The following is a 144,179-nucleotide window of genomic DNA, read 5'->3' on the forward strand; positions in this document are numbered from 1 at the left end:
CCTACTCCCAGGCCAGGCACTTCCGAGCAGCGGGCGCCACCTGGAGGCCACCTCGAGATCTGCGGGGATGCCACGTGCCCTTGGAAAGGTGGTAGGGTCCTTTCATTCTATTTTATCCTTTAAATTTTGATTGAGCCACTGCTGTGCATTAGGGTCTGGTGACATGGGTAGAAATAAAGATAACGTCTCGTCTCCCACGGCATTCATGGTGTGATGGATAGGACAGACCCTCAACAAATAATTCAATGTGCAGTGCTAAGGACTGGGAAAGATGGATGCAAAGGAGGGAATAACCAACAGTCTTTCCCCAAGGAGTTTACTGGTGCCAGGCGCTGTCCACGGCACTAAAAATAAAGAAAGGAACGCAATGGCGCTCCTGCTCTCAAGGAGCTCATAGCAGGAAAGACCGACAGGCAAACGTAGATGCCAGGGGCAGAGCCACGGAGCCGGCCAGGATCAGAGGTGCCCGGGGGGGAGCTCAGGGAACTCCTCCAGGAAAACCTGCTACTTACACGGAGTCTTAAAAGATGGGCAGGATTTCGCCAGATTGGAGGGTGGAGGAAGAGCATCTTCTGTAAAATCGTGGAAGCAAAAAGAAAGGATATAGGTTGAAGAACGGCAAGTTTCTGTGTCTGAAATGCAAGGAACACGGAAGAGAAGGGCTGGGACGCGGGGCTGGAAAAGGAGGTGGGGCCAGACCGTGAAGCGCTGGGTTCGGCAGGTGAGCCGAGGGCAGCAGGGAGCGTCAGAGGTTCTGTAGCGGAGACCTGCGCTGTGGCAAGCTCCCTCCGAAGCGCGGACGTGAGGACTGGGGAGAACGCTAACAGCCCAAGCTCAGACGTGCCGGGGTTCTGAGCGCTGGGCACCCGCCATCATTTTAATCTCTAAATGGGCCTAGGGAGTAAGTACTATTATTATTCCGATTTCACCAATGGAAAAAAGGGCAGCCATCAAGTGCCTGCTAGACTCAAGCTAGGTTCAAACTCGGGTGGCCGGCGGCGGAGCCTGAGCAATCCTGCGGTGGAACAGAGCCCGCGCGCGGGGAGGGGGCGGCGCTGCGCTAGGGCGAGGGGGGCGCCAGAGCCGAGACCCGCCTGGTGTGTGGAATCAACAGTGCTTAATGACTGCCCGCATCTGCAAGACGAAAAAGAGGAAAGAGCTGACGACGGGATTATAATGAAAAGTTCGTTTTTGAGATAATAAATTTTTAGACCTAACAAAACCTTATCGATCATCTAGAACAAGCCCCTGTTCTGCTCATACTCCTGGCACCGCATCAACCCTGGTGCACCTGTACCCGCATTTCTGCCTTCCCCCTCTCCCCCAAGCATGAGCGCTGCATGTTCCCAAGTTTAGGCCTCCGCGGGATCCCATCCTTGTGCCTACTCACGGACACCACTTCATCCACCCGCCCCTCTCCCACTACCTGAGAATTTTTTATCTTTCTACTGAATCATTCCCCAAAACATACATGTGTACACAATTTTTCCCATCAAAAAAAAAAAAAAATACCTCCGTGACCCAGATTCTCTCCCCGCCATCAGCATTCTATTACATCAGTCCTCTTCAAGAGCGTTGATTACACTCAGGCTGCACTTTCTCTCCTCTCCTTCTTTCTTGAACCCACTTCAATCAGTTTCATTTCCACAACTCCACCAAAATTGCTCTTGTTGAGGTCACTCATCACTCCACATTGCAACTTCAAGTCAATTGAGTTCTCAGCCTAGGTGACCTGTCAGCAGTATTCAACACAGCTGAGTCTCTTCCCCCAGCACCTTAAGGCTGTCCACACTCTGCTCTGCCCGCACTCACTTCCTAGTGATCTTACCTGGCCTCAAGCTTGCAACTTTCGGATATATATTTCCACCCTGACTTCTCACCCAAAATTCAGACCTGTGTATCCACCTGCCCACTCAACATCTACACTTGGATGCCCTACATGCACCTCAAACTTAGCATACCCAAAAACAGACACCTGATCCTGCCCCTAAAAACCTGCTCCTCCCACACTCTCTCCTGTCTCAAGAAATGAAAACCCCAATCTTCCGGTTGCTCAGAACAAACCCTTTCATGCTGATATCTGTGCAAACACAGGTTATGCTGCAGTAACGTAGAACCCCAAAATCTCAGTGCCATGACACAACACATGTTTATTTTGTTGTTCGTGTTCCTGAGTTGGCAGGAGCTCTACTCATCATGTCCACTAGGGACCCGACCAAACATTTCCACCTTCCTCCAGACAGAAGAAGGAGCATGTGGCAGGGTCTTGCACTCACACTTAAATTCTTCTGCCCCGAAACCACATGCATCTCTTCTGCTCACATTTTTGTTATCCAAAGCATATCATATGGCCACATATGACTTAAAGGAGGGTGGGAAATGCAAACCTACTATGTTCCAAGGGAAGAAAACAACCGAAATATTGTGGACAGCTCTAATGACTACACCATCCTTGAGCCCTCTCTTTCCTTGCCAGTGCACATGCCAACCATCAGCACGCCTTGTCTCAGTTTCAAAAATTATCCAGAGTCTGACCTCTTCTAACACCTCCACCAATGCACCAACATCGTTCACCTGGATAATTGCAGTAGCTTCTTTCCTGCACTTTCTGCTTCTGCCCTCGCCCCCCTCAACCTATTCTCTACACAGCACCTGAGTGATTCTTTTCAACAGGCCACTCCTCTTCTCAGACCCCTCCAGTGTTTCCCATCTGAGCAAGTGTAAAAGCCAGAGTCCTTACAATGACTCATGAGGCTACATAACCCACCCACTCTGTCTGCACTTCTCAAACCTAATCTCCTGCGACCTTCTCCTTAGGTCACTCCTGTCAGGGTTGATGGGGGTTTCTGGGATACCAAGCATGCTAGGTATCAGCCTCAAGGCCTTTGTACCTGCTGTTCCTCCTACCTGGAACGCTCTCCTCAGGTAACCATGCGTCTTTCTCCTTCAAGTCTCTGCTCAAATATCTCCTCTTCGTAGAGGCCTATCCTGACCATTTTTAAAATCACACACACACACGCGCACACACACACACACCAACAGCTCTCCCCACTCCTCACCCCACTTTATTTCTCTTCATAGAACTTGTCACTGCCTGGCATATCGTTCATTTGGTTTAATTTGCTTAATATCTGTCTCCCCAACTAGAATATATGTTTTATGCAGGCAGGAATTGTGGTTCATCACTGCTGCACCTCCAGCACCTGCAGCATACAATGTGGTGAACCTGAGGAGGTGAGGCCCAAAACTGGTCAGCACAGAGCCTGAGATAAACTGTAGCTCTCCGGACCTTCCACCCAGGGCTCTTCCCAATAGACCATGAAGCATCCCGAAAAGCCATGTTAGGGCCCAGACTCTTGGGGAAATTAATAGCTGCCCAGTTTTCCAAATCAGAGCTTCTGTGAGGGCATGGGAAATTGGAGTGACTGCTCCACACCTTGCATCGAGCCACTCCCTGTGGGAAGTGAGTGTGTGCAGTGGCTGGGGGAAGCCCCTCTGAGCTCCATGCTGTGTGTTGAGACTTATGTTTGGAGGAGCCACATGCAGGCACCCAGGAAGGCTGACTCAATCAGTGGTGAGGTAATATTTGTGATTGGTCCCCCAGAGTCTACCAGACTTCTTCTTATTAGTATTCACATGATGGAAATAAAACAAGAGGGAAATGTTTATGGGGAAAGAGGGTGTATTGATCAAAAAACCAAAGGGTCTAGAGCTCCTCCAACCACTTCATCCCCAGTACCTGCTCTGGTCCCGGCTCCAACCCCAGCCTCGCCTCTGGCCTCCTCCTCAGACCCAGAGGCAGCATCTAGATTTCCTGCCCCAGCAGAGCCTGGCCTCAGCGGGGACCCCAGTGCTGACCAGCTAGCTCCCCCCAGGTCCTTCCCCAGCGGGTGGTCTCTGTGGTCTGGCCACCCCTCATCATTGTGTCCTCAATCACAGATTGCTCCAAGGAGCAGCACAGCAGGACACAGCCTGAGTTGTCCGGATGCTGCTGGGAACCGTGGACACATGCTCTGCTCATGCTGGGATCAGAAGTCATCAATTGCTTCTTGGTGCCACCCAGTGAGTGGAAGGAGAGGAATTTGCTGAGAACATGTACAAGTTGCCCAAGAAAGTATCTCCAACTGAGCTCAACATGGGCTGGCACAGGATCTCACAAGGCACCCTGTGCTGATGTATGAGTCCGGCACTCGGGGGACCCCCAAGCTCATGCCCTCACTGTGGATGCAGCTCCAGAATGGCCACATGAGCATCAAAGCTGCATCAGCACTTTCATGGGGTCCCTGGGAAGACCACAGGGGTGACAGTCAGGCCTCTGACAGTGAAATATGTGTGTCACAACACCAAATGCATTGTAGTTAACCTGATCATGAACTTGTTTCAGGCCCACGTGGGTGATCCAGGACATCGAGCTAGCAATTGCCCCTCTCTCCGCCCGCATTATTTATTCTCTCTCTCTCTTTCCACTGGATCATTCCCATCAGAATAAAAACATGCTGTAATTCTTCCCATCTTGAAAAATAACCTGTCGGCCCCAGACCCCACTCACACCTCTGTCTCATTTCTCTGCTGCTCTCTTGCATAATTCCTCTAAAGACTCAACTGTGCTCACCACCTCTGGTCACCTTCTCTGCCTTCCAGAGTCCACACCACCCTCCCCCAAACCGCTCTGGTCCAGGTCAGCAGTGACCTCCCTCTGCCAAATGCAATGGTCAGAGGTATAGCTCCTTTTCTGCCATCTTCCAGACCCCTCAATTTTGGAAATCTTCAAGACTTAATCTGCAACATCTCTTTTCTCTTATTTATACTCATTTATACTCATAAGGTGATCTCATCCAGTTCCATGATTTTAATACATTTATAAATTTAGGACTCCTTAATTTGTGTCTCTAGCCTTAACACTGTCCTGAACTTCCGTCCCACATACTCACATCCGACTCAACATCTCTGTCTGGATGTCAAATTAGCAGCTCAGACTTCACACGCCCAAAACACTTCTTTTCCTTTCTCCCTCCCTCCTTCCCTTTTGCCCTACCTTCCTTCTTTCTTCCTTTCTTTTTCCTTTTTATCTTTTATCTCTTTCTCTCTCTTTTTTTTTTCCCCACTTAGAATGGGGAATTTCAAACATCTACAAAAGTAGAGAGACAGCCTAGTATAGTGAATCCTGTGTACCCATCACACAGGTTCAACAATGACTAACTCATGGCCAATTTTGTTTCTCTTCCCCCCAACCCTGTATTGTTATGAAGCCAATTCCAGACATACACATTGCATCATCTGTGCATATTTCAATGTGTATCTCTAAAATATAATGCCTCATTTTTAAACATGATCATCATACCGCTATTGTACTCATAGAAAATAACAATTTCTTAATATCATCTAATAGACAATCAGTGTTTGAATTTCCAATGGTCTCATAATTTTTTGTGTTTGTTTGAATCATGATCCAAATAAGACCTAGACAGTGTGATTGTTTGATATATCTCTTAAGTCTCTTTTAATCTATAGGTTCTCCTTCCCTCTCTCTTCTTTCTTTTCAATTTACTTGTTGAAACAAGGTCATTTGTCCTATAGAGTTTTCTTCATTTTAGATTTTGCTGAATACACCCCTGGTGTGGTTTGCCATGTCCCTCCTTCCTCTGTATTAGCTACAAATTGGTACTTGGATTCTAGAGGTGGTGGTGTAGGCTTCCATCAGGAGGCACAGAATGTCTGCTTCACTCTCTTTTTGTCATATTCGAGCAGTTTATGCTCACTGCTTGGGCCCAATACCTCATTAAGATTATCAAATGGTGATATTCAAATTGTGTCATTCTTCATTCATTAGCTGGGATACTTCTATAAAGAGAAATGTCCCTCATCTACTGTTTGTTACCCTGAGGTACAGTTTGTACAGGAAAGGAGGGAGAAATGCTTGATTCTTTCCCTCTATTAACCAGTTTTCAAAATAATGAATTGGTTCCCCATCATTCTCCAACAGAGACCAATTAAGAGACCAATTTTAATACCATCATAAACTCATGGATTTAAGCCTCTTTGATGATGGTTCAATCCATTGTAGTTTTATCCTTATTGATTCTCACATTATCTCATCTTTAGTGAGTGGCTTAGTTCTTTGACAGGACCCCATTTTCTTTCATAGCTTCTTTGCTATCTGGTATTGCAAGATGCTCCAGGATCATCTGGCGCATGTCCTGCCCCCGACCTGAGATCAGCAAACCTGGGAAATGGTATTTCAAAACCACAATCCGGGTGTTAGGGTGACTGTTGCTCCTGAGTTTGTTCAAAATAGATCTCTTGATTTTTCTCCTCAAAACCTGCCCCTCTCTCAGTTTTCTCCATGTCGGTGGATGACAGCTCCATTCTTCCAGTTACTCAGGCCGAAAACCTTGGAGCCAGCTTTGATCCTCTCTCTCCTTCACACCCCCCATCCATTCTGTTAGCAAGTCTGTTGACTTCACCGTCAGAACATAGCCAGACTCCGACGGCTTCTCGCCTCTGGCACCGCCACCTGCCTGGTCTGTCATGTCTCACCTGGTTTTTTGCAATAGCCTCATAACTGCTTTTTCTGTGTTAGCCTATTCTCTGCATGGCAGTTACTGAGCTCTTTTTAAAAACATAACTCAGATCTTGGCATTACTTTGCTTAAAACCATTTCCAATGACTTCTCATTTCACTGGGAGCAAATTCCAAAAGCCTTACAATGGTTTGTAAGCCTTACATGATCCGGCCTGCAACTGCCTTCTTATCTCGTCTCGTCACACTCTCCCCATTGCGCACTCTGCCCAGCCACAAGGCCTCCTGGATACTCCTCAGTGTCTCCTGCTCTTCCCTCTGCTTGGAAAGCCCTTCCTCACATGTGCACATGGCTCCCACTTTATCTAAAAGGCCTGTCCTCTTCTCCATATAAAATAGCCACACTGCCTCAACACCACTCTCTATCCTCTCTCTCTGCTATGTTTTTCGTTATAGCACCAACCACATGTAATATTTTCTATGTTAGGTGTTCACTCTGTCTCTACCAGGAGTTTGTTCACTTTGTTCACTGCTGTATCCTAACAATGGTCCTAGTTAGTGCTCAACCAATATTTGTTGGATGACGAAATGAATACGTGAATTAAGGCAAGGAAGAGGAGGGAACATCTGGAGGTGAGGCTGGCCATCTGGGGTAATTTGCTGGCTGTAGAGTTCCAGAGAGCACAGGGAAGGGTTGAGAGGAGGAAGGAGTGAAGGGTTAAATCAGAGAAAGAAAGTACGGAGCCATCTGAGGATGTAGGGGCTATAGAAGAGGGAAGGCCTCCAGGGAGCGAATGTTTGCAGCACCGACTGATGAAACAGAGGGGTTGTGTAAGGTGCACTTTCCCACTGACCCCACACAGGGCAGATGCTGCAGCTAATGGACGGGAGATTCGGCTCTGCCGGTTTGGGGTGGTCTCTGCCCAGCAACAGTGGACTTGTGCGTGAGGAGTCTGGAGGCCTCTCTTTTAGCCTCTGGTGGGGGTAGTGTTGATCCCCGACCTCACTCTACCTGGTGAGGTGTCGCCAATGGGAAATATTACAGAGCTCTCCTCAACCCAGACGCTTTGATTAAAATGTCCCTTCCTCATCTTCTACAACAGTACCCTCAGCCAACTTACAGACAAGTCAGGATTCAGCACTGAACCCTAAGCAAGAAAATTTATTCCAGAGAGCTGGAAGAGACAGTGATATAAAGACGAAAGAAACACTGTGAGTGGAAGAAAAATAAACCCTCCTGAGTTTCCATAAATACAAGAGAGCAAGAGAACCCAGAAGTTCTGGGTAGATGCCAAACAGCTCAGCCAGGCCCTTGGAAGCATCCCAGCAAGAGGCCCTGGCTGTCCAGATGCATATTTCACAGAGCGCACTTCTTCACAGCCAGCCTGCTCTCTGATCCCACCACAGCATTCAGGTGGGATGTTTAAACTATTGATTTACAGTAAATCTGATTACTGATTTATTAAATTACTGATTTACAAGAAACAACTGTGGCTTTTCTTTTAGACTGTCCAGCGTAGACCACTTGTCTTGGGAACTCTGGCTGTCTTTTTAAGTGGTAGACTCGTGCTTTTGAGGGCACTATGCAGGATGGGGACCCAGAGGTATTGGGGGGACAGTGGAGTGAGGTTGGGGTGGACAGTGCCCTGAACACACACTGGACAAAGTCCTCTGCCCGTTCTCCCTACAGCTCGCGCTATCACCCTTGCTTCCTCCTCCACGCTCTGCCGTGGGTTAGCCTTCTTAGCAACTTCTCCCTCCTCCTCCCTGTTCCTCCCCTCCCCCCAAGATGAAATATTGTCTATAACATAGGGAACAAAGGAAACACACATGATTTTAAACTAATATGCTTGTTTGGGGGAACCTAAATGAAAAATACCCATCCAGTGTCAAAGGCTGGAGCAGCCTCCAGTCTTTAAGCTGATTCAGAGACCCAAAGAGGAGTTTGGCGACAGGGCAAAATCAGGAACGCTTTAAACGCAGGGATGATTCCTGCAGACCGTGCAGTTCCCAGAAATGGCCACACGAGGGCGTCTCTGAGGCCAAGCTGCTGACAGCGCAGGGATGGGCGTTTGCCGAGTTGGGTGCCGGTGCCGCCTCCAGGGGCGCCGTCTCCTCAACAGGGTCTGGACCAGCATCTCGCGCGAGGCGAGGTGGATACTCGCGCAGGGGCTGCCGCAGGCTGGCCGCCTGGGCTCGGAAAGCAGGAGGACCACAATGCACTGAAGACTGGAGGCCCTGTCTCAGGTGCCTCTGGACTGTGTCGCCCCCAAGGACTCCTGCTCCATCCTGGGGAGGGGAAGAGCGCCCCATACCCGATGTTCGACGTCTCAGCCTCTTGGTGAGGGAGAGCTCAGAGCTGATTTCAGTATTGTGACATTTCTTGCATCCAAGTGTTGAAAAGCAAATTCACTTCATGCATAATGTATATAAACTGAATAATACACATGCACAAACGCTGGTTTCCCGATATTTTCACTCTGTGGAGCATGGGAAAATGGCCTTAGGGCAACATCTGGGGCTTAGAAATGTGTAGAAAGTTGCCAAGGAAAGGGTTGCTAAGTCCTGCCCTGATAGAACGCGGAGCTAGTCCCCTGGGGCGATTCTGGCTCCCCAAGGTGAAGATATGACTGAGCAAACAGAAAATAGAAGCTCAGAGGCCCACTGGGCCACCCTCCCCAGCCCCCAGGGTCAGCAGGCAGCTGCAAACGGTTTTGGCATTACTCACTGCTTGTTAAAAAGAAAAACATTTAGTAAAACAGAGCACGCGTTTGTCCCTCAGCAGCCCCAAGTTCCGGCACTGCCAGGGGTACTGGTTTCTGTTTCTTTCAACGCTCCGATGGGCTTCATTCGTGTGTGCTTTCCCCAGAAATGGGCTTGCAGCCTGGAGAACAGGGAGCATGATGGGAGAAAGAAACAGTGTCTATTGGTAAATGAAAGAAGGGAAGAGGTCACATCATCTCCTGATAATGCAGCCAGGGAGCCCTGACCTCTCCTCCCACGCCTGTGGGTGGGATCGTGCACTCCCTCCAGGGCAGGTTTCTGAAGTGTCCTGCGATGCTGGACCTGCGCCTAGACCACGGCTGGTGGCTCCAGGATTTTCAGGTAACCACGCCAGCAGCAAATGGAGCTTACAAATAACAGAACATAAATGTTCAAGCCGGGCATGAGCTGAAATCCCCTCATTTTACAGAGCAGGATGGCAGTCCAGAAAACATGGGTGAGTCACTCACGTGACAGTGACTCATAGTGGCAAATGGCACCCATTGTCCATACCAGGACAGCAGGTGCCATGTGAATCTTTGACGTCGATTTCAAGAACATTTGGAAATGTGGACAAACAAAATCAACTTCCATCCAAGAAGAAGAAAATATAGGTCACCTGTAATTCCACCATCAAGAAACTCAGAAATAACTTTTGTTAATGCTCTGGCATATATCCATAGTCACTCTGCCTCTGTGCTTGTCTTTCCCTCTCTCTTTGTCTAATTCTATGCCCAACACCAGAGAATGCAGTTTTTAGACATATCTAGAAGGGTTACGGCATTGCCCATATACTAGGCCACAAAGGATGGCTTGATACATTCCAAAGATTCAGTATCAATATCATGTTCTCAGACCACCAGGCCAAAAAATTAGAAATGAATAAGAAAGGGATAGTTTTAAAAAAACATATTACTGGAAACTAAAAAAGAGAATATTAAATTTTAAAAGGTGAAAAAAATAAAACATATACCAAATTACTGATTACTTAGAATTCCAATGAAATGGCAATGTATCAAAATTTGTGGGACCTAAAACAGTAGATAGGGGGAAATTTATAACTTCAAATACAAGCCAAACAGTTCGCTTAAGAAGTCGGAATAGGAGCAACAAAGCAAACTCAAGAAACAAGAAGGAAGGCAACAAATGAGAGCAAAAATCAATGAAGTGGAGAAGGAAGAGAAAAAATGAACAAAACTCACAAGCTAGTTCTTTGTAAAGATTAATGAAATAAAATTCTGGCAAGATTGATCAAGAAAAGGGGTGAGAAAGAGAAATTATACATTGGAATATACAAATATAGAATGAAAAGTAGGGGGAACAATTCTAGACGCAACAGAGTTGGAAGAATAATGCACTAAGCAGTCTCGCTAAAATATCAAATCCACATCTGATCAAGAGTCGAGATTAAACTACCAGTTTATGGGAATACAGAGGACAGGGGACCATGTCAATCTACACATCCATACATGGGAAACTCCAGACAAATGACACGATTTCTTCAGAAGAGGGGAAAACAGAGGGAGCAGAAGGTTCTGAGAGATTAGAAGACAGGTCAACCAAGCACAACATGTAGGCTTCATTTGGATTCTGATTTAAATTTTTTTTTAAATGACATTTATGAGCCAACTGGAAGTTTAAACACAGACTGGGAGTTTCTTGATGTTGAGAAACTATTAGTACACCTGGAGAGGAGATGATGGCATTGTGGATAGGTTGAAAAAAGAGAGTCCTTGTTGAAGATCTCTGCCGGAGCATTTGCAGCTGTTGTGATACAATGTCTGAGGTTTGCTTCAAAATAATACGAGGGGATGAGTGTGGGGCTATACATGAAACAAGATGGGCCGTGAGTTGACAACTATTGGAGCACAGAGGATTCAGTAATCTATTTGTTCACTTTTGTTTGTGTTTGCAATTTTCTAAAATAAAAGTTTTAAAAGTATTGTGGACTACTATACTCTAAACAATGTGAAAATCTAGACACTATTGACAAATTTCTTGGGAAATATGAAATGTCAAGTTATAGAATACTTGACTAGACCAATAAGGATCAAAGGAATCGAAACAATCATCATAGCTCCGCTCCCCAAAGCGCCAGGCCCAGATGGCTTTCCAGATGTGTTCTACCCAAATTTCAAGAGACGGATACTCTTTATCTTATCACAAATTGTTCCAGTAAATGAAAAAAAGAGAGCCTTTTTTTGTTAACTTCACAAAAAAGAAAGCCCAGGCTTTTTTGTGAAGTTAATGTAATCTTGATTCCAAAACAGTTCAGGACAATAGAAAGGAAAAAAAATGATGGGCCCATTTCACTTATGAATGAGCATACAAGAAATAAAACAGCCCCTGAACTAATCCACCAGGGTGCTGAAAGACACAGTTTATCCCAGAAGTAAAGGAAGACTTACCAGAGGTTCATCACAGTAAAGACTAAAGGAGGAAAACCATGTATCTTTTTAAATAGATGCAGAAAAAGCATTTAATATAGTACAACATCTATTTCAGATTTTATAATTAAAAATCTTAGCAAACTAGGAACAGAAAAAAGAAAGTCCTTAAATTGATACCCAAAAATCTACATCAAACACTTTTCTTAATAGAGAAAATTTAGGCACATTTCTCTTAAGATTGGGAACAGGACAAAAATGTACTATTACTGGTACTACATAACGCTGCTGGAGATCCTAACTAATGTGGTAAGAACAGAAAAAAAAAAGGTTTAGCAATTTGAAGGGAAAGATGAAACTGCAATTATTTATAAAAAATATGATCATCTATATAGAAAAACCAACAGAATAAAGAACCTATTACAATTAATTAAAAAATTGAGCAAGGTTATCAGAAATAAGATCAACTTACACAAATTTCCAACGTTTCTCTACACCAGTGGTTCTCAACAAGGAGTGATTTTGCCTCTCAGATAGGATTGATAAATTTAACAAATAAAATTTAAAAAGGACACTCAGTTAAATTTGAATTTAGATAAGCAATAAATAATTATTTAGTAAAACATGTCCCATGCAACATTTAGGACAAAATACTGGGTGTTAGTATTTTATGTGGCAACCCCACTCCCAGGGGACATTCAGCAATGTCTGAAGACACTTTGTCACAACTGGGGAAGGGGTGCTACTGGCATCTGATGGGTGTAAGCCAGGGAGCTGCTAACATCCTACAAGTCACAGGACAGCCCTCCCAACAAAGGATTATCCAGCCCAAAATGTCAATGGTGCTGAGACTGAGAAACCCTGTGATAAGGAACCAGAAAATATAATAAAAATCAACGACCATGCACAGCACGTACAAACTGTCTGGGGATTAACTTACCAAAGGATTCACAAACACTCTCTAGAGAAACTTTGAAATTCTGAGAAAAGGCAGGAAAGTTTATATGAATACACAGAGAGACATTCTATGCTCTTGTGAACACGCAAAAGGTCAATTCTACCCCCAAAATCGGTAAATTCATTGCAACGCTAATCAAAATGTAAGCTGATTTTTTTCATAGATTTGATAAACTTATTCTAAAATTTACATGGAGGAATAAAGGACCACGGTGAGCACAGTCAAATTTGAGAAAGAAAAGAGGGAGACTTGCCCTGCCAGATATTAAAACGTGCCTGAAAGTGGTGGTAATGGAAACAGTCTGTTACTGGTTCAAGAACAAACAAAAAGATCAATGGAGCAGAAAGGAACACTCAGAAACAGACCCTTGCAAACTTATTATATTTCAGAAAAGCTGTTACTAATCAGTGGGAAAGGGCAGATTCACTAATGACATGAAAAAAAAAATAAAACTGGACCCTACCCGATATTACATAGAAAGATGGACTCCCTAAGGGTTTTACATTCACCCTTTAAAAAGTAAAACTATAAATAAAATTAATAGAAGACAATGTTAGTAGGCTAAGGGTGAAAAAGGCCAAAAGCACAAACCATAAAGCAAGAAAGATCGGTGATTTGATTACACCAAAAGAAAGGATTCCTAGTCAACGAAGGGTGCCGTGGACCAAATTAACAGATTGGGAGAAGATGCATGCAATATCTAAAGCAAGAAGGGACTCCAGCAAATCAGCAAGGAAAAAGAAAGAACCCTGGATGAAAAATCAGCAAATATGGACAGGCAATTAACTGAAAGAAACCTAAAAGGCTAAGAAACATACAAAGAGATCCTCAAACGCATAATAATTAGAGAAATGTAAATTAAAACAACCACACAACTCATTTGACACTCAGCACATTTATAAAAATCAGAAAACTAGATAATGCCGAGTGTTGCCAGAAATCACTGCTGGGGGTTTTGGGGGCGGGGGCACCCTTTCAGAAAAGTAAGCTGGCAGTACAGAGTCAAATTAAGTAAATGCACACACTACCATCCAGCTCTCCCCCTCTTGGTTACATGCCCAGGGAGATTAGCACAGAGATGATGAAGGGGACATGTACAGAGATGCTCACTGCCATGATGTTTGTGTAGCCTGAGGTGAGACAATCCACATGTCCATCACTGGGAGCGTGGGTGGGAAGAGAGCGCATGGGCACAATGGCATATGATGCAGTAATTGGAAGTTATGAATTAGATGTACACATAGCAGCATCTATGGGTCTTTAAAAGCCCGGCGCTTACAATTGAACAACAAAAAAACAAACAACCCGATCAAAAAATGGGCAGAGGAAATGAACAGACACTTCTCCAAGGAAGATATACAGATGGCCAATAGGCACATGAAAAGATGCTCAACATCACTAATCATCAGGGAAATGCAAATCAAAACAACACTAAGATACCACCTCACGCCCGTTAGAATGGTTATAATCACCAAGACAAAAAACAACAAATGTTGGAGAGGATGTGGAGAAACAGGAACCCTCATACACAGCTGGTGGGAATGCAAATTGGTGCAGCCTCTATGGAAAACGGTATGGAGATTCCTCAAAGAATTAAAAATAGAGATGCCCTATGATCCAGCCATCCCACTACTGGGAATCTATCCAACGCACCTGAAATCAACAATCCAAAGAGGCTTATGCACCCCTATGTTCATTGCAGCATTATTCACCATAGCCAAGAAGTGGAAGCAACCTAAGTGTCCCTCGACTGACGATTGGATTAAGAAAATGTGGTATATATATACAATGGAATACTACTCAGCCATAAAAAAAGACAAAATCGTCCCATTTGCAACAACATGGATGGGCCTGGAGCGTATTATGTTAAGTGAAATAAGCCAGAAAGAGAAAGACAAACACTGTATGATCTCACTCATATGTGGAATATAAACCAACACATGGACAGAGAAAACTGGACTGTGGTTACCCGGGAAGTGGGGGTGGGCACAAGGGGTGAAGGGAGTCATATATGGGGTGATGGACAAACAAAAATGTACAACCCAAAATTTCACAATGTTAGAAACCATTAAAATATCAATAAAAATCAAAAAAAAAAAAAAAAAAAAAAAAAAGCCCGGCGCTTAGCGGAAAAAAACAAGTGGCTTTTAGCCAATTGCATTTTGTAAATTAAAATAGCATGCAGACAAAATAACATATGCTTCACAAAGACACACAAATAAGTTGCACATCAATACAATAATATGGTTGCCGATCATGACTACAGACTGGGAAGGAGGATAAAAGGAAATAAGAAAATTTAAAAAGCAAGAAAGGTCCTTGCAAAGATTAGAAAAGGCTCTGAAGCGAGGAGGAGGAGTAATGTAGCCTTCTGCACCTGGGGCCCAAAGTAAAGAAAACAAAGCAACAAAGAGAGAAAAGAGAGGCTTGATGGGCTTGGCAGAAGCTGGAAAAGCTATTTCCAAGCTGCAAGCAACCTGAGTGCAGACTGTCCGTTTGTCTGAAGGAAATGGATTTCTCCAGCAGTCAGGGACCCCACGGAGGAGGCGCAAGTTGGGCAGGGAGGCAGCCCGAGGGAAACCCGTGTGTACAGGTGGCCCAGGGGCTTCGAGGGCCTCCAAGTGCAAGAACCGTTTTAAATTATACACTGAGAAAATTCCCTCCTGAGCGTCTTGCCCAATATTATAATCTGTGGGGCATTAAGGGTCTATGTCCACCTGGGAGCCCCTGTGCGAAAAGGGAGAGCAGTTCTTCCCCAGGCTCTGCGGTGGGACAGCAGCGACCTAGGGACAGCAGCGACCTAGGGAGGGCGGGTGCTACCGAAGCTGCCCCGAGCAGAGCGGCCGCTCCAGAGCCCGGCGGGGGGGGGGCAGCTCCCAGAAGGGGAAATCTGAGGGGAGCTGCCGAGGAACGGAGATGGGGCCCTTAGCACAGAGCTGGGGGCCTCATCTGTGCCCACAGTCCAGCCAGGGCAGAAGGGACATTCAGGGAAACACATACCTCTTATGTCATATATAATTTATTAACAAAAGCAGGATCATAATATACTGCTCTGTAACATACTTTCAGCATGAAGCAGCTTTCTGTCAACATTTTCTGTGATATTAGGTATCCTTCTGTAACACTGTATCGGCTTTACGGGGCCCACACCAGGTACTTGTTCAGCCCCAGGCCCCGCCCTCCCCTGCTCTGGCTGGGCCTCACCGGTACGCCGTTTTCCAGGCTCCCTTTGCCAGCTCACTTCCTGCTACGTCCAGTCAATGGGAGACACCACAGAAAACTAGAGTGGGAGGGAGAAGCCAGGGTATTTGAACACCCCCTTACTGTGGTTCTAGCTCAGTACCCCCTCTCCAGCTTTTGGACTCTAGTCCAGCCAGTGGGATAGAAGCAGCTTTTTTTTGTTTTCCTTTTTTTGGATATTGCTAATCTCTTGATCACTTGTTTGGCTTCTCATCTCTTCCATCCCCTCTATAACCAAGTCCCTGTGTTAAAATCTCTGAAATAACTGAAGCGAATTGTCCTCCTGACTGGACCCTGATACTGGGTGGCAGACCCACCGTATGCAGGTCCCCTCCTTTGCTATTATAAGCCAGACAATAGCCAATACCATTAAAGCTAAATCTTAGTCCCCAACCTATGTCTATTTCTTCTGCACAAATTTCTAGAAAATTACACAAAACATGCTTTTGATGCATATGCCTATTTCCCTCCTAAATGCTTGTACCAGCTTGCACTCCCACCAATAGTATATGAGAACGCTCCCATAATTTCACCAATTTGAATTCGGAAAAATAGGGTCAAATTTGAATTTCTTCACCACCAGTGAGGCCAAATTTTGTTTTGGCTATTTCTGGTGTCCTCTTAGCCTTGGTCAGCTTCCTCCCTGTTACTGTTAGGCAGGGCCATGTCAACGTCAGTAGGTGTCGCTAGGGACTTGTGAGGAATTTATTTCCCAGGTTTGTGATTTGCTTGTTAAGACAGAGGCAAGTGCTTTTTAGGTGTTCATATAAGTCAGGCATTGCTTAACGACCAGGATATGTTCTGAGAAATGCGTTGTTAAGCAATTTTGTCATTGTGCAAACATCATGGAGTGTACTTACTACACAAACCTAGAGGGTATAGCCTACTACACATCTATGCTCTATGGTACTAATCTTATGGGACCACCATTGTATATGTGGTCCATCATTGACTGAAATGTCGTTATGTAGCATATGACTGTATATCCCGAGTGTGAATCGCATATGCCTATAGAGACCAACCAGAGCCCATCAGGGTTCTGCTACATTTCAGCCAAACCACTTAAACAGTAGACTGCAGGGCCACCCGTGGTTCTTCAGTGGTGCTTGAAATCTACATCAATGATGGCCTAGGAAAAGTCATCTTCCAGTTGCAGTGGGACCCGAGTTTCTGGGAAGAGAAATATCTGGGGTCAAGGCCAAATCTTGGCCACATGCCTGTCAAGCACATACAGTCAAAATTACGACATCCATAAATTATTCATACCGACCAGGAAGTACTAATATCCCCAAAAGATGACTGTCCTCTTGAAAATGCTCAGGAATCACACATAGAATATTTTGAAAAATGTTAAAATTTATTAATAATAGTTAACATCACATAGTTAATTCAACTAGCTCTTTATTGTACATGACAACATCTTCACTAGACTGAATGTGAGGATTTGAGATGATCCACTATTCAAAACATCCCAAAGACTGAGATGAGAGTCACTGTATTTACATCAGGCAAAGCAGCGTCAGCACGGAACTGTCACCTAATTGTGGGAACACAGACATCCAAAATGCAGTTGCCAGTGTTCCTTTCTGGAAACCAACACCACATATTTAATAGCTACACACACAGCTCTACCTTTAAAAAGTGTGCAATTTCAAAAATGGTGCCTAATTTCCAAGTTTAAAAGTTTATCTCTATTTCTTGGCCATCCTTTAGTGATACACAAATCTAGACACTGTTCTCAGTATAAGTTTGATAAATGTGCAAAAATTGGGTGCCATTGAGTGGTGTCTTTCCATCTTCCTCTTTTGATCTTTGTATCTTACTCTATAATGTTACAAGGGCATTCCCTCTTTATCGTGTGCTATTCAGGTGTAATGCATGTGAGTGTACATATTTTAGGGCAGAAGTGGGCTTTCAGATTCAGAATTAACTGCACTCCTGAAAAGGAGGGTATGGAAGATTTTATGCCACTCCTCCCCCACCCCCCACCCCAGAAGTTTAAAATATAAATACTGGGGACAAAAACAGCTCAGCCTAGAGAAGCCTTCAGCCAACGCTTCTTGTAAAACATTTACAAAACACACCAATTTTGCTAGGAGGGCACAAATCCATCAAAAGTGTTGTCCCTGAGGTTTTGTTTGATTGTTTCATTGTTTTGTTTTGGTTTGCTATTAAGAGTTAGACACAATTTTTTAAAAATGTTTTTGGTGGCTTCCTTTATCTTGTGAGAGAGCTTTAAAATACTACTGGCTGCCCTAAGAATGAAGATTCCTAAGCAGTGAGTCTGTTTGAAATGATTTCCGTTTCCTTTGGTTAACATCCCATGTAATATTGCCCCAGGAAAGTCTCTAGACAGAACAGCCAGTTGCTGTGGTTTCTTCAATCCGTAGGCCCAGCCTCCTTCACTTCTAGGCCCAGCCTCCTTCACTTCATCCCCCGCCGCTGCCTTCCAAGTTTCCAAGTCTGGAGGGAAAGGAGGAGCCGAGAAGGAGCTACTTGGCCATTCACTCACCCTGAAGAGGATTCCCTTCTCTTCCCGCAGGCGAATGAGGTATTTTTAGCAACCACTCAGTATCTTCACCTTCCGTCCTTTAACTACACTGATCTACTAGTGAGGCCGAGTCTGAAGAGACCCTGTGTATCTATATACATAACAAATTCACATATAAATACATAACATACAATTGATCATTACATACAGTATCAAGATGAAGGAGCAGATGTACTTCATGAGCTAAATAAATTTCAAACATGAGTTAAAATGAAAATACAGTGTTTCCACTTCTGCAGTAAAAATTTTTAAAACGGACCAAAAAGTTCCCCCTCCCCTAGAGGTCTGTTGCTCATGGATGACTCATGAACCCACAAGGAGATGTGACAAGCCCACTCGGCAGGAAGTATCAACTCGTGGCTTTGGTTTTGCTTGCTCAGACTCAGCATGCTTTCATTCCAGGAAGAGCATCCACCAGAACCCCCTGGGCATATCTTGTAGATGAGGTTGAAGAGGGGCTGCCACATGGCTAGTCCCTCCATTGCCCCCCTCCTTCCCCCACCTTCTGCTGTGGGAGAATCAGGCTCAAGTTAGTGGAGACTTCCCAAATCTCTGAGAGGAGAAACAGTATCAACCTCCGTGCTGGGGGACACCCTCCACCTAGAAATGGTGCGTTCAGGGTCCCAGGTGAAGCAACTGTTATGTTTTCATTATTGTCCCCTGTGTCCCCTGTAGGATTACACAGGGTTGTGGAATTTGGCCAAGGGGATTACTAAAGGTTCAATTTGTTTTAAGTTTTAAGAGAACCAATGGAAACGGTTGTGATGGGTGTGAGCAAATCGTTACTTCAAACTGTATTGATCTCAGGAAGACCAAGGCTTGGGCACCGAACTCTACAGTTGAGTACACACCGAGATAAAACCCAATCCGATAGGGTCCTCTCTGCCAAGGAAAAGCTAAGGGGTCTGTCTCTGACATCGAGGTTGGCATCTTATAATTTAAAGCAGGGAAGAGGGGGAACCGGAGGAAGTCCCTTCTGATTTCAGGGACTCTATCGCTGCCCAGCCTCGCGGATGCGGCAGGCCACAGCAGTGATGAGAGCCGCCCCCTTCCCGCTGCCATCCTCTGACTCCAGGAAGGACACGTCACATTTTGGAGCCAGGTCCTTCACCGTCTCACGCATGACTTTGGCAAAGCTGGAAAAGTCGGGAGGAAGACACAGAAAAAACACCTTAGTCATGATTGATTTGTGTCCTTGGAGATGAGACCCTAAGAAGTGATGCTGGAAACCCAGGAATAATTAAGCTGAGGAAGAGGATGACAGCTACCATGTATTAAGCGCTTACTATGCATTGTGTATCAGAAAACCAAGGCTTGGAGAGGCTAGCAACATGCCCAGATTCTATGTCATGGCAGGAGAGTGGGGAGCTAAGATTCAACTGTGGGACAACTGTCAGAGAGTCTGGGAAATTGTGCTCTTAAAACCAATCAATGAAAGAGAAACTCAGCAGTCCTGGATGCCACAGTGTGCCTTGCAGAAGTGTATATAACCTGTTCGTAAACTCCGCAGGAAAAGACCAAGCCTGACGCATATGATGTTTTATTTTCCACAGGTATTGACTCACATGAGACGCATGTCTAATCCAAAATGCATTAATGGCAAAAGGAGCAGGCTTAGGGGGCTGCTGTTGGGACACTACGGTGATCACAGATCTTTTCAATATGGTACACGAGCACTAGAGAAAGAGATGGTCACCATCTGCCCCAACACAGCAGTGTCCGGATGCCCCTCCCCACCCGCGAAACCAAGCCCCAGTGCCATGGCCCGGCTTGTCCCCCCCCAATCCTCATCTGGGACTGAGGCTCCTATTTCACAGGGACACTAATCATCAAGAAAAGGGACTTGGAACTTTTCGAGGTCCACTCTTTTCACTAACTATGTAGACTCTGGGCAAGTCTCTTAGCTCCTTGACATCATCATGGTGAGAGCAGGTAAGAATTCAATGGAGGAGTCCCCCCATCCTCATTCCGGTGCCCAGGCCAGGGACACAGCTCTATTCTTTTAACTTTGAGCTGAAAAGCTTTCAAGGGAAAGAGATTGGGGCACTTCCTGACTTCAAAATAATTTGTTCAAGACAAATGCAAATGAGTGGAGAAGAGGGAAGAGAAATGGTGATGAGAGGAGAGACAGGAGAAGACAGATGGAGAAAGACAGAGAAAAGAGTAAAAGAAAAGAGAATTCAGTACTTTCATACTAGGGAGTAAGGGGGGAACTTTTTCTATAAAGGGCCAGACAGTAGATATTTTCAGTTTTGCGGCCCCTGTAGTCTGTTGTGACTACTCTGCCATCGTGGCTGAAAGCAGCCATAGACAATACGTCAACGAGTGGGCATGGCTGCATCCCAGGAAAACTTTATTCACGAAAACAGCTGTGGCTGTAGTCTGCCAGTCCCCACTCTAGACTGGAGAAAAAATCTTGCTCCAGAGTTCCAGCATACATTCACTAGAATGTTCACAGGAGCACTGTTTGAAATAGTCAAAACCTAAAAATAACCCAAATATCCATTAGCAATACAATAAACTATAGTATACTCATTCGAAGGTACGCTATACAGCCCTGAAAATTAATGAACTACAGGTGCATACTTCAATGCGGATGCATCTTAAAACCATAAATGCTGTGTGAGAAAAGCCAATCACAAAAGAAGAGATGTCATATGATTCCCCTCATGGCAAGTTCAAAACTAAGTAAAACTAAACAATGCAGATGCATTCCTAGATACATGGGGAGAAAGGATGGCGTCACCAGAGCACTTACCCCTGGCAGGAAGAGATAGGGGTGCAATTGGGGAGGGGCTCACAGGGGGCTCCGAGCTGGTGGGGAACACCAGTCTACCTCTGGTTATTAATCTTTAATCTAAGTATACACATTATATACATTCTGGAATGCCTGATTATTTGCTCTAAAGTGGAGAGAGATAAGGGAAAACAAGGAAGGAACAAAGAGATGGAGAGAGAAAGATGGCTACGGAGGGTTGTCAGGACGGAGGGTTGTCAGGCACTCACTGAGGATGTAGCTTGTAGAGGGTCCCGTCCACGCCCACTGTCACTTTGAGGGTGTCCAGCCCACGGTTTTCTCGTATTTTATCCACCACAGCCGCCATGCCTGCACCACAGAGCTGGGCTGCCCGCTGCGCCACCACGGTGCACACCTCCTTGACGATGATGCTGTCGTCACAGGTGCTCTCGAGCCCCAGGTGCTGCAAGATGGCGCGGACCTGCTGCAGGGCCAGGCAGTCACTGGAGCAGGAGGGAGACATCAAGTGGTCAGTCATGTGCCAAGAGGGGCTGGTGGCTCAGCCCTCCAGGGGCCTGGCTCTTTTCTCAGGAGAGGTTCCGTGGGGCCTGGCCATCGGGAAGCTAGATGTAAAGGCCACTGCCCTGCGAGGTGGCTCTCGTTCTTGAACTGAGTTCAGGAACCAGCGCTCATCCCACTGGACCACACAGACTCTTCCTGAGCATGACAGGAATATGAAGAAACAGCACCCTATTCCACTTTGCCCAGGCGAGGTCGGGCATTACTACCCAAAACCGATACTCAAAACAAAAGGAAATGCACTGTCTCTGTCTTCCACTCAGTCGGAAATAATAAAGACAAGACAATGCTTGTATGTGGCAGTTGCAAAGCTGGTCCATGTCCCTTCTCTCATTGCTGCTCACGGGTCAGCAGGACAAGCATCACCAACCAACATTCAATCCCATTCTATTTCTACTGCCCCTCCGGGCTGGTCTGAAATCTACTTGTGCACTATTTATGAAACAAATGTTAACAAAACTGTAGGGAGAAAATGAACCCTATTATATAGAGAATTATCTGAGAAGCCTGGAATCATCTTCTCGCACATAAACAGACATGGTAGAACATATTCTTGCTAGTCACTGGTGCAGACAGCCTAGGGCTCCACTTATGGCAATCGTCCAGCCCCTGTTTTTCTATACACCTGAGGAATGACACAGCATTAATTTTTAAGGGGCTCTGAAATTCACCATTCTAATTTGGAGCTGACTTCTCCACCATTAGACTGGAGGGGGAAGCTTTACTTTAATGAGCCGTCCACTGCATGGCCTGTTTCTGCATTGCCTGACATGCCACCTTCACTCAATCTCAGTTGCCTTATTACTGCAGCCAGCAGTTAAGAAGAACCTTCCAGTGAAGCATAAGTACTTTCATAGGTTATCCTCCTCTGTGCATTCCAATTTGCATCTTATGAGCAGGTATCTTTCCAACCTTGATATTTGGTCTAAAAACCAACAATATTACTTTGTATGGGCTCATGCCAGATTAGCATGATTTTTCATGAGAACATTATATGTTTCCCCTAAAATGCCAACTCTCCATAAGGTACTTTAAATAAACACTATACATATGAATGTGTTAGCTACTAAACTAACCTTTACATAGGGCACACCCTGATCTTACTGGAGCTATGGAAATCCTTCAGCTCGCCTGACCATGAAAAGGAGGACACAGGCCCACCCTAACCTGGGCCCTGAATTCTCACCTCTCAATCTGAGACAGGAACTTGGTTTCAAAGATTCCCCTTGTCTTGAGCCGCTCTGAGATGCGGCCACGGAAGAGCAGCCCACGCTTGGTGAAATCGATGAGGATGTTACGGACAATCTCGCCCAAGTACATGCCACTCATCATTTTCTCGAACCTGCAATGTGGATAATGTTTGTGGAGGTTAAGTAGGCAGCTGGTGGGATGTTCTGAGACAGGACAGACCAGCTCAGTCCCACCTAATGCATTAGAAAGTAGAGGGCATGTGGATTCCTCTTGGTGGGAAAGGAAATGCTACTTGATTCACTTGGGCAGGATTCCTGGTGTCCACATGCTGAGCCACAGGCTTTGTTGAAGCTGACCACAGTGCCTGAGGCTCACAGGGTTCCCGGGGGTTGGCCCCACCTTCTGGGCTCATTTCCCTTCCAAGGCTTATTCCTGACTCCTCAAGAAGGAATCCACACCCCACCACACTTCCAGGAGAAGGGTAGGATGCCGAGTCTTAATCCTTAACTTTAGTAGGCATTTGGCATGCTTTCTCTTCAACCTAATCATTATCACTCAAGTAACTAGTGCCAGCTGGAGATCCTGTCCAGCCACTAGAACTGAACGTGACTACTCAGTGGTTTGAGCGTATTTTGGGAGCAAGTGGTTCAACCGGGTATGTGTTTTTCCTCACAGTCCCAGACCTAGGTTTTAACTCTCTCTCCCCTGCCTGTTCTCCCAGTCCTGGGGGGTGGCTGCTTCTTACACATATTGACTCTGTGCTCCTCGGTGTCTCCTTTTTGTCTTTTCATCCCTCTAAAACCCATGTAACCAATACCCTTTATGAAATTCTCCTTGCAATATAACTGCTGTGATTTGTTTTCCAAACTGGAATTTGAAAGTGTCCAGTCCAGCAGGGGGAAAAAGGACTTAACCCAGAACATTCCAGAGGTATCTGACAGAAACCAATTCCAAGGAAATCTCGTTATTAACATCTCTAGAGAATGAGCATCCTGGGATTTGCTGTTGTACAGACTCTCCTCACTCGTCACTGTCCAGTTCTGGGATACACATACCAGGGCCCACACGCACTTGGGTGCCTACCTCTGTTTGCCAGGGTTGAGGGAAAGCTCATCCACAGCCACATCAAATTCCGTACAGAAGTCGTCTAGGCATCCGTTATCCCCGAAGGCCCCCCACTCCGTGTTGACACACATCCGCCCCTCTTCCCCTTCCACCAGCTCCACGTTCCGCATCTCCTCCATGTAGCAGGCGTTGCTCCCCGTGCCTGCCAATCACGGAGACGTCAGGGCCTCACCCAGCATGTCCTCCCACCCATCCAAGGTCGTGGGTCCCCATGCAGGAGGGACAGCCCGGGTCCTTACCAACAATGAGGCCGACTTCACAGTGAGGGTCTTCATAGCCACAGGTCATCATAGTCCCAACCGTGTCGTTCACCACAGCGACCACGTCCAGGTCAAATTCCTGAGAGGGCAAAAGCAGATCCCCAGTCCACAAATGAACCACAATATTCTCCCTTTGGATACTTGCAAGGGAGATTTATATATGTACAGAAAACTTATCTTATACGGCAATGTTCATTCTCTCTTTTCACTCAGGTCTCTGCTCAAATGTCACCCCCTCAGAGGCCTTCCCTGGTTATGCTATTTAAAAAAGCATGTCCTTCCCCAGCCCACTCACCCAACTTCATTTTCCTTCACAGCTCTATAGCACCTGACATTAGCTCATGGGTTTGTTTATAGAACAAGAGTTTGTTGTGGTCATTCTGGAATCTCCACTGCCAAGAGTAGGGCTTGACACCCAGCAGACACTCAAGAATTGCTGGAGGACTAAGTTAATTCTCCCCTCAACCAACACCCTGCCCTCAACATCTCCCCCACTTTCTGAACACAGATCGTTTCAGGCCTCAGGCCACGTCGCTCCCACCTCGCGCCGGTGGATGGCTTCCTTCAGCAGGGTGACCACGTCCTCGCCCTCGCAGCCGGACGCCTTGAAGCCTTTAGTCCACTTGAGCAGGATGCTCTAAAAATCGCACACAAGTGCATATGAGGGTATCAGAGAAGGTATCATTCCCAGGGGCTGGCTGTGTGCCTAGTTCTCAACCTCACAGGTTATAGATTCCCTTTAATAGCCAATCATCTCACCCACGAATGATTCGAAACCTATTCCACTTGCTTGAATTTACTGAGTGCTACAGTGCACCAGGCACCGGGCTAAGCACATCCCATGTGTTACATCATTTAATCCTCACAGCAACCTTGTGAAATATTTATCATTAGCAGGCCAATTTTACAGGTAACTGCAGCTTTGAAGTAACTTGCCCAAGGCCCGTGGCTTGAAGAAGAGGAGCAGGATGCCCCCCCAGGCCCGCCGACTCCAATGGATGGGCTCATGAGCGCCACACAACTGCCCCTGCCAGGAACTGAGTTCCACACGCTTGTTTCCTTCACTGGGAAAAGCAGTTTGCCCTGTCCCTGCCCTATATTTACATCAGAGGGGTCAGTGTGAGTCTCTTAATTTTCAAACTCCAGTATGGAGTGAACAAGCGCCCTGCCTATAGTTGGCGTGACATCTAGGCTTCCCCACCACTCCAGTGAGGGAAGCGCTGCAAGCACCCTGGAGTCCCCAAGCCCCCTCATCTTCAGTGCGGCCCTTCGCCATGTCACGAGGCCCTTGAGGAGCAGACACACGGTGGCTTTGAACATGGGAGGAATGTTCCAGGTTGTGTTCCCTGATTCCCTCTTTGCCACAGCCCTCAAGGAATGAGTGTCAAGGACTCCCGGGCCCCCTTCCCGAGAGGCCAAAGTCCATAAATGGGCTGTGTGCTCACTATCCACCCATTTGTGTGGTTCCTCCAGGCCTTGTTCGGTTGTTCATGCCCATCATCTTGGCATTTCATGGCCCAGGAGTTTGGTATCACAAGTCAACCTGATGTGTCATACTGTGTTCAAAACCTGGGCAACTTGAAAAAACAAAGTACAATCTGGCAGTGTCTGGGTTTACACACCTACATCCAACAACTGTGTGCTTATCTCCACCCAACTTTCCTGTCCACAAATTAGCTTTATGGCTCTGATGAAATTTTGTATTGGGCACTTTCAAGTTTGCAGAATGTGTAAATAACACTATTGCAGGTGGTCCTTAATAATAAGATGAGGAGAGGCCTCAACAGCCTGGGAGACTTGCCCAAAACCACCAGCTAATCAAGGCGGCTTGAGGCCTTCAGGCCTCAGCACCTGCTGGTTTTCCCATCAACAGGATGATCTCACCAGAGCAGAACCTGGCTTACAGAGAGTTAGAACAACAGGTAGAACCCAGCTTCTGTTTCATTTGCTCTTAATTTTTACAATTCTAGACTGAACACATGGTCCTTATGGAAACTTAGAACATATAGATTAAAACCTGCGCTGGCCCCGTGGCTTAGCGGTTAAGTGCGCGTGCTCCGCTACTGGCAGCCCGGGTTCGGATCCCAGGCGCGCACTGACGCACCGCTTCTCTGGCCATGCTGAGGCCGCGTCCCACATACAGCAACTAGAAGGATGTGCAACTATGACATACAACTATCTACTGGGGCTTTGGGGAACAAAGGAGGAGGATTGGCAATAGATGTTAGCTCAGAGCTGGTCTTCCTCAGCAAAAAGAGGAGGATTAGCATGGATGTTAGCTCAGGGCTGATCTTCCTCACAAAAAAAAAAAAAAAAAAAAGAATAAAACCTAAAATGATGATCTGGAATCTTATAATTCAGGCAGAAACAGTTAACGTGTCTTGGGGCCACGTGATAAATATACAAAGATATATATATGTTGACATGAAAAGATGGTGTCTTTTTAAAAATATTTCAGTGGGAACAACCTGGAAGTATATACACTGGAGTGTTACATTTTTATCTTCCTATTAATTGCATTTTTTGGATGTTTCTATATTATAGAGATTATACTTTTCTTTAAAAAATTATTTTAGTTGTACCACCAATATTTTCCCATGTCATTGAAATTTCTTCCAAAGAACTAGTAGCTGATATGAGACAGTGAATGGTTCATAATTTACTATTTCTGTTGAACAATTAGGTTTGTTTCTAATGTCTTTGTTATAGTAAGTAATATTTCATTAAATATCACATAAATATTTATCCGTGTTTGATAATTCCCTTTGCCAAATGAGAAGACTTTGAAAACCCAATGCATTGACACTGAAAAAAATAATGTGTTGAGACGAAGAAATTGGAAAAGATAAGAGCAACCCTGGACTGGTAACACTGGACAAAGGTTAACAGGTGCTGGGAAATACTGATGAGGCAGTACAGGACATCCCCTTCATTGCAGGACATACCCAAACCTTAACTGTACTAGTACACATGGTGAATTTAACTCTCAGAGGGAAGGAGCAGGAGGCGTTTACAAAACTCAGCTGAGCAACATGAGGGTTGCCGTTCCAGGGACCCTGTGGTCCTCCTACATGCCCCCTCCACACTGCCAGGCCTTCCTGCCTTTCTTCCCCATCAACTCACTCTTCTGACTTGGATGATCCAAGTCTCCCTCATGCCCTCCAGGGATGTGCTCAGAATAACATCACCCTGCACGTCCTCAGGGCTCCAGCATCCCATTGGTGCCACATTCCAAACAGCAGCTCTGGCTTTTCTGAGCTTCCTCCGTCAGTCCAGTTTGTTTGTGAGCATCTAAAGCAGGAGCCATGCCTCTAGACCCTGGCCTCTCCGTCCACAGCACACTGTCCACTTGAACCCTGCATGTAAGCTTCTAGATGACCGATTGAGACACAGAGGAGCAACTGCTTAAGTAACAGTATCCTGACACCTAATATACCAATTGTCAACCCAGCACAAGCCCAAGCATCACCTACTCAGCTCTCCTACACTTCTCAACACACCCACGTCCAGAATACCTGGGAGCACCGGATCTTCACCCACCCACTTCCTTCATCCAAGGCAAGTTGAAAGGGAATGAAAAGCCAAGATGTGACTAGAGAAGCACCAGGGCATCTAAAAATAAGAGGGGAACGAAAATGTCCTGAGCCCAAAACAAGGGCCTCAGGAGCAGGTGAGCTAATTGAGAGCATGGGCTGAGGTGTCAGGAAACTGGAACTCTAACTGTGGCTTGGCCACTCCCAAGCTGTATGATCTGGTGCAAGATACTTGGCATCTCTGTAGACCTTGTTTTTCTTTCTGCAAAACGGGTACAAACACCTACCTTATATGGTTGCTCTGAGGGTTAAATGAGATAATGCACATAGGAAGCCTAGAATAGTAGCTGGCATAAAGTTCTTAAAAAATGTTAGTTGTTAATATTTTGATTAGAAGCATCATCATCATACCAAAGATTGTTACCTACTTAACCTCCACCAGCTCTGACTTACTCACTCCCATCAACAGCGCCCTCCCACAACTGGTCACTCATGCCTTTCTTTTGCTCCTCTCAGCTCGACTTCCTCCTCTGCTCCAAACTCTGGCTGGTTTAGAGTCAATAAAGCCCCTAGGAGAGCCCTCCAGGAAGGCACTGTTACCTCGTCCAGTCTGTTCTGCTGGCAGGGGAAGGAGAAGGTGAAACCCAGGGGCAGGGACACGCCCTTCATGCCCATGTACTCAAGGAAGTCGGCGATGCACTGGACGATGTGGTCGAAGAGCTGCAGGGAGAAGTTGGGCTCTGAGGGAGGGGGCCCTGGTCAGGGCAGGCTGCCCCTGGCAGGGCCTGAGCGCGAGCTTGAGAGCTCCACCCAGGAGAAATGCAAGCTCAGGCACACGCCTGATTAAAGACCAGGCCAGGGCCCTGGCCCCCCTAGCCTTCCCCGGGACCATGGGTGAACAGAGAAAGCGCTGTCCTCCCAGGTGAGAAGTGGGTGTCTACTGGGGTCCCCTCCTGTACTGCCAGCCTGCCTCACCTCGTCCCCTGTGCCGTGCATGATATCCTGTGGGATAGAGTAGATCTTGTTGTGCATCTCCACTCCACGCCGCTTCCCATTCCGCACGCGCACCAGCAGGACCCGGAAATTGGTACCGCCAAGGTCCAAGGCCAGGAAGTCACCTTTCTCTGGAAAATAAACCCGAGAACATGATGAGTTGGGGCATCATCACCACTTCACCACAGCAAAGAGTGACAGCCTAAAGGGCCTTCCTCTAAGGGAGAGCTCTCCTGGGAGCCCCTTGACAACCTCGGGGATGATGGACTGTGAGCTCCACCTAATGGTAAAGAAAATAAGATCCCAGGACCAGGGACCTGCTGGCTCCTTAGTGGTTCTCAAATGAGTTCAAGTGTTGAGGTCCCAGAAATCACAATGAGCTCTGCAGAACACGGGAAATGGTGATACAGTAAACTCAAAAGTATCCAAATACACCATTCATGCTAAATCAAAGGCCACCTTATGTTAGGTTCTAGAATAGAGAAGGAACAGCACAGTCCTACTCTTTGAAGAAAATTGAAGGGATATCTTTTTGGATTAGAAAAGTCTCCTTTGTTGGGCAATCAATGTGCTACGTGTCTCATACACAGTCCTCAGACAACCTTCAGGCAGCCCTGAGAGGGAGGCATTGTGTTCCCTTCTGATGGTGGAACAAGACGTGGCTGAGCAAGGCTGAGTCACTTGCTCAGGGCCACACCGCCAGGAGAGGGTAGAGCAGGGACCAAGTCCCCATCTCTACCTCTAGAACCTGTACCAAATGTGCTACAATGGCCTGTTCAATGATTGTTTTCTCTGAATAGGAAAAGACCTCCACTTCTTAGGTTTAAGACCCAGACCAGGGATTAGCAATCTTTTTCTGCAAAGGGCTAGGCAGAAAACATTTTAGGCTTTGTGAGCCGTAGTCTCTGCTGCAACCACACAACTTTGCCATGGTAATGCAAACCAGCCATAAATAATACATAGACAAATGGGCATGGCCATGTACTAATAAAACTTGATTTACAAAGACAGGCGGTGGGCCAGATTTAGCCCATGGGCTTTAGTTTGCCAACCCCTGACCTAGGGCTTATAAGACCTGGCCCTGGAACCAAAATTCCTGGGTTTGAATCCCAGCTCTGCCATTTTCTAGCTGTGTGAACTTGGGCAAGTTTCTGAATTTCTCTGTGCCTCAGTTTTGTGCCAAACACAATAGTTTGTTAATAAACAAAATGAACTACTAATCTCCATTAACAGTTAAAGATTAAATGAATTAATATGTATAAAATGCTGAGAGAAGTGTCAGACACATAGTAAATATTCAATAAGTATTTACTATCATTACCGTTCAGTTTTTAGCAGAGAAATGCCTTGGTTGAGCTTACTGGACACTAGAATTCCCTACTACTGTAGCTGAAGAAACATTCTGGTCCAAATATCCAAGGCTAAGGCTGAGGGAGTCCTTCCGGAGCATCAATATCAGGACAAAGACCCAGCGTGCTGTGCTGGGTGGCGGCCCTGCCACATACCTGTGCCATCAGGGGTGGCACACACATAGGTGGGTAGCATCTTGACGGGGGCACTGGCATGAGTCTCCTTGCTCAGACCTCGCTCCATTTCTACCTTCATCCTCCTCTTGACCTCTAGCAGCTGCTCGTGGCTCAGCTTCAGAGGCTCCAGGGTCTTCAGGCGGGCTCGGTGTTGGTAGGCCAGCCGGTAAGCCACTGCCGTCACCATGGCTGCCCCCTTGCCACTGCCGTCCTCGGAGCAGAGGAAGCGGATGTCGCAGTTGGGCACCAGGCGCCGCACAGTCTTCTGAAGACGTTTGGCGAAACTGCAGTCACCGAGGTGAGGTAAGAGATGGGTGTTCACAATTAGGTCAATGGTGCAAAGGGTTGGGGAACATCTGGAGGCACCTGCAGGTGCAGATGCTGCCCTGGACATCCTCTCCCCACTCTTTCCCAATTCAGGGGTCACTGTATAAAAGCTTAGACATTCAACTGTGACCACACTGGCTGGGGTTCAATTTCTGCTGAAAGGAAAGGACGCTTCCAGGAAGCCACTGTCCCCTGCATATGGTCACACAAGACCTCCTCTTCCCACAGGCCAGAGCTCCTCTGCCCAATGTACCAGCCTCTTTGCTGGAGCCCAATGGAATCAGGTGATTCTGACACCAACTACTTTCATGTTTCATCACTCATTCCTTTAGATGCTGCCTGGAAAAGACCCAAAACAGAAAAAGTAGAAATGCTCTTCTGGATTTTGGCCATTTTTTGGCCAATTTCTGCCAATGATCCCAAAGATATCTCAACAGCTAAAGACAACAGTTGTGTTCAGCCAGAAATTCTCAGGTGGTGGCTGCTTTGAGCCATGGTCCCCAGGGCCTCACTACTCCAAGTGTGGTCTGTGGGCCAGCAGCATCACAGGGGGCTGTTCAACATAAAGGATCTCAGGCTGAACTCAGACCTTCTGAATCAGAATCTGCCTCTCAACAAGATCCCCAGGGGATTCATGTGCCCTGCGACGTTTTTGAAGCACTGGAGTAGGAGACTAGGGAATGGTAGGGCCGAGACCCTCTACATCAACCAATTCAGTTAATGAAGGCCCACCGACCTGGCACTCATATTAGGTGAAAATGATGGGACAATAAGTGGGCACAATAGAGAGATATCTTCCAGGTCCCAACTGAAATTTGATTAGTTTGGCACTTATGATCAAAACGTGGAGGGCAGAGCAGGATTAATTCAATGCCCAGGTCAGCCAGAGAGACTGGTAACCCACTGGGTTGGGGGGCCCCTGGCAGAGGACACAGCACCTGAAGGGACCATCAAGAATCATGAGAGGGGCCGGCCCGGTGGCGCAAGCGGTTAAGTGCGCGCGCTCCGCAGCGGCGGCCCGGGGTTCGCTGGTTCGGATCCCGGGCACGCACCGACGCACTGCTTGGCAAGCCATGCTGTGGAGGCGTCCCATATAAAATGGAGGAAGATGGGCACAGATGTTAGCCCAGGGCCGTCTTCCTCAGCAAAAAAAAAAAAAAAAAAAAGAGGAGGATTGGCAGATGTTAGCACAGGGCTGATCTCCTCACAAAAAAAAAAAAAAAAAAAAAGAATCATGAGAGACTCAAAGAAACAAGTAGAGAGAAACACTAACTCCCAAACAAGTGGGAGGCAAAAGAGCCCCCAGTGGCCAGGAGAGCTCTGAGTAGAGCCCCAGTCATCGGCAGCCTTCGGAAATCGCTTCCACCCGTGCCAAGGACAACACCCTCCCAGCTCCCCCTTGCCAGGCTGGGAACATTTTATTCTCCAGAGACCTTCAACTCCACGGTCCATTTCTACCACCCCAGAACACAAAATGGAATTGGCCCATAGAGTCACTGGGGTCTCTCTCGAGCCTGTCAGGGGACTCCAAGTCACTATGGGTCCCCAAACACCGACTCACTGGGGGTGTTTCTTGTAGACGGAGCCATCGACCCCAATGGTGGAGCGCAGCCGCTCCTCGCCCTTGTTCTCCTTGATACGCTGCAGCACAGCCGCCAGGGTGGCGGCGCACAGACTGGCTGAGCGCGTGGACACGATCTGGCAGATCCGGTGAGTGGCCACGCAGTCCTCCTGTGTCGGGTCCATGCCCAGCCGCACCAGGACCTCACGGGCCTTCTGGATGCCATCCTTGTCCCTGGGAAATAGAAAGACAGCATGTAGGCACATGTCCAACCCACTGTGGCCAGTGGGAGAGTGGTGTGTGGGTTCAGAAGGTAACCCCTCAGCTCCAGCATACACCATCTCCCACTGGGGGCAGACACTTGCTTCACTCTGCCCACCTATGGGGGGTAGAACAAGGAGGCGGAAAACACAACAGAGCCAACCTGAGGTTCCTCTCCCAGACACACAGACACAGACACACAGACACACACACACACACAGTGCTTCAGCTGCCCCTTTTTCCCCAGTGAGTAGAACTAGTATTTCTTACACACAGAATATATAAGGAGAAGGCCTTGTTCTCTGGGCTTTGTGCACTGAGTTGTGTGGGTGTGAGTTTGTGCTTTGTTTGCTTGGGGTAAAGAGAACGTGTGTCCCTGCCACAATCACCTCTGACTGTGAGCCCAGCGTGGGGCCCGCCCTGTTGCTCTGTGTACAGCAGTCAGAGTCTCCTGCATTTCACAACCCAGTGCGCACTGCTTTCACTTGTGCTAAGGACGGTGACAAAGGGCTCATGCTATGGGATTAGCACTCTTCTTAGGGGAACTAGATGCCTCACAAAAAGGACTTTCATCCCCTCAGAGTGAACAAGTAGGCACAGCTCCCTCAAGAGTTTCCACTTCAAGTCATTTGAACAGTTTCACTGCTCCCTTCAGCACCAAAATCACCTCCTCTCCACCATCGGTCCCTGAAACAAAGGGCCTCCCCAAGCAACAAGTGGAAGTCTCAAAACAGGAAACTAGGCCCAACTCTTTGCGTATTGTTAACCGAAAAACAAAAATTAGACCCTCTTCACTCCTACCCCTGCCGCTCTGTGAAAATGCAGGCCTCAGCTCTACTTGTTGGAACTAAATGGGTAAATCTCGGGGACATCCAAGGACATATTTTCCTGTTACGATGCAAGAATCAGGATAGAGCCTCTTTGGAGAATCACCAATAGAGAATGAAATGTCAGAGCTTCAGGGGAAGGGAAAGAAGTAGATGGAAGTGAGTCATGAAGGGGCCCACTGGAACCTTCAGCAGTAGTAAGCCAAGCCCTCCCCGCCCTCCGCCATGCCAGGCAGGAACGCCAATCCTTCCCAGCACTGTGAGTCACCTTGGTAGTTAGCATGCTCCAAACGGAAGAGAGTGGAGACTATCTGGTAAGCAAAGTCAAGCCACAGGCCTGCCACAGCCCACATTGGGCAAGGACTTCTTGCTGTCCACTCATGAAGGGTCAAGTGCCAGCACCCCTTCTTCATTCCCCAACTGCCTGCCAACTCTTCTGGGGACCCAGTGAACAGAGAGGGACCCGGAAGCTTACCCTTCAATTTCTGAAACGTCTTTGGTCTCAAAGCGGCCAGTGGCAAGGAGTTCCGGGCTGAGGTTCCCCCTGAAAAGCAGCTCCTCCTTGGCCATCTTCACCAGGATAAGCCTCACCAGTTCCCCCATGTACATCCCACTGATCATCTTCTCAAACCTGCAAGGAGATACAGACCAAAAAATAAATAAAGTCCCTGCTGTCAATAAACTCATAACTTCTCTGTGGAGGCGACATGTATACATGTGAGGCTGATGCACAATTAATGTGAACTTGTGTGGCACTGACGAGCAACGAGGTGTGTGGAGAAGTGACAGCTTAGGAGGGGCTGGAGGAGCTGAGGAGCTTGGGCTGTCTCTACAGGCGGGTGGGCCTTGAACCATGGAGAAGGATGGTCCTTTAACAGCCAAACTAAACAGCCAGGGAATGTGGAACATTCTGAAACAGCCTGAATCTGAAGTAAAGTAGGTTACATGTAGAGTAGCGATTTTTAAAAATTTTTCTCGGGGCCAGCCCGGTGGCACAGCGGCTAAGTGCACGTGCTCCACTTTGGCGGCCTGGGGTTCATAGGTTCGGATCCCGGGCGTGCACCAATGCACCACTTGTCAGGCCATGCTGTGGCAGCATCCCATATAAAGTAGAGGAAGATGGGCACGGATGTTAGCCCAGGGCCAATCTTCCTTGGTAAAAAGAGGAGGATTGGCATCAGATGTTAGCTCAGGGCTGATCTTCCTCACCAAAAAAAAAAAAAAAAAAAAAAAAATTTCTCTAGCAAGAAAATGCTTTCTGAAAATGAAAGCTTTCTACACAAATTCTATCTGTGAACTACATCTCAGATGAAATAAAAGATGCTTATATTGCAGGGGGGAAGAAAGCTTATGTAGAACCTCAATATTTATTTACAAGAGAAAAAGATCAACCTGATTAAATTTGGGGCACAGGCCCAGCAACTCACCTCACACTGCCCCTCCCCTTGCAGGGCCTCTTGTGGATTCCTATGAAAACAACCCAGGGCCAGGAGCGATGGGCAAGATTAGACAGGCAAGTTGGGACAGATGAGAAGGAGCTCTAAATGTCAGGTGGTCTCGGGAATCTGGGAGCCAGACATGTTGGAAGTTTCCGAGCAGGCAGGTGACAAGATAAAGGCATATTTTGGAAAGGCAGAGGCGGGCACCCAAGCTGAGTGGGCAGTTAGGTAATTTATTTTTTCAACACTAGGTGACACTGTTTTCTTTAGAAGACAGTCCATCTGGCTCACACCAGGTGACAGAAGAAATCAAGCCTTTACAATTCTTTCTGGCAAAGAAGGCCCTTTCTTGGTGTATCAGAAAGGATCCAGGTCCAAGGAAGAGGAGGCACCCAGGGGCTGTGGGGACTAATAAGGCCGGGCTTCCCCAAGAAGGTCTAGACCAAGGGTGTGGAAGAGAGTCCATCATCACCTGGTGTAATCTACAAGAGAGGAAGCCAGGCTCTCAGGAAGTGACTTCCTCAAGACCCAAGGCCAGGTAAGGCAGAACTGGAGCCAAGTGGAGAGCTGGCAAAACTGCTTGAGCAGAGTGCCTTTAAAGTGCTTAAGCACCAGCAGGGGCACACTCGGGAGACAGCCCGGCTTCAACAGTTAGGAACTCATGTGTCTGCAACCGCACCTTCTCCGAAATAGCTGGTTCTATGGGAGACAAGGGAGGGGGGCCAGTGCGGCTCTGAAGTGCGGGCAACTTATAAGTTTCTATTCCAGTTTTTTTGTGTGAGGAAGATCAGCCCTGAGCTAACATCCGATGCCAATCCTCCTCTTTTTGCTGAGGAAGATTGGCCCTGGGCTAACATCCGTGCCCATCTTCCTCTACTTTATATGGGACGCCGCCACAGCATGGCTTGACAAGTGGTGCGTCGGTGTGCACCTGGGATCTGAACCTGCGAACCCCGGGCTGCCGCAGCGGAGCTCATGCACTTAACTGCTGCGCCACTGGGCTGGCCCCTCTATTCCAGTTTTTAAAAACACTTTATTTCAGTCAACATTTGGAAAATTTTTATTTAGAAACATATAAAGAGTGAAAAAAAGTTCCCGCTTGAGTCCAACAATGACTTCAGCACTCCCACAGCTGACACTCTGGTACATGTCCTCCCAGTCTTTGATTTGTCTAAGGCTAAGCCAGTGGCATGGTGCCAAGGCTGGGTTGGCAATTCTGTCTTCTGACACTTCAAAGGACATATGGCTCCTTGGAATGGCTTGGGTGTGCCTCATTCATGGAGGCAGGCATTGAATGAGTGACTTTTCAGTCCATAAACTTCTCACCAGCCATGGCAGACATAGCCAGTAGGTCCCTATGAAAGTTACAAGTAATTGGACTCACGTTTCAACATGTGAGAGAAGCTTGTGACTTAACCATGCTTTGAGGAAGCAAAGACTCTGCTTGTAAAGCAAAAGGCTCCCCACCATGGAGCTGGTTTATAGGGTTGGATTTTCCTCTCCAAGCAGAGATCTGTGCTAGAAGCTTTCTGCAACAAGCCACAGCAAAGAGAAGACCAGAGAGGGCCTGAATTGCTCAAAACATTTTGCAATTGCCTTCAGAGCTTGCAGCAATCCGTGTTTCAAGATCTTTAATAGAGACATTAGGCAAATGTTTGTGAGAGTGAAAGAATGTTTTGTAAAGTTAAAAGTAACTAACAACCAAGCCCGGCCAGGCTGAAGAGTATAACATTCAGGGTCCGAAACGTTGGAGCCCCTCCTCCAGTCCACCCCAGGACCCTGGCTGGGCCACAGGTCCAGGGAAGGTGGCCAACTTTTCCACAGGCCTTGGGTCTGCCTACAGCTAGGGCAGGAGGCCCTGGGGCTCCGTGGGGTCCAGCCTGGCTCACAGGCGGCTCTACCAGAGGTCTGAGTCAGAGCCTCAGACAGGAATCAGGAGCCAACCTTCAGAGCCTCATGGTCTGGGCAATGACAGCGGTGGGAGGGACAAAAGAAGCTTTCAGAGGCCCTAATCTTGGCCATCTCAACACGACTTTTCTTATGTGGCTCACAAACTGTTTCTATGGACAACTTACAAATTGAAGGTAGAAAGCAAGATCAGGGCTACACACTTAGACTCGAATATGACCTTCTAAAATGACTGTTCTAAAGGGTAGAGCCAAATGATTACCTATAATCTGGTTTGCCCACTTGCTCTAATTTTTAAAAGCCCTCTCAGCAACTTATAGTCACAATGTGTGTAGTAATAAGCACAACATTCCCATAACCAGTGGGTGCCTTGGCAACCTTTCAGGGATATAAGACTGCAAAGCAAAAATGAGAACTGCTCCCCAGCCCTGCGCAGCCCCCACCTCAGTTCCTGAGCCCACCCTCCAAGCCCACCGCACACGGGGAGGCCTGCTCACAGTTGCTGCCCGGGGTTCAGGGAGCCCATGTCGATCTCCTTGTCAAACTCGGTGCGGATGTCGTCGAGCGTGCCATCATCCCCAAAGGCCCCCCACTCCATGTTGATACACATTCGCCCCTCGTCGCCCTCCACCATGTCGATGTGGCGCATCTCTTCCATGTAGCAGGCATTGCTGCCCATTCCTGGGCAAGACAAGAAACTGCTCAGTGCCCACCTATGCTGTCCTCTCCCCAACCCACATCTCCTTCTTATTCCACTGTGGTGTCAGGGTATCTCAACATGGTCCAGTCCACTACCACCCCCAACTCTACAAGTCCTGGCTCAGCTCTCCAAAGCGAACCCATCATTATCTTCCAATATGAAGTACAAAGGAACTTCCAGGCCGTGGACCGCTCTCCTCCCTTTGCAGCCCACACCCGCATCCATTGGCCAGCACTGGCCCTCACTGCCAGTGTTCACGCACCCACAATGAGACCAATCTCGCAGTTCTGGTCATCATAACCACAGGTCATCATGGTCGCAACTGTGTCATTCACCATGGCCACAATATCAATATCAAAGTCCTGTGGGGACAAAAGGGGGACTCTGACCTTCACCATCACAGAAAGGTTACAGATGTAAAGGTGGAGAGAAAGAGCAGCCAGACACACAGCTCAAGTGCAACTGGGCTGCCCCCTTACTAACCCTACTCAAAGCCAAAGAAGGTTAGAGCTGGAAATCAGGTCCAGATCTAGTCTAACAGTGCATGTCACTCCCTAACCTGCTTGTCCTCATCATGGAGGGCTTTCCTAACACCAGTTTCTGTAGTCTAGTTCACAGCCATCACTGCACTAAGAGCCTGTCTTGTCATCATTGTCTTCTCCTTCTCTTTCTTCTTCTTGTCTTTCTCTCTTTCTCCCTCCTTCCCTCCCAGAAGGTCTTGTCCTCTCTCTGCCCCTTTCCACTCTAATGCCAACTTTCCTACTTGAAAATGATATTCAAGTCTTCTTCAGGTTAAGAACTAAAGGGTTTTGCTTGTACCAAGTCTAAGATTATTTATCCACCATGCTATCTGAAGACCCCAAAGGTATCTGATCATATATAAGATTAGTGATGTGGTAATCATTTCAAAATATATGTATGTCAAGTCATTACGCAGCACACCTTAAACTTATACAGTGCTGTATGTCAATTATATCTCAATAAAGCTAGAAAAAAATAAAAAATAAAGATTATTGGGTAAACCTAGCAGAGAAAAAGAAAAGAAAACCTCTCCTTAAGAACCACGAAAGATTCTTGTGCTGATTTGAGGACAGTCAGGGAAAGACTTCAGATTGGACCCAAAAGAATGTAAAGAGCCTCCAGACCTCAGGCTCCCGTCTTCCCATCCCTGCTGCCCCCACTCACCCCTCTCCTCTGGATGGCCTTCCGGATCAGAGTGACCACGTCTCTCCCTTCCACACCCCTGGACTTGAACCCCTTGGTCCACGAGACCAAGTAACTCTGGAAAAGGACCAAGGAATGAACATGAATTCCTCACAAAACTCAGACCACATTCCACATACAATCATCATTAGGAGACCTCTGCCATGGGGATAAACTCAAGTCATGATTGAACTTGTGTACTGTTTCTTGAGGAGCCTAGGAAGGAAAAATTTGGGCCTGTCAAAGACCAAGAAAGGAGATTCAATGAATGATTCCTTCATGATTTACTATCCCCAAGAAGTGGAAAGAGCAGGCTATAGAACTGCCAAAATAAGCTATTTGTATACTCACATCATTAACTCCCCAGGCATCTTTTCTCCAAGGATCATTATCATAACACTTAGATCAAAGGAGTTCCTAACTAATTTCTCATTCCTGGATAACATGCAATGTATGTGGGGTTGCACATCATCCTTTGAGGGGAGGGTGATAAAGATCCCCCTTCTCTGGTACTTCCTCACCTCCCCCTACGCTGACATACACTCACCCAGAAGGACAGAACTCTCAGTACTCAAACATCGTCCATGCAGTCCATCAGGGCTGCCTCCAACACCACAGTAGCAGGTGGTTCAGAGTTCTTTCCAGTCCTCCCAGCCCAAAGAATGAAGTAACGAAAGTGTCTGAAGAACTCATCTTACCTCGTCTAGTTTTGTTTGGATGCAGGGGAATGAGAAGGTAAAACCCAAGGGGAGCTTCTTGTCTTTGATTTGTAGCTTATCCATGAAGTTGGCCAGGCATCCGGCAATGTGGTCAAACAGCTAAGGATACATAACACAGGAAGGTGAGCAGGGAGGCAGAATGCATAGAGATTAAGAGCATCTGAAGTCTTAATTTGCTCATCTATAACATGGGGGTGATAACTTTCCTGCCCTCAGAGTTACCAAAGGTTTATATGAATCAATACATATAAGGGCTTAACATCAGTTAGTGCTTATTAAATACTGTCTTCCACTTAAACCATTTATCCAACCGCTGTCAAAATAACACCATGAGGCAGGGATAATCATAGCCAAAGCTAATCAGAAAGTCATCGCATGCCCTGGGAACAGAACATCCTTTGACATGAATGCACAGCTGATTATCTTACCAGAAAGGGCAGCCCATCTTACTGCCAAGAAGTATTTTAGCATTCCTGCCTCTTGTGATTGGGGAAGTGGGTGGGACATTCTCTGTTGGCACTCTATGAATGAATTCAACAAAAATAAGTAACTTTTATATTTTTCCTCCATTCTGGAAAACTAATGTCTTTGTTTAACTGAAAAACAATTCAAAGAAGTTATCTTTGTTTTCTAATTTCAAAATGCAACACCCAGTGAGTCCAAGAAGAGCACTGAAGAATAAATAGGGTTTTGTGGATGGGCAGCCTCACAACTGTGACCATGCTAAGCAGGACCTGCAGCTCCTAAGAAAAACCCTAAGCCTAAGGAAAAGCTGTAGTCACACTCATCCAGGCTTTCAATCAGTCCCAAAGCCCACAGCCCCATGGCTTCCTTCTTGCCCACTCAACATCCTCAAAGAGAAGGTGGTGATCCCTCCAGATGCTTAGAGGCTGAGGCCAGGGCCATTCTGGTGCAAAAAGTAAGCAGAGGCCAAAGAGTGAGCAGAGTACAAGGGCCAGGTTGACCAGATGGCAAAATCTAAAAGCCAAGGGAGATAGAGGAGAACCACATTCCTTTTCCTCTCCAGGCAGAAGCAAGGAAGATTCCACTAAAACTTTTGGGTTCCCAAAGTGTGGTCCTGAACTAGCAGCATCACTATCATCATGTTATAAATGCAAATTCTAGAGCCCCAGACCAAACCTGTTGACTCTGAAACTGTGGGAGTGGGGGCCTCCAGGTGATCCAGAAGCAGTGGTTTGAGAACCACTCCACTAAACCACAAAAAGTACTTGCATTTACAAAGGAACTGAGAGGTTGGATGTGGCAGGGTAGGCTGAAAGGCCCACTGGCTCCCCAGATGTCTGGGGTATGTTCATTGGGAGGGATCCAGGCCACCCCCATCAAGAACGTGGCCAGCTCCAACTGAACCTCCTGCCTCGGTCCTGGCCCTCTGTCTGATCATGTGCACAATTAACCTCAGCTGATGCTGAAACTCTCGCTCTCCAAACCAAAACATTCTCAAGAGCCAAGGCTGGGCAAGGACCAGACTCTCTCACTAAAAGACCACCAATACACAAGTGCCAACTCCCTTGAGCAGAGGTCAAGCATTTTAATATGAAATAGGGTTTCTAGACAGATATTCAGCAAATTCTGTTTTTCTGTTGGGAATTTGATCAGAGACAAAATTTACGGTATGGTCAAAACAAATTCCCAGCACCTTCTTCCTGGTACTCTAGTCAAAATGATGTTTAGTACAAACAGTTGTTTTGTTTTTGTTTTTTTTAAATTGATGTTTTAATGGTTTCTAACATTGTGAAATTTTGGGTTGTACATTTTTGTTAGTACAAACAGTTTTTATCCAAAAAAAGGAAGTTGCAGAAGCTGTGCAAAGAGATAAGGCCAAACATCAGAGATGGGGGGAAGGGAAGCTTTAGAAGGGGGGAAAGCAAAATGGTTTCCCCTCACCCAGTCCTGATCACTGCTCCCTTTCCAATAGCGCTGCCAACAGGAGGCAGAAAAAAAAGGGAGGCAGTGAAGAGGCATTAAATAATGTATTGCCCAATACGGTAGCCACTAGCCTTCTGTGGCTATTTCAATTAATTGGAATTTTAAAAAATTAAAAAGTCACTTCCTCAGTCACATTAGCCACATTTCAAGTGCTCGATGCCACAGGTAGCTAGCGGCTACCATATTGCAGAGGGCAAACAAAGAACAGTTCCGCCATTGTGGAGAGTTCTATTGGACAGTGCTGGGTTAGAAGAACTTACACCTTTTTTAAAGTGGGGAAGAGGAGACCATCTGCTTCCTTAATTGGAAGACTATCTCCTCTTCTGTTAGCTGATGATCTAAGGATAAGATACTGGGAGAAAGAGCTAACACCTTCCTGCCATAAAGAGGCTCAAAGGGCACCGTTTTATGAAGTTAGACAGGTTTCCTTTTCCTTACTGGTGAAAATCTGCTCACTCCCCTTCCCACAAGATGCACTTTACAAATCTTAAGTGGCTGCTATTACAATTTGTAATTCACTGCTCTTAAGTGAAGTTCATGTGCTAGAAGACAGATTTCATCCAGGGAGACACTGCCAGGTTCACAGATCTTCAGAAAGCTTTGCAAGTGTTGGGTTTGGTGATTTGGTCTCTGTTTTAACTAAATTTTATTTTTAAAATCTATTTGTTTTCTTACAATTAACATATTGATACCTAAGATCAAATATATATGGGGAAAAAACACCAGTAATTCCACCACTAAAAAAGCCACTATGAATTTCCTTCTAATCTTTTACCAATTGTTTTCTGCTGCTTTTACGCATATAGTATTCTTTCTCTTCCTTAGGGTGAAATAAATGCCTATATTTTTTCCAGTTTTTTAATGTTTCATTTTTATATAGCATTTTTCCATTTATTTGAAACCTTTTTAACATCACAATAGTTTTGTAGTTTCTTCCAGGTGGGTCTCACAGATTTTTCTTGTTGTTGAGGAAGATTCTCCCTGAGCTAACATCTATTGTCAATCTTTCTATTTTTTTGCTTGAGAAAGATTCGCCCTGAGCTAACATCTGTGCCAATCTTCCTCTATTTTGTATGTGGGCCGCTGCCACAGCATGGCTGACAAGTGGTCTGGGTCTGTGCCTGGGATCCGAAGCCAGGTGAACCCAGGCCATTAAAGTGGAGCACAGTGAACCCAACCACCACGCCAAGGGGCTGCCCTTGATTTTTTTTTTTAATTTGGACTAAAACATTTTGTTTATGTACACTGAAGCTATGTGACAACCTCAATAGAGCTAAAATCCCACAGTCCCAGGGACTCAGTCTCCCTTGTCCAACCACAACATTAAAACAAGGAAAGCAGGTTGATCCTCAGGGCTGCCCCCAAAGACATTTAAAGGGTCTAAAAATATCTCCCCCACACGTTCTACCCATGGTCCGAAATTCCTTTCCCAGAAGGTGGCCTGGTGTGGTGTAAAGAACGGTGCACCAGGAGTGTGAAGGCTCCACCTCTTCCAAGCCCAAGGCCCACGAGGTGCCCACGTTGGAAGAGCATCTTACTTGCATTTCGTTTTCTCCATTTTTTAAAAAATTATTTTATTCAGGTCATATTGGTTTACAACATTGTGTAATTTCAGGTGTACATTATCATATATCAGTTTCTGTATAGACTGCATCATGCTCACCACCAATAGTCTATTTTCTATCTGTCATCATACATATGTGCCCCTTTACCCCTTTCGCCCACCCCCTCTACCCTCTTCCCCTCTGTAACCACTAATCTGTTCTCCTTATCCATGCATTTGTTTATCTTCCATTCACTCTTTTATTGCGAACATGCTGGACATAAAATACAGGAGGAATAGGCAGCACTCAAGCCAAGAGTGATCCCTATTGCTGTGTTAGTATCCCAGAATGTCTTCAGTGATTCCTATCCATGGGCTGAGAGCAGCTGAAGAAGAAGCAGAAAGAACATCCCAAGGAAGGTTTTTGTAGAGCAGGTGAAAGGGGCTACCAGCTTCCCTGGACAACCAAGAGCAGAGAATAATGGCTGGACCTGTGGTGTGGTGGCAGTGAGTGCCCCACCTGCAGGAGGGCTCTCCTGGGGGAACTCTTGAGAGGGAGAGCCCCCGGAGGGGCTCCTCCACAAGATTTCATGTCTGCATGAGCACCAGCCCCTTCAGGGAGTGCCTGCTTCTCTGGAAGCAGGAGCAAGTAGTCAGGACCCAGGACCACCATGTTGCCCAATTCCAGGAAACACCACACATGTGGACCACACCACACGGCCTACAAAGTGGATGGAGCCCCCTAGAGTTTGCAAACACAGGATCTAATCACGTCAATCTGGCTCTGTGTCTTGCCTCTGGCCCCTCCCACCCCTGTGATCTAAGGCCAAGTCACTCAATCATTCAAAGCCCAATTCCACACCTATAATGTGGAGATAACAGGAGCACCCAGCTTCTTAATGTGAGGATAAAATGAGGAAATCCATACAAAGTGCTTTTGCTGAGCCTGACATACATGAGGTCATCACGTCAGTTCCTCCTCCTGATGGTCGCTATCTGCCTCAACACAACATTTATTACTTTCTGTGGGGGGTATGTATGTCCTGTTGGTCCGGCTGGGCTTTAAGCCCCGGACGCGAAGGACCAGGACTTTGATTCCCAGCAAAGATCAGTGCCCAATGCATAGCAGATGCTCAATACAGGTTTGGAGACTATCGCGATGGCAGTTCCAGCCTTGCTCATTTTTTTCTGACTATTACTGAGAGGACTCTCACTTGGATTTCACATTTTTTCCCTATCCACTCCTTTTATTGTGTAGTTGCTGAGTATAAAACACAGCTCTAGAAGCCAGGGAGATATAGGGATGACTAAGCATGATTTGAGGCCAATGTGGAAGCACATCATGCCCATTGCAGTGCCAAAAGGGACAGACACCCCAAAGCTGGATTTTGGTATTTTCTCAACAGGCTCCCATCCCCATGTGCAAAACCTCTTCTGTTTCAGACGGTCAAGAAGAGAGAAAGCAAATAAAGGCACAGGGGCAGGTTCCATTTGCATGCAATGCTGTGGTAACAACTGTGAGTCAAAGAGGCCTGCAGAATGACCACAGTGGCAGGTGGTGGTGTCAAACCACAATCGTGACTCACCACTCAAAGGCACCACTAACAAACACAGGTGTCCAGGAGTGTGGGCCCAGCCTCCTGACAGCAGGCTTTCCTCAATAACCAGCACATGTAAGCAGACCTCAAAAGAGATGGCAAATCAAAACACCTCCTACTATAGCACATCCAGACCCCGGTTCTCACACACACACTCCTTGCTCTCCGGCCCATGTGCACCTCTCCTGTTGGAGGGCCCCCCATTTAGCCTCCAGGCATGGGGAGTGGATCAACCTGCAAAGAAAGGCCAAGAAATCCGAGCCTCCCTCTAGACCACAGAGAAGGAGCAGCATCCTGCTCCTGTGGGGCCCAGAGCCCCAGTGGCCACCCTGAGAGAAGGGTCATACCTGGGTGCCACTGCCTTGCATGATGTCCTCGGGGATGGCGTAGATCTGGTTCTCCATCTCAACCTTCTGGAGCCCATTGTCTGTTACTCTGACCCGAAGCACACGGAAGTTGGTCCCTCCAAGGTCCAGAGCCAGGAACTCTCCGTGTTCTGCAGAGAGAGGAAGGGCCACTATTAGTTTGGGAAAGACAAGATCAAACTGCTTCACAGAGACCAAGACTTAAAACCCATGAGTCCCTCCATAAACACTGGTTGTCTCTGGGTGACAGGGTGGCCAGCGGGTCTTACCTTTTCCCACACACATTTATGTATCATCTGATTCTTTTTCTTAAAGCCAAGCGCTTTTATACTACTTTTAGAAGTCACATAAACAATGAGACAGTTTCACATCCAATGATGGGGTGCCCAGCCCCTCACGAGAGCTGAGTACTTCCCAAGGGCTTTCAGCCAAGTCCCCATCGTGCTTACGGGGCCATCAAGCCCTGAGCCAGGAGTCTACACCTCAGTTTTCTTCTTCGTGCCCCCAGGACACCTTTCAAACTGCTACAGGCCTGTCAGCCCCTGGGCCTTCTGCCACATTGTGATGCCCATACAATTTACTTCTTAATGTTTGCAAACCGTGATGGCAATGTCCCATGGCAGGATGAGAGGGTCATGTGATGGAGTGGAATGGGGTCCAAATGGGTATAATTTAAGAGGCCTAGCAAATAAGCCAAGCAGGTGCCCCCCAAAAAGAACCCAGGCTTATCCAAATGTGAGAGAATGCTAACCCAAGAGTATGTAAGACAAGAGTCAGGCCACTCAGCTGTCCTACTCAGACAAGCCACAGAGCTGGGTCAGACGAGGGAGAAGAAAACTCCACAGACACAAGTGGGTCAAGATCTTCAGGTGTCACCAAGAAGTCACAGTCCCTTCCCTCCAGGAAACAAGCAGTGCAGATAGGAAACATCCAGATTCTAGACAATAATACAGCTGGCTGCAGGGACATGCTCCATTGTGTGGCATAGAATGAAAGTGCTGAAGAGGCGCAGAGGCCAGAGCTAGGGCTGGGGGCTGGCGGGGCAGGCAAGTGCTGGGGGAGGAGGTGGGCTCACTCCCTCGGCAGCCTTCTCAACTAGTAAAGGCTCCACCAGTAATGGCTCTACCAGTCTTCCACTGCCTTGCCACACACCTTCTCAAACGATACAGGGTATTCCCTGGAGGATTCACTTATCGGCATGTGTGTCAACACTGGGCCCCTTTCCAGATGGGAGACTGCCACTGAACTAAGGCGGAATGGCTAGGAGGGTCAGAGAAATGCTCTGACTAAATGAACCAACGAGGGTTTATTCCATGCCCAGGTCCCTTCAGCAGCAATAACTGTTTGGCCCTAAGAAAAGCTACATCTGACCGGCAACTTGAGGACACTACCCACAGCCTCTACTGTCCAGAGGGGCAACTTGGGGTGGACATCCTCCACCCTAGATTCCACAGAAACTTGCCTCCACACAACCGTAGTCTGGTGGTAACAATATACGGAGACTGGCTCTGAAGCCCACATTACCCATGTCAGAACTCCAGCCACTTTTTGTTCCTGGCAAGTTCCTGAGCCTCTGAGCCTCAGCTGCCTCGTCTATGAAACAGGGAAGCCATACCTCATGTGGTTGTTATGAGGGGAAAAGGAGACAGTGGGCCTCAAGCAGCCAGCAGTGCCAAGAACTTAGGACACGCTCAATAAGTACTAGAAACTTTCCATCCAGCCTCTCGGCAAACACTGCCCAACGCCCACACTTGAGTCTCCCAGGCCCAGTGTTAGGGATGCTTCTTGGACTGAAAAGTAAAATCAACATCACCGGGGGAGACTGCAGAAACCTGTCCAAGAAAAGCCATTGGAATCTGCTCCAATGACTTCAGCATTCCCCCTCAGGGGTACTAATTTTCCGTTCCCTCCCTGGCACTGGAGCCCCCCTGCCCCCAACAGCTACGGTTGTTAGATAGCTGGGGCAACCTCAACCCCGTCTAGGGTGATTCTGCCTCTCTCGTGGCCATGGGCGACTTTTCCAGGCACTCCAGTTCTGGGCCTCCCCTGGTAGTGGGACCTCAGTCAGATTGCAGGAAAAGCTATGTGGTGGTTGTCATGGGGAACGAAAAGGAAAATCACAGACGAACTGCCTGCATCAGCCCAGGACACGTGCCATCTGCTGAATGGGCAGCCACAAGAGTTTGAGGCGGCCGAGGCTGCCCCTGGCTGGTCATGATTCAAGGGCAGCCCAGCTGGATTCACTGGAAGGTCACAGTTTCATCAAGAATGGTGGTTTTGCAGCATTTTCTGATGAAAGCACACATAATAAAGTACTGCTGATAATTCTGTTCCCAAGAAGGAATGTCAACTCTTGCTTTCTTTTCAGGCTCTGCCAGAACAGACATTCCTTTGCATCCCTTCTCCCCGGCAGCCCCCTCCACCAACACACATGATCACAGCTACCACAGCCAAGGACCATATTCCTTCCAGAGTCCAAAATCTGAGGCAGGCCCAGTGCTATGACTTCTGGAGCTAAATCCCAAGGTGACCCATTGGCACAGTGGATGGGCCCCTCTCCTAATGCCCACCTCCTCACCATGTATGATAGGCCCTCAGAGAACAGCGGCTAAGGGTTGGACCTTAGAGATGTGTGGGCAGGCTTCGTCTTGAATTCCAGCTCAGCTGTTTCACTACCTGTGTGGCATGTCACCTCACCTGTAGAACAGGGCTCATAATGCTGACTTCTCCCAGGGGTCGCGAGGCTTACATGAAATACAAAACATGTTACATGTGAACATAGAGGGACATAGTGAGCCGTCAATAAATGGCGCTGTCATCACTGTTATTATTCCTTTGTTTGATAATGTAGCTCCTCTCCTAGTTCTTCTCAGCCCCTCCAATCCCTACCTACCCTGACTCCTACTCCTGGCTCAAGTCCTACCTCCACTGTGAACCTTCCGGGACATTCCAGAAGCCCAGAGCAGAGAGTGCGTGATGGGGAGTGAAGGAGGATCGCTGTGGGCCTGGGACAGTCAGACTGGATGGGCAGGAGCAAGGCTCTGGGGCAGGAAAAGATGCCAATAGCAAGTTTCTTAAGAAAGTACACAGCCACGTGGCAGAGGACCCAGCAAGGTCCAGAGAGATCATCCTGTTAAATGATCATAGTTGGTATTTGAGGCGATCTATTAAGAAAACATCTCATATTGCATTTGCTCATTGATGGTTCATTTGTTAAACAAAATGTTTGAGTGTCAACTGTGAGATTTATATATGAGACTGTCAGGTCAGAGGTAAGGTTCTTTTATTGTTAAGCATGCTGTTATGTCTGGAAAACGATTTTAACTTTGTTTTTTTTTGGTGAGGAAGATCAGCCCTGAGCTAACATCCAATGCCAATCCTCCTCTTTTTAGCTGAGGATGATTGGCCCTGGGCTAAGATCTGTGCCCATCTTCCTCTACTTTATATGGGACGCCGCGACAGCATGGCTTGACAAGCGGTACGTTGGTGCACGCCCGGAATCCGAACTGGCGAACCCCGGGCCGCCGCAGCGGAGCATGTGCACTTAACCGCTGCGCCACTGGGCCAGCCCCCTAACTTTTTAAAAATAACAAAATAGAAACATTTGATTTTTAAAAGATGAAAGAGTACGAAAGTGGAAAAAATAAAAAGCAATCATCTCTTTTCTTCTCGACTCCCTGAAAGTAACCACTATTAGTGTTTCTTGGGTGTTCTTATTTTATCAAGACAGAAGAGGCTGTTAACTAACACATTCCAAGAAAAGGGTTTGAGTCACTGGTTCTAAGGAAGTGTATTTTTAATTTGGAAGATATTGCCAAATTATCTTCCTAAAAATTCTTGCCAATTTCCACATAAACCAACTGATGAGTCTTGCTCTCCCCAGCGTCCCATGCTACGTAGCAATTAACCTTTGCCGGCCTTCTCGGTCAAAGTGGTATCTCATTTTTTAAACTTGGTTTCTTTCTTTTGTGTGAGGTTAGCCATTTGGAATTATTGACCGGTCTTTTGAATTTCTTTTTCTGTTATTTTTCTATACATGTCTTTTGCCTTTTTTTAAAAAAATCCATTATTTTCTTAGTAACCTAAAAGAGCTCTTCGTATATTAAGGAAAATAGTTTCGTTGGTTGTATGTTTGCAATTATTTTCTTCTAGTTGGATGTTTGTCTTTTAATTTTGTTCATGGCATTTTTGCCATGCAGAAGTGTTAATTTTTCTGTTGTCAAAATACTTATGGTTTCTGGGTTTTACATTTTGTCCCAAGACATTCTGAAGAATTACATTGGTTCACCACCCTTCCTGAATCTCTCTAATCCCTCCTAAATGTGGCCACCACTGCTGCTAAAATAAAGGAAGCAGAGTTTCACCATTGGTTTGTTTAAAAGACCAAATTCATCTTCTATTTTCTTATCTGACTTTTTTGAAAAAGGAAGCCCAGAACCCTGTCTTAATCTCTCTTGACTCTAGAGCAGTTTGGACTTTCCCACTCGCATCTAGATTATTGAGGTAATAAAACAATGGAAAGACAGAGGCAGGCATGAGGAAGATTTAGTTGATTAGAGGCCCAACATGTAGATATTTTTAATGGAAGAGAAACTAACATTTGTTAAATGATGGTCACTTTGTTTATAAACATAATCTCATTAATATAATCCTCAGCAACCCTGTTGGGCATTATAGTCCCAATTTTTCAGATGAGAAAACCAAGGTTCAGGTCAAGTAATTGAAACCAAGATTCAAATCCAGGTCTGGCTTTCTAGTAAGGTTTTCTACTGCAGTGAGCAAGGGGGCTGCTCATGGGAACGTTGTAAATCCTCAAACAATGAATTCTTCATTAACAATGCCAAGAGTATAAAACCCAGAGGTCACCAGCAGCCTCCAAGCTGGCCTGGGTGGCAGAGGAAGTGACACTGCGGTTCAGAAATTGAGTCATGTGGTTAAGGTCATGCAGGGATAAACGACTACCAGGTGTGAACTGACCCCAAAGCCCGTGCTTGTCCCACTGCACCACACCCACACCTCTCATGGCTCTGGTTCCTGGAAGCTGAGGGTTACCCAGCTCTGAATCCAGGACAGAAGCAAATAAGCCATAAAGTGATGAAAAAGAAAGCAAACATACCCTAATCTTTATCAGTAACTGCAGCCCACCCCCTGGGGCTTACTGGATGGCCAAGTGCTCTGACTTGAGTGGGAGGTGGCAGACACGCATCCACTGGCAAGAGGTGACATGCCCATCTTCCCAGTTGAACCCAGGACTTGCTTAAGCTGCTCAATGCAGGCTTTTTTGGGAGTCACAATTTTGGTGCCATCTCATACACTTCTACCAAACTTCTGTTCCAACCTTACTGGACACTCTCCAAGCCCTCTCTGCTGAAGGTCCTCCTAATTAAATGCATACCCCTCCAAAAATAGACAAGAGGAGAGGTACAAACCCTCTACTAAAAGAAAACAAGGGCTCAAAGAAGTGATGCTGGGTCACAGTTAAGAGGAACTGGCAATAGGAGTATGAGGTCATGCCACCCTCCATCAAATTGTCCAGCAGTTAAGATTCAAGTTGTTCCCTTTGGCAGAGTTTGTTTGCTGACTCATTTCCCATCCTGGACTCCCATTCTGCCCACTTTCAGTGAGGTTCTTATCAAATATATAAGGTCAGCAAGATAAAGGGGTTTCAATTTCTCCTGGGAACTCACCTGTCTCAGGGAAAGGCTGAGGGCTAAAATGGCATTTGACTAACGGCCTGAACATGAAGTCACCATCTTCTCAGTTGATGCAACATCAGTAATGAATTTGAACAGGCCATAAGTCCAGTATTGTTAAAATCATGCATTACCAAGTGGCCTGGTACCTGACAATATCCACGCGGTTTTTGAGGGGTGAGGGGCGAGGGCCAGTTGAATTTTCCAACAGGGTCTATTTTCAATCATTAGGTACTTGCCACTAATTAAAATAGATCGCCACCTGTTCCTCTCATCAGGCACTGGAAGCGGGGCGCCAACCAGGGCTCTCAGAATGACTGGCAAATAGGTTTGGTTTGGTTTTGTATTTTTAATCAGCAGTGCCCTTTTGTTAAATGCACCTGTGTTCAGAAGTGGCAGTGCCCTGCCTGGTTAAGCCTGGAGTTCCCAGCGTTCTGGGGACCCTGAAGGTGGCAAGTTCTGCTCTTAGCGAGGGTTAAAGGAGGCTAATTAAGGTGCAGCCTCACCTCCAACATCCTCACTTCCAATTTTCTCTCTTAAACATGGCATTCATGAAAGATTTCATTCTGTCTAAAGTTGGGAGTGGGGTCCACTACTTCAAAAATGTTTTAAAAATCACTATTTTGAGAGTCCAACACTGAATCTATTCTAGGATCTGCCAACAAAATACTCCCCATTCTGCAATTAGTTATTTCAACACTGAGCATGGAAGACAGTTACTAAAAGCTTCTTAGCTGCCTGGTGCCGTAGGCAACCCAGTCCCTGACTGGACAGGGAGGAAGGGAGCAACCAGATGCACTGTGGAGAGTACCATGACAGGAGTGTTGCAGAAGGAGTGATTATTTCTACTCGTACAAGGAAGCCTTCTTGAGGAGAGAGGCAGGTCTTAGTGGATGGGTATGAAGTTGCCAGACAGAGAAAAGGGAGCACATATAGACGCGTGGAAGTTCATGGCGTGCTCAGGGAGTAGCATGTCCAAAGTGGCCACAACATAGGGCTCCTATGACATGGCTACAAGCACACAGCAAACGCCAATGCCAAGGAATTTGGATTTTAAGCAGAAGGGCAGATTTATGTTTTCAAAAGGGCTCCAGTAGCACTACGGATGATGAGTCTAGAGCTAGGAAGGCTGGTGAGGAGGCTTCTGCGATATGGCCTAGCCAAGCAGTGATGAAGGCCTGGGTTCCAGGGCCATGTAGGGTGGTCAGTCACCCTAGTTTGCCCAAGATTGGCAAGGGAGTTTCAGTGCTAAAACTGGGAGAGTCCTGGAAAACTAGGATGGCTGGTCACCCCAAGGTCATGTTAGATCCAACCACAGGGCCATCAACTTTTCCTTGTCACTCAGTGTCCGAGACATGCAGCCTTGATCTTTGAGGTAGGTCGAAGACATACATCCATACTTTCACATCCAGATTCTGAAGTGGCCCTTTAATAATTGAGTGCCCCCAAAGCAACCTGCTTTTACCTGCCCTGCAATAGCAGGAATGTTTCCAGGGACTGCACTGAATATTCTGACCTCCCTCCATGGAGTGGCTCTGGTTTGGGGGTTGGGGGGGACCTTGTTTATCCTTTAGTTTTCAAGTGCCTGCTAGCACACTGCAATGGGCCGCTCTAAGAACGTATGGCATGGACACCAACTGAGGAGAGGACTAAAAAGATAAATGTCCAGGCCCTGACCAGGTAATCCAGCGAAACTACCTATGGCAGACACAGGTTTCAGGGCAGGTATTTCCCATGTACACGGAACTACCACAGTTCCTACCACATCTGGTAAGCTCCAGGGTCCCAGCTACTCCATCATAACACAATGCCATCTCCACTCAATAGCTCAGAAATAAAGTGACTCCACGTTACTAAAGCTATAAATCACACAATCAGTTAATGTTGGTATCTGGTACCTTCAAGGAATAGGGTAATCTGATCTTCTACGTCACTGGTTTTCAAACCATTTTAAGCAACAAGGTGCCAAATGCCAAAATGGAGAAATGGAGAAACATAGAGCCGCTCCAATTGAAGGGAAGGTCCAGGAGCACATAAACACGTTGTGAGTCCCACCAAGCTCGGAGAACACCGTCTTGGTGCCTTCATTCTCAGAAAATGTTTCTTAAGCTCAAAATATATGCCAGTCACAGAGAGGTGTTACATTAGCTGCGGAGATGTGAAACCACTCTTCAAAAGATTAAAACGTGATTATGTTTCAATATGTTGAGTGTGTTAAGATTTTCAGGCAGGCAGACTTGGGTTCAAATCCCATTTTAACATGTATTAGCCACATGATTTGGGGTAAATTATTAGAAATCTGATACTCAGATTTCATCATCTGTTACAAGAGGATGTTAATAACTTCTCTGGCCATCACCTCCCCACCATTCCTCAGGACACAGGGACACACACACACACACACACACACACACACAGAGTTTTGGGGCAAGATTCAATGCAATGAAGAGGTAAGGTGTTTGGCATAATGCCCGGTGCATGTAAATATTTAATAAACTCTAGCTACTACTATATGGAGGCTATTTATCACTGCAATGTCCAGTTTATATTGTAGGCACCATATATCCAGTTATTAACTGCATGTGTGCTAGCTATTGATCTATGTCTCCAATGCATGGCTGTTGATATAATGCTGAGCAACCAAGATAAGGACTCCTGTCAGGGTTTTACCAGCCTCTATGCAACCCATCCGCAGCCTCGTCTCTCTTTATCATATCGTGTGATTGTGTTATATGACCCAGTATCATTCTGTAATTGTTTCATCTGTGTAAGCTTTATCTCCCCGAGGACAACTTTTACTCTTCCAAGGCAGGACATGAGGCAGCTCAGCACACTGCTGCCCCAGAGACGACCAGCCTCAGAGGGGACTCTATGGAACTAACTGAACAGCGAGGCCTGACTTACTAATAGAAGAATTAATGCATTGTGCCAGCAGTGTAGGTGGTAGATAAGCATAAAACATGCCACCAGCGGTGTGTCTAAGGGCCAGGCATTGACTCACCCGTGAAAATAATCCAAAATTCAGGGAAGGGGGCACGTGTCAAATGATCAATATGGCAGAGGCTTCGTCTCACTCTGCCTTATAAAACATCATATATCTATACAATCTTGACAAGACAAGGAGGGCGATAAAGACACTACAAAGATACCTTATTTCTAAATTGGAACATGCAGCTGGAATATTTGTAGATTTTCAGTTGGGTTGTACTTGAGCTTCTTGTTTTAATGGTACAAAGCCAATCCATATTCATGATCTATTTAAAAAGATAAAAATCTGATTTTCTCTAGAAACTTCTGTTCACCAACATGAGCCAATGTAAACTAGGAATCGTATGGCCATGGAGTTAGGACAACCTACGCTTAAATCCCAACCCTGCCACTAACTGGCCACCGGTGACCTTGGCAATCACCAACCCTCTTTTAGCCTCATTTGCCTTATTTTTATATTGGGAATGTGTCTCTTGTAGAGTTTGCATGGAGAGTAAAACAGATTATTTATGTGAACAGCCTAGTACAGACACCGTGGGTACTCATCAAATAGTGTCAATTATTTCTGCCTTTCCTCTGAAGATGGAATTGTCCTCTGAAAGCCATATCCCTGCGATGTGTGTGGTGGGCCCACAACAGGGCTGTGGTTGAGGCTGGTACCACAATCACATGCATAGCCATAGCTCAGGTGAGGGCTGCCTACAGAGACATCAAGATGGCGGGATTCCTGACAAATACGAATGGAAGCTTTCTTTACTCAACTCTGCACTGCAAAAAACAAAGTGGGGGGGGGGAGGGCAAGGGGGAGGGTACAGACAACAAATACTTGTGAGGAGGGTATGGAGCAAGCGGAACTCTCATACATTGTTAGTGAGAGTATAAAATGGTTTAATCACTTTGGAAAAAGATCTGGGAGTTTCTTATAAATAAAACACACCCCAAACTCTATGACTCAGAAATTCCACCCCTAATTGTTTACCCAAGAAAATGAAGAAAATGAAAACATTTGTGTGTCCACAAAGAGGCTTGTGCAAGAATGTTTATAGCAGCTTTAGTCATAATAGACAAAAACTGGAAGCAGCCCAGGTCTCCATCAATATTCATGTCATATAGGATTCCAATTATACCGTGGAATCAGCAAGCAAAAAGGAACTACTGATACACACAACATGTGTCCACACTGTGGTGGGTAAATGAAGCCTGCATAAAGAGTAAATACTGTATGATTGTATTTATAGGAAGTTCTAGAACAGGCAAAACTAATACATGTGGAAAATTTAAAACAGTGATTGCTTCTGGGGTTTGGGGACAGGGATTGTCTGGGGTGGGGCAGAAGGGAACTTCCTGGGCTGATGGTAATGTTCTCTATCTTTATGAGGGTTGTACTAAACAGGTGTACGTATTTGTCAATTCATCAGATAATACTTAAGATTTGCCACCTCACGGTATGAAATTTTACATCAAAAGAAAAAAGGTCAAATATTGAACTCTAGTTAATAAAGCACATGCTGAAGTTTTAGGGTTGAAATGAACTGATTTCTGCAATTTACTTTGCAATGCCTCAAATTGTTTAGATAAACTGATGGAAGGATGGAGGAGTGTGATAAAGTAAATCTAGTAAAATACGAATGTAGAATCTAGGTAGTCCGTAGATGGATGTTCATTAAACAATCCTTTCAATTTTTTTTAAACTGGGGGACAAAAAACAAGTAGGGAGCATTTTTTATATACATACCCTGGCTGACACCAAATTCAGTCATCTAAGTAAGATATTTTTGGACCATTTATATGTATTTCATCTTTATCTGTGCCAACTATGTTTCTTCGCATGGCATGGTCCACACAATCTATGAAGCACAAGTATTTTAGAATCAGTCCTCATGGGGCTCAGTGGCTGCTGACATTCCCTTCCTTGTCACAGAGAACTCAAACCATAGCTGGGAGGTTCATTTTTCTTCGGTGTAATGGAGGCCTCCACCATAAACTGATGGCCTGAAACTTCCTGAAGGCTCTCCTACATTTTCTACCAGGACTTTGATTACCATTAGACAGATGAGACCTGTATAAAAGAGAGCTGGGACCTGGTCCTCTCTCCAACATGTAATGTAAGGTCTCCAGTGATGAGGATGAACCCTCAGACCTGCTCCCTCCAAAATAAAGGACCTGAGAGGCTCATTCACCCTCTCTCGGTAAAAATGGTGCTGGATGTGCCTCCTGCTGTGGTGCGTTGTGGCTGCATAGGACTGTGTTCATAATACATGAGAAGGTCATATATCTGATTCTCCCTTAATTCTCAGATAGCCAACCTTCTTGTATTTCCTTTTTTCACAAATGAGGAAAAGGAGGACCAGGGCATAAATTAACTGCTCTAAAGCATACAGCTTGACTTCAACCCCATTTAAACCTAGAATTCTGATCTTCACCCCTCACGGCACACTGCCCTGAAACCACCTCTCATCTCTGGCAGGAAGTAGCCAATTTTACAAATGCCCATCTAGGACAAGACCAGGTAAAAAGCATTTAAGGCAGTGGCTGTCAAACTACAAGCTGAAAAAAATTTAGTGGGTCCTGACTAGCAACCTTTTTAAAGTATAGAAGATAATAGAACTGACTGTGTCACATTTAATAAACATTGGTCCCTGGAACTTGTTTCAGTTGTATATCAATACGTATACATATGTGTTTCTTGCTATTGAGCATGTAGTCCAGAAAAGTAAGAGAGCCACGGATTATAAGATTAAGCCCCTCTAGATCAGAGGTTTAGATTTGAGGTTTAATTTCCCAGATTTGAAAAGTAATGCTAGGAAGGAATGGGCTGAGAAAGGTTCTGGGTAAGGCCAGAGTGGAGCAAGCACCACTTGAGCAAAGGCCTCTAGCCTTCTGTGGGAGAGACACACAATCACCAGTAGCAGCAACAGAGCTTGACTGTGGCCTGGGCCAGGAAGCGGATGCAGCGGCAAGGTCCCATGGGCTTTGTGACCACATCTGGGGGAAAGGCAGCCATCCGTGTGCACACTGTTCCCTTGGTCTCTCCTCTCAGCACTCTACTAAGGTGCCAATAACAAAGGAGAATTTTCAGTTTTGATAGGCTTTATCTATCAGAGTCACCAATCCTCGCTGCCATATTCCATTCCTCACAGCCCCAACTAACAAACAACAAAATTGAAAGCCTTGATGTGGACCACTTTCAATTACATTCTCTCATGTTCCCCTCCCCAGTTCCATTTTCCTTTCTTTCTCTCCAGCAATAACCCCTATCATTTATCTGGTGTACATTTTCCAATTTATATCCTAATAATTGTATGTGTGTATGCGTGTCCATAAGCAATGTATAGCATTGCTTTGAGGGATTTTTTTAAATTTTTCACTCATTGTCTTTTGATGTATCCATATTTATATATGCTCCTTTATGGAATGTGTTGTACAGTATTCCACCACATGGATATTTCATAAACTGTTTCCAATATGTTGTCTTTATAAGCAATACTGCTATGAACATTCTTGGACATGTCTCCTTGAGTTCATATGGGAGTTTGCTCAAGGTATAATTGGAGGGCCGGCCCCGTGGCTTAGCGGTTAAGTGCGTGCGCTCCGCTGCTGGTGGCCCGGGTTCGGATCCTGGGCGCGCACCGACACACTGCTTCTTCGGCCATGCTGAGGTCGCGTCCCACACACAGCAACTAGAAGGATGTGCAGCTATGACATACGACAATCTACTGGGGCTTTGGGGGGAAAAAAATAGATAAATAAAATCTTAAAAAAAAAAAAGGTATAATTGGAAGTAGAATTGCTGAGTTGTCATATACACATATTTTTATCTAAACTAGTTATTGCCAACCTCACATCCCAAAATAACCACTGCTAATAGTTCAATATATGTCCTTGAGACTTATAACCTGTATGCACATATATATACATGAGTTTACAGAATATGAATACTGTACAGTCATGTGTTACTTAACCATGGGGATAGGTTCTGAGAAATGCATCATTAGACAGTTTTGTCATTGTCTGAACATCATAACTACTTACACAAACCTAGATAGTGTAGCCTACTACACACCTAGGCTATATGGTACTAATCTTATGGGACCACCATCATATAAATGGTCCATGGTTACTGAAACATTGTTATGCAGCTCATGACTGTATAGATAAATCTATCTCATACTTTATGATGAGTTGCAGAGGACTGTTTTCTGCATTAATTGACCAGTGCCCAACTGATGCACATGAAGGGTTTTTCCCTCATTACAGTGTTTCAAGGAACTTTGTGTGTAAATAGACTAACCCACTGGTTCTAGTGCACATGTAGAACAGATTGGGACTGCTGGATCCACCTCTCATTTTACAAAGGAGAAAAGGCTGTGAGTCCCAGAGATCCAGGGTGAGGAGCTGGCCCATGGACCCCCCAGCAAGTGAGGAACGAAGGAGCTGGGGGCCAGGTTCCCTACAGTCTGGTTTCTAGTACTCTAGGAGGCACTTGCTCTGCTTAAGTGAATAAAACATTCCAATACACAGTATTCCTTCTACACACCATCTCCATTTACGTTGCAGAATTTGAGATTATAAAGAGGCACTCTGGGTATCATAAAAGTTATATAAAATCTTCCTGTTTCTGCATGGAAAGGAGGTCAGGCAAACAAGTCTTACCCCAGACCCTTCCGCCCCAGAAGGCTGCAGGAGTCAGCCTCTGGCTCCCATCCTCAGTCCAGGCAATGCACATTCTTTCATAGAGGCCCAAAGCATACTTGCTTGCTCCACTCTGGGGCAGCAGTGGGACACAGACGGGCTCCCAGGAGTCCAGCCCGAGGTCAGGGAAGGAGACTCAATGACCACATAGTGCAGCAACCGGTGCAAACTTCAAGAGGCAGAGGGAGGTCTCCATGCCTCCAATCTCAGGAAAGCAATGAGAACTTAAAAAGCCAGTCCCATACCTAGTCCTCCCCAACAAATTTATTCACCTGCCTATAATACAGGTAAGACATCCAGCCCCAACCCCATTTCAAAAAAATCTCAGCTGAGCATGTGCCGTGTGCTCTGGTGCTGCGTGCACAGGCCCACACGTGCATGCACACACGTAATAGATGGGGTGCAGTCTTGATGCCTGACCTGTGGCATATATGAGTTTGAATCCTGACTCAGCCTCTCATTAGCTATGTGACCTTGGGCAAGTTATATGACCACCCAAGCTTCAAATTCCTAGTCTAAAAAAAAAGGTAAATAAAATTTGTTCCTACCTTACAGGGTTTTGTGAAAAGTAAGTGAGTTACTACATGTAGGTGCTCAGAAAAGCTCTTAGCCCATAATATATATTTAATAAATATTTTAAGATACTTGCCTAGTGCTCCTTCCTGAAATAAAGACAAGGTCTCCGGCTTTAAGGAGTTAGTAAATTTATCCAAATGTCAAATAAACAATAGAAGCGGGTGTGGCTGCCAGGCAGAGGGCGTGGTAGGTACAGTAAACATGCCAATCCAGAAGGCATACAAGGGATACCCAAGAATTGGAGGAGGCCCCTCACCTCAGGGAGCTCTTTGATGGGCTGAGACACACACACTCAGAGAACAATTCTGAACATGGTCACAGCCTCAGCGCTGGGTCCAGGCTGGGTCCCAAGGCTTCAGCAAACACATATTTATTTTAGGAATCATAGACAGGTACAAAGCCTTGTTAGACAAACCAGGTCCCCAGAGGCTCTCAGACAGGTAAGCCCAAGGACACAGATGTGATGGAAATGCTCAAGGCATGTGGCCTATGAACAAGCCCTGTTCTGTGCCCTTCCCCAACCCCACCCCAGGACTCCTCTGCAGATGCCTCACCAGGGACCAGCTTCTCGGCACTCTCTCCTCCCTTAGGTTCTCGGACTCTTGCTTCGTGGTTCCTCCACTGCCCCGGCAGCTGTCCCTTGGGCTCTTTCTCCCACCCTGTAGAGGTGGGTAGCCGTCCCACACACCTCATCCCTCCTGCTGCACCGGTCCCTCATCTCTAAAATGGAGGGTTATTGTGAGGATTAAATGAAACAAGCCATGTGAAAGTGCTGACAGAACTTAGATCCGTTCCCTCCTATGAGGATGTTGCCACTCCCCAGGCAGCTGGGCTCGACATCTTGGCATCACCTTAGAATCCTCTCTCCTCCCTGCCCACCACATCCTACCAGGGCCATGTCTTGTGCTCTACTAGCTGCCCACCCCTCCTTCTCCCCTCCACATATACTGTTGATGATGTGCATTCCCAAGACAGTTAAGCTCACACCCCTCAACACCTCTCAGTTACTCCCCGACGCTTACTGCAGAAAGACTCAATGGTTTAGGTCGGCATGCAAGGCCTTCTGTGAGCTAGCCCAACCCACCTGCCAACTTTCATCTCCACCCCGACCCCTTTCTCCAGTTTGATTAAATCACTTGCTGGGTGGTGCATCACGAAATACAGATTCTGTGTCTAATAAGGGGATTAAACAAAGCTTGACAGGTTCTTATTGCACAACTCCAGAGCCTTTAATACCTTAATATACGCTGTGGCTCTTCACGTTCTCCCAAGTTTATTTGGACTTCTAGTGCTCTTTTTTCATGGAGTTCGAGAACAATCTAGGACAACCTATACTACACTGTTTCTCCAGCAAGCCTGTGGAATGTGCCAGTTAGAGGGGCCAGAGAGCGACTGCCATGGTCTATGGCTGTGATCATCTTAGGCACACTTGCCATTCATCACCATCACTGTGTGCAATACCAGCGGGACTATAAAATACCAAACTGAGCCAAGCAGCCTTTCTCAGCACATGGATGGGAAACAAATGGCTGACAGCAATGCCCTGGTAGGGCTGACAGAGATTTCCTTCTGCCTTGACTGCCAAGGCTGCCTGCTTCCCCAGTCTTCCCGTCCATCCCATCCCACAGCCTTCTGTTCAATTCCCTGTTTGCTTAAATTAGCCAGAGTTTCTGAAGCTTGAAATCAAAGAATCTTCACCAGCACATAGTTCTTTGGGTCACTGAGCAAAGCCACCCACATCTCCCCCTAGTAACGGAGCACTCAGAGCCATCCCCCCAGGTGCAGTACCTGTCCCGTCTGGAGTGGACCTCACAAAGGTGGGCAGCATTTTCACGGAAGCAGTAGGGTGGGTGGTGGCTGCAAGCCCTTTCTCCATCTCCTTGCGGAACCGCTTAGAGATCTCCAGGAGGGTCTCATCAGAAAGACGCATGTGGTAGAGATACTGGTCAACCTGAAGGGGGAGAAAACAAGAGTAGAGACCTGTTGATTAAATAAATTATGGTATATGTCTGTGTCATGGATCATCATCACTCCGCCCTTAGAAAGAATAAAATCTGTTATGTACAGGTTATTATTAAAGACCATTTGACCAGAATCTATTTGACAAGACTTTGTCTTTTAGAAAAGAAACTGAACTAAAAATTAAAATTAGAAAAATAGGTTTAATTTTATCTCTGGAGAATAGTGAAGACCAAGGGAAAGGCATATTAGTAAAGAGTTCTTTTCAGAAAGGTTGGGTTTCATGAAGTGTCTGTGACAATATCCCTGGAACTGGGGTTCATTACTGACCCTCATCTCTTGCCCCCCCCCCCCATCATGAGGCCAGTCATGCCATCCTATCACCTCTTGCCTGGACTTATACAGTCTCCAATTCTACTTTCATCTCTTCCATCCATTTTCCACCCCCAGCCAGAGTCTACTATTCTCCTGCTTAAAACCTTGCAGTGACTTCTAATTAGAACAAAACCCAAAATCCTTCCAAGGCCCTATACGACCTGGCCTCTGCCCACTCCTATTCTTGTTGCACACCTCCGCACTCCTTGTGCAGACTCTATCCTTGGTTCCGTGCCCCAACTCACTCACCTCACCCTCCCCAGCCTCGGAGCCCGTTCACAGGCTCTACAGACCTCACCCTACTCTTCCTCTGCCGATCTCTTACCAATCCTTCAGACCTCTGTCCACGGAGGCCTTCTCTGATCCTACTAACAAAACAGTCAGGCCTCCTTGATATTCTAAGAACTTTTCCCTTTACAACACCATCCACAATTTGGAAATATATATTTATTAGTGTTCAAATCATAAGTACAAAGGGCAAGAATAAGAGTGTCTATGAGTTCACCCTTGCATCCTTGGAGCCTCGCACGGTGCCTGACACCTAACAGAGACTCCTTGTGCACAGTAATGCAACCTCTCCCGTCCCCGGAGGCAGGGACAGGGCAGCTCTCCCTAGTTATTTCATTGTTCTTGTCTCCAACATTCATTTACGTGAACTTTTCCCAGATTTAACACTGAGAGAAGGAGAAACATTGGGAGTCTCTCTCAGTTTCCTTCTTGAAACTTCTTATCTGCCTTGGCCGTGGATACTCCCAGTTTTCTCCTATCAGGAAAAGTTCTGATAGAAACCCACCCAAGGAGGCACTGAAGTTTCCACAATATCCCTGCTCTCAGCATCAGTGTCCAGGACAGGAGAGGACACTGACCACCGAAGGACAGTGATAGAATCAGGACCCTTGGGCCAGGTCCCAGCTGTGCCCTCAATGTGTGAGGGTCGTGGTCCTCGCAGCCTCATCAGCAAACTGAGGGACCGGAAGGGACTCTGCTTTTCCCAGCTCCGAAACTCCAGGCCACATCTGGGAACAGCCCAAGATGTCCTCGTGGGCAACAGTAATAACAGCAAAGCCCGAAGTGGTACTGACCCTGTTCTCAAGGTTTTACACCCATTACACCCATTAGCTCATTTAATCCTCACCACAGCCCTGCGAGGTAGGCAGTGTTATTATCTCCATTCTACTGAAAGGGGAAGGCAACGTGACCAAAGTCACACAGACACAAAGGGCCAAGCCAGGACTGGACTGGACAGCCTGGCTTGTCTGTGCTCTCGTTTGCTCTGCTAGATGAAGGCCCCTCTTCTGCTCAACAGCGGGGTCTGTACAGGCCAAATGGCACTGCAGCGCATTCAGGCAGCCACGTTCATTAAAAGGCCATCTTCTAGTCCAGTCATGCCACGATGCATACACGAAGGGCAAGCAGCAGTGGGCGCGGCCCATGGGGCTGGCACATGTCAGAGGCAGCAGAGACGTCTCTGGACATTATCATGAGTTTGACACATGACAAAGTCGGAGCTCCCACATTACTACTTTCCCAAACAGAGAAGGAGAGGGCCAGAAGCCTCGCTGCCACCCACCCCCACCTCCATAGATGGCTCTGGGTGTTGCCAAGGAGGCAGGAGAGTTCCTGCATGGGAGGGCAGAGCCTGTACAGCCTTGTTAAGAGGTTGTACCATCAGTTCTTAGAGTGTGAAGTCACGTATGCAAAAGAGCAAAAGTGGACTGGCCACAATTCTAGAGCGGCCGTCCTTAGCTTAACTTTGATGTTTAAGCTGCTACAAGCCTTGCTAGAAATCCAGTCTATACTTCTCATTCTTAACTTTCAAAGAATCTAACAAGCTAAACAGTCAGCCTTTACTAAGTCATGTTGCCCTCTACCCAATAGGTTATAATCATCTTTCAGTGTTATTATGACAGATGAAAACGATAATGATGATCATTACAGTAGCTAAACATTTACCAAGCATTTCTTACCTGCCAGACACCATCCTATGGCTTTATTGACTTGACCTCCATTGTACTCCTATATTCCTGTTTTATAGGAAATGACAGTGGTGAGGGGCAGAGCTAGGATTCAAACTGAGGTATGTCTCGCTCTAAAGCCAGGCCCTTGGAACCACCACTCTCACGTGTCCTATGGGCACTCTTCGTGTGGGCAGGCACTCTCTGCCCTATGGTTTCTTGGATGACCCCGGGGCCTTGGTTTCTTCTCCATCACATGAGACTAACAGAAAGGATATGAGGCAGCTGTGAAAAATACAACTGTGGCAGCTTGGCCCAAACTTTCCTTCTTTCACAGCATGATGTTGTATCCACCGCAAGTTTATTAGGGCCACTCAGGAAGGGATGATTAATCACCTAATGTCACAGCTTCCTAAACACACCACTGGGGCCCACCTAGCCTTGGCCAGCACTGCTGTGTTGGGTAAAGGGTGGCCAAGGGAAGCAAAAGTTGCAAACAAGAAGCAGCCTCCATATAAAGACGGTTTTACTGGATTGGGAAGGAAGTGAATGCACTTGGCAGAATCCTGCCAACTTTCACCCACAGCGCAGCCAGAGGCAGGGAGCACCAGGCCAAAGCCATGGAAGAAAGTCATTTAGGAGACACTAAATGTACACGAGGCAGTAAGAATATAGCTAAAAAATACTCACTCTTAGAAAGGCCCTTAGAGTAATGAGTTCAAAATCCAATGAACAGGGCCGGCCCCGTGGCTTAGCGGTTAAGTGCGCGCGCTCCGCTGCTGGCGGCCCGGGCCCGGATCCCGTGCGCGCACTGACGCACCACTTCTCCGGCCATGCTGAGGCCGCGTCCCACATACATCAACTAGAAGGATGTGCAGCTGTGACATACAACTATCTACTGGGGCTTTGGGGGGAAAAATAAATAAATAAAATCTTTAAAAAAAAATCCAATGAACATAGCATTTGATTTGGTCCAGTTTGTCTCTCTCACCCCAATAGTCATCTGGCCTAGGTTTGAATGCTTCCAATCATGACAGACTCACTACTTCTCTAAGTTGGTTAGCTTCTATTGTTGGTCAGCTCTATTTGTTAGAAAGTCTTTCCTCAATCTGAGACAAATTTACTTTCTGATAACTTCTGTCAAGTCTCCATTCTTTTTTTTTTTTTTTTAAAGGTTACTCTTTGTTTTTTCTTCCCAAAGCCCCAGTGCATAGCTGTATATCCTAGTTGTGCATCTTTCTAGTTCTTCTATGTGGGACGCTGCCTCAGCATGGCTTGATGAGCAACGTAGGTCCACGCCCAGGATCCGAACCAGCGAACCGCGGGCCACTGAAGTGGAGCGCACAAACTTAACCGTTATGCCACCAGGCTGGCCCCTGTCTAGTCTCCATTCTGCCACTTGGGATAGGAGTTTCCAAACTTGGCTGCACATCAGAATGACATGAGGAGATTTTAAAAAGTGGTAGGAATTCCAAAGATCCATTCCAGACTCACCAAACTGACACCTTTAGGGCTGGGTGCTCAAACATCTTTCTCCTTGGGCTGGGATCCCCCATGCCAATAATGTGAGAATGGTGGGCTGTGTTCTGGTCAACACTTTTCTGCCTGGGATCTTTAAAAGTCAGTAGTTAAGGTACCAGGCCAAGTGTGTCCCTGTGAGATAATCCTGTGTTGATCCTGGATGCTAGGAGTTGGAAAGACAAACTCTGTACTGGTTGGAAACAGATTTAAGTTGTTGGAAACTATCAAAGCAGAATCATTCAGGCCAACCCTCATTTGGTAGCTGGTGGTGGTGAAGTGCAGGCTGTGGCATCAGAAAAATCAGTGTGCAAATCCTGGCTCTAGTATTTGTACAGGTGTGTAACATTGGATGACTCACTCTCCATCTGAGCCCATTTCCTCCCTATAAACAGGATGAAGAGCCCTGCACCACAGAGTCACTGGCACAAATGAGGAAACCAGTGTAAAGCTCCAGATCACCCCCTTTCTTACTACCCCTTCTCTTTTTCTCCTAGACTCCCCTCTGCCAAGTGGCACCCTCAGACGATCAAGGACATTTCCTAACCCTACTGAGTCACACCTGGGGTTTATGAAACAGTGGCTGTTTCCCCAAATCGTTTCTTCTCTCTGCGGTGGGTGTGTGGCCTAACACATGGGGCTGCTTCTCTAAATCTCTGTCGGGGGAAAGAGGGAACACTCCAGGCTGGGGAACCAGAAGCAGGCCGGAAGCAAAGCCTGGCTGAGGTGTGGGAAGGCCACCTGCCTGCTTGGAGGCAAGGGTTTCTATTAAAGAGAAAGAGATAGCAGTTTCAGACCTCTATTTAGCAATCTTGAGGAGATTAGAACTTCCTTATTGGGCAATTTTGGTCAGTTTCCTTCTTCCCATAACACACCAGTCTGACATGCCCACTTCCTCTCCAGAATTGTGGGTAGAGGCAGAAGAAGTCCTAAAGAGAAATAAACCCCATACTCTTTATGAAATAAGTTAACACCACAAATGGGAAGCTCACCTCCTTAAGTACCAGCATTTTCCTCAAGACTAGCACTAAAAGGAGGAGAAATTGTGTCATAGCAGTGATGCAAGGAATGGAGGGAGCAAAAGGCCACCCTCACAGAGGCTCCACTCAAAGTGTGCAATGGCCTAGGTGGGGCAGACACAGCCCAGGCCAGGTATGGGGAAGCCCCAAAAGGAAAGGCCTGGAGGTGAGAGCCAGAAAGGGACATCAGAGAAAATGAGGCCAGGGAGCAGCCTGGACCAAGATCACACGGTTGAGACTAGATCACCCAGATGCTTCACTCCATTGTCAAAAACAACAAATGACAGTCCTACTGCTGGTCCAGAAGGGCCCATCTCATCTCGCAGGCTAATTCCGATTGAATGGCTGGTGTGACCACTGCCTGGATCCTGAGGCCACCCTGTCCGGTCCCAGTGGGAAAATGGTCCTGATCAAACTATTTATATCTAGAAGAGAGCAATATTCCAACTTTGACAGTTTGTTATGTAAAGTACTACAAATTCTACCCTGAAGACCCTTAAAAGGTTTCAAAGGAAAGTATAGACAAAGCCTTAAATTTCAACATCTAAATCTTTAAGAGTCATATCACGCAACCCCTGAATCCCTGACCACTGCTAGGACCCCAGCTTCTCCCATTTTATAGCCTTTATTGAAAATTAATTATATGCAAAGCACCAGAGTATACAGAAACATACTTTAAAAAGAAATCAATTTTGGAGATGGATAGTGGTGATGGTTGTACAACAATGTGAATGTACTTAATGCCATTGAATTGTACACTTTAAAATGATTAAAATGGCAAATTTTATATCTATCTATATGTGTGTGTGTATATATATATATGTGTATATATATGCATATATATGTATATATATGTATGTATGTATATGTATATATATGCATATATATATGTGTATATATATATATACGTATTACCACAATCAAAACATATTTTAAAGAAATCAAGATTCCTGCTCTCAGGACTTTACAAGACAGCACAGAACTCAATTCATATTAGAGACCCAATAAATATTTCTGAAATGAGTGGAGGGATGGGTCTTAGCAGATTCCAGAAAAGCAAGCACAATACAAGACAGGCCATGGGAAGTGTCACAGGGTAAGTGATCCACAAGACTGGCATTCAGGGGCTATTGCCTCTGGGCTAAGAACATACATATACCTGTACGACATACATGTCAGTGGATGTATGTTGATCTGGAGACAGTAGGGAGACTGTGTGAAAAGCCTCAAAAGGTGTGGGCAAGCCCAAGATCCCGGAAGGATGTTATGAATTCTAGGTGAGCTACTCACCTCACTACAATACATTAGCTCCCTACTGCAATGCCTTCCTATCAGTATGATCTAACACTATCACTTTTAATCAAGGGATCACAGGAAGGAAGGATCATAAAGAGCCCCCCACTGTATGAAGTTGCTGCGTTGTTCACTGACCAGTCAATTCTCTGTAGGGTTTAGTGTCAGGAGAAACTCTGGCTGCCCAGACTCACTGTGCTTCCTGCTACCGGCCAATGAAATTAAAATGACTGACTCAAAGAGAGCTGTCCTTTTTGCCTTGACTGTCAGGAAGCTCAGAGGTCTGTACTCAACTCCAGTGAACTATCTTTAGTCTAAATTTTTTGGTAATCAACACTGCCTGTTCCATGACTCTTGTTCAAGAAATCCTCTTACTGAAAGTTGAACCGTATCACCTAACCCTTTTAGTAAGCAGACAGAAAATAAATACACGATCAAGCAAACATTCATCAGTCCTTTCTACAGGACACACTCTCCTGGTAGAAAAAGGTGAATTCAAGTGACCAAATAGGATAAGGTGCTGGTGATGATATGTTACTGGATCCGGGTGGTGGTTACCTGGTGTGTTCACTTTCCTATGTATATTATACTCCAATTAAAAAAAATATAGGAAGAAAAAAGGGCAGTGGGCACTGACGAGGACCTACGCCACCCACTAGACATGGTAAGAGGGCCACAGGAGATCAAAGAGGTCAAAAGAGGTCAAACCAGAAGGGAGAGCCAAAATCTAAAAGCGGCCATTCATGGCCTTCCAGGGACTATTTGCTGACACATGCTTGCAACTTAGTTTTGAAATAATTTCATATTTTTGCATTATTTCTTTGCCAGTGTTTTACCGAAAATCTTTGACGAGGAAACCAAGGCTTGGAGAAGCTTCCCAAGCCACAGGCAAAGTCCCCGGCAGGACCCACAACATCCGGTGGCCAGCCAAGTGCCCTAACCTGAGGCACAGGTGTGCCCAACCTGGAAAGCCAGGTAACTGCTGTCAGTGACCTCATTAATAATAATGCCCTCACAGACTCCTCGGAGGAGGACCAAGGCTGTGTAAAGAGCAGCAAGTTTGCCCTGTAAAGTTGCCAAGCCAAGGCCAGATGTTTCTGGTATAAAAAACTTTTTTAAAAAGATGAGTCGGGGAGGAAAAGACACAGCAGATCCTGGATTCTTTAAGTCTCCTGTCCTCTGAAACACAGCTAACCAAAAGTAACAGACCTGCCACAACACTTTCTTCAGATGGGACATGGCGGAGCCTCACTGGTGCTGCGGAGCCTCACTGGTGCTGCCGCCGTGCCCCCTCAGGGAGATTCCGGCTCTGACGCACCACGCACTCACTATCCTGGGGCGCCAGTGTGAGTGTGGAGCTGACCGAAGAGGCTTAGAGGCCACTCCTCCAGGATCCTGTTGCCTCATTGAGTCATAGGGCTTCCTGTTCTTCCAGTTCTTGCTCTCGAATTACAGCCAGACAGACCTCGGGCAGCAGCACCTGTCAGGGGTCCAGAAGATGGGCATTTGGGACACCTGTCCTGGGACCCTCCTGTCCTCAGACGTCCTGTTCTGACTGTGGGGCAGCAGTGCAAAGAAATAATATGTCCCAGATGTCCATGACCGTGGCACAGTTCATTTACCAACACATAGAGATGGAGCACTAAATTGAATGTGCCAGGGCCAGGCGCTGAGGATCCTGGGATAAAGAAGACCCCAATCTTTGTCTGCAAGGGGTTCAGTCTATTGGCAAGAGGTAAATATGTCAATAAGAAACTACAAACTGAAGGTAAGGGCAGAGAGTAAGCAGTTTCTTTCACTGTAATAAAATACAACATGCACAGCATAACAACATTTCAGTCAATGATGGCCCACATATACGACGGTGGTCCCATAAGATGAGTACCATATAGCCTAGGTGTGCAGCAGGCTGTACCATCTAGGTTTGTGTAAGTACACTCCATGATGTTCACACGATGATGAAATCGCCTAACGACGTGTTTCTCAGAATGCATCCCCGTCGTTAAGTGACACTTGACTGTACAGATTTATGATCACTTAAATCATGCACATCAATACAAATCTGAGGAGCGTTTGTCTTGAAAAGGTTAGAAACATATGTATGTGTTGACCTCATGCCTAGAATGTTCTCCTCCTCTGGCCTCCTCTGGCCTAACAAACTCCCACTTGCTCTACAGGGCCCAGCACAAACGGCCTCTCCCCAAGTGCTTTCCCCAAATTCCCTGTCACCTTGCGTCTCTCGCTCACCCTCACTGGTCCCAGAGGACGAAAGGCACCAACTCCATGTTCCCGACTTCATATTTGTGATGCCAGCAGCTATCTGAGTACTGAGATATAGTAGTGCTCAAGACATACTTGCTATGGTTACATACAAAGGGCTGTGGGAGGGCCGGAGAGAAGAGTGGGAGAGTGACCTGGGGGAAGGGGTGACCTTGGGGAAGGGGAAGAGCTGGCTCCTCCAGACTGCCAGGTGCTCAGAGCCTGACCTGGTTCTTCAGGCCCAGGCCCTTGCTGCACGTGATCCCGACAGCAGCATCATTTCCTCTCCATCCGTGTGGCTGCCCTGCCCAGTTCCCTAGGTCCCCTAGGGGTCGGACTCTGCCTCTCTTGGGCAGCCTCATGCCAGGACCAGTCTACCCCGGAGCCCCTTGCCCACAGGGGCATCTAAACTACCCACTCCTGCCTGCTGCCAACTGTCCACCTGCTGGACCAAATCCCTGTGGGCCTGTTCCTTTGCATCATGTCCCGCTCCAGACCTTCCCCATCTGCCCCACCCACCCCACCATCACACCCACCACAGACAGGGCAATCGTCTGTCCTAGTTTGCCCAAGACAATCTCAGTTGACATATGGTAGCAGCATAACTATTAATAGTGTCCCCTTTTACTCTCAAAATGGCCCAGTTTGGGCAATAAATTATAGGGTCACCCTAGGTACAGGCCACAAAGCAAATCTTGCCTTTGTTCTTGGGGAGCCCAACCTGAATGATGAGAACTCGAGCTGCACAAATGGTGCTGAAAGGACATGGGATGGGAATCGAGAAACTGGGTGCCACCTCTGAGGCTTGTGCTATGCCAGACTGGGCTGGTCCCTTAGTACACAGCACCTGGTTTCCTCATCTGTAAAATGAAGGGTTTGGACTAGATGAACCCAAAAGCCCTTTCCCAGCTGACACCTGACTTATAACCCCATGAAACTGAAACGCAATTGACCATCTCCAGTTGTTCCAGAAAGCCCCATGCTGGGGTTAACGGCCTGGACTCTGGAGTCAAGCTGCCTAGGTTTGAATCCTGGCTTGGCCTTGAGCAAGTACTGTCCCTTCCTGTGCCTCAGTGTCTTCAGCTGAATAACAGGTAATAACGATGTCAACCCTGGAGGGCTTCTTTAGGATGACCTAAGCTCTGGTAGAGCGCATAGACGAGCCGGCACTTAGTAAGCACTGCATCTGCTGGTTACTTTGAGACCTTTGGGAACTGAAAGGAAAAGGAACAGATGGGACACGGCTGGAAGGCTTCAGGGAAGGGGTGGAGACAGGCAAATTTGGGAGGAAGCAGGAAGAAGTCCTTCAAATGGGAAAAAGGAAAAGTGGCCGCTTCAAATGCCCTATTTAACCCTAATTAAAGCTGTCTGATGGCTTACCTGGCTTCATTCCTTCATTTATCAGACATTATGGAGATGCCAGAAGGAAGAGGCTGGGAACAAGGCCTTTGAAGAACATGGGCCACCTCCAGGCCTCCAGGGCAGGGAGGCTGAGCTGAGGGGTGAGGAGAGGCAGGAAGGCTGGGGGAGGTGGAGGGGGCCGCACCACAGGCTCCCAGGGCCAGGTTCTCAGCCCTGACTTATTCTCTTGGTTAACTCTGGGATAAGCTTTGACCAAGGCCGCTCCAGAGAAGGAATGTCAAGGAAATGCTTAGAGATCCACAGATGAAATTGCAAAAAGCATGGCGATCCCTGAAAGAGGGCAGCACTCCAGGGGAAATGAGATTCTCTGGCTCTTGTTCCCATGGGAACAAGGCCAGGACTCCCGACTGGGTTTGCAAAAGACAAAGGCTGTAGGATGAGGGGAGTAGAATGTGAGTTCCACACACGGGGTCCCTTTGGACTTTGTCAAGAACCCCAGGCACACCAGAGTCAGAAGGGGCCACAGTGGACAGCCCGGAGTCTGTACATGAAAGGCAAAGTGCTCTCTCCTGAGACCCAAGATGGCCGGGGACCCTCCACCCAATGTGCCAAAAGAATGTGTGAACGACGCTTCCCCTCAGTGAAACCCCACAGGCGAGTAGGACCAAAACCTACATGACCTGGTCCTATGACTCGACAACACAAGGCACCTCAAGCGGTTTCCCCAGTGGGAAGCCAGAGTCTGGGGCAGATCTGAGGAGGAGTGAGCAAGCATCTCATTGACCAACTCCAGCCTAAGTGGCCTCAGCTACTGCCCTCTGAGCCTCTGTCCTTCTGCCCTCCAGGGGAGGTACTGGAGGAGAGGACTAGATTTCTGCAGTGAAAAGGGGTTAACTAATGTTGTGATTATTCAGTGCAGCTGTGTCTCTCATGACTTCCCAAGGAGGACGCTTCAACCTGAGGTGCACCAATGGCAAGGGCATCCCAGAGACCCCCAATGCGGATGCTATCTCCCCAGAGGAGGTTTTAGAAGTTGAGGGGGCAATGAGGACGCTTCCTTATTCCTTGGTTTTCGGAACTTTCCATCCATCTGCCCTCCCTGTCCTCTGCTCTAATCTGACATCAGACAGAGAGCATAAATGGGCCAAAACCCATGGACCCTCAAGTCCTTGGGAAGAAAGCAGCAGGGCCTCTTTGCTCCCGCCCAGATGGACAGCGCAGTAGGGTATCTCAGAGTATGTAATATTTAACACGTAAAGTGTTGACCATGTGTCAGGCACAGCTCTAAGAGCGTCACATAGATTAACTCTCTTTAATCCTTACAACAACCCTATTAAGGTGTTATCCAGACACTCTCCATTTTACAAGATGAAGAGACTGAGGCCTAGAGATGTTAAATTAACTGGCCCAAGTTCACACAGTTGGTTACGTGGTGAGCCAGGATTCAACCTCAGGGATCCTGGCTCTACATCTCACCATGCAGCCTCTCCCCATGACTGCTGGACTGTCCCTCAGTGGGTGTCACCAGCCCCTCTCCTCTGCTCCCAGCTATGGCAGCTCCTGAGCTCACGTTCTGCCAGCTCAGATGCCTGCCTTATTCAGAGGTCTGGTGGATGCCTGGCTTCCACGGAAACCCCAGCAACAGCCAGGGTGAGATTCTCCCAGGGACAACTGAGCAGACTTCTCCCCCGCTGGCTTTCTGGAGTGCTTACATTGCACACATTTTTCTGGTTGAGGACAGAAAAACAGTAACCTGGGTAACCTACCCTTTGGCTAGGGGTCATGGACATCTGCCGACTGCTGTGGTCTGCAGACTTCACCTTAAATTCACTTTTTTTTAAAAGGCCACTTCCCACCATGACTGTCCCATGACATGGCACACTGAGAGCTGAGAGCCATGGTCCTAGTGTATGACCATGGGCAATGCATCACAAAACTGAGAAGGAGAAAGAACTATGTTCTTCTAATGCAGTTTCTCAACCTATAGATATTTGGAGCCAGAAAAGTCTTTGTTGTGGAGAGGCTGTCCTGTGCATTGTTAGGATATTTAGCATCATCCCTGGCCTCTGCTTACCAGATGAAATAACACATCCTGACCCACCAGCCTTGTAACAACCAAAGATGTCTCCAGACATTGCCAAAGTCCACTGGGGAGCAAAATCGCTAACAGTTGAAAATCACTGCTCTAAAGGAATAGTATTTTTTTAAAAAAGGCTTTTCTCCTGTAAATTTGGGTAAGATGGAAATTCTTGTTCTTTATGATAGGCTGGGATAGCTCCCAGATAAAAGATTATCCTGCCCAAAATATCAATAGCGCTGAGCTTGAGAGATCTGCTTTAGAAGTAAGCAGAAACATCCACGCCAGTGCAAGGAAGCATGGCCTGTGATCCACGGCGTGTGATTAAGACACAGCCAATGAACTCTGGGATTGGATTTGCCACCCACCCCCCACCCCCACTGCTTTGGAAAAGCAAAGACAGACAACACACTCTTGGAAAACAAACCAACATGCTGACTTCAAAACTCAACAATGATAATGAGGAATCCGTTATTAAGAGTCGCCTTTGAAAGTGGAAGTATCTGAACAAAGGAAGCCAGTTTTCTCGGGTTCCTTATCTCCTTACTCTGGCTGCCAGATTTTTCGAGAAAACTGTTTTGGTTTGTGTTGTTTTGATTCCCCCTGGAAAAGGGCCCCTAACTGCCCTCAAACTCTTCAGGGTGCTGGAAATGTTCAACCTTGAAAAGTGATATTAAAAAAAAAAAAAATGTTGGCTTTGTCTGAGGAGCCTCAGAGGAAATTTTACTTCATTCGGGGGTAAAGAAGAAAGTGTTTCCCAGGGGTCTCTGAAATAGAAGTTTGGCAACACAAAACAAACGGATGGTTATCAAAAGCTACAAAATATTCCTACTACCACCAATTGTCTTCTGAGCAGGGAAGGGTCAGTATTAGGATACTAAGTATTAAGTTACAAGTGGAACAAATGAGACAAACTGTACCTGTCAATGCCAGTTAACTCAGTCAAAGATAATCTTATTAAGGTTTTAATCAGTAGTTTATTCCCAGTAATTTCATCTCTTATCTGAAGATTAATGGCACATATTAGGTGCTTAAAACATATCAATCAAGGTTCCCAGGAGGTCCCTAACTCCCCATCCCGTAGTAATGCACCCTCTCTTGACTGCTACAGCCCCAGGGACTATCCATCACCCTTTAGTGGCTGTGAGGTATCTTTTCCTGGAGCCTTACGTTACCAGACAACTGAAAGGTGTCTTAGTTTCAATTTCCCATATAGTATCCAGAGGGTCTGGTACCCACACTAGGTTCTCAAAAAACCTTAAAATTCTTGTTTATCTTGACTCTCAGGGGCTCTATTGAATCTTTCTGCTTCCAAGATATTCCCTCCTCTCTTAAGTCCAGAGTTGAAACCCACCTCTCACTCACACAGCAAGGACACAAGCGAGCTATCTATATTCCAGGATTGGAGTGAAAATGTTGCCAGTCTACGGGTGTCAAACAATTTGGTCAATGGCCAAAGGAAGGCATGTATACTTCATTTCACTTCTATGTTTAACCCTGATTCTCATTTCTAAGAGACAAAAATCCTGTATCTTGTATATTAATTATACCTCAATTAATAAAAAGAATCCTCTATCTCTCCACAGACAGGACATAAAGCCTTGATTACTGGAGGACAGGAAATGCACTCTCCCTCTCTCCCTGCTCCCTTTCCCCTCCGGATTAGCCTCAGGGCTTGAGGAAGGCACGGCCCACTGCCTTTCCCTCCAAGGGGCCACCTAGCGGCCCATCCCTTCTGCCCAGGACCTGCATTCCCCCTAATCGCCTCTCACCCTCCTCCACTTCCTGCAGCCCTTGCTCAACTTCTTTCTCCAGGAAAGTACCCCCCATTCTTGCACTCCCTGAGCACCTCACCAGGGAAACTGTGGCTTCAAAGGTGAACAAGCAGGATTCTTCCTGCCCTGAGGAAGGAACCGGAACTGAAAACTATCAATTCCTATGTACAGTGGAATGACACAAATGCCACGATAGGACAAAAGCACCTGTATGATGTTTAGAAGAATGGCGCTTCTGGTCTTTGGGGAATGAAGATAGAGATGAGGCTGAGGTGGGGGGTGGGGTCAGGGGGCATTCAGTATGCTGAGTCTTAAAAGGCTTCTGAAATGATCCAGAAAGAGACTGGAAACAGAGAAACCCTAGGAGGCCTCTGAAGTAACCCAAAGACCAGTTGACAAAGGTGTAGCAACAGAAAGGAAAGTCATTGAAATGAGTCAAGGGCTCCCAGCCAGAAGAGCCAGAGGGTACTGGTGTCATTAATCTAACCAAGAGGAGCACTAGCTGCATTTCTGGACATGCTGGGTGCGGGTGCTGCCAGCATCCAAGAGTGAATGCAGACATGGGCCAGGATGGAGTCCACTGATGTTCCCAGAGGCAGGTGAATGCGGTCAAGAGCGTGGGGCTCTAGAGCCGAACTGCATGGCTTCAATTCCCCACTCTTACAAAAAAGCTAGTGACTGTGGACAAGTTACTCTGTGCTTCAGTTCCTTACCAGTAAAACAGGGATGCTGAAAATAATTGTAGCTACTTCCTCGGGCTGTTATGAATGTTAGAGAGCTAACATAAATAAAGAACTTAAAACAGTGCCCAGTACACAGTAGATACTATTACGTGTTTGCTCTTGCATTTCAAAATGTCAATCAGCAAAAGTGAGCAAATAACTCTTAGTCTCCTCCTAATGGCACAAAAAACTGGGCTTGTCCATCAGGAGACAAGGGACCCCGATAAGGCTAATTCTGGGCAGGTGAACCTAAGCTTCCCATGCCTCAGACTACAACCCAGAATATGTAAGAAGATGGGGATTTCAGAAGAGTCCAAATCAAGGCCTTTTCAAAAGACTCTAAAATTAAACTCAAGCTTCATCCTTCTCCTAATTCTTCCTTCTAGCAGCAACTTGGAAAGATGCTTCCAAAATATTCTCTCTGATTCTCTTCCTACTTCCTGTTGAATTGCAGGTGGAATCAAACAGCTTGCTCACCTAAGCCAGGAGGCTTAGTCCCAGGCTCTGACACCTGGCAAGTCAAAGGCCAGACTCAATTCTGCCTCTATTGGTAATTTAGAGGAAATACACCAAAGTGTCCCCCAGACACCTCACAGGCTGAAAGGTAGCTGCAAGAACAGAAGAGAAGCCTACAAGAAAGACGATTCCACATCTCTGTGCTTAATCATCACAAGACCACAAAGTGGACAAGGCCACTGATACCATTCCCATTTCACAAGAAGAAATCGGTGGTCCAGAGATAAAGTGACTTGCTCAGGGTCCTGTGGTTAATAAACCACAAAATAGAGATTAGAACTCATATCCAGATACCCTGGCTAGTTCTCTTTCCACTCTGGGACCAAAGCGATGACCCCCATTCCAGGCCAGGAGGGTGGTACACTCCACAATTCTGGTCCTAGCCTCCTTCCTCTGGATTGGGGGAGAGGAAATTTGTAAAGGGAATTAAAATGTCCTGGGGCGATATTCACCCAACTGAGAAGACCTCCCCTGGATTAATGACCCTCCAGCTTTGTATTTTAGGACTTGCCAAGAGATGAGTCTTCCCCAAGGGTTAACTCACTTGTTGGGCAGAGAAGCCCTAAGATGTTGCCAAGATCCTGCCGGCTCACAGACACGTTCTTAAATAAACTGAATTAAAGCGCAGAGCAGAGTCACATCCCAGGTATGAGTTAGAGAGTAACAGCCGTCTGTAAGCAGAGTAAAACTCAACTAAACCAGCCGCTCTCTGCTCCCTACTCCAGTCTGAGGCTGGGTAATGTCATGCTTTCTTTTGGGGTTCATCTGCCACGCCTCTGAAAACACCAAGATGGTAACTCACCCTCCTCTCCTTTGCTCTCAGGATCCCCAGAATGGGAGTACAAGCAGGTCGCCCCACCGAACGATAATGTCAAGACATTTTCCCAAAAATGTGGTCCCACTAAGACATAGAAATTTCAAGTATGTAATTGAGCAACGCTTGGTCATTGCCTCACGGCTCTAAACACCCTCACCCCCCCTCTCCACCCCCACCTCCCCCTCACAGCCCATTCCCTCTTCTCAAGTCCTAGCTGAGGCCCAGGGCCAGGAGCCAATCCTGAAATCCCAGGCATTTCTGAAACTCAATTCTCCCCGGAGTGAGAGCGCCTTGGGCCCAGCCCAGCCCCGCCCCCACCCCATACCCGGAGGCACCGAGAGCTGCGCTCCCGGCTGGGCCGGAGGCTCTTTCTTATGTAAATGAACTGGCCGGAGGGAGAGCTTGGGCTTGAGGGGCTGCTGAGAGCGCGGTGGGCACCGACAGGTCCGGGCCTAGGAAAGGAAAAAGCTGCTTTTGAACAAGAATCTCAAGGAAGACAGGAAAGTGTGTGTGTGTGGAGAAAGGAGGCGGAGGGTCCTCTCCGAATAACTTTTAGGAGCACCATTAGTAACCTCTGAAGTCCACCCCCGACTTGGAGGCTGGCCCCGGGGACTCAGGCGGGCCGTCCGGAGGCAGATCGGGGTAGGGGGGATCTACGCCCCTCGCGGAGCCTGAGTTCCGGACGCCTCAGTTCGGAGGAGGGGGCGCGGCGGGCGGAGTTCTGCCTCTGTCCCGGCTGCTTCCCAGGTCGGCTTCTCCCCAAGCCCACCTCCGCAAGGCGGTGAGGAACGCCAAGGGCAACCGCATGTCCCCAAAACGCAGTCCCTGAGTGCAGGAGGCTCCAGGCAGCCCCACGCGGCAGCGGAGCCTCCTCCCCCAGCCACGACTCTCCCCACGTGCTTTCGCCGGAACTCGGTCTGCGAAAGAGGGGTCCCTCCCACGTGGGCCCAGCAGCCTAAGACTACGTGCCGGGTGACCAGCCCCTCCAAAAACAAAAAAAAAGCGCGAGCGCGAGCAGACTGGCAGGGAGGGAGAGAGCCGCGCGGTGCGCGAGCCCCGGAGACTCGCACGCGCGCACACGCCGGCCGGTGCCTAGCGGACGTGGCTCCTCGCGCCCAGGAGTTTCCCGGCCGCCCTGACTTTTTCTGCGTCCTCGGCCCGGAATGGGGAAGGCGCGGCTCCTCGCAGGGTCAAGCAGGTGAGTCCCGGCCGGCCACGACCCCAGAGAGAGGGCCGGGGACCACGTATCTTTGTTAGAGGAAAGCCAGCCGCCCCCGACCGCGCTTACTTACCTTCTGCACTTGGTCATGGTTGAGCTCCGTGAAGAAGTAGGCGAGCAGATGCGAGGCGATCATCCTGCCGCGGCCGGACAGCAGCGAGTTGGGAAACTGAGGCTGGAGCGCGTGCGAGGGAGGAAGGCGGCGCGATCGGACCGCTTTTTACCCGGGTTTGGCGGCGGGGCCGGGAGCGGTGAGTTCGGGCGGAACACAAAAAAAGGCTAGCGGCGATGGCGCACCTGGCTGGAGGGTCTCGGGTCTCTAGAAACAGGTGTTGAGAGTCACGACTGCTAGATAGGCGCCCAAGAATCACTCCCGGCGACGTGTGGGGTTTTCCCACCGTCAAGGCGCTAACTTCAGCCACAGGATCACTAAGGCTCTGCTTGGGAAAAACTGCAGGCCCGCTCCACTAGGGCGATCAGACCTCTCCGGCTCACACGCGGGCTGCTTTCGCCCACAGATCTTCTCAGTTGGTGACACCGCGGTACTAGCAGTGGAAACTCCTGCGCTGGAGTTTCGTGCAACAATGTGGCTTATTGAAGGGCTGCCGGCTCGCGGGCCGCCCAGTCAGTGACGCGCACACGCCCATTGGCTGCGGGGGGAGGGTGTGTGCGGCCACGGGCCGCCCGCCGCCGCGGCGCAGCCAATCAGTGCGCACGGCCCGCGGGCGCGGCCGCTCCGACACCCGAGCCGGCAAGCTGGAGGGTAGCGCCCGGGGCGGGAGGCGGGGCCGGGCGGCAGGGATGGGACGTGTGGTCCGTGGCGAGAGGCTGGGGCGGAAAGGCGCATGAGCCAGCGCCGCGTCAGGCTAAGCTATGGGTGGGGGGCGCATGATCACAGACCTGGAGTGTGGGGCGACTGGAAAGACGGGTCACGGGACTAGCACACGCCCTGTGCGGGGAGAGAGACACCATCTGACATCTCGGGGTCATGTGAGGGGCCCCCACTGCCAGGTCACATTTCTGAACCACCTTAATTCTCACCTATTGTGGCTCCAGGCATTTGTGCAACGCTGTTGCAGAGTGAACCGCTGCAGCTGCTGCTTTATGTCAGGCATCGCAGAGCTGATAGGATGTCGGTTGCACTAACCTCGTTTTACAGATGAGGAAACTGAGGCACGGGGCCGTTAAGAGACTTACCCGAGGTCACACAGCTGCTAAGTGGCAGATGGAGGTAGGAACCCAGGTCCGTCTGACTTTGAGGCCCTATTCTTTTCCCTGTTATCCTATCCTGCTGCTCTAAGAACCGGGGAAGTAGGGGCAGGAAAGAAGCTTTGTCCGCAGCTGGGGGACAGATACGTTGGTGAAACTGGGTGGGTGACAAGTGTGTAACCGAATGATCCTGGACACGGGTGGGATGGAGTGGGGTGCTTTAGAGGAGTGGGAGCCCCAGCCACAGCTAATGCCTGGCACCAGACTCTGAATTTATATATATGGTGGAAGCTGGCAAGAAGCAAATACTGATACAGCACACATGAGATTAGTGCTTGTGGAGAGTACCAAGCCTGGGGTTGGAGAGGTCTCAGTGGAGGGAAGATGAAGGTCTGCCGTGTTCTACTGAGGAGTTTCTCCTTCTCCCATAAACAGTGGGGTGCTATCTGCAATGTGGTTTTTATTATTATTACACAAGTAATAAATGTTCATTGTTGGAAAATAAGAATATACAAACAGAAAAACAAAAACATCCATGATCCAGCCTCTCAGCAAAACTTCTTGAAAGCTATGTACCCTTGCCAACTACACCTTCTTACCCCTCCTTCCCTGAACTGCAGTCAGACTTGGGTCCCAAACTGCTTTTTTCATAATCACCATAATGACCTACATGTTGCCAAATCCTGTGTTCTCATCTCTTTTCTCCCCTTGCCTTACTCCGCCTCTCAGGGATGCACAATTGACCGCCTCCCCAATCTGGACAAGCTCCACCCTTCTGGTTTCACTCCAACCTCACTTTCCAGGCTCCTCAGCCCTGGTTTCTCTCCTGGTAAATGCTGGAGTATTCCAGGGCTGTCCTCCACCCTCTTCTCTGATCTAGTTCTGCTCTGTCCGTGGGTGATCCCTCCAAGCCCACGACTGTTATATCAGCCACATGGTGATGACTCACTAATGTAAAGCCATAGCGAGGACCTCTCCCGGAACTCCAGACTTATTTCTCCAACTACCATGTGTCATCTCCGTGAAGTGACTAGCATCTCACACTTAACATGTCCAAGGCTGAACTCAACTTTTCTTTCCAAATCTATTCTTTTCCCAGTTGTCTCAGCAAATGGCATCACCGTCCCCGCTAAGTCATCCTTGATTCCTTCCTGCCACTCACCAGTCAATCCATCAGTAAGCAGTGGATTTGGCCCACAAAATAGATCTTGTAATTGGCCACTTCTCTCCGTGTCCTTGGACACCTGCTAGCCAAACCACCACCAACTCAGCCAGAGCCAATGCCACATTGTCCTACCTGGCCCCCTGCTTCCATTCATGTGTACCTCCACCCTGAGCCCTATGGTCTCTTCTTCCCTCAGGGGTCAAAGTGACCTGTTTACAATATAAACCATTCTATGTCTTTCCCTGGCTCAAAGCCATTTAACAGCTTCCAATCTTAGAATAATATTCAAACTCCGTGACAATGACCACTCAGTCTTTAGATGATATGGCCGCTGCCTACCTCTCCACCCCATCACATACTGCTCTCCTCGGTACACTGCTTAACACTCGCTCTGGCATGTTTTCCTCAAAAATATCAAACTCTTTCCCACCCAAGGGCCTTTACTCTTCCTTTTTCTTCTGTTATAGTCTTCTCCAGAACTGTGTCCAGCTGACTCTTCCTTCTCATTGAGGTTTAGCTTAAATATCACTTCCTCAGAGGACTTTCCCCTGACCAGTTGATCTCAAGCAGTTCCCCAAGTCGTTATCACATGCCCTGAGTGATTTCCTATTGACTTTTCTGTATATTCTTTCTATCCTCACTAGAATGTGAGCTCAAGAGGGCAGGATCGCGGCTGGCCTGGTGGCACAAGCGGTTAAGTGCGTGCACTCTGCTTTGGCGGACTGGGGTTCTCAGGTTCCGATCCCAGGAGTGCACTGACGCACCGCTTGTCAAAGCCATGCTGTGGCAGCTTCCCATATAAAGTGGAGGAAGATGGGCAAAGATGTTAGCTCAGGGCCAACCTTCCTCAGCAACAAAAAAAAAAAAAAGAGGAAGATTGGCATCAGATGTTAGCTCAGGGCTGATCTTCCTCACAAAAAAAAAGAGAGGGCAGGATCTGTTGTTCCCCAATATCTGCAGGGGTTAGAACGGTGCCCGTCATGTGGTAGGCATGCAATAAATATATATTGGATAAATGATAGAAGAAATCTTACAGATAACCATTGTTCACATTTTGTATAACAATATACACACACACATACAGATAGAGACAGAGTTTATAGTTTTATATACTATTTCTCAAGTCTTTTCCCTCCTCTCTATCTATGCCAGTTCACACACCCAACATCTCTCACCTGATTGCACCTCCTCATAACTGGGCTTCCCTCTTTAGATATAGAACACTGTAGATATATAGGTTTAGATATCCAACATAGTTTCTTAGAGAATTAATATGATCAAATTTCCCTTTTTTTTTTTTTGAGAAAGATTAGCCCTGAGCTAACATCTGTTGCCAATCCTCCTCTTTTTTTGCTGAGGAAGATTGGCCCTGGGCTAACATCTGTGCCCATCTTCCTCTACTTTATATGGGATGCCACCACAGCATGGCTTTGATAAGTGGTGCATAGGTGCCCGGGATCTGAACCTGCGAACTTCGGGTCGCCGAAGCAGAGCACATGAACTTAACCGCTACGGCACCGGCCAGCCCCTCAAATTTACCTTTTTAGGGCAATAACTGCCCTCTGTGTAGATAGGGGGGAGGAGGTCAGAGGCCAAAGGCAGAAAGAGGCCGAAGCTGGATCAGGGCCTGAACCAAGGAGAGGGTGGGACAGGGAGCCAGGCTATGGGTTCAGATGTTTTAAAGGTGAGGTAGAATTGATGGCTTTGGCTAGGAGTGGGAGATGAAGAGGAGGATGCCTGCTGCCTAGAAATATTTGGAAACCCAATAGTCCACTGCTACAAAACCTGTTGGCCTCAGACAGGTGGGACCAAACCCAGTGGGTCATGTCAGCTATGATCCCTTCTCCACACACCACTTTTAGAGCCTCTTTTCCACTTCCTTCTCTGGTCCCATTTCATGTGGACCAGATAACAATCACAAGGCACTTTAAGTCCATGTTATCTCTTACAAAGCTCCCAATCCCAGGAGGTGGTTGGAGTAGGTACTGTTATAAGCCAGAATACACGACAAACTAAGTGTGGGTTACTCGTACAAGGCTGAGGCTTGTGTCTTCGATTTTTCTGGCTCCAGACTACATGCCTGGAGTTTATTATTTATTGATGCTCAGATCTCTCTCTCTCAATCTCTTGCCCTCTCCCTCTCCCTCCCTCTCTCTCTCTCTTTCACACACACTCGTGCGCGCACACACACACACAAATCTTGAAGAGTGATGAGACATCCATGTAATTTATGCTCCACAGCCCAAGAGAGAAATCAATCAGCAAATATTTATTAAACAAATCCTTACAAAGTTCAGGACAGTCTGCTCAGTGCTGTGAGAGATACAAAAGAAACACAAGATGTGGTTCTTGCCCCTGAAGGATTAACTGTTTAATCAGAGATATAAAACCAACACATAAAACAATTATTACAGAATGGAAAAGTCTATCATTGAGAGCCAGACGTGTGTGTGTCTTTACATGTGATGGAGTTTGGGAGGAAGAAGAGACAGAGCCATAGGCCAGAGGTCAGCCAAAGGTGGCAAATGTTCCTTTTTCTAATTAGGTGGTAAATATTAGAAAAAGGCAAATATTCCTTTTTCTAATTAGGACTGATGATGTTTGCAGCATGTCATAAGTGATAGGATTACGTAGAGGATGTTAAAACTTAGAGTGGGCCTGCCCTAACTGTAAATACTTAGGACTCCTTGCATTGTGTTGTCTTTAATATTGGGCCTTAATGATTGCCATAATCTCTTGTGTTTCTTAGTTTAGTTATAATGTATGAAGACGGGGGAGATTGAGAAAGAAAGGCATTGGAAAGCAATTAAAATAGAAAACTGCAAGCCACAGGATACACAGCAATCTCATTTTATCTGTCAGATCTGCAAACAGAGCCCATTCAAACTAGTTTAAGCAGAAAAGGAGTTTACTGAAGAACATTTAATCCCTTTCAGGATTTTCAGGAGGGCCAGAGAATCAGGCATGGAGGCTAGCCATTTAAGAGTGATGCTCAAGTTATATCATCAAACACCACTAGTGGAAATGCTATTGCTATAGCCACTGGGCTCAGGCATCTTGGCCCATACTCCTAATGCTGGACACGGGATTTTACAGCTAGACATGCCACAGCCACCTTTGACAGTGAATGTCTGTCTCTCAGCATTCTTGCTAGAAGGATTCTGCACAGTTCCTCCTTCTTTACAGTATTTGCTTCCAACTGACATCCTGCAGCTGGTTGCCAGAGCCTGGGTCACATGCCCATGCCCTAGCTGCAAGGGATGCTGGGAAAGCAGGCCCAGGGAGTCAGGAGTCATAACTTGAAGAAGTCCTGAATCATAAAAAAGGTGTTCAAAGGGGCTGGGTAGGCCCAAAGCTTGACAAACATCCACTACACCCAGCAGTCACTGAATACGCTACATCGCAAAGTTTAAAGTGCCCTTAGACACACTGGCTTCCTAAAAATCCAAAATATATCAAAAAGATTAAAAAATAGGACATCTAGGGGCTGGCTGCATGGCCTAGTGGTTAAGTTCAGCATGCTCCACTTCAACAGCCCGCGTTCAATTTCTGCACATGGACCTACACCACTCGGCATTGGCCATGCTGTGGTGGCAACCCACATACAAAATAGAGAAAGATTGGTGCAGTTGTTAGCTCAGGGCAAATCTTCCTCAGCAAAAAAAAAAAAAGAACATCTGTACTCAATGGGAATTAAACCAGGGAGAAAGTAGTCAGTAGGCCCAATGATATCAGGAAAACTAACTATAAATGGATTGACATGTGGTGGGTGATTTCCCTCTCCATACACATTCTATAACCACAGATGTCTTCAGTGTCACAGTAAGTGAGGAAAAGGCCACTATGAAATAATACCAGGAGATTCCCCTCCAATGCCATCCCAAACTTGAGGACTATGGTGTCTGATCCTCTCATCCTGATGGCCATAGGGCCATATATCCCCCAAACAGTTTGCCTGAGAAGAGCATGGTGGTATGCTGAGGCTGGCAGGGGAACACTGTGTGGTCTTGGGCCTTTCTGAGCCCCAGTTTCCTCATCTGCAAAGAAATTATGGGTGGATTATGCAAAGCCTTTAGTTCGAAGCCTGGTACGGAGTCGATCCTGAATACAAGTCTTCTATGCCGTAAGAACTCAGTGATTAAAGAAAATTCCCCATGTCAGGAACAGCGAATGCAGAGACTCGGGGACTTGGGAGAGGTTGATTTGTTGCAAATGGCACGCAGTGCTCTGGTCTAGAGAGCCGATTTCAGAAGGGAATGGCAGGAGGGAGGCTGGGCAGGTAGGCAGGGAGGGCTCAGCCAAAAGAGAAGTAATAGAATCCCATCAGCACTCAAAGGCACGTGCTTGGGCTGGAAACAACGCGGAAGAGAAATTGGTGGGGAATGAGACCAGAGTCCCCGGGAAAGATGCCGAAGGCCTCTACTAGGCCTATGGCAGAAGGACAGAGAAGTGAATGAAGTGAGAAAAGTAAGAGGTAGCCCAAACAGGACATGATAAATGATTGAATGTGAGGGGTGGGGACAGGGAAGAATCCAAGACAGTGGTTCTCACCGTTGGCTGCTCTTTAGAAGAGTCGTGTACCAAGGGGTGGGGCGATTGGCACTGGGTAAAGGCAGTGAGGGGTGCCTTGCTGTAGAGAATTTATAAACAATAATAAAACCTTTAGTCAGTCTGGTTTTTTATCATCCCCACGGGCTGGCAATTCTAAACAATGTCAGTGGCAATATATGCCTTTGTGGATTACAGCTGATGGCCCTCCCTGCATCGACCCTTCCTGCCCTTATGTATCCAGTATGTTAGAATCATCTGGAGGGATTGTTAAAATCCTGATGCCGTATAAACAATCAACAGATGTTAATGGCATCTTTTCTTCCATTGTAATAGTGAACAAGACAACAAAACATCTAGGAACTTAAATGTACAAGAAATTGAGATATCTGACAACTAGCACAAGTAGAGAGGCTTGTCAGTGCTTCACCGGATTTCATTTCCTCCTAAGTAAACCTGTAGACTTTAACTGCAACCAACTAAAAATAGTCGATTAAAAAAAAATAGGCTAATCTAACACTCATATGGAAAAGTAAACAAAACTATCTCCCCAAATTCCGCAACCATGGAAAGAAGCTTGCTCATTTGTTTTTTTAATATCAGAGTGGTGAAGCCCTTTCTAAGTAAGACTAAAAACCTAATTGTCGTAAAAGAAAAGATCCATAAAAGAGTCTCTATTAAGGAGGAGGATTGGCGATGTTAGCTCAGGGCCGATCTTCCTCACGAAAAAGAAAAAAGAGTCTCTATTAAGCAAAGTCAAAAGAGAACCTAGACAAAAATATGCATCGGATACGAAAGGCTCATTTTCCTGCTATATAAAGAGCTTCTTCAAATTAATAAAAGAAAGAAATCAAGAACTCTTGGGTAAAGGATACAGACAGCGAGTTCACAGGAAAGGAACAAATGGCTATTTGACATATGAAAAGATGATTAACATCACTCACAACAGTGAAAATGCAAATTTGAAATATACTGATATACCATTTTTCACCCATCAGCTTGGAAAAAAACAAATAATGATAACACATCTTACCCTGGGGAAAGAGGTGCTCTTTCTCCCAGCACATTGTTGATGGGAGAACACAGCCTCTGGGAGGTCGGTTTGACACTTTACATCAATTACAAGTACATCTGCCCGTTGACTCTGAGATCCCATTTCTCTTACAAGTATACCCACACAACTTGTGTAAGGTTATTCACTAGGTTTGTCATAGCAAGGCTGGGACCATCCTAAATCCTAGGTAGAGGGAGTGGTTGACTGGGAGGCAGGCCTGAAAGAGACTTTACTGTGTAGTCTTTTGTACCAGGTGCAAGTATTATCTATTCACAAAAAAATTGAATTAAATTAAGAAAAGAGTCTACTGGTGTAAAGACACACAACACAGTGAAAAGGACATGGGGTTAGACACCTCAATCCACAAGAAATTAAAATTTTTAAGTTTAAAAAAAACGATGTGGGGCTGGCCCAGTGGCATAGTGGTTAAGGTCAGCGCCCTCCACTTCTGCAGCCCGGGTTCACGCATTCGGATCCCGGGCGTGGTCCTACACCACTCATCAAACTATGCTGTGGCAGCGACCCACATACATAATAGAGGAGGATGGGCATAGGTGTTAGCACAGGGCCACTCTTCCTCACCAAAAAAAAAAACGATGCCCAGGCCACACCCCAGTCCAATTACATCGGAATGTCTGGGGGTGGGAGCCAGGCGTCAGTCTTCTTTAAAGCTCCCAAGGTGACTCTAATGTGCAGCCAATGGCAAAAACCACGGCTGTAGCATGACTCTGGGTGTTTTAACTTCAGTGCTGGCAGGATGGGCTGAACCCGGATCAGTCTTAGCATCTAAATCTGACTCCTCTACCCACTAAGCACCAGGTCGATCCCTGATCTTTGTATCTGTTCCAGCCCAGCAGCATCTGGTCCTTATCTTTATAGCTGCCTCATCCCTCCCTCTAGACAGTAGGAGCTCAGTTTTCTTCTTATGAACTTGCCAAAAACCCAAGTAAACCTCCTAACCTCCTGTCACTTCAATGATGGGATATGTATTACTTTTAATTAAGAGGGCACTTGTCCCAGCAGGAATGAGCAAGGGCCCTGCCTCTCTGTGTGCCACTCTCTCCCGATGACTTCAGTTCGGATGGTTTCAGGTGCAAAGGACAGAGCACTCGGGCTCCAACAATGAAGATATTTGTTGTTTCAAGTAACAAGCTGGCCGGCGGTGGGCCAGACTCCAGGCTGGATGCGTCAGGGCTCTGGCCCAACTTCTCTGAGAATCTCTTGGCTCTGCCTTGCTCTCTGAGTTGACTTCATCTTCCTGCTGGTAGCAAGATGGCTGCAACATGTCCAGGTTTTATCCACAAACTGCAAGATCCAGGGAAAAGGAAAGGAACTGTCTCCTCCTGGATCTCTTTCTTATTTAAAAAAAAGAAAAAAACATTTCCTGAAACTCCCCAGCAGCTTTCTCTCCCCTTCATCTCATTAGTCAAATTGTCATATAACCGTTCTTAAACCAGTTATCTAGAAAGAGGACTAAGATTAGCATCGTTAGCTTACACCAGTGCTTCTCAGCCGGAGGTGATTTTGCCTCCCAGAAGACATATGACAATATCTGGAGACGTTTTTGGTTGCTTCAACTGGGGTTGGGAGTGCTACCAGCAGAGATGCTGCTCAACATCCTCTAATACACATGACAGCCGCCACAACAAAAAATTTTGTTGTTAGTGCTGTCGAATGATTGCAACTCCTAGCGATCCTGTGACAGCAGAGCTGAGCTCTGTCCGGTATTTTTGCACCATCCTCTCACCTTCTGGCTCCATATCAGACAATGCTCCACTGCTATTCATCAGATTTTCATGGCCAATTTTTTCAGAAATGGGTGGCAAGGTCCTTCTTCCTAGTCTGCCTTACTCTGGAAGCTCTGCTGAAACCTGTCCACTATGGGTGACCCTACTGGTATTTGAAATACAGGTGGCATAGCTTTCAGCATCACAGCAACAGGCAGCTGCCACAGTATGACAACCGACAGACAGGTGGTGCGGTTCCCTGACTGGGAAATGAACCCCGGGCCACGGTGGTGAGAGCACTGAATCTTAACCACTAGACCACCAGGGCTAGCTACAACAAAGAATTATCCAGCCCCAAGTGTCAATAGTGCCAAGGCTGAGACACCCCGGCTTAGACTAATCAGGGCCCACCCCTAGAGCTGAGGACGGGATCCCCTTCCCTTAGTCATTTGGTGGATCCCAAACAATATCAGGGTTTCTTGAGGGAGAAGAAGAGTAATTACTGCAAAGTAATCCAGATGGGGAATTTAGACATTGGTGGTCTAATCACAACAGATTATATGGATCTATAGTCCTAGAAGCCAGTGAGGCTAACATTCTTTTTTTAAATTTTTATTTATTTTAATTTTACATTTTTGATTGAGATATAATTGACATATAACAATAGACTAGTTTCAGGTGTACAACATAACAATTCAGTATGTGTATATGTTGTGAAATGATTACCACAACAAATCTAGTTAACATCCCTCACCACAACTTTCTTTCCTTGTGATGAGCACTCTTAAGATCTTCTCTCTCAGCGACTTTCAAATATACAATACAGTATTGTTAGCTGTAGTCACTATGCTGTACACTACATCCCCAGGACTTATTTATTTTATAACTGGAAGTTCGTATCTTTTGACCCCCTTCACCTATTTTGCCCTCCCCCTACTCCCCTAACATTCTTGATTTAATATTTATATTTCTGCAGAACTAGAAGGCTGGCACCCAAAATGGCCACAGGGCACTTGGTCAATCTGAGCACATTACAAATTTGCTTCTCTAAATCTTATCAGGGAGGAAGGTGTAACATCACTGTTGTAGGATTTGAGCCATCGGGGAAACTGTGAGGTTGGCTGCTTCCACTTGCAACATTGGTGGGTATCTTAAGGAGACCTGGGAGTTCAGGGAGTCAAGATTAAAGTATCAGCTAAAACATCCAGAAGAACAATATATCCCTGTTCTGTTTTTTGCTGAGACAGTTATTTATCCAATATCTCTCTGGTCTGAAAACAAAACCATTAATTACAAAGACCAACTTTTTAGGGCAAACAGCAGGGTTGACGTGCTATCCTAAGAACTGTGTATGTCTGTGTAGATTTCTGATTACTAAGCCTCCATAAATATCTTGAGAATTAACTCATGCCTACAGAACAGGTACAGACTCCTGGTGTCATCAGGACTCAGCCACTCCCCAGTGGATGACAACTGGTTTCCATGCCAACATGCCTCTGTCCCAGAGTTCTGTTCTAAAACTTAAAGTTGGGTTAATTCACCCTATGACCCACATCCCTTTAAGTTATAGTCATTACCTGTAGTAATCATTAGTTCTAGTCACCTAATATTTCTAGTTCTCCCTCTAAATTCACGGTATGATTGCATAACCCTGCCCTTTTAAATTTAAATGTGGTCATGTGACTTGCTTTAGCCAATGAAAACTCTGGCAAGTGGACACAAAAAATTGAGCTTTGGCTGTCATGGAAGCACAGGGACAGAGTCTCCATCAACCTGGATCCCTAAGTGAGAGTGACATAGAGCAGAGTTGCCATCAACCTGTAATGGACAAGTAGTATAAGCAAGAAATGACCTTTGTAGTTCTGAGCCACTAAGATTTAGGGTCATTTGTTACAACAGTATAACCTATTTTATCCTGACTAATAAAATCCCCAAAATGTTGGCTCCCCTCCCGTCACTTGTTTCCTCCTCCATCTCCTTCGTGTATTGCTCCAGGTTTGCTCTCTTCTGTCTAATTTCCTGCTTTTCTTTTCACATCCCAAAATCTGCAGTGTACCTAAAATATAGCCTCAATTTTATGCCAGAGAAATTCCCTGGCATTCTTAGCTTCTCCACAGAATGTGTCCTTCATCTCTGGGCCTCACCTGAACCCTGGCTCTCCTCTAGAGCCCTCTTCTCTCACTCACCACAGACCTGACGGGTAGGAGGTAAGATTGGTATTCCCAGTACCAATGCTGCTTCTGTCCTTGAGTAAAAGTCCCACTCCTTTAAGACTGATGGCCTCCAGCCGGGTCACCCCCAGATCTTTCCTCATTTTACTGATATCCTAGTCACTCTTCCTCTTTCACTGCATTTTTGGGCACCTGGATCATAGTTTTCCTCTCTTCTCCAAGTCCTACAGAATCCTAGGAAATTTCAGTGACACTATGGACAACTGCAAACACCCTGGCCTCACAGCTTCCTGACCTTCCCAAATCCAGAGGCCTCTACCATCTTTGCACTCCGGGTACTCTCTCTCAGGCTATATCCTAAACCTTGTCCCCACTCAGAATGGCTTCCCTTCTGCGGTTGAAGCTGTGATGACTGCTCTGGAGGGACAAGGAGATAGCTTAGTAGGTTGAGCTGCACGGGATCCTACGCAACCTTCTGCTGCCCAAACTACGTCCTAGAGCAGAGGTTCTCAAATTTTAATGTGTATTCTAATCATCTGGAGATCTTGTTAAAAGGCAGACTCTGATTAAGCAGGTCTGGGGTGGGGCCTGAGACTCTGTATTTCTAACAAGCTCCCAGTGATGGCCATACCTCTGGTCCATGGGCCTTACTTTGAGTCGCAAGGGGCTAAGTGTCCATGAGACCCAGCTGTCCTGGCTTCCTGTTCTTCCTAAGAGAAGAGCCCACCGCTGCCTCTTAGAGCTCTAATCAGTGTCCATGTAACCCCCCCAACAACTGGAGACCCCTCACAAGGAGTCCAGTGAACTGTGGGTTCTGCCTGGAGTCTTACATTTTGACCTTTAATTTTTTAAAAGATCTCAGATGTAAGTGGTTCACTATTCTTCGACACATAGCACACACTCACCAGCCCATAAAAGCTCTCTCTACTTGTAGTTTATTTCTTTTCATTTTTATTTAATCCTTCAACCCTGATACCTGTACCCTTTCCCTCCCCAGCCCTTGACATAGGCCAGCACTCTAATATGTTTCATATAGATCCTTAAATAGGAATGCATTCAACCTTGTAAAATGAATTTTGTATACTTATGTTTTTAAATTAGATAAGTGACGTGTAATTTAAAAGGAAAAAACATAGGAGATTTTCCTATGAGATCTTGCTGTGTTGTTTCTCCCGATGAGGTGGCTGAGATCCATGTCCCCCTTATTTATATAGGAAAATAATGCACTCCTTATTATTTGGACTGGTCCCAGTGAGTCTCTGTTACTTGCAACCAAAGTAACCCAAGCAACACATGACCTCATAGGGTGGTTGTGAGGCTTAACTGAGGGCGGAATGTGGTGTCTAGACTTCTCCAGCCATTGCTCCTTAGGTGTCTGAACCTGTTTTGTTGTAGTTGGCAAAGGGCTGAATGAAGAGTGATTCAGGCCAGGATTAAGGATTCAGTCTCCATACGGCCCAGTTAGCTTTGCCAGATACCAACAGCACCCCTAACACTAGCCTAAAATACTATTGTAACTCCTTTGACATAATAATGGAAGAAGTTAAAGAGTTTAAAACAGCCAGCCAGACATGATTAGACAGACAGACAGACAAGTGGGCAGAATAAAAAGCCAGAAACAGACCCAAAGACATATAGAGGTTTAGTATATGCTAAAGCTCATTTTTCAGATCATCAAGGAAAAGATGGAGTAACTAATAAATGACATTGAAACATCAGGGTGACTATCTGGGAGGAAAAATTAATTTGGATTCTTATCTTACTGCTTATAACAAAATAAATTCCAGATGAAGCAAGGATTTATATGTAAAAAATTAAATTATTGGAGCCAGTACGGTGGCGCAAGCGGTTAAGTGCGCGCGCTCCACTGCGGCGGCCCGGGGTTTGCCAGTTCAGATTCCGGGCGCGCACCAACGCACTGCTTGGCAAGCCATGCTGTGGCGGCGTCCCATATAAAGTGGAGGAAGATGGTCACGGATGTTAGCCCAGGGCCAGTCTTCCTCAGCAAAAAAAGAGGAGGATTGGCAGATGTTAGCACAGGGCTGATCCCCTCACAAAATAAATAAATAAATAAATAAATTAGAAAAAATCATGGGAGAATTTTTGTAATACCTTCAGTTAAAGCTTTTCTAAGCATCACACAAAACCCAGATGCCTCAAAAGAAAGATGAATTTGACTATACTAAAATTTTTTTAATTCCTCAAGACAAACCCACCATAAACAAACTTCCTCAAAACATAAGTAACTTTTACAAATCAATAAGAAAAAGACCATTGTCTGATTCAAAAAACTGGGCAAGGGTACGAAGAGTTCATAGAAAAGAAAATATAAATGCTCTAAACATATGAAAATACACTTGAGAGCCCTTATAATAAGAAAAGTGCAAATTAAAATTGCAACGTCAATGCATTTTTTAGCTCACAGATTGACGAAATCAAAAGATTTTAGAAACTATAGAGACAAAGATGTATGGAAACAGGCACTCTTGTAAATTACTCCAGAGGGCAATTTGATAATCTCTATCAAATTAAAAATGAACATACCCTTTGACTTCTAGGAATGTATTCACAAAAATACTTGAATATGTGTGAAATTACATGTCAATTTATTAATGTAAATTATGAATTGCCCAAATAATGGAATACTAAACAGCTATGAAAACTTGTAAAGCTTTTGGATTTTTGATGCAGAACATATCACTCAGAAAAGAACAAGAATGTAAGACCCAGAAGAGAAGGAGAGTGAACATACATACATGTTTGCAAGTGCGTAGAAGATCTCCGGAAGGAAGAAACTTACAGAGTTGCAAGAAACTTACAGAGGGGAAGTAGAGGCAATGTGGCATGGGAGAGAGACTTAACATTTCATGTTTACCTTTTCATATCCATTGAATTTTACAGCACGTGCATGATTATAAAATGTAATAAAATTTTAAATAACAATAAATAAATATATCAAATGTACTGGTTTTTCCAGCAGAATCTTTGATGCCCACTGAGTTATGGTTCTAATTCCTTTGACTGGAATACAAACAAGCAAAAAAGGAAGTTTAAAGAGGAAGTGGAAAGAGACTAGAGAGAAAAGGTCTGTTTTTATTCTGGGGTTTGGTTTTTCTAGGCACTTAGTGATGAAGTAATGCCCGCTTTCTCAAACCACAGGTGCATGAAAAATGGCTCTCCTTCCCTCTTGAGAGAGAGCTACAGGTAGCCCAGAGAGTGGGCATCAGGTTGCAAAGAGGACATATTGATCCGTGAGAGCCAGCGCTGGTGGGTGGGGGGCAGGCAAGCGGTAGGGGCTCTCTAGCCAAGGGAGTCAGGAAGGATGTGAGCCTAGGGACTGTTGAGTCACCCCTCATGCCCCAAGTCAAGATCCAGAATGCCTGAGACCCCTCTGGAACTCAGGGACCAAAAAGAAAGGGCAGCCTTCTGGGCATGGAGAAGGAAGCGCCAAAAAAATAATTAAATAGCAGAGGCAGAACACAGCAGCTTGAAAGGGCAAAAAATATCAGGATGTGGAGTGGGGGTGTAAGAGGAGGGGAAAGGCAGAGGTTCAGGGTGGCCGAGGCAGAGAATACAGATCTCTCTTCATTTTGTGTGTCTGGTGATCATATCAAGAGATAAGCCTTTCAACTAGTACTGTGCAGGCTAAGTTCATATTCGGGGTAATGATGGTGTGGTAATATTTATCCCCACTTAGAGAACTATCAGCACACAGTTCTAAGAGCTTTGACAGATGGGACGCTCAGAGAAGCACCCAGCATGTCATGCCCTCAAGCTTCGAGTTCTCTCAGTATTGGTGCCGTGCAGCTGCTTAATTCATCCTTACCCAGCCCTGTAAGACCCTGTTCCCCTTGCCATGTAGACTTTCATTCACTCATTCATTCATTCATTCAACAGGAATTTATTGAGTACCTATTATGCCCAGCACTGCATCAAGCCCGGAGAGACAGTGGTTCACATGACAAATATGACTCCTACCTTCATGGAGCTCACAGTCTAGGGAGGAGACAGACAGTTAAAAAGTGAAATCCCAAGTAAATATGTAATACAAATTATGATACATGCTATGAGGGAAGAAATATGGTGCTCTGAGAGTGAGAAGCCGGCAGCCTATTCTAGATCGTGTGTTCAAGAAAGGGGGCTGCCCCGATGCACATCTCCAGGGACACTGCACACAGAAAACACAATGCACATGGCTTCCCCAGATGCCAGCCAGGCAGAGCAGAGCCAAAAAGCCTTCCAGGAGAGGGCACAGCATGCTCAAAGTCACCAGAATAGGAAACACTTTGGCATGGACAAGCCACTGTGAGAAGTACAGAGTAGGGGCAGCACAGAGGAAGAGGGACGTGAGATGAGGCTCGGATTCATGGAGAATCTGGAAGCCTGGGAGAAGAAGGTGGGGTTTTTATTCTATGTTCTAAAAGGTACTAAGCAGGTGAGTGACATGGTTCAATATATAAATATTTTCAGCCACTCTGGCTACTGTCTGGAGCATGGATTAGAAGAGAGCAGAGGAGGAAGTAGGTAACCAGTTAGGAGGCCACTGAGTCAACCAGACAAAAGATGGAGGTGGCTTGGCAAAGGGTGATGGCTGCAGAGAGTCATAAAAGTGGATGGAGTCAAGACATGTTTGGAGACATAACTGACAGCACTTGCTGGTAGAATGGGTGTGAGAGGTGAAGAATGACTCCAGGTTTCTGGCTTAAGCAAATGAGTAGTACCATTTACTGAGACGGGAATATGTGGAAGAACGGATTTAGTAGGTAGATCCAGAGTTCCATTTTGGACATGCTAAGTTGACATGCTTGCGATAATCTAAGTGGAGATGACACGTAGACAGCTGGTTCTGTGAGTTTTTGTTCATATCAGAGATCTGGCTGGAGATAAAATATGGGAGTTGTCAGCATACGTTTGTGTTTAAAGCCATGGGGAAGGATCAGATCCCTTAGCAAGGGAGTGTGGACAAAGAAGCTTTAGTTTCTAATATGCTTGAAATTTTTCTGTCTCCTAAACATTGTGAACCACATCGCCTAGAGTTTTTCTGGAGAAGCTGGCAGCAAGTCTTCTCCTTTGTTTGACCAACTTGGTATTTGTAGTGTTTTGGGCTGGAGCATAATGTCTCATTTCTCAGACACTCAGCTCTCTCACACGTGGGAATCCTCGATTTATTCTCTTCATCTTTACCTCTGATTCTGGGTATATTCACACATTGATGAAAAGGCCTTTTAATTGTTTTAAGGCATAATAATGTTACTCCATAAGATTTCCAGGATAGGTTACAAACAGAGATAAGGATACAAGGGAATGTGAGAAGATGGAAGGAAGACAGAACCAGAGCTTTCAATGAGACTGAAGAAACAGGTGTGCAGACACAGGTGTAAGAGTCAGAGAGGAGTATCTGAGGTTCTGAATAGGTATCAGATTTTAGAGGTGGTGCATGTTCTGATCATGACACGGTCCAGATGTGGTCATAGAAGAGGACAAGTGAAGAAAAGTGTAGAACCTTGTATTAGTCAGGGTTCTCCAGAGAAACAGAACCAATATGTTGTCAATGTATAAAGAGAGAGATTTATTTTAAGGAATTGGCTCACGTGATTGTGAGGGCTGGTAAGTCTGAAATCTGCAGGGCAGGCCAGCAGGCTGGAGACCCAGGGAAGAGATGATGTTGCATTCCATTATACTCCATATGTATTGTTTCAAATTTTTACTATTATAAGAAGTATTGTCATAAAGGTCCTAGGATCAATTTTGGTAAGTATTTCATGTATATACAACTTTGTATCTTAAGACAATCCATTGTCTTTTCCAAAACATATATCTCTGGACTGTGGATCAACCAAATGAATGTTGAAATTGCAGAGCATGATGCCAGGTCTAGGGTGGAGAGGAAGCCTATGGGCCATGAGCATAAGTCTATGCATCTTTTTTCTCTTCCACGTTCTCTCTCTTGACTTGTCATGGTGTTTTTCATTTGCTATTTAATGCCATTCTGAGTACAGAAAAATTAAAATTTTAAATTAAGAGCATGAATTTTACTGTTCATCTTTATAGTGTGCAATGCTTGTTTTAAATGCAAACACCAGAGCATTTAATTCATATGCAGAATCACTGAAACTACAGGATTTGTATTTTGTAGCTGGTACCTGCATGTGTATTTCATTCTTACCAGAACAAAACTAACTCACCTCTTTTTGTTTCACTTCTCGATGTGTACACAGTTCTACCAACACTCTCTGCCTTAGGCTTAGTGATGAGTAAGGAAGCACTGAAAGGAAAAGGAACTATACATTGCCCAGTTTTTCCCTCTCCTCCTGAGTCATCATTCAGAGTAAAGTGGTGGGCTGATACAGTGAGAAAGGATATGACAGGCTTCCTTGATTGTTTTTGATTCTTAAAATGACTTCTTTCTACATTTGAAGCAAGTTCTAGTGGGAACAGAAAGTGTGGCCTCTGGGGCTGTAAACCCCCCCTCCTTATTCAGTCATTGCACAACACACTTACCATGTACTCATTTTAAGTCTTACTAAACTCCCACACATCATGAGTCCACCAGGATTCTGTGCTCATGGGGGTTGTGAATGCAACACAAATGGGGAGCAAGGAATGGCAGACACACATGTTGTGTGTATCTCCTCTGCTCACGTGCATGCACCATTGTCCCATTGGACTTCCCCCTCTAAACACAAGTTCAAAGACAAAATTATTAAGAATTTCAACATGGCAACAGCAGAGCATTAAACCAAGTGTGGGGCCCTTATGAGCGTGGGGCCCTATGTGACTACCCAGGTCACATGTCCATGAACCATTGATGTCAGTAATGAGACAAGGGGACACAGTCAGATGGCATGGTTCTCAAAAGAGTTGCTTTCTGAAAAACAAAGGAGACAGTGGAGGAGTGATGTGTTAGGAAAGAGTTTGGAGAACAGTGATAACTTCTGCTTCCTGGAAAATGTCCCAGGAATGCTGGAAAATATAGTATATTCTCTGTCTGTGGGATACAAAATTTAATATAGACCTATTAAATCAATTATGAGATCACAGAACTTTGAATCCGATACAGTGTGGATCAACCTCATGGTTGAAGTTGTCCGGGATGACACAGAACTTGGGTTGGGCAAAAACACTATGGTCTGGGTCCCTAGGACCTCAAGGACTAGGAAGAAGATACACAGAGCACACTGTAAGACAGGCTGACACTGCCCCAAAGGAGAAAGGACTTCAGAATAGGGTGGAGGAAAATGTTTTGGGAAGAGCAACAAGACTCTAGAAGAATTCTGACAATCCGCCCCCACTCCTAGGTGGGAGCTGGTGAATAAACAGCCCAATGCCCTCCAGATACAACGAGGCAAGGGAGGCAAGGGAAGGTTTTGTTGGTTTGTTGGTTTTTTTTTAAAAAAGATTCAGGCTATAACGAGGTTTGTTTACCATAACCAAGTGTTCCAGAGACATGTTCGAATGGTCTTGAATTCTGAATGTAACAGACGTTTGAAGCTTGGTGGGACTAGCTGGGCTTGGGTCCAGAAGGAAATCTTGCCGTTAGAATTGCCTTGAGGCCAGCACAAGCAGAGACTTGGCCATGCTCTGTTGAGACTCTCATTGTCGTTATCTGTACTCTTACAGGTGCCTCATCAACAGTTTCCCTGCCTCCATTCCCACTGCACATCCATCCACCAACTATTCTGCTCAGTTATTATCTTTCTAAAACACAACCTCGGTACCTTTGCATGGCTCACCAGGCCCCTCCGAAAGCAGCCTCCCACCTTCACTCCAGCCCTAGCGCCCACCACTGCCCAGTCAGCAGAGGGTTGGCTTTCTCAAACAAGCCAGGCCCTCCCTGCCTACCTGCTTTGTCTCTTGTAATTCTCTGTCTAGAATGTTCTCTCTCTTCTCTGTCAAGTAAAAATCCACTGATGTACTACTAAATTGGCTCTCCTAAAGATAAACAAATAAGCCTGATTTGTAGCATTTGCGGATTTCTGTTGTGTAAACACTCCCACCATGGCTGATTTCAAACTAGCAAGATGAGGTCGCTGAACAGGAGGTTGAGATGAGATGGGCGTAGTCTCCACTTCGGAGCCAGAACGAACCACTCCAACACACCACTGTATCTGAGCAGATCACCTTCCTTGCTTAAAAATTTCTTTCAGCAAATTGTACATATCAGAAGATCATCATTAAGTAAAATGAATATTCAAGCTAAATCTATGCATAAAAAACACTGGAAGGATATACTGTAAAGTATGAACAAATCTTAGCTCTAGGTGCCAGAAACATGGATGATTTTGTTCTTCTTTTAGCTGTCCCTGTAGTGAGTTGAATAGTGCCCCCCGCCCCCAAATTCATGTCTGCTCAGAACCTCAGAGTGTGACCTCATTTGGAAAAAGAGTCTTTGCAGATGTAATTAGTTAAGGATGTCAAGATGAAATCATCCTAGTTTTAGGGGAGGTCCTAAATCCAATGACTGGTCTCCTTATAAGAAGAGAAGACGGAGAAGAAGGTGATGTGAAAATGGAAGCAGAGATTCCTTGGACAAGCCAAGGAATGCCAAGGATTGCTGGCGACCAGGAAGCTAGGAGAAGCTAGGAGAAAGGCACTGGACAGTTTCTCCCTCAGAGACTCCAGAAGGAACCAACCCTGCCAACACCTTGATGTTGGACTTCTGGCCTCTTGAACTATGAGAGAATACATTTCTGTTGCTTTAGGCCAGCCAGTTTGTGGTAATTTGTTACAGCAGCCCTAGGAAACTAATATAGTCCCATATTTCAAAAGTTTCTGTGTCAATTATGTATTACTATATCTTTCAACTTTAAAATAAAAGTTTTATGGCTCTCCTTTTGCCTATCTGTTAAATTTTATATTCTTATCTGCCTTTCTCACCTCACCTCCCGCCCCTCCTCACCTCAGAACTCACTCTTACTCTTCTCTTACAATGGACCACCTTGCGGTTCCACTAACATGCTACATCTTTACACATCCTGGCCACAGAACTGGCCTCATGGCCACGTGACCAGTACAGTCACACAGGGATCCACACTCAGAGGGCTCTGTGCTTGGAGTTCAATGGTCTGTGGTCCCTGTCTTGAAATTCTTAATAATCGTGTCTTTGAATTTGTAAGTGAAATCCAATAGGCAATGGAACACGCACTGGGGGCTTGGAGCCTTGGCTTGTGTGTGGTCCCACCTCCCACCACCTCCCTGGGATGAGTTCTTGGCCATCTGCTCCTTGGCCCTAGAGCCCAATATTCCCCCTCCCACTCCATGAGAGCTGCCACCCTCTGCCTGGGTGACAGCTGGGTCGTTCCTCCATTGCCCTCCAGCCCAAGAGAGGGCCCAGGTGCATGGGTGGGGAGGGTCAGGGTTGAGCATGTTCACTGCAGGACCTGATGACAGTCATCCCTGCCCTGGGCTGGCAGTGCTCTGGTGATGGTGTTTGGCAGGTGACTCAGAGGAGGTCTCTTGCCCACCCCTGATCCAGGTTCCGAGCATGTCCCTGCACAGAGGTTGCAGTCTCTTGGGGGTCACCTGTCAGACATGGGTTGGGGCAGTGGGCCCATGGGAAGGGGAGATTGATTTCTCAGCCCCCTGGCCAGGCCTCACATTTTCACTTTGCACCGGGCCTCGCAAATTATGTAGCCTACCATGCTGTTCCCTCTCCTGGGATGCCCTTCCCTTCTTGTCCCCTGTTTAAAACAAAATAATAACAACAATAATAGTAACTATCATTTATTGAGCTCTTTATGCTAAGCACTTTAGATTGTAAGGAAGACAAGACATAGTGAGAGGAATGGTTGCAATTCTAGGTAGAGTTTGGGAGTAGAGTAAGTGCAGGTGAAGCAGAGATGGTTTCCGAGTGAGGGATCTGAGAGTCAGAGGCGTTGGAGCTGGCCCTGAGGGGTTCACAGCAATTCAGCGCAGCCCTGGCCTCCTTGTTCTGCGGGAGGCCCAAGTGGGAGGCTCTGTCCTTGGATAATGAGAACAAGTAGGGAACGGCTACAGAGTCTGGAGACCCAGCAGGGAACACATTGTTAACACCCTAGAACTAGATGACCCAGTGCCTTCTGAGGACCTCTTTTGGGTTACTTCCAGATCCTTTTAACCCAAAGAGAGAAGCAATAGATTTGAGTAAGCACTATGAAGTCTTAACTCTTGGATGCTTCTCTACCTGTAAATAAAATCCCAACTAACCGTTCAGAGGCAAGCCCTCACCTCATGCCGTTATGTCAGAGAAGAGGACTCCTCTAGAGCTTGGAGAGCCAACCCAGGGCACCCCACCTAAGAGGGTGGGCTAATGGATAATCGAGGCAACTGGCTTTTCTTTTGCTAGTTTTTTTGCTAGTTTTGCTAGTTTTTTTCCCTGGGGGCAGAGAGCATTGTCCCAACTTGGGAACACTTTAAACCAGTGGTTTCAGACTTCTACATACATCAAAATCACCTGGCGAGCTCATTAAAACAGAGTTGGGCTCTATCCTCAGAGTTTCTGATGTAATACGTCTGAGTTGGGGCCTGAGAATTTGCGTTTCTAACATGTTCCCAGGTGAGGCCAATGCCGCTGGTCTGGGTAACACACTCTGAGAGCCACAGTTCTGAACCCAGAGCAGGGTGGTGTAGGGTCTTTGAAAACAGGACTCCATAAACACAGTTTCTGTCATGGTCATCACTGAGTTCCTACCCCATATACCACTTGCTTACACACCCCACCTTCTAGCCACACCTGACCTCTTGTGGGCCCCCAAAACCTCCCCACTATTTCACGTCTATGCCTGTATTTTTTAAAATGCAGAACCATATAAAAAGTAAAATAAGAATCAACTCTAATTCTGCTACCTAGAGATAACTGCCATTGATGTTTGGGTGTGCCTGGTAAGAGAGAATGAGTGAGTTGCCAGCAAGTTACTTTGGAGCAAAGCCTGCAAATAAATCTCTCAAGTGCCTGCTTTTAACTGCTCAAGTGTAAAGCAGCAGCACCGTTGCCCCAGGACAGGTAGAACAAGACGTTCTCTCCTGTCACAGGGATTGCCCTCCCGATGAAGGTTTGCCCAGTTGGGGAATAGTATCTTGTTCCTGTGTGGCATTTCACAAAACAACTTGGTATATGTTGTCTTATTTGGGTTAAGTGCTGAGAGAGGGTTCCTGACTTGCTCAAGGTCTAATAAACAGAAGTCATGAAATCCTGGTCTTCTGGCTCCAGGCTCTGCTCTTCCCACGTGGTAAGGTTTTCTACCAAGGTCTCACAGCTGTGACCACCGCGTGGTTGACCATCTCCTGACATGGTCTCCTGACAATAACAATCACACTATTTGCCACTTCTAGCAGCTTTTTCTCTTGTAGAGATGTACCCTCCCCCATTCTCTCCCCACTGTCCCCTGCCAAATCTCCTGGGACAGAAACTTCAGGAAGCTCCAAATCCTCACCTAGTCACTCTCTCCTGTCACCTCTGTGCCCAGTTGCCAGTCCCTCTCTCCCCACTGCCCCATTTTCCTCCTTACTCTCAGAGATGGTCACAAAGGGAGTATTCCAGATTAGACTATTGGATGGTGAAGGGTAGTGGGAGTTATGGCGCCCTCTGGCCCAGGGCCCCCTGGAGCTGGAGGCCTGGAAGATGATCCCTTACTCGCTGGGCGATCTGAGACAAGAAACCTGTTTCTTTATCTGTGAAATGTGGAGGATAATAAGGGTGTAACATTGAGGAAGTGAGCCACAGATTTAAGCAGCTCTCATTAATATTATAACAGCCGATGAAAACGATGGCAAGTCCCTAAACTCAAGGGGAAGGGATGAGAGGCTTTGGAGTCACCAGGAAAAAAGGGCAGAGAAGGAAGTTGGAGCCAAAGATAATAATTATCAACAAGCTCTCAGCTCTCCCAAAGTTGTTGGGGCCCAGCCTATATCAGGTGTTAAAATATCACAGGTTATCCTCCGTGTTCTACTCACACTGATAAAATGTCCCCGCTCCCTTTCCCCCCAGCCTCCTTCCAGCCGACACACACACACACACACACACACACACACATACACACACACACAGATAGCACCTCCTGCATGCACACACACACTACTTCTAAAAACGGCTGCTTTAAAACAGTGGTTTTCAGACTTTAGCGTGCATTAAAATCACCTCCCTGCTTTTCAGCAACTTTGTGGAAGAAGATTTTGTCACAGCTGTCTGTAATCCACCCGATGTCTCCTCCACTGACAAGGATGGCTGGGAGCTCATCTCTGCACCATTGTGACAGAGTGACCTTTATAAAAGTAGCCTAGCAGGACTCAGGGCACAGGAATTGTATCTGCCCCAAGGTCATGGCTTAGTTATCCCCTCCCCATGTCCAGGTAGGAGGGGGTCTTATTGTTTTAAATCAGCTTTATTGAGGTATGACTCACACACAGTAAAATTTACATGGTAAATTTTAAGTGTATAACAATGAATTTTGGCAAATGTATAGAGTTGTGTAAGAACCACCATGATTATATAGAACAGTACTATCACCCCCTCCAAAATTCACCCAGGTTCCTTTGGAGTCAATCCCCTCACCTCCACCCAGCCCCTGGCAACCCCCAGTCTATTTAGGTTCCTATAGTTTTGCCTCTCCAAAAACATCCTGTAAATGGAACATGCAGTATATAGCCTTTTATCTCTGGTTTCTTTCACTCAGCATGATGCTTTTGAGATTCATCCATGTTGTTGCTTGTATCGATAGTTCAGTCCATTTTACTGCTGAGCAGTATTCCATTGTGTGGATGTGCCACAATTCGCTCATCTTTTCACCAGTTGAGGGACACTGGGTTGTTTCTAGTTGTGAGGTATCATGAATAAAGCTGCTATAAACATTCCCATACAGATTTTCAGTAAAATGTTTCCATTTCTCTTGGTTTAACACTTAAGAGTGAGATTGCTGGGTCAAATGGTGAGAGTATGTTTAAACCCTTTAAGAAACTGCCAAACTGTTTTCCAAAGTGGTATTATTTTGCATTCCCACCAGCAGTGTGTGAGATTTCCATTGCTCTGTATTTCTGTCAACACTTGGTGTCATCAAGTTTTTTTTAAGCCACTCTAGTAGATGTACAGTGATATCTCATTATGGCTTTAATTTGCATATCCTTTTCTTTATAATTTTATTTATTTTTTTCCCCCCCAAAGCCCCAGTAGATAGTTGTATGTCATAGCTGCACATCCTTCTAGTTGCTGTATGTGGGACATGGCCTCAGCATGGCCAGAGAAGCGGTGCAGTTATGCGTGCCCGGGATCCGAACCTGGGCCGCCAGCAGTGGAGCGCACACACTTAACCGCTAAGTCACGGGGCCGGCCTGCATATCCTTAATTACTAACAATCTTGAACATCCTTTCATGTGCTTATTTGAGATCCAAACATCTTCTAATGTGACATATCTGTTCAAATCTTTTGCCCACGTTTGCCTTTATCAGATACGTGTTTTGCAAACAGTTTCTCCCAGTCTGTGGCTTGCCTTTTCATTTTCTGAACAATGTCTTTTGAAGAGCAAAAGATTTTTTTTAAGTGGGCACACCTGGTGGGGTTGCTTCAGAAAGATCCTGCGGACTACGGGACTTCCTCCTCTGGCAGGAATCCTGAACTGAGGGGTCAGGAGGGTCTGCATCTGGGTTTCAGGAAGGCATTTAGAATTTGTGTTAGTTTGCTAGGGCTGCCATAACCAAATCCACAGACTGGGTGGCTTAACAACAGAAATTTATTTCTGACGGTTTTGGAGGCTGAAAGTCCAAGATCAAAGTGTTGGCAGGGTTGGTTTCTTCTGAGGCATCTCTTCTTGGCCTGCAGATGGCTGCCTTCTTGCTGTATCCTCACATGGCCTTTCTTCTACGCATGTGCATCCTTGGTGTCTCTTTATATGTCCAAATTTTCTCTTTTTATACAGAAACCAGTCAGAGTGGATTAGGACCCACCCTAATAGCCTCATTTTAACTTAATCATCCCTTTAAAGGCCCTATCTCCAAATACGGCCACATTCTGAGGTGTTGGGGGTTAGGGCTTTAACATACGAATCTTGGAGGGACACAATTCAGCCCATAACAGAATTATATGCTCATTTGTGTGGGAGCAGCCTACAAGGTCCTTAGGAGTTAAAGAAGAGATTGACTTTAATATAATAACTAGTTTTCCTATTTCCATTCTTGCCCCCACAAAACTATTTTCAACACAATAGCTACAATGACTCATAAAATGTTTATCAGATTGTGTCACTGCTCTAAAGCCTTCCCATGGTAGCTGAATAGTGGTTCGCCAAAGATGTCCACATCCTAATTCCCAGAACCTGTGAATATGTGATGTAAAAGGGATGCTGCAGATGTGATTCAGTTAAGGATCTTGAGATGGGGAGATTATCCTGGATTATCCAGGTGGGCCCAGTGTAATCACAGTGTTCTGGTAAGCAGGTAGCAGGAGGGGCCAACCTAGTGGTATAGTGGTTAAGTTCGCCTGCTCCGCTTCAGCAGCCTGGGGTTCACAGGTTTGGATCCCGGGTGCCGACCTACACACCGCTTATCAAGCCATGCTGTGGCAGGCGTCCCACATATAAAGTAGAGCGATATGGGCATGGATGTTAGCCCAGGGCTGATCTTCCTCAGTGAAAAGGGGGAGGATTGCAACGGATATTAGCTCAGGGTTAATCTTCCTCACAAAAAAAAAAAAAGCGTGGCAGGAGAGTCAGAGAAGGAGATGACAACAACAGAAGCAGAGTTTGGAGTGATGTAGCCAAAAGCCAAGGAATGCCAGCAGCCTCTAGAAGCTGGAAGAGGCAAGGAACAGATTGTCCCCTGGAGTCTCCAGAAGGAACCAGGCCTGCCAACACCTTGATGTTAGTCCCATAAGACTCATTTCAGACTTCTGACCTCCAGAACTGTAAGAGAATAAATTTGTGTTGTTTTAACCTACTAAGTTTGTGGCAATTTGTTACAGCAGCAATAAGAAAACTAATACACTTCCCATGTCATACACTGTAAAAGCCAAAGTCCTCACAATGGCTGTAAGACCCTCTATGACGTGTCCCCCTATTACCTCTCTGACCACATCTCCTGCAGCTCTCTCCCTTGCTCCCTCTGCTCTAGCCACACTTGCCTCCTTGCTGCTCTGCCTCAGGACCTTTGCACTTGCTGTTTCCTTGCTGCCTGAAATAATCATCCTCCAGTTATACATATGGCTTCCTCCCTCACTTCCTTCAGGATGTTATTCAATTGCCCCTTTTCACTCAGGCCTTCCCTGGCCACTTTGTCTGAAATAACAAGTCCTTCCTCTCCCCTCGCCCACACACTGCCCGCCTCCCTGCCCTGCCTTATTTTTCTCCCTAGCACATTTCACCTTTTAAATACCACATATTTTATTTTTTTATCTCAATCATTGTTCCCTACAAGAATGTAAGGTCTATGACGGCAAGAGTTTGTGTCTATTTGGTCACAGTTGTTTCCACAATGCTAGAATAATGCCTGATCCAATAAACATTTGTTAAATCAATGAATAAATAATGCATACTTTTAGTTCAACAGCTCATTCATTCCCCAGCTGCTATTTCTTTTATTCAGCTACAGCAACTGGTTAAGAATCACAAAGCTGGAGAGATGGCCCTACATTTCTGTACACCCCACACTCTGTTTAAGAAGCACTTGAGGGCCGGCCCCGTGGCGTAGCGGTTAAGGGCATGCACTTACTGGCGGCCCGGGTTCGGATCCCGGGCGCACACCGACACACCACTTCTCTGGCCATGCTGAGGCCGCGTCCCACATACAGCAACTAGAAGGATGTGCAACTATGACATACAACTATCTACTGGGGCTTTGGGGGAAAAAATAAATAAATAAAATTATAAAAAAAAAAAAGAAGCACTTGAACTTGAGCCGGCATCAGAATCACTGGAGGGTGTGTTAAAACAGATTCCTGAGCCCCACCCCCATAGTTTCTGATTCAGCAGGCCTGAGCAGGGCCTGAGGTTCTGCATTGCTAACAACCTCCCAGGTCGTGCAGATGCGGCGTATCCCAAGACCGCACTGTAAGGAGCAAGTGTCTAGATCAGGAAGCGGGACAATATACAAAGCCAGGGTTCTAAATCCCGCTGCGCAGTTACTGCCTGCGTCCAGTCTATTTCCAGCCTATGTCATCTCCCATCTGTCTCCCAGCAGAATCAGTTTCACCCTGCCCCGCCTTAGATCCCTGCTTGAACTTTCCCTGACATGCCCTGGGCAGACCGGGAGGGCATCAGGCATTAATGATCAGGTCCTCTGTCTGAACTGGCTCCCAGGCCCTCTGGGCACTGGATCTCTGCTGCTGTCGCCAGCCTCTTCTGCAACCTCAGCTACACTCCTAATTCATCCCTTCCTTCTTTTCTTCCTTCCTTCCCCTGCCCACTGCTTTTTAGTTAGTAGAGTCCTGCCTTCATCACTTGCTTGAGTGTGCCCATCAGGCTCTCTGGGTTCATGGCTGGTTCAAGTCCAAAGGGCAAGTACAAGATTCACCGGTCTCTAACAGCAGCAGTGAGCTCCACCCCAGCCCCACTGAAGAGCTCGGAGGCTGGAGGGAGATTCCTGGGACAGCGCCTTCCCAGAGCCCGGCATGAGCAGAGTCCTGAAGGTTCTGGGGTGGGAGAAGCAGGGAGTGGCTGGAAACACACCAAGGGGAAACTGGAATAGAGACATTGTGATGGGGGTCCAGTGGCATAAGAAGGTTATAGGAGGAACGAGGGGGTCAGATGGGACAAAGGATTTGAAAGCAAAAAACTAGGAGTCTAGATCTCTCAAGTTGGCCAGTTACAAACGATCTTGTGAGGGACACCAAATTTTCAGTGCAAGACAAGTGAAACACACGATACTGTCTATTTCAGACCCATTCCTGGCAACTTCTTATCTTGACCTCTCCAACTGCTCGGTGTCTGTCTTGGATTCCTGCACAGCTAACACACGCAGGATTCAGGTCTCATGGCAGAATATACACTGGCTGCCCTCTGGCATTTGTGGTTTGTTGAGTGTAGCCTTTAATTCTGCACAATCTTATTTTATATCAATGGTTTATTTTTCCAGGTAGAGTGTAAATTTTTGAAGGCCAGACCACCTATAACATGGAGTAAGAATCAAATACTAATTTAGGAACTTAGCTGACTTTTGAACCTACTCTCCTTATTTTGTTTAATCCTTACAGCATCAAATGAACTTTTAATGAGATTTAAGCTATGAAATCTGATTGCTAAAATAGAATAGAATAATTGAAGTGTTTATGGATGAACTGTTAAGATGCCTGTGATATGCTTTAAAATACTAAAAAAAGGGGTCCCAGCCCCGTGGCCTAGTGGTTAAGTTCAGCGTGTTCCACTTCGGCAGCCCAGGTTCACAGGTCAGGATCCTGGGTGCAGACCCACACCAGACCCACATCAGCCATGCTGTGGTGGTGACCAACATCTAAAGTAGAGGAAGATGGGCATAGATGTTAGCTCAGGGCTAATCTTCCTCAAGCAAAAAAAAGAGCAAACTTGGCAACAGATGTTAGCTCAGGGTGAATCTTCCTCAGCAAAAAAAAACTAAAAAACAGTGTTGTAGGAATATATAAACAAGAACAGTAAAAGTTGATGGTTGTTGAAGCTGGGTCCTAGATTCAAATGGGGTTCAATTCTTCCCACGTTTCAAGTGTGTTTTTAAATTTCCGTAATAAAAAGTTCAAAAAGAAAAAAGTCAGAATGGAATAAATCCTGCAGACAAGCAAGAACTCTTTGTAATTCTTCACCCATCCTCCTTTTGGAGGTTAAAGGGAAATTATTTAAATGTCCCACATGCACATATAGACTTGCTTTTTATCATGTCCTCTAGTCTAGCTCATTGTTTCGTTTTGGGGAGGGGTGGGGGTGATAAAATATATATATAACATAAAATTTACCATTTTTAAGTGTACGATTCAATGGCATTCATTACATTTGCAAAGTTGTACCACCATCATTAGTGGCTCTTAAATGTTAAATGTTAGCGTGCAAAAGAATTCCTAGGCGGGGTGGGACGTGCACATCCTAAGCATCGGACTTCATGGGCAAAGGCAGGCCCTTGAAGGGAATTTTGACAGTAGGAAAGTTTGACTTTAAGCACCAATGCCACTCACTCCCCATGAGATTCCACTCCTCCCGCAGAGCATCTGGCTCTGAGCTGAGGCCTTGAGGCTCACCCTCCACTCCTCACGCTTAGGAGAGGGAGGTCCTGAAGTAGAAATCGCATTATTCACTTTGTCTACTAAGCTCTGCTCGCCAGGGCTCGTCCCTTCTCCCCCTCACTCTCAGCAAGTCCAGTCTCAGCCCACATTGCTACTAACGCGCCAGCCTCCCCATCCCTCAACAGCAAGTCCTGCTTCACAGAGCACCTGCTTTGTACCTCACTTGGCAACTTTCTGGCTTTGGATCCAGGTGAGGTTTGAGCCAAGCACAACTGTGGCCACAACTTGCAAATCTGTCGGCCCATCAGAACCAATGAGAGACTCTAAAAGATACTCATTTCTGGGCCCACCTCAGACCTACCGAAGCCAGATCACCAGAGGTGGGGCAACTTTAAAAAGTCAAGGGGGTAGAGTTTGGTGAACCAGTGGAAGATGGGCGAAGATGCAGTTAGATTTAGGCAAGGGCTGGATCACTCAGGGTCTTGAAGGCCATATTAAAGAGTCTGGATTGTATTCTGTGCTAATTTCCTCTTTAATAAACTACAAGAGATATTTTATGCTACCAGCTTGCATAGCCTTTGGCAAAGCCACTCTGCGATTGCCCATTGTTAGAATAATAATAATAGCAATAATAATGACAGAGATAACTAACACTTATTGTTTATTTTGTTTCAGCTGTGAGACTAAGTGCATTCTCCATCACAGTGTAGAAATGGGTTCCGTTTTCAGCCTTTATTGATCATATCTTGGCCTTTGAGACTGCAGCCTGAAAATAGTGAAGGTCAGGGGCTCTGTCTGAGCAGCCTTCACGTACTGGGAACCCGTGACTTAGAACCACCTCTAGGATCAGAGTTGGTGGGAACAATCTGGTAGATCAGAGAATATTTTCAAGCAAGTTAATTCTGACATATTTTAGCCCCAATCTCATACCCTTTATTTTACTTCCTTTGTATGTATGACATGAAACCACTTTGGGATGTGTAGCTGAATGCCCTCCTGCTACTGAGAATTGAAAGGAATGTATTGAAGGCAGCTATTCTTGTCTATGCTGCTGATTGAGAGTCATCATCTACCAAGAGAGGTCTTAACAGATCACCCCTATTCCTAATGGTTGTGAGAAAGCATGACCCAAGACCAACCACTCTTGAGTCAACATTGTCATTTATGTTCCCTCCTGCAACATTTAATTGGCTCATTTTCAACAATTTTATTCATCAATATTTATTCTATCATTCAGTTACTCAGTGGTTCTCAACCTGGGGCAGTTTTGCCCCCCAGGGGACACCTGGCAATGTCCAGAGACATTTTTGGTTGTCACAACTGGGAAAGAGGGGCAGAGGATGCTAGTGGCGTCTAGTGTGTAGAGGCCAGGGAAGCTCCTAACATCCTATAAAGCACGGGACAGCCCCCACAGCAAAGAATTATCTGGCCTAAAATGTAAAGAGTGCCAAAGCTGAGAATCCTTGAGTTACCTGGAAATACATTTTAAGATGACTGTATATATTGCTTAATTCTATAAATTCCCGAATTCTTTGTTGATGATTTTTTATGGCCATATTGGGCAATTGGTCACAACTCTTTGAAGCTTTTCCAGACAAAACATGTTACAGTCATTCTTTTGTGTGAAGAACATTGAGGTTTCCACCACCTACATGTTGGAGCTCGTATTGGGCATACTCAGAGTGGTTTTCGGAGGGAAGTCTTGGCCCTCCATGTATGCCAGGCATGTGGCCTGGTTAGTAGCTTTAACTTTCATAGAAGAACGTCCTCTCTATACTCAGCTTGGTTCACAGAATCACCCATAATCAGCAACACTATCCACACTCAAATTCTTGACCAAGAACATCACATGGCAGGGACAGCCGGCAACCCAACACAGACTTTCACTCCCTTCCACAGGGGAGCATCAGTACCAGACAGTGGACAGCTACTGTCTTTCTCAGCACTGTCCCCATCTTCCCTTTCCATCGAAATGTGGTCCAGTTATGTGCACCACTTCTGGGCTGATATGTTGAGAAGCGGGCCCATTATCACCTTGTCATCCCCCATCTGCTGACTGGGAGTGGAGCCACAAGGTGGATGCAGCCCAGGTCCCTAAGTCACCCTTTGGAGGAGAGCCACCTACCCATCAGGGACACCTATTTGGACTTTATATGAGCAGAAATACACTCATGGTAAGCCGCTGAGATTTTGAGGTTTTCTGGTATAGTAGCAAGCCTTACCCAAACTAACTTCAAACCCTTCACCTCCTGCTTTCTTTATCAGTTATAAAAATTACTCTTTATGGAGGATCATCTGAAGCAGAGGTCAGCAAACCATGGCACAAATCCATGGCACATGGGCCAAATCCAGCCTGCTGCCTGTTTTTATATGGCTACAGCCCACAAGCTAAGAATGGTTTTCACACATTTAAATGGTTGGGGAAAAAACGCTAAAGAATAGTAATATTTTGCGACACATGACTTCAAGGATACAGAATAGCCCCCCCTCTTATCTGTAGTTTTACTTTCAAATTGGCCAGACACAGGGCACAATGTGTGTGTGTGTGGGGGGGGGGTGGTCTGTAAGAGATTCCCTGAGGAAATGATATTTGAGCTGAGATCTGAAGGATGAGAAAGAATTAACTAGACAAAGAGAGGAAGAAATTATTCCAAGAAGAGGAAGCAGAATGTGGAGGCCCTGTGGAGAAGAGGCTATCAATGGCTGCTGCCTGAATAGAATCAATGGTCTCCCCTTCTGTGGAGAACGAACAAGAGCTCAGGAAACTTAAATAGCTGGGGAGATTGTATTTTGTCCAAGTGTCCCGTTCCTTCTGACCTTCCTCATTGGGAGGACCACTTTAAGACACTGCTGTAGAAGCATAGGTGCTAGTGGAAGAAGATGTGAAATCTAATCCCCTCGTTATCCAGTGAGAGAACAGAGTCCCAGAAACAAGAGTTCTTTGCCTCAGGTCACACAGGGAGTTAAATGGAGCTGGAATTGGAACCAGGTATCCTGATTCTCTGCTGGGGCTCTTTCTACTCTGAAAGCTCTGCTCTCAGTGGTTCTCCACCTGGGCTGTTTAGGGCAGCATTCCTTAATCCATGGGGAGGACTCGGGGAAGACTGGAGCAACTCCACCAAGCGTCCAGTGGCACCATGCCCAGAGGCCTATATCCCAGTTACTCCTCACCCTTTATCCCCACCCTTGAGCTCTCTTTCGAACCCTAGACTCATAGAGCTCACTGACTCTTGGACAGCACCTGGATGTCTCACAGGCACCTCAAACCCGACAGTTCACAACTGAGGTCGTGGTCTTCTCCCCCAAACACATTATCCGTCCTATATTCTCTTCTTGCTTAACGTCCTCTCTATTCATCAAACCAGACCCTCCTCCCCTCTTTTGTCCATGCTTCTCCTCTCCACACTTGGTTAATCTATATCTTAGCCTGTCAGTTTGGGAGGGGCACCCTAATTAGTGCCCAGAGCCTGCTGTGTCCACATCCAGCTCCAGGCTAACCCCACCTGAGGCCAGCTCCCAAAGCTGATGCTGGGATTGTAAGAGAGAAAATGTGTTAAGGAACAAAGTCTCCCTTCTGCCTTATCTCTAGCCGATCTAGATCCTGGGAGAATCTTGTTCAAAATGCTTCAAGGAGGGCAGGTGTGCAGTTAGGTGTTATCCATTATCTTAGCTGTGTTTGGAAAGCCCAAGTTAAAATTCTGGGGGCGGGGGGAGGTGGTGAGAATGACACATTTATCTTCCAAACAAGAGAAGGCTAGGCTGCTCACCTGACGAGCTCATCCCTCTCTCCTCAGAGCCAAGTCCTCTTCTGGATGGGTTAATCCCCAGAGAGCAGAAAGTGCTTGGTAAAAGCCACTTGGTGACAGCTGCAACCACCTGGGAAGACCAGAGGCAACTAAAGGCCTGGCCTGGGATTGGAAGAGTGGAAGATGAGGAATAAGATTGCATTAAAGGCAGAGAACTTTTATTTTAAGTAATTAAGTTCACTTCCCATTCAATCTCCTGTGATGACCTCTGTTCTCACCACTCTCCAGAAACTACCCTCACCAAGTCACCGCTGACCGCCTGCTTGCTTATGGTGGTCTTTCCTTGCCTCTCCTCCAACTTGGACTCCTGAACTTTCACCACTGTCCAACCTGCCTTATTCTGAACTTCCCTTCCTAACAACTTCTCCTAGAGATTCCCTTCCACCTCTCTGATCCTTCCTTTGGATCTGTTGAAGGTTCCGCTCTCTCCTCCCTTCCTCTAAATGCCAGTGTTTGCCAAGGACTGGTCCTTGGGTCTCCACTTGTCTCTTTCCACACCTTCTCCCTCAAAGAGACTACCACCTCTACCTTAACTGACCCCAACACTGTCTCCTCCAGGGGAACTATTCACAGGTACTGTCATCACCTCCACCTGTAACAACTCTTCCCACTGTTCTTGCCTTTCTCAAGAGCTACACCAGCCTTTTATCTTCCAAGATCAAAATTGAGAGGTCATCTCTGTCTCTTCCCTGCTCCTTTGTCCTCCGTATTCAATCAGACCCCAAGTCTGTCCACTTGCCTAACTGAACCTTCCTACCCCATTCCTGTTTCCATGGCCACTGCTGTACAATGAGCCTTCAAGACATGCCTGCATAAAGATCTCAGCCTCTTCACTGCTTTCCTTCTCCAGTTCTGAGTGCTGATTTGGCTCTTAAACTCCCTTCAGATCCAAATAAGTCATTTGAGTCATTCTTACCACTTCTACTTTGGATTCACAATTTTTTAAATCAGATGCAGAGAATGAACTCACTTCAATCCATCCCCATCCCAGTGATATATTGGGATATTGTATTAATCCTCCTGTCGATAATTAAAAACTCGAGACAAAATATTTTTTAAAAACAATTGTTTGAAGGCACTGGAGAGTAGTGATGGACAGGCAGAAACAGGAGAGAATTTAACCTTTAAAAGAAGGAAAACACACTGGATTAGATCCATATTTGTCCAATCTTTCCCCTAAGGATTGTGTGGTGTGGTGCATGGGAATAGAGCTCAAGCAGAAAGCATCAGTCTTACTCAGCTAAGGAGTCAGGGGTCAGAGATTGGGGTTGCCAAAGCACCTGGACATTGAAGGGGGAAATCCTGGAAAGGAGGGAATCACAGAGGAGGAATCCCAAAATCTGTACAAATTCCCCTCGAATTCTTGGACGATGGAACTGGACACGTTCAGGGAAAGAACCCAAGAAATCCAGCAGAAAACAGCTGAAAGGCTAGGAGAGATTTCAACAGCTGTCTGATACTGAGGAGACTGAGTTTGAAGTTCAAGTACCACGAATTTAGAGGATCTTCGTTTTCCAGTGAAACCCCAGAAGGGCCATACCTTAGGAGTAAGAACTTAGGAGTAAGATTAAGAGCTAAGCCTTGGGGAGCTGGCCCGGTGGCACAGTGGTTAAGTGTGCATGCCCTGCTTTGGCAGCCCAGGGTTCACAGGTTCGGATCCTGGGTGCACACCAATGTGCCATTTGTCAAGCCATGCTGTGGCGGTGTCCCATATAAAGCAGAGGAAGATGAGCATGAATGTTAGTCCAGGGCCAATCTTCCTCAGCAAAAAAGAGGAGGATTGGCAACGGATGTTAGCTCAGGGCTGGTCTTCCTCACAAAAAAAAAAAAAAAAAAAAAAAAAAAAGGAGCTAAGCCTTGGGATTAAGAGAAAAATAGCCCTACCATAACAGAGCCTAAATGAAGCCTCCATAGGAACAAAGTGATCCACCAGTAATGTAACTGCCATCCAGAACAAAACTCAACAATTTTTGGAGTAAGATAAGTAACCCAGAGTCTCTACAGTGTTAACATCCACAATATCAAATATATAATAAAAAATTATCGGACTTATGAAAAAGCAGGAAATTGTGATCTATAATCAAGAGAATATAGTCAATAGAAACAGACATATTGGCAATCCACATGTTGAAATTAGCAGACAGGATTTTAAAATAACTATGATAAACATGTCAAAGCATCTCTGGATGGATATGATGGATGAAAAGATGAGAAAATCCAGGAGAAATATGAAAATTCTAAAAAATAACCAGGGACCCACCCAGTGGCATGGTGGTTGGGTTCGTGTGCTCTGCTTTGGTGGCCCGGGGTTTGCAGGTTCAGATCCCAGGCACAGACTGACACACTGCGCATCAAGCTATGCTGTGGCAGCATCCCATCTACAAAAGAAAGGAAGATGGGCACAGATGTTAGCTCAGGGCCAATCTTCCTCAGAAAAAGAGGAAGATTGGCAACAGATGTTAGCTCATGGACAATCTCTCTCAAAAAACAAAAAAACAAAACAAAGAAAAAATGACCAAATGAGTATTATAAAACTGAAAATTCTAATATCTGAAATTCTTTAAAAAACGCATTGAATAAGATTAAGAGTAGATTAGACACTGTAGAAGAAAATATTAGTGAATTTAATAAAAAGTCAATAACGATTATCCAAACTGAATCACAAAGACAAAAAATGTTGAAAGAAATGAAGATAACCTCAATGATTTACGAGATAATAAGAAGTCTGACACACAGGCAACTGGAATCCCAGACAGAGATGAGAGAATTGACCAGAAAGAATGTTTAAAAAAATATGGACCAAATTTTTTTAAGTTTTATTAAAAATATCAACTTATAGACCCAGGAAGTTCAAGAAAACTTAAGTAGAACAAATACAAAGAAAACCACACTGTCAGTTAAATTTCTGAAAATCAAAGAGAAAGAGAAAATCTTAAAAAGGGGAAAAACATTACATACAGAAGACCAATGATAAGAATGACAATTAATTTCTCACCAGAAACAATAGAGACCAGAAAACAATAGAATATTATCTGTAAAGTGTTGAAAGAACAATGTCATCAAATTAGAATTCTGTATCCAGTGAAAATATCCTTCAAAACTGAAAGTCAAATAAAGATATTCCAGGTAAGTCAAAACTGAATTTATCATGAGTAAATCCACATATGAGAAATGTTAAAGGAAGTTTTTCAGGCTAAAGGGAAATGATACCATATGAAAGTTCAGATCTACAGAAAGGAATGAAGAGCATCAAAAATGGTAAATATATGGGAAATATTTTTTAATCTATTTTTCTTTCTTTTCTTAAAATTTTAAGCAAAATAGTAACAGTCCATTATGAAGTGTGTACCTTTGTGGAAGTAAAATCTGTAACTACTTCCAAGCACCTCCTGTCTCCTTTCCCACCACCTAGCTATCACTAAGGAATGAAGAAAGTCCCTTCAAGCTGGCCACCTCAAGACCCTCAGATCAACTGTGCAACGATCATTAATATTCTCTTCGGTTAGGAAGGAGCTTCCTTCCCAGATTCTGTCCCCTTTGCAGGTGAAGAGGAGGAAGACTATCCTCTACCCACTCTGGGTCCTTTCTGGCTGAGCTACAAATTAAATTGACATGAGACCGAATAGCAGGAGAAAGTCAAGCAAAGCTTTATAACATGTATACATGGGAGAGACCAACTGGGTAACTCAACAAGATGGTGGAGATTCTCATCTTAAATACTATCTCCAGCTAAAGACACAGGAGGATGTTGGGGGTGGGGGGACTCAGCTATGGGAGATTACCAGAAAAGCACAGTAAACAAGAGTAAGGTTATTATGCAGATTTAAGGCCTCACCTTCCACATTGACAAGTTTCTAGAGATGAAGTCATCGCCCTCTGTTCCCAGCACAGAGAGGGAGATACCTTTACAAATGGAGATTTCCATTACAAATGTACATGTCTCTTACAAAAGATAACTTCTACTTTTACTTGGAATGGGCTTAGCAAGGACCCTCCCAGTCTATCCATACCCAGAGTTAAATTCTTTTAGGCAGTTAGTTGGGGGGTCAAAATTTCTTTCAGAGAAAATAATCAAGGTAAAGAGACATATTTTGAGGTGGCCAATTCTGATCCCCCACACAGGCTTCCTGATGTCTTCCAGGGCCTAGCCAATCTCCCCAGCTATTTAAGTTTCCTGAGCTCTTGTTCATTCTCCACAGAAGGGGAGACCATTGATTCTATTCAGGCAGCAGCCATTGATAGCCTCTTCTCCACAGGGCCTCCACATTCTGCTTCCTCTTCTTGGAATAATTTCTTCCTCTCTTTGTCTAGTTAATTCTTACTCATCCTTCAGATCTCAGCTCAAATATCATTTCCTCAGGGAATCTCTTACAGACCACCCCCCCACACACACACACACACATTGTGCCCTGTGTCTGGCCAATTTGAAAGTAAAACTACAGATAAGAGGGGGGGCTACTCTGTATCCTTGAAGTCATGCCTAAGAGGGGTTCCATGATAGTCATTTTTTCCTGTGCTAAATGACACTCCATAATGAGGTAAGTGGCATCACTGCCGTAAGAGCCCGGGACTAATCAGATGATATACTCTCAGTATATCCTCTGCAATTATCTGAGTGTACTTGGAATTTATCTCTAATTCAGTGATTCACAGTCCTGGTGTGACTGCTCTCAAGGTGTCTCTAATTATCTCAGGTATATCAACAGACTCTCCAAATGATTTGAATTTACATTCACCTTCATACAGATTCCCAGGGCCCACCCCAGACATATTTAATAGGACTTCCTTGAGTTGGGCCCAGAAATCTGCATTTCTCAGTAAAGATTCTCAGATGGTTCTGACACAGCACTTTGGAATCATTGCTCTGTTCCAGTCTTCTCATTTTCCAGACAAGCAAACTGAGCCAGGAGGATGGAAATGACTTGTCTAAGGTCACACTGTGCTAGGATTAGGGCTAGAACCAGGTTTCTTGACTTCAATTCCAGTGCTTTCTCAACTGTACTGTACTGCCTCGGGGTCCCCAGATCCTTGCACCTGGCTTCTGGGAAACCAAGCTACGCTTCATTACAGTAACCCTGCTCTGCCTGGCCTTGTTCCTGAATGCCATGCAGCCTGTTGGGGGAGGGAGAGAGCAGGCGGTGGTTGTGGTGTAATATGATCAGCTCTGAGGGGCTTCTCCAGCCCTGGTGGCAGAGCTGTGAGCCAGGCCATGAGCCACTGCCTCACTGGTCTGCTGGGAGCCCCCCACCCACCAGCTGTTTTCCTACCCAGGCTCCACTCAACCTCTCTCCACCCCCTTTGCCAATAACTCCTCCTCAGCTCTGTGGCTTCCCAGAGATGAGAAAAAGGAGGAGAGACAGCTATGCACGTGTCTCTTTGGAACGAATGGCACAAAGGAACCTAGAGGTTGTGAGTGGAAAAGCTGCCTGGGCAGTTTCCATAGCGACGCCTCCATCCCTGCCCTAGCAGCTACGTGCTGCCTGGCATGTGCACTTTGCCAGGTCCCTGGAGGGCACTGCTGTCTCTCACTCGCTCAGGGTTCAGGAGTGAGTTTTTAATCTCGACATTCAGATAATAATATCCAAAGGCATTTGTGGGACCTTGAACCAGCCGGAGCTGAAGGCATGTGTCCGTGGGCCATCTAGGGAGGGGTCCGGAACTTGGTCACCTCTACATTCCTCCTCCTACCACAGGGCCTGGCACTCAGTGGATGCTTAAATACTGTTGGATGGATGGCAGAACAAATGAGAGTTTCTCTGAGGCTTCAGTAAGCTCTTTTGCTCATGGAGGTAAGAGAAAACCAGAGCAGAGCATGCAGCAGAGCCTGGGGGAGAGGAAGGTAAGCCCTCCCCAGTTATGGAGGACACACATTGATCTCCCTTCTCCTCTTCACTCCTCACACACCGAGTGTCTGCTGGCCCCTCAGAGCTGCAAGCCACCAGTACCAAGGAGTCAGTAACAAAGTGTTACCCCTCCCAGGGGCATGTGCTCCCCTCCCTCTGCAGAACCCTCCACCCATACCCACCCCCAAAGCACACACACTTCAGAAGAGAGGTATGCAGCAATGGATCACTGAGAGTGGAATTTCAAGCACCAGTGATGAAAATGCTTTTAGGAAAGGAGAGGGGATACTTGGAGTCCTGCAAATCGTTTGCCATCATAATCATAGCCAGAAGCATATTTAAAAACATATATTTTCAATATCTTCCTTTGAGAGTGGTTTTCATATTTAGCAACAGCAAACAAGTCTGGAGAGCAAAGTAGGTAAATAGGCTGGATAACGCCATTTGGGGTAAAAGACCCCTCACAGCTCTAATAAAGCGATGACGGGTTTTGTTTGTGTTTGTTTTTGTTTTTGCAGGGTCCCTGAACAATTCAGAAACATTCCATGGGTGTGCGCCGGGATCAGGCACCCTCTCAGGCCCTGGGGACCACAAAAAGCGGGTCTGGGATGGGATGGGGCTCCCTGCCCCGGGAGTGAAAGGGGTCCCAATCCACTGAGACAAACCGGCAGCCGCAGGACATAACCGCTTACGCTCTCCCCACGTTTGGCGTCAGACCTCGTCCACTCTGACCGCCCATCCGCCAGCCCCTTCCCTTCTTCACTTTCTGCTGACCCTCTGCTTGGTGTCCCAGGTTGCCAAAAGCCGCTAAAGAAAACCCAGCCCCGCAGACTGACATCACTGAAGGTTCATGAGCCCTCAAAGCTGCCCAACTATTAACCTTCTGAGCCTCTTCAATGCTTGTTTGCTTGCACACAATATCTGCTTTACATTTTAACCACTGTCCTTGCGCCCCCAGGCTACCAGATCCTCCCTCACTGGCAGGAGATAACTTATCTCACATTTTCCAGAGAAAATAGTGGCCGTGAGGCTGGTGCTCCCTCAACCCCACCCCATTCCCCCAGTTTCATCTTTCTAGGGACCAACCCCCCTTTATCTCCTCCGCATCCGGGAGGGAGGTGTGGCAGCTCCCGCCCAAAGCTAAGGCCGCCCTCGTGATCCTGATTTCACTCCCCAGATAACGGGCTCCCTCAGTCTTTTCCTTTCCCCTGATGTTATCGCGAGTCACATGCACATACCCAAGTCTCCCCCCAGCTGTTTAAAAAACGAACGGCAGACAACAACAAACCCTGACCCTCTGTCTCTTCCAGATGCCAGTTTATATCACTCTTTCCCTCCCCAGTGAAGCTTTATTTAAAGAAAAAAGAATTCTTTTGGAGAAGTTAAACATTCACAAAGGTTTGTTTTTAATCAATTTAAAAAAGAACACAATGAAAAACGTCTTCTTTATAGCCCAGCTCTCTTCCCAGTGGCTTCTTTTTTTTAACCATTTTCTTACATTCAGAGAATTACATTTATTTTGTATCCTTGCTCTTAATTTACACTTACTGCTGTCACATAGTGACAATCATTCCATGTTAGCATATATAGATCTGCCTTATTTTTTTAACCTCCCATCGTGTATTCCAAAGTACATACAATGGACATATCAAAATTTACTTGTCTTCTATTAATAGATGTTTGAATCTATCTTTTGCTATTTCAAAAAATATTGTAGTTAATAACCTTATACATATATCATTTTGTATATGAATATCTCTATAGAATAAATTCCTAGACGTGGAATTATGGAATCAAATTGTGTGCATGTTGGGAATTTCGATTGATATTGCCAAATAGGCCCACCATAGAAAATATACCAATTTATATTATGTCTTATTCCCACCAGCAAGGGATAAGAATGACTTTTTTCTAAGGTCCTTACCAACAACTGAGTTAGTCAGCATTTTTTCTGCTTTTCAAACTAAGCGAAAATGATATTTCAGTGTAGTTTTAATTTTTTTGTCTCTTACAGAGTGAGAATGGTCTTTTTTCATGAGTTTAAGAATCATTTGTATTTTGTTTTCTGTAAACAGTCTGTTCGTATCTTTTACTCATTTTTACATTGGGTTGCTCTTTCTATTAATGATTTGTGGAAGCTCTTTATATATAAGTCCCCTTTTATGATAGGTTACCTTATTTTTTCCCATCTGTTGTTTATATTTTGATTGTGCCTATGATGTTTTTTGTAATGCAATTTTTTATTGTGGTAAAATATATATAACATAAAATATACCATTTTAACCACTTTTGAGTGTATGACTCAATGGCATTTAAGGCATACACAATGTGCAACCATCACCACCATCTATATCCAGAACTTTGCATCTTCCCAAACTGAAACTCCATATCCATCAAATAATAACTCCCCACTACTGAATTTATCAGCTTTTTCTTTAGGATTTTTGAGTTTTATATAGTATATGGGAAAGTTTTCTCTTTTTCTAGATTTTTTTTTTAATTTACATGTTTTTTGGTCAAGGCTTCTCAGCCCTGGCTGCATTTCAAAAACCAGGGCAGCCTTTATAAAATACCAGTGCAGGGGCCGGCCCCATGGCGTAGTGGTTAAGTTCAGTGCACTCCGCTTCGGTGGCCCGGGCTCGAGAGTTTGGTTCCCACGCACGGACCTACACTACTCATCAACCATGCCAAGGTGGCAACACACATGCAAAATAGAGGAAGACTGGCACAGATGTTAGCTCAGGGCTAATCTTCCTCAACTAAAAAAAGAGGAAGATTGGCAACAGATGTTAGCTCAGGGTAAATCTTCCTCACCAAAAAAAGAAAAAAGAAAAGAAAATACTAGTGCTTAGGCCTTACCTCCTGAGATTCTGATTTAAATAGCTTGGGGTGGGGCCCAAATGTTGATAATTCCCGAATAAATTCTCCAGGTGATTCTAAAGCTTAACCAGCATTGAGAGACACTGTTTTTGCATATTTAAGATTTTCATCTTTTATATTCAAGTCTTCAATTCATCTGGAATTTATTCTAAGGTAAAGTGTGATGTGAAAATCAACCTAATTTTTTTCCAGACGGCTATTTGATTATTCCATTACCATGTAATAAACATAAACTATGAAAACTGACTTCAGAAGAGAGAACAATTCCTGCTCCCACCACTTAGTATCTGGGTGATTTGAGGCAAGTTACTTAAACTCTCTGTGCCTCAGTTTCTTCATCTGTAAAATAGGGATAATAATAATACCTCATAGAGTTATTTTGAGGATTAAAAAGGCTCATAAATTTTAAAGCACTGCTAACAGTAGCTGGGCCTTAGTAACATATCATATTAATGTTTGCTATTATTTGTTTTGGTTCAGCAGCTGAACATGCACAGACCCAACGCAGATATGATGGAATTCTATTTAATCATTACAAATTATGCCTTAAAAGAGTTTAGTTTAAGTGAAAAGAGGGTATAAAATTAACTCGTCTAGATAAAAATGTGTATACATTAAACAAACACTGTAAAGAGATATACTAACATGGTGACAATGGTTATATTTGGATGAGGGGAGATCATGAATTCTTTTTATTTTCTTCCTTAGTCTCTCCTATATTTCTCAAATTGCCTACAACAAGCAGGTATTGCTTATATTTAGGGAGGAAAAGGAGGTTGAAAAATTGCTAACTAAGTTCTGTGCTCTGGAGTCCATCCCTCAGCAGGTATGCTGCCCGGCCCAGCACGGTTGGAAGAGCCTGTTCTCCATGTCACATCCGTGTCATGGAGTTCTTTCTGGGGGGTGATGGCCCAGCATTAGGACTCTGCCTCCAGGCTGGTATGAATGGCATTTTCGGGGCTATTCTGACCCAGCTAATTGCCCTTGCATCCAGCCTGCATTGTGCTATCACTTTATCAACCGGGTCATGAAAGACCTTATCCAAAGCCTTGCAAAAGCCTTTGTTTGTTCAGTCAACAAATACGGATTGAGTGGCTATTATGCTCCACATCTTGTGTCTATTTCTTTAATAGATGAGTCTCAAAACAATATTAAGGAAAGAAAAAGTTCAGGCTGGCATATTTTGTTGTTAAAAATCTCTTGCTAAATGCCAGTGATGGCTGTTTTTCCAAAAGTCTCCCAAACTTTACTATCATCATTATTATTATTTTAAATAATCTAGACTAGAATTTTATGTGAGGCTGAAGCCAAACTCAGCCAGTGGTATTTGAGCAAGCCGCATTCTTCTCGCTTGGGCATCCAAATGACTTTTATTTAGCTCTCTTCTTCCAGGTCTTCTGTCCCTGCCCTAAAATGGCTCAAAGAGCACCATTGGGGCAATTCCTCTATCAGGCAAGCCTTCCAGTAACTGGGATATAATTTCTTTGCACCTGGAGACCAGAATTCAATGAGAGCAGCAAAATCCTGGAAACTCTTCCCTTATCCTGGCACTGGTGTAGGAGAAGGTCAAGGAGACTCCAGACACTTTAAAGTGCTAGAGAAAATTTCTCCCACCTCACTCATATTCTTCACAGTATCATTCAAAATACCATTGAAAATACTTATTATTAAAATAAAATCTGAAAGTAAAAGCAGATCTATTCTTTCCTAACACATAAAGGATGATATGATAGATGGATAAACTGATAGATGACAACTCAATACTTCAAAGAGCTGAATGGTGACGACTTGAATGAGTGACAAATGAATGAATGAGTACTCTACAGTAACAGAGTAGGTCTGTCTAAACTCAACTACATATGATAGGTGCCAGCTATAGGAAATTACTTTCCATGTTAGAACTTAGAAGGGAATTAGATATACGACCCAAAGTTCTTTTTAAAAGTGGTCCAGGGACATTTAAAATTATGCTATCTTTAATATGGTATCTCAGTGTAACGTAGAAAAAATTTAAGTGTTCGCTGTTTTTTGGCAGCATCAAAGACTTGTAAGGGCTTAGAGAGTAAGTAATTCTAAAAGTTTGATCTCTAACAATTGTTCTCAAATGTAAGCATGTCTCAGAATCTCCTGAAGGGTTGTTAGAATACAAATGGCTGGGCCCCACCCTAGACTTTCGATTCTTCAGGTCTGGGGATGCAAAAAATCTAAAGGCTAAGAAAAAGATAGAAAAGGATGAGGGACACTCTTGTTGGAGGGCTTGACGCTTCTGTCACTAGCTACAGAAAGAGCAAAGGGGAAAAGTATGACAGTAACAGCTAACCTTTGTGAGTGGTTCCAGTGGTGGCTCTCTTCTCATAGGCGTCAATTCGTTTAATCCTCCATCAACCTGAGGGAATGGATATTGTCATTGTCATCACCATCACCACCACCATCATCATCATCATCTGCTTTTCACAGATGAGGAAACTGATGCACACAGCTAGTAATTGGAAAATCTAGGGTTTGGACCTAAGAGTTTCAAATTCCATGTTAGCATGCTTAACCCCACATTATAAACCTTCCTGAGGAACATCTGACCACTTGGGCACCTTTCACTAGAGCAGATCTAATGAGGTGTCTTTCCCCCATACGCTCTCATGTAAATGCCTTATGGGTAGTCATTCACACAGAGCCACTGATAAATGTGACCCTTCCAGGCACTCACCATCTGCCATGAGGCTGGAGGCCCTGACCCCATAGGCACATGACAATCCAGAGGAAAACCCTCCTGGCTGGCCCGGACTCCTTGGCCTACTGAGGATAAGGCCACACAATCAAAACACATTTATTATAGGCCACATTGCACCAGACATTTTACATACATTCTCTCTAATTCCCAATGCCCTCCAAGGTAGATTTTTATCATTTTCCTTATTATATAGATAAAGAAAGTGTAGTTCAGAAAGGGTAAGTGACTTGCCCGCACCCTCCCTCACCCCCCATCATACAACAGAGCTGGGATTTGAACCACTGTCTGTTACTCCAAAGACCAAGCTCATCCCACCCCTCTCCCTGCCCCTGGGCAGATTGAGTTGCTGTCTGTTATGACAGACACAAGAATTGGTAAGAATGAAGGTAATATGCTGGTGGGACTGGCTACAGCCTGAGGACCTACCCGGGTCTGGGGGTTGGGGTGTGGGAGTGTATGTGGCAGCCCCAAGGCAGCTTGGGGAGGAACAGGACCAAACTTTAAGCATGTGGGAGAGGGAAGGGGGGAGACTGAAAGCGACAGCTCTCTCACTATCTTAGCCTTCTCAGGCCAGGCCAGGCCCAACAAGACTGGGCAGCCTTTGGGCCTCCCTGGGAGGGAGAGAGAATGCCTTTCACAAAACATAGACTAGAATCCCCCCCAAAGCACGCTAAGGCCTGGGCGGAGGGCCCAGTGGACCACCCCAGGGCTGCCAGGGACCAGGCCCTAACTGGATATCTCTTTTTTTTTTTAGCTTCTTGACCTGAAAACAGGTCAAGGGGACAGGGAGGGAAGGAAAGAGCTGTACCCAAAATAATGTATAGAATAATAAGCGAAGCTTACTGTGCATGAAATCAGGGTTAAAAAAAAACTGTGTTTTTCAACACTTTACGCAGATAGTAATTTTATTTTTTTGTTTGTTTTTTTGTGTGTGTGTGAGGAAGATCAGCCCTGAGCTAACATCCGTGCTAATCCTCCTCTTTTTGCTGAGGAAGACTGGCTCTGAGCTAACATCTATTGCCAATCATCCTCCTTTTTTTTTCCCCCAAAGCCCCAGTAGATAGTTGTATGTCATAGTTGCACATCCTTTTAGTTGCTGTATGTGGGACGCGGCCTCAGCATGGCCGGACAAGCGGTGCGTTGGTGCGCGCCCGAGATCCAAACCCCGGGGCCGCCAGTAGCGGAGCGTGCACACTTAACCGCTAAGCCACGGGGCCGGCCCCAACAGATAGTAATTTTAAAAGTAAAAGAACTATTGCTAAGGGCCAGCCTGGTGGCATAGTGGTTAAGTTTGCATGCTCCACCTCCACAGGGTTCACAGGTTCGGATCCCGGGCACAGACCTATGCACTGTTTATCAAGCCATGCTGTGGCAGGCAGCCCATATATAAAGCAGAGGAAGATGGGCATGGATGTTAGCCCAGGGCCAATCTTTCTCAGCAAAAAGAGGAGGATTGGCAACAGATGTTAGCTCAGGGCTAATCTTCCTCACACACACACACACAAAATAGCACTAATTTTATAGAGCTGTTATGAGAATTAAACAAAATAATGCACCTAAAGTGAGCACTGAATAAATGGAAATTCATTTCATTATTCCCCCTCCTGTAGACCCCTTTTGCTGCCTCTGGCCACGTTCCCACCCCTTGTGCAGGGTGGGATTTTAGAGGCAATCCTCATTCCAACAAGCTTTGGGCAGCTTCCAGAGGCTTGAGGCCTTTATTTTGGTGCCCGCTGGGCTTCCTAGGTTGCACGAGGGCCAACACTCATTTACGGCTGTGGTTTCACATCTGAGCTTCCAGGATTCCCCTGGGGATCTGCTGGGGGTAGAGTCGGGGAAAGGGGTGGAGGGGTCAAAGGAAGAAATGAGTTTCGAGGAACAATTTCTTTTGAAGAAAGAGTGTCATGACTTTTTTGCTTGTTTGTTTTATTTTTAATTTGAAAACCACTGACTTGCAGCATTGTTTCCAGGAAGTAGAATGTGCTGCAAGTTCCAGACCAGACACTTAGGACACAACCTGTTCCTCCTTCGGGTAACAGAATGACACAATCAACGAGCCAGTGTCAAAATGCAGCAAGAGGCAATGAAACAGAACCTGGCCTCTCAACTCAGACATCAAAAGCATTCCAAGCTCAAGAGTAACTGGTGTTATGGCTCCTTTTCTCCTCTTTTAACTAAACGCATCTATTCATTCAACAATGATTTATCCAGCCCCTGATTTGAGCCAGCAGCAGAGGCCAGCTTTGGAGATACTGAGATGAATAAACCCCAGGCCCAGCCTTCTAGGAACGGTTAGCCTCATGGGAGAGATGGATGGGGAAGCCATTGAGCATTCTTAAGTGAGGCAGGAGTGCAAAGAGACAGAAGGAGGCTCCAAAGGGTATAGTCAAGCTTCATGAGGAAGGTATTGCTGGATTGAGACTCAACAGATGAGGAGGTATTGGGAGTGGGTTGATTCTAAAGCATGGAGCACAGCATAGAAAGGCAAGATAGCAAAGCACAGGTACCACACAGGTCCACCGACACCTGCCACCCTAACTTCCTCTTCAGACTGAAAGCGCCATGCCCATAGGCCCCTAAACTGGCACACTGCGATAGGGCGGTCTTCAACAAGAGTAGCTACTCATTGGGTGGAAACACCTGATCCAAAGGCGGCTCAGGCTGGCCGGGGTGTCCCAGGAGGTGTTCAATACAGGAGATGTGAACTAACTCAGCCAGTCACCCTGGATCCCTCTGGAATTTACCCAGGAAGAGCAGCAGGAACTTGGCCAGTAAGTGAACAGAGTCAAGGGCAGGGAAGCAAGACCCCAGACCAGTCCAGACACTACATACTAAAGCTGCCTCTGCCCCTGCCCACACTTTGAGCTCTATTTCAAGTCTGTTCTGCATAACAAATCATCCCCAAACCTAGTGGCTTATTACAACAATAATCATTTTCTCTCTCACGATTTTCGTGAGTCAGGAATTCGGGCAGGGCTCAGCCAGGCAACTCTGGCTCAGGGTCTCTGGGGCAGTTGTAGTCAGGTTGAGCAGAGCTAGAACAGTAGGGACCTGTAGCACCTGGGGACTGGCTGGGCAACTCACTCTGTTTATGTCACCTCAGAACTTCTCCATGGTGTCTCTCCCCCAGAGCTAGTTTGGGCTTCTTCATGACATGGTGGCTCTAACACAATCAGGCTGCTTAGAGGGCAGCTGAAGGCTTCGAGAGGGCGAGTTCCAGCAAGCGAGTGGAAGCTGCATCATCTTTTATGACCTAGCCTGGGAAGTCATATAGTGTCACCATCATGTCCTTTCTTGATTGAACTTGTCACAAAAGCCCAACCAGTTTTCAAGCCCACTACCTAATGGAAGGAGTGTAGAAAAATCTAGTTGTAAACATATTTTAGAATTTCCACAGTCTCAACTCAGCCTTATTATGAAACTCCATTTTCCTGAGGGTTTAGATTAAGGTGAAAGTTGACTCTTTGTTCCTTGCACATTAGACAAGTTACAGTTAGCTCAGCAGGACTGAAGTGTAAAGCATGAGGAGAGCACAGGGAAAGATAAGTCTAGAGGAGTAGGCAAGGATTTTCATGTCAGACTAGAGAGACTAAACTTTTTCCTACAGGTGTCCAGTCTTCCTTCTAGGACAGTGAGGACAGGTATGGGCAACTTCCATAAGTAGCTGGCCTCTAGGGCAGAGACAGGAAACTGGTGGTCCATGGCAGGAGGCACCCCATACAGTCTTCCTTAGACTGGGAAATTTCTTAGAGAAAGTCAGCATTTCTGGCTTCTGTTGAAAAATGAGAAAATCTGGTCACAGTGGACTCTTATTCTTGCACAGACGCAAAGCAGGGAAGAAAATAGCTGCTGTCCTCTTTAAATGGGGTGTGTTTTCTCTGATTAGCCATAGTCGCCACCATTTCCTGTTGCATCACAATCATCTGTTTCATTATTTAAGTTGTCTTCCCAATAAACATTTAAGTTTGTGACCTCTGACCTCAGGTTTCCCATGGGCAAGAGCTTTTGTGGACCCAGACTGAAACCCCCATCTCATTTAACACTCAACCATAGAATGGAGACATATTCTCTCTTCATTCAAAGTGTAGTTTGCTTGAACTTTGAAAACACTGTATGCACACATGTGTTTTCAGCTGTTTTTTAAAAAGAAACCTTGTGCTTGGGGTCATCTCCCTTGCTGAATTGGATTCGGTCAATTTGGTTAGCACAAGTAGAAACAATTGTGTACCCTATAAAGTGTAAATCAAGGGCAAGGTAACTTCCCCGAGGAGAAGTTACCTCAGCTGGTCCATGAGCCAGCATCCTGGCCTGATGGCTGGGCCCATTAGCCTGCAGGTGATTTCAGCCAATTAAAACATGGAAATACCCAGTTTAGGTGCAAATCACTGAGTGATGTGTGTTCTCACCTCACAGGAAGTAGCTTGTCATACTCCTTTTCAACTCTACAAATCCTACTCTTTCTTCAAGCCCCAAATCCAGTCTCAGCTCCTTCTGAAAGCCTTTCCAGATTACTCTAGTTGTGTAGACGGGGCTTACTACCAAGACAGCCTCTGTGGTTGGCTTTATGCCTGTGTTTCCAAGTCCCTTCATCCCAGCTCCTTCCTCACTGTGCCTCGTCTTCCATGACTCCCTTTTGGCCCATAGCTTGCCTGGACCTTGCCCTAGTACGGCTGTAACTCCAGTTTGCCTGGCAGCCTGATGCCCTGCGGCAGCCTCTGTGGCTGGACCAGCTCCCCCAAGGCCTGCGCTGCCCTACTGGGTAGCTCTGAGGTCAGTACTGCACCCCTTTCCCACCAGTGCTTCCATAAATGCCTATTCCTATGTCTATCAGAGACACTGAAACAAGTGAGAGGGCGAGAAAATGAAAAAAACGAAAAGAACAGATTCTTGGGGACAGACAAAGAAATGACCAGAGGAAACTCTAGCCAGGGGCTGGCTGAAACAGACTCTGGTGAACTTGGAATTAAAAATGAACCACTGGAGATGCGTGGGCACAAGAGTGGCCACCACTGGTCCACACCTGTTTTTCTGTTCATATTGTATTTGGATTTGAGAAGAGTGTTCCTGAAGGAAGAGCTCAACATAAGAAGCCAGTAGGGGAAGCGCCACCACTAGCAATAAAAAGAAGAGCGAGAGGACAATGGGGGTCTCAGAACTGCTCATGAAAGGGAATCAAAAGCAATAGAGGGGGAGAGAGACTGGATGCTTTTTGTTGATTGGTAACTGTCATTAGGCAGTATTGTATAATGTGGCCTGACCCAAACTTTTAAAAATGAAATGCTATTGTAACTTAGGTAAATGGATGGGGCAGCAACAAGCTCATGAGATAGAAAACTTCATGCTTGAATTAAAGCAGTCACGTGATTTAATTGCTGCAAGAAATAATCAAGATTTGATTTATGTATCTAATATATAATAAACATTGAATAATATCACAGGCCTGTTGAGATTATATAGACCAGATGCCCAGTGAGATCAAATTACATGCAATAACATGCAACATGATGGTTAAATGCTGCCCATCTATTAATCATCACATATTCATGAGTTGATGACTTCCTGATTTCTACTAAAGGCCTACTCTGAGCCAGATGTTGGGGATGCAGTGTGGAGTAAGAAAGACACAGTCCCTGGCTTCATGGTAATTACAGTCTAGGGTTAGTTATCCTCAATTGGAGGCAGTAACGTCCATATCCCCAGTGGACATTTGGACACAGGAGGGCATTCTTGGTTGCATATTGACTAAGGAACCCACTGGCATTTAGCTGGCAGGGACCAGGGATACTCAACATTCTACGTTGTACAGACTCTGACTATAAGCCAACAGCACCCCCATCGGGAAACATTGGTAGTGCAAGATATGACACATCATTTTGAGAGGCGGATTTTTTCATAATAACAAGACTGAGTACATAATATTTATTACTGAAGCATAAATTTTTCAAATTTCTTTACAGAATTCCCATTTAAATCTCATGGAATATTTATCTTATAAATAACACACTTTAGAATACACTTGAGAAGAGGTTAAGAGCAGATGCTCCTAGGTTTGAATCCCACCTCTTATCACTTACTGGTTTGGACCACGAGAAAGTTACTTAATGTCTCTGAGTTTCCTAACACGAGGTATATAATAGCTAGTTCACTGAGGTAGTGTTGGATTGTTGATAGGACTAAAGGCAGTGAAGTTCATAAATTGCCTTGCATAGTGTCTGGAAATCTAGATGTTAAACGGAGGTGGCCAATGTAGACAATGTGGTCCAAGCAGTTTCGGTGTGAAAAAAGATGGCGGGATGGATGGAGGGGGAATTGGGGATAGGGGGATGGCTTCTTGAAGAACAAGGAGACCTGAAGTACTAGAGGGCACAGAGGAATGAGAAAGAGAGAAGAAGGCCCAGCAGCTGAGGATGGAGGACAGTGGGGATCCAGGCAAGAAGACACACCTGGAAGGTGCTATACCTATTCCATTGCACGTCCGAGGAGTGATTCATTTCCACACACATACCCCTGAGCAAACAGGTCCCTCATGATCCCTCACCTCACATCTACCTTTCATCTCTTTTGTGTATCCAGTGCCACTCCCAGTGGAGGCGATATAAACTCATTCTTTTGGTCTCATGTGGTCCTGCCTCAGATGATTCACCCACAGAAAAGCCCACTGGGGGAAGAGGGCAGTGTCTAAGCAAGCTCTAACCAAGCCCTTTGCCTGCCCTTTGCCTAGCCTCTCTTGGCAGGTCATTTCAGGGCCCCATCACTGGATTGTGAGGTCAGGAGCAGGGACGGAGCAGGGAGTCTAAGCAAACAGGGAATATGCTTCTACTCTCTATGGCTTTGCTTGTTTGCTTGTTGGCTTAACATGTTAACTATCTGGACAAGAATTCTGCAAAATTCCTTCTGATCACTTATGTTGGTCAGAAGTCTGTCTCTTAGCCAAAGAGTTCCCCTCACTGGTCATGAGCACTGTTCTCACATTCTGGAGGCAACTCACGTGCCAGTTGCATAATATAGAGCCGTGGTTTGGGTGTGTGTTCCCTCAGAACCATGCGAGGGGCTCTCTGTTTCTTGGCATTTATCCCCATGCAGGCCATTGTAGGCTTTGTAAATACTTGTTGAGTCTTTGCAAAATCTTGTTGACAATTTGTAAACACTTGTTGCTTGTTGCAGGAAGCCCCAGCTTTATAATTCTAGTGTTGGGTCCACTCACACTTTGATGAAAGGCAACATCCCAGCTGCTGTCCCCACCCCCTTTGCCTCTTTCCCGAAATAAAAATATTCAGAAACTGACCCATACACCTTCTTAGTCTTGCTCATGCTTTCCTTTTATTCTCAGTAGCAGCTCTCCAAGAAGGTAAGTTACAGCCGACAGTCATGGCCAGTGGGGCATACTTCTGTCCAGTCCTTTTGGATGTCACCAGGCAGGTTTTCTTAGCTTGTTTTTGGCATCTGTCCTTGGCTAAATGCTGAGCTCTCCAATCCGTCCGCTTGATCAGCGCATGTGGGGTGACTGAACTGTGGTGTTTGGTTTGTTTAGAAGGGAAAAAAGTAGTCATACAACTATTCTTTCTTTTCCTTTATTTTCTTTCTATTCACACTTTAGAGTTGATGGTCAGGCAGCATTATTTAGAGAAGGACCTTGGCCTTCCATATTGATAAGGTCTTCTCCCAAACCTGTCTTTCTATGCAAAATCTCATCCTTCCATTTGTACTAGGGATTCAACATCAGAGCAGCAGTTACACTCTCTGTAGGAAAGAGAGCTGTGATTATTGATATCTGTCTTGAAAGCAGAGTGGGGAAGTGGCAACATGAATGTCATGTGTTTGTCATCCTTGATTGATAACCAACTAGATATGAAATTGCTTTTCCTACTATTCCTAGGGTCATGGTTCAGCCCATTGTCTCTGTTTTTGGAATCTATAATTACCTTTGAAAGGAATCTATTGTTAGCTGGGTAATTATATCGCATATCTTCGTGCCATTCAACTCCTTGCATTCCATCAAGAAATATTTATGGAGCCCCAGATATGTTCCAAATATTATTCTAGGACCCCAAGGAAATAGCAGTGAACAAGAAAGACAAGATCTCTGCCTCATGGAGCTTATTTCCTAGATTAGGGAGGCAAATAATAAGTAAAAAAAAATAGACACACAAAAACATCTCAGGTATTAAGGGTTTGCAAGAAATGGAACATACCAATGTGACAAAGAGTGACTGGAATGTGACTTTCCCTAAGTAGACAGGCTAAAAGATAAAAACAAGAAAGAATATCTGACAGGGACATCAGAGACTATACACTGAGGGGAAATAGACTTTGCAGAGTCAGATTAGTCAATTCACTAAAAAAGTAAGTAAATGACTAAGCAAACAGCTGTGACATCAACCCATGGGGGAGGGTATCAGTATCCAGAAGTTGCTACAATATGTTATTGAAAGTTTCCAATTTTCAGCCAAAAATTATGAGACATGCAAAGAAATAGGAAAGGGTGACCCATACACAGAAAAAAAGCAGGCAACCGAAACTCCTTTTGAAGGGGTCCAGATGTGGGACTTAGCAAGCGAAGACTTCAAAGCAGCCATTATAGGTATCTGCAAAGAACAAAAGGAAAACATGTATAAATAATTAAAGGAAGGTGTGAGGACAATGTTTCAGCAAATATAAAATATCAAAAAAAAAAGATAGAAACTATTTTTAAATAACAAAAAAAAGAAAAAAAGTGACTGGAGGAACATTTTGTTACTGTTTGTTTTGAAGATGCCAGATACACGATAGCATGTTTGTATGACGCTGGGAGAATTACTGTATAGAAAGAGAAAGGAGTGATGCAGGAGAGAGAAGGAATAATTACAGGAACTACCTGGATGCCCCTTTCTCTTCCACACACCCTTTCTTCACCAGAGCGGATCTGTTTTTCTCTCTCCAGTTGATCCCTTTGTAGCCTATGGTCATCAGCTTCTCTGTGCTTTCAGGGTTGTTTCCCACCATATATACCATGTTCGTCAGTATACCAAAGAAAGTTATGCCTGAGAGCATGAGATGCCCATGTACTAATACCTTCACATAAAGTTAGGTATTTTTCTACTATTTGGACTCACTTGTGTGTTCTTAAAGTCAGCTTGACTGTCTAGTATGCTGTCACCAGCATTGGCTTCCTTCTTTCATATTTCTTCAAAAAGATCCATTTTCTTGATCTTTTCTCTCAAATAATCCTCTCCATCTGTTTTTGGCAGCAACAGCAAAAGCAACATCCCACAAACTATTATGGTCGTTCATAGTATTAATCTTTCCCAGTAGAAAGTAAGAGAGAGATTCCTATAACACCAAATCTCCAAATTTATGGTCAGCTGCTCATCCCTTCCATAAGTTCTTGAGAAAATAAGCAAACATATAGTATTTACTACCAGAGAACTTTGGCCCCAAATCCCAGCATGGATCTCCTAAACTTTGTGAGCTCAACCAGGCCATGCATGAACCATAATGAAATTTTTGGATCCCTTAACCCAGAGCTCAGACTAACTCCAGGTTCAAACTTGATCCTGGCCCAAACTTAACCTGGACCTAAGTAGTAGAGTTTTTCTCTAACTTCTAGAACAAAGCCAGCCAAGGCCCAGTCCAGGGCAGAGTCCTTCATTAAGCCAGCTGCTCTAGAGGAAGAGGGCTAAGAGCCAGGAGATCTCAAAAGAAAGATTCCAAAGAAATATCAACAGAAAAAAGGGATTAATGCAGAAAAGCTTTTAATCCTTTACTGATTCTACCACTGTGGCCCACTTGTTTCCTTGACTTTGACCCACACCAAAGCTCCTCTTCCCTCCTCTTCTTCCTCTTCCTCCTGTTCTTCCTTTTTCCTCTCCGATGTGTGTGTGAAAAGGTTTGGCAGAGAGGTTCACTGGCTCCTCCTAGAAATTTGAGCCTGCCATTAACACAAAGCTGACAGATTGCAGTCAAGAACAATCAAATTTCCAGCTATTGCGTGTTGCTTCTTTAGCAACTCCTCCCAGAAGTGCTCTTTAAATTTTCTTTCTCTTACATTCTACATCTGAGATTGTGGTCTGGATCCCTGAGACCTGCACTTCATCGCAAGGCGCTTGTTTGTAATCCTTCAATGGAGGAACAGCTCGAAAGAGTTCTTCAGGCAGCCAGGTACAAAGAGGAGTTCATTCAGAAACTTTCATTTGCTATAGGTCAGAATCTTAATTGAAAATGTCTTCTTATACAATGTTTAAATTCTCATAGCCAAAGCACATCTTCTGTTTCTTTGCTTCACACCGTTATCTTAATGCCGACCTTAACCCATGTGAATTAATTTTGTCAGATAAAATCTATGTTTAGTACCATCTTTTGGTCAATTTAATTCTACTATCAGGTGCCAGTTAAACAAAAGCAAACCAGCATATTTGTCAGTGTATTAATTTCAAATGTTTCATGAGCATGTTTAAGAAGGACTGAGTAGAAAATCATAACCAAAACCTATCCCATTCATATCAAACAAATTTTGATATCAGAATCTATTCAACATTAACTCAAAAGGAATTTCCTTAGCTTTGAAAAACACATCAAGGCATTATTTATATATATATATCTATATATATCTATATATATATATGTATATATATACATACATATATCCCCTAGAAACAGAGTTATAAATTTTAAAAATTACTTAGAATGTAACACAGTTATTTGTCAAATCATGTTTCTTCTTTCATTCATTACTAATCATGAGACAAAACTGTTAATTACCAGATTTAATCTTCAGCTAAATAAATATTACTGTGACTTTAAGGGAGAAAAAAAAGCAAGGGAATGATAAACACAAAAGTGGGATGGAGGTTCTTCCCTATGGGTATTAGAAAGTCAGGTGGGTGAAACCAGCATGCATAGATCTCCAACAGAATGGGTAATGTTCTGGGATATAAATTGGGAGGTTCTAGGTTATAAACAGATGTGTTATTACCGTGATTTATAATGTACTAATGTTTCATACATTCTCTTACATGTACAAATATTATAGAAAAGAAAAAAAGTATTCCAGCCTGGGTTATAAGCAAAGAATGCATCATTTTTTTCTTGGACAGAATACCATTATTTTAAAAACAAAAACAAATTTAAAAACATTGTTCTGGTTTTCTGGCTTGTTCCCAGCAGGATATTTTTTTAAAGTTTTCCAGGAGTTGTTCACATGTTAATTAATTTTGTCAGGTAAAATATATTTTTGGAGACTTCTTTCAGTCAATTTAATTCTACTACACATGCCAGTTGAATAAAAGCAAGCCACCATATGTGTTAATGTTAATTCCAAATGTTTCATGCAGTCCTCTGTGTTCTAATGTTTCCAAAGGGCTAGAATGAATTTGAAATCAGCTATATTTTTTCTTTTGTAAAATGTTTATATTCATTTTTCTACTCTATTGGTGACCCTTTTTCTTATTGATTTATAGAAGCTCTTTCTATATGCAAATGTTTTTCCAGTTTTTCATTTGCTATTTGTGTTTGTTAATAGTTTTTTAATGTGAAAAAGATTTTTTTGTTTTTTTCCCAAATATTTGTTACTTTCACATTACTTACATAGATTCCTTTTTTTTTTTTTTTGGAAGATTGGCCCTGAGCTAACATCTGTTGCCAATCTTCCTCTTTTTCTTTTTTCTCCCCAAAGCCCCAGTACATAGTTGTATATCATAGTTGTAGGTCCTTCTAGTTCTTCTACGCGGGACACCACCTCTGCATGGCTTGATGAACAGCACGTAGGTCCACGCCCAGGATCAGAAGTGGCAAACCCCAGGCCACCAAAGCAGAATGTGCAAACTTAGCCGATACGCTGCTGGGCTGGCCCCTGTGAAAAAGTTTTTAGCTTTTAAATGATTAGATTATCAACACTTCCCTTTGTTTTTTTGGTTTTTTGTTTTTGCCTTTGTATTATGACAGGCTCCTTTATCACAAGATGAAATTATCCATCTCAGTTTTCTTCTAGTGTGTTTGTGGTTTCATTTATGTTAGTGTATGGCACAAGTCAACAAACTACAGCCCTCAAGCCAAATCCAGTCTGCTACCTGTTTTTGTAAATAAAGTTTTATTGGGACACAGCCACACTCATTTGTTTATATATTGCCCATGCCCACTCTCACTCTACAATGGCAGTTACGTAGCTGTAACAGATATGACATGGTGCACAAAGCCTAAAATATTTACTATCTGGCATTAGGAAAAAACTTTGTCAACTCCTGGTAATATGGCATTAACAGTTATTCTAGCTCTCTATCTTAGAGTGATTGCTTTTACCTGCTGATTTAAGTGCCACTCTTATTAGATATAAAAACACACGTACACACATATACAGGCTATTTTGTTTTATTGATCTACTTGCTTATTTCTACAGCAGTATCATAGTTTTTAATAAAAACTCTAGTTTTAAAACATATTTAAGATGCTGATAGTGAAAGTTCTTCCATTAGCACTTTTAAAATCTTATTGACTGCCCTTAAATCTATTCTTTTGAGTGAAATATGGAATCATCTTGTCAAATTCCTATAACTGTTATGAGCATTTATATAAAAAGTCTTTATGTGGACATATGTTTTTATTCATCTCATTCATATCGTTTCATTCATACCTAAGAGTGGATGGAATTGCTGGATCATATGGTAAGTGTACATTTAACTTTATAAGAAATCATCTGTTTTTCTTCTATTACATTTTAAATATTTTTTTACATTGTTTTGATTTTTTTTCTTGGGGCGGGGTGGGGGGACCAATTACGTCTATGTTGGATCTCCTTTGACTGTTTTCTATATCTGCTATTCTCTCTTTAATCCTGTTTAATCATTATTTCCACTTCATTGTATTAAGTTTCCTCATTTCTGTCTTATGTTCTGCCACTGTTATCTCCTCTTCAATGTAGTCCAGGTCTTCTCTAGTTGTTCTCCTGTGATCTCAGGATTTGTAACTAAGCTCAGACTTTGTAATGCATGTCTGTTCATAGTAACTTTTGCTTCAGCTATTGCACTTTAGGGTATAATTTGGCACAATCATTTTGGAAAACTGTTTGTTACTATCTACCAAAGTTAAAGAAACACATACCTTAAGATCCTATGGACCCTGGATCTTTATATATTCTATATATATTTAAAGAGCTATAAAGATATAGATTCTTTATATAGTCTATATATATATATTCAAAAGGATATAAGCCCTTTGTCAGTCATATGTGTAGCATATCTTCTCCCTCTATCATATCTTCTCCCTCTATGGCTTTTTTCTTTTCCTTTTTCAATGTTACGCTTGACGAACAGAAGATTTATTTTAATGTATTCATGTATATCAATCTTTTCCTTTATAGTTGGTGCTTTTTATGTTCTGTTTAAGAAGTCTTTCCTTATCTTGAGATCATAAAAATATTCTTTTTTTTTTTTTTGGTGAGGAAAATCAGCCCTGAGCTAACATCCGATGCCAATCCTCCTCTTTTTTTCTGAGGGAGACCGGCCCTGGGCTAACATCGTGCCCATCTTCCTCTACTTTATCTGGGACACCACCACAGCATGGCTTGACAAGCAGTGCATCAGTGTGCACCTGGGATCCAAACCTGTGAACCCCTGGGCCACCGAAGTGGAGCACGCGCACTTAACTGCTGCACCACCAGATCGGCCCCAAAATATTCTTTTATACTATGTTCTAGAAACTGTATTGTTTTGCCTTTCCTTTAAAAGAATAGTTTCCCTGAATTTTATTTTTCTGTATATATGAGGCAAAAATTAATTTTTATCTTTTTCCAAATGGGTATTCAAATATCCCAGAACATTCACTGAAAAGACTTTCCTTTTCCCACTGCTCTACAAGGCTACCTTTGACATAATCAGGGGTCCATATACCTGTTTTACTATTCTAATCCATTGGTAAATTTGTCCATCCTTGTCCATCCTTGAGTAAATACCACAAAATCTTAATTGCTATAGTTTTATAATAAATCTTAATACTGCTAGCTAGAGTAATTTCTCCCATATTATTCTTGTTTATATATTATTTTACATTAATTAATTTTATATTATACTTATATATTATTTAATTTATAATATATATTTATTTCCATAAACATATAAACTTACATAAATATATATTATAAACATATTTATTTATTATATATTATCTATACTTGTTTATATATTTATATACAAATTTTCCTCTAAGCACAGCTTTATCTGCATCCCACAACTTTGAATATATAGTTTTTTTGGGGGGGGGGGAGGAAAATTAGCTCTGAGCTAACATCCGTTGCCAATCCTCCTGTTTTTGCTGAGGAAACATGGCCCTGGGCTAACATCCATGCCTATCTTCCTCTACTTTATACGGGACACCGCCACAACGTGGCTTGACAAGCAGTGAGTAGGTCCGCGACCGGGATCGAACCTGCAAACCCCATGCCGCCAAAGCAGAGCACGCGCACTTAACCGCTACACCACTGGGCTGGCCCCTAGTATTTTTATTATTATTTAGCTCAAAATATTTTATAATATGTTTAGGTACATACATATTTAGCATTGTTATATCTTCCTGGTGAACTAAATCTTTAATTATATCTTTTTCCAGAGTGAGCTTGTGTTACTTCTACCCTGTGCCTGGGCACTAGTAACCTGGGATCACCTTAATCCAATTTCAGAGACTGAATAATTAAAGCTGAGTTGCAATCCCTCCAAAGGCCTACTTACTTGTGGTTCAACCTTCCTCTAGGGTGCAGGCATCCCTTTGAGGTCATAATCTAAAGGGAGGAAAGTTCATCAGGCTTCCTTCTTGGTGAGCCCTAGCCCCATGAGGCTAACAAAGGTGTCACTCAGCCTCCCAGCCACCCCCTCTAGGATGGGCAAGCACCCCATTAAACTGCTTATTGTTGGGAAATAAGAAAATTGTTACTCTTCTATATTAGTTTCAAACTGGTCATGTTACTGAAATTTGGTTATAGTTCGGGAAATTTTTTTCTTCTGCTTCTGTCACATTTTCCAGGGAGATAACAATATCATTGGCAAATGACGATGCTTTTGTCTCTTCTTAGCATTTAGTATTACAGAGGAAATGTATACAGCCCATCTAATTTTTAAGTGCACCTCCTCACTGGATGCTTCACACATTGTGCCTGTGTGTGCCCAGAGGTGAGTCTCTGTCCATTGATACTGTATGGAAGGAGAACTCATTTTTAATCAACATAGAAAGCTCTTTCTGACTGGTCTGAAAATACTCTCTTATTCCCTAAAGAAGTATTCTGTCCCATTTGTTCTGTTTTCTTCTTCAGAAACAATTATTTGTAAGTCATCTCAATTTTCTGTTCTCTATATCTACTACAATCTTTCACACCATTTGTTTTCCTTTTCCTCTGCATTCTGGGAGATTATCTCGAGCTTATTCTCCACATATTCTTGTTTTCATCTTCTATGTTATTAGTTCTATTCTTTATTGGCTCAAAGTGCATTTTTAAATTTTATCTCATTCTTGTATCTCTTTGTGGGTTTCTGTCCTGTTTCTTAAAGATCACATCTTCTTTTTCTCCTTTGAGGATACCAAACAGCTTCCTGAAACTCTCTTTTGGAGCATGCCGTACATTATTTCTGAAGATATCTTAGGCCTCTGAATCTTTGGCCTGCTATTTCCTTTCCCTTGTTTCTGTAATTTATTTACAGGTTCCATATTAAATTGTTTTTCTCTTTAATCGTACTCTTCATCATCATAATATAGCTCACATTTATTGAGTGCTCAGCATGTACTGTCTTAAGTATTTCTCGTGTATTGACTCATGTAATCCTCACAACAATCAGGAAGAAAGAAGCATTATTAACCTCATTTTATAGATGGGAATACTGAGACACCAAGGTGAGGTAACTTGCCCAAGGTCACAGAGCCATGAATGGTGGAGTCAGAATTTGAACTCAGACAGTCTGGCTCCAGAGTATCAATGCTATTCTCCTCTCAGTCATATTTAAATCATTTTTAAAAGGTAAACACTATCTAAACTTGGTATTTGACAACAAACAATGTGTGGAGATTTCCCCTGGCTCCATTTCTACTTATGTGAAGGTCAAACTCCATTCTCATTTCCACAGCTAAAGGGCAATTGGGGTACATAACATCCAGCCCAGTTCTGATTTCCAGTAGGTGTTCATCCATTTAAATCCTGCACTTGACTCTCTGAACCACTGTGATGCTTGAACAGCTACTATTCTGACTGGTTCTGACGCAATTTTTTCTCTCAATGCCAACTCTAGCAGCTCTTTACCTGTAAGGATTATATCTCCTGGGATGTAGGTACTACTGCCAGCCTCCTACCCTGGTGTCTCCCAACATACACACACACACACATACACACACACACACACACGCACACACACACACACCCCATCCCTCTATTTATTGCCTAGCTAACTTCTGGGGAATTGCTGTCTCTAAATAGATGCAGAAAGATAACAAGGAAGGAGGAGGAGACTCAACCTCAATCACCTCACAGGACCCCACAGTAGAGGGTCAAGGTGAGTCTTTGAGTCAAAAGGTAAACAGTGCGGAGGTCTGAAGGGTCCTATGTTTTTCAGGTACGTTCTGTTTCATGATCCAAGTGAGGTGAAGTTTTGTCTTAACCTTCATTTGTCTATGTTAAAGGTTCCTCTGAAACTCTGGGTTGATGCTGTCTATTAGATTTAGTTTTCAGGAGGGTTACAAGCTTCCCCGTCACCACTATCTGCCATGGCTTCATGGATGTTTTATTGAAAAGGCGAGAGATGGTGTATAAAGGGGTGTTAATCCAGAAGTCCCCTCAGCTAGTGTTTTTAAAGCTTACCAAACAGATTAGATCAGATCAGCAATCAAAGGGCTTCATAAAGGTATCAAAGAGCCATATTAATTTCTAAACCTGATTACAGTCTCTTAAGTGGCTTTTGTGTATGTACAGACACTTTACACCTTACTTAGCATCTCCCAAATCCTCAGCATATAAAAGTAACCAATCAAGATTATCCTAAAACACGAGCTTCTTATCTGGGATATAACTAGGCAGCAACCACTGGTTGCCTCCCCAAGCAGTACTACTCTCCTCTTCTTCCTTAGTAACACAACCCCAATTTTATTTGGAGTAACTACATTTTTCAGCCTCCTTTAAAACCATATGGCCATGTGACATTATTTTAGCTAAGGAAATGTGAGAAGAACCTGTTGGGGAGGGGGAAGAGGGCACAGGAAAAACTCTTTAAATGGGGACAGGCAACTGGAGATTGCTTCTCTTTTTGTTCTTCCCCACTTCCTCCTGCTTCCTGCCTGGAACACACATGCCATAGCTTGATTTTCGGTAGCTATGTTAAACCACGAGCAACCCAGAGATGGAAGTCATGCACTATGGATGACGGAGCAGATGGATGATAGAGCAGACGGATGACAGAGCAGATAGATGATAGAGCAGATGGCTGATAGAGCAGAGGATAGAGGGAATTCTACGGGTCCCCCACACCAGTTTTGTAATTCATACCTATGTACTTCTTTTACAAAAAAGAAAAAAATAAAATAAAGCTCATATTTTTTTAAAACCACAGTTATTTACATCCATTTACTAGCAGTCCAATGCAATTTCTATCTGAGATCCTTCTCTACATAATAAAAGCAATAAAAAGCTAATACTTAAATTGCCCACTATGTGCTGGGCACTCTTCCTTTTTTTTTTTTTTTTTTTTTTTTTGTGAGGGAGATAAGCCCTGAGCTAACATCCGTGCTAATCCTCCTCTTTCTGCTGAGGAAGACCAGCTCTGAGCTAACATCCATCGCCAATCCTCCTCCTTTTTTTCTTCCCCAAAGCCCCAGTAGATAGTTGTATGTCACAGTTGCACATCCTTCTAGTTTCTGCATGTGGGACGCGGCCTCAGCATGGCCAGAGAAACGATGTGTCGGTGTGCGCCCGGGATCTGAACCCCGGGCCGCCAGTAGCGGAGTGCGCGCACTTAACTGCTAAGCCCTGGGCACTCTTCTAACTGGTATTTATTCCTTTAATCCTCATAGCAACATTGTTATCTCACTGTACAGGGGAGGAAATACAGACCAGAATGCTTAAGTAACTTGCCCAAGGTCACACAGCTAGACCTAGAATTTGATTCCAAGCAAGGCTCGAGAGTCTGCGCTCTTAGCCACACGCTAACTGCCCCTAATATCCCAGCCCAAACATCAAAAATGGTCCAGAAAATACGCTGGCACTGCAATTCAGCAACTGCAGTCCCAGCTGTTTAAGCTGGGTGCTTTCCAGGCTTCTGTGTGTCTTCCATGGTATTCTATGACTCTTCTTTGCATCCTATTACAAATGTTGACAAAAACTCAGATGGACAGCCTGCTGCACAGCCTGAGCAGAAATCCTGGGGGGGATTCACAGGCACTGTTGTATCCAGATGCTGGTCCTCCTACTGCCTTCCCGTATCCCAGCTGTAGTTCCACGTTCACATCCCATTTGGGAATCTCACAGTATAAGTCATCCTTGAGCAAAACCTCAATTTTTCCCCAAAGTAAAACAGAAGCAGAACAGTTGTAAAAATCACATATTAGCAATCCTTTAGTGTTCCTATTAAAATGTGGTTAAGTGCATGTGTTCAGATCATTAGTGTGCTGTATATTCACTGTTCCAGAGCATCATTCCCAGTTTTTCTGTCTGCAGCTATGTTCATTCACAGCTCACGCAGAGTAATAATCAATTTCATTTATAAGAATGCGTCCAGATTCTCCAGACCATTTATAGACGCATTCATATAAGGTGTTTCTAGCTCTTTCTCAGTTGACTTCAAGTTAAAATGTTACTATTATGCTTACAGAGAGTTGTTGCTTTTCCTTTTCTTTTCTCTTTCTCACCCGCAATCTGTTAATCAGACTGAGAGCATCTGACTGAAAAGGCAGAGACAGAGATACACCTATTTCGATAAACGGAAGATACACACTGTAAGTTTTACCAGATCTCAAACACATATTAGTCAATACTGCAATAGGACCCCTTTGAAAAGTACATGCGTTGCCGCGTCTCAGGGTTCTAGAAGCCTAGGAGAGACGGGACCTAGGGGACAGGATAGACGCTGCTCTTCGGCAATCTGGGTAGTTTCCCTCGCTGCAAAGCATGATTCGATAGTGAGCAGCACGATTCCTCTAACTGCAAATCCCCCTGCCCATTGACTGTCGATAATATCTGAAATCCTATCACTGAAGGGCTTTTTCAATTCCTCTTGCAGTTAGGGGATGCAAATTCTACTGGGAAACATAGCACCATACAACAATGATTTTCTTCCCCAGGTAGAGTGACCTAGTTTGTCAGTGCCTTTCCAACCTAACAGCTGCCTGAGAGTAAATAAATCAGGACACCAAAAGAGGTACGTGTGTCTGCGCGCGCGCGTGCGCAAGAGTGGGAGGCGCCAGGAGCGGAGACACTGGGAAGTGCAGAGGCACGCGGAAGAGGGGCGCGGGGAGAGGTGAGACCAGCGGAGAGAGGGGGCGCGACCGAGGGCGAGCGCGCGGGAGGGGGCGCGCGGACTGGTGTGCGGAGAGGGGTGGGGCGCGCGGAGGAGTGGGGTCTAGTGAGGCAGCCGAGGAAAGGAGAAGTGGACATAGTCTTCAGCACCGATCAGAACACCTGGCTAGATCCGGCCCACGGGGAGTGAAGGGCAGCAGCATGTGGGCCCTGGGTTCCAGAGAATGGGAGAATGGGCTGGAGTAGGGAAGTCAGAGATAAAAGGCAGCAGAGTCCATTGTCCCCTTCTTCGTGCAACCACTCGCTTCCGTGAGACCAGGACGAACGCGTGGTGGATGCTGTTCCCAGTTAGTCCCTAGCGCCGCCTCACTGCTCCTCTTGTCAAGGTCGGTCGCCAAAAAGTGGTTGCCCAATCACGTGGGAATGAGTCAGGGTCCTGCCAGACTGGGTGGGGCGTGGGTGTGGGCGGGAGCCCGGGAGACTTGCACAATCCTGGACCGCTGAGGTCACCGGAGGGAGCCCAGCTGCCTGCGAAACCCCACAGTGGCCCCTCCAAAGGCTGCGAGAAGAGGGGCGCCAGATAGTAGGATTTCTGGCTTCCCCTTTAGGTTGGCCCTCTGATGTGCCCTGTCGCTTCCCTGACTAGAGTATTAACAGGGATGAGTCCCATTCCTGTCTGACCCTGTGGGTAATGGGAGAGCCTAGGAGATGTTCGAACCAACAGCCCTGACATCCCCAAGCTTGACTTTCTGTTCCAGTGATGGGCACTGGGCACTCCTGGGTTGGAGAGTGGGGTCATCGCATCTCAGAGGAGGGGGGGGCTTCCCCTAGCCTGTGTCAGGGTGGAATGGGGCCCCCTTCAAAGGACCACTGGCCTTGGGATCCCCAGCCAGCTTGGGTCTGAGGGGAGGGGGATAAAGGATGCTGTCTCCAACCCAGGTCAGCTCAATCTTCGGGCTTCAGAGTCAGCCCAAGCTTGTGGCAAGTTTGGGGTACAGCCACCTTGGTCCCCCAAAACCACCTGTGGAGCAAAGGCAGGGAGCCAAGCTAATAGGAATAAAGGTATATATCCCTAGAGATAGAGCAGAAAGCAGCAAGTTAGAAATAGAGGAACCTATCCCTCTCCTCATACCTAGAGCTTGTCACATCTGAGTTAAAGTCAACGAAGAAACTCTAGTGCAGTGATTCCAAGAGGACAGGCCTCTAAGTGTTGGGGTGTGGGGGGGAGGTATATGTGATTCTCAATAGGAGCAGGGGGGATTTTTAAATTCCCTCCAGCTACTGCCACACCCATCTGCAGAAATTCTGAATCATCTTCCAGGTAAGAATGGCTGCAGTATGGACAGCCAAGATTCAGAAACTATTTGGTGAGCACCTCTTGTGTTCTGGCGCCATGTGTAGATTCCTCAGGGTCCTGAGGCAGAAACAGGTAAAGAACCATTGCTCCATTGGGTCATCACTCTGGACTTGTCTGAGCATGATGGTTTATCTACTCATAAGACAGTCCAGCAGGGAAGGTCTGAACCAGCCCAACTTTACCACTGGGGTGGGATGGGTACTGAGGGAAGTGACCTTCTGGCCAAACCTGATCCCAGATGCACAGCCAGCCGGGTAAGGCTGGATGTCACTGTCACGGGACAGTCTCCAGCTCTTGTGGAAACAGACAGTGAATAGTGGGGGGACAGAGCAGGAGTTAGACTTGCAAGTGGGCAGAGTGCAGGCAATATCAGCAGAGTGGCACTTGGAAGTCTGGTCAGACAGGTTATCCACAGCTGGGAATCTGCAGCTAAGCTCCAGGATTTAGGAGAATTCCCCAGCCTTGGGGCCCGGGAACTGGAAGGTACAGGTGGGGAAGCAGGGTAACTTCCTGGGAAGTT

The 144,179-nt window shown here is 45.5% G+C and overlaps 1 protein-coding gene across 1 annotated transcript; it reads right to left on the minus strand.

Moving 5' to 3' along the window:
* Positions 1-19,082: 19,082 nt before the first annotated feature.
* HK2 (hexokinase 2) lies at positions 19,083-78,148 on the minus strand. Its single transcript, XM_058550838.1, has 18 exons — positions 77,649-78,148; positions 60,498-60,660; positions 44,743-44,891; positions 39,287-39,406; positions 38,571-38,666; positions 37,648-37,747; positions 37,183-37,366; positions 33,814-33,969; positions 32,251-32,484; positions 30,342-30,646; positions 28,819-28,967; positions 28,444-28,563; positions 24,852-24,947; positions 24,290-24,389; positions 24,009-24,192; positions 22,921-23,076; positions 21,425-21,658; positions 19,083-19,554 (listed from the first exon to the last, which is right to left on the minus strand). The coding sequence occupies exons 1-18, from the start codon at positions 77,709-77,711 to the stop codon at positions 19,410-19,412; spliced, it is 2,754 nt and encodes a 917-aa protein (XP_058406821.1). The 5' UTR covers positions 77,712-78,148; the 3' UTR covers positions 19,083-19,409.
* Between the last annotated feature and the right edge of the window lie 66,031 nt (positions 78,149-144,179).

Source organism: Diceros bicornis, chromosome 12 (genome assembly GCF_020826845.1).
Source record: "Diceros bicornis minor isolate mBicDic1 chromosome 12, mDicBic1.mat.cur, whole genome shotgun sequence".
In the NCBI taxonomy this organism is placed as follows: Eukaryota; Metazoa; Chordata; class Mammalia; order Perissodactyla; family Rhinocerotidae; genus Diceros; species Diceros bicornis.

Excerpts from the sequence above, each read along its gene's own strand:
- HK2 (XM_058550838.1), bottom strand. The coding sequence starts at position 77,711 with ATGATCGCCTCGCATCTGCTCGCCTACTTCTTCACGGAGCTCAACCAT. Across the intron at positions 28,564-28,818 it reads TGCACGGCACAGGGGACGAG|CTCTTCGACCACATCGTCCA; the intron begins GTGAGGCAGGCT and ends TTCTCCCTGCAG. Across the intron at positions 21,659-22,920 it reads TTCCTGTCTCAGATTGAGAG|TGACTGCCTGGCCCTGCAGC; the intron begins GTGAGAATTCAG and ends CTCCTGCTCCAG.